Raw genomic sequence first — 144,179 nt, forward strand, 5'->3', positions numbered from 1 at the left:
GAGAAAAGAATAAAAACTGACCATAAAAAAATAAATAAATAAAAGAATAACAACAAAAATAACGGACAGAATCTGAACAAACCTTGATACAGCGACGTATCTACGAAGGGGGAGAGGGGGCGGGGGGGGGGGGTCAACTGGTCCCAAATCGCAAAGGCAAAAGTGAGAGAGTTTTGATTCTAATTTTAAAAAATCAGTCTTTGATCCGTCTATAAGTTGACAAATGAGGAGATGTGAAATCATCTAACATAAGAGAAGATGTACATGGGCTCCTAAAGATAGCCTTGCATTGATATACATTGCACGTTTGTATTATATATATTGTTCTTTTTCTTCATGAGCCTTACACATCTGACGGTCAAAGGGCGATCAAATCTTCCCAATATGTGGATTGGTGTGAAAGCTAAAATATATTTAAAATAGGTGCTGAAAGTTTAAGATACCAGGAAAATGAAAAGCTATGAATGTTTGAAATATGAGATCATTTAATCTATGTGAATCTTCTAGAGGGTGCTTGTCGGCTCTAAAATTAAGATCGATTCTATTAAACATGTTCCATTTTGCTCCTAAGTATACATACATACATATATACATATTGATATTTATATAGCGCCTTTACATAAACATGCTCAAAGCGCTTTACATTAGTAAATAAAAACAGAATAATTATATTTTCTCCAAGTGCATTACAATCTATCCCCCCCCCCCCCGGCCCGGCTCTCCGCCCGCCCCCCCCCCCCCCCCACACACACACACACAATTGCATAGGGCATTTTTCTTGGATATGAAGTGTGGCATGTTATTTTTAATGTCTTCCAGTTAAAAGAAATCCTGCTCTGTTATGGAGTAAAGATAGCTATTTTGTGCATAGGAGCGAATGTGAGGGTTATCGATAATACGTCACAGATGCATTATAAATTCGAAAACAGAAGTTCCCATATGTATAGTGATATCAATTTTAAAAACATTCATAACTTTGGTACCGTTTGTTCGGTTTCGTTCAAACATTCGCCAGTCAACTTCATTCAAAACAAAATGCCAAATTATAAATGTTGGATTTCATCTTAAAGAAACAGTCATAAGGAATTCTAAAGCTTTAATAAGCTTGGGAATCCTTCAATATTTTACAAATCAAGTTTTTATTTGGGCAATGCGGCTTTATGCTCTTCGAGTTTCTTCAGTGAAGTGTTCAGGTTCAACATGAGCTCCATCAGCAAATCATCGGCATCCTCCTCCTCATCATCGTCGACTTCATGTTCCACATCATTGACCCCTTCATTGCTGGTCTTCTGCAGCTCCTGAAGGGAGAGTGCTAGGTCTTCTTCTTCCTTGTCGACGTCGTTTACGCCTCCGACGTCCTCTTTGTACTCTCCAAACATTGCCTCTTCTTCCTCGTCAGTTTCATTTATTGCTTTTATGAAAAAGTAAATCATTATATAGGTTAACATTAAGACATAACATTAATTTTGTTTCATATGACAAGATACAAAAATTATTGGGCTGCAATCATGGATACAGGTTCTAAATCTTACTGATCAAAATTAATTCTGATCTAAATCTTAATTAAATTTAGTTTATATAAAATAAATGAAATCATTTGTTAAACTAAAAATCAACATTCTGGTAGTTTTAAAACTAGCATAATAGGTTTCGGGTCGTCGTCGATCTGGCTCTCATGACTTCCGTTATGCGCGTGGATGCAAAAGTGCAAATTTGATTGTCGGCGCGTTGTGTGTAAGCGCGCCCCTCCCCTCTATTCTCAATGCAGCCTTGAGTTCAGGGGAAATCACTCTGTTCCTTAAATTGAAAAGATTTATTTTTTGAATACAGAGTAGCTCATCATCATACCATTTCGTGGTTCCATAAGAGGTACTTGACTTTGGGGATTCTTCTTCTTGTCCTCGAGATCTTTGAGGAGGTCATCCAGAGTTATTCCCTCACCTTCGAATGTTTGCATATCAAAAAGCAGAGCATGTTCGGCGGTGTTTATGTCTGCAAAAGGTGTTCAGAATAGAATATAACAAAGATTTATCATAATTTTGAATATAATATTTATAATTGTATGTAGACAAACAAATTATACTAGTACTAAATAATTGGGACTGTGATTATGATTATGAGTATTAGTATTATTGGTAGTAGTAATACTAGTAGTGATAGTAGTAACATTAGTAGTAGCAGTAGTAGTAGTAGTATTAAAGTAGTAGTAGTAGTAGTAGTAGTGGTAGTAGTAGTCGTAGTAGTAGTATAGTACAGTAGTAGTACTAGTAGTAGTAGTAGTAGTAGTAGTAGTAGTAGTAGTAGTAGTAGTAGTAGTAGTAGTATAGTGGTAGTAGTAGTAGTAGTCATTTCAATTGTTTTAATATCTGAAAATAGCTTTTTATATTTCAATGCAAAGTCTTTTGTCTATATCCGTAAAAGAGAAATTTGTAAGGAAATATATTAAACAATTAATTTTGTTTTGATTTGTAAGTTAAAAGAGAGTGTGCTACCGCTTTTGTCGCAATTAACCGAGATCAGACTGTACAAGACTAATAATTATAGCAATTAAACTTACCTTGTTTTTTCTTTGCCGCCATAGCTTGTAAAACTGTAGGGGGTGGGGGTGGGGGTCAGAACAAAAAGAAGAGATTCTGAATAAGAATGTAAATAGTTACCCTAAAATATGTTAGAATTCTATTTATCTAAGGCAACATTCTTACCGCGGAGCATCAGAAAATTGACAGTCTGAGACTTAACGTAGGCCTACTCATGATTTCGTTCCAATTTAGGGGCCGCGTTTCATAAGAATTCTAAGCAATTACAAGTTGCATTAAGCTACTGAAATTATTGCATTTGATTGGCAGAGGACAGACAAGTGAAGGTGACAGTGTGGCAGCCGTATACATGTATATACCTTCTTCTTGGTGAAGTTCTTCGTTAGTGAAAGGTCGTTCTGCAAAGACACTAGCTTCCATTTTCTGTCCTCCCATTCCCGGATTTGGTCTCAGATCTATTGAAAGAAATACACATTAGAACTACTGCAATCGGGGTATTTCAATGGATGTGATAGAACTATACATCTTTCGTCACTAACATTATACAACGCCAACATGTCTTTAAAAGTTAGAACCTCCAAATTTGTCAGATATTGTATACATGGCCAATATTGCATGCTCCGGCGTTCTATACCGTTTAACAAAATATATAATTATGAACCGATGAATTCAGAATATCCCCGCGAGCGAGTTAATATTTCACCGAGGCCGTAGGCCGAAGTTGAAATATAGTGGCAAAAGGGAAAAATCTGAATTTCGAGGTGAATATATGTTATTTATTGAACAACGAAATGCATTTAACATTTGATATAATTATATATAAACATGTAAATGGTCTTTGCGATCCTTTTGGGGTTCAGGCCTTCTCAATTAGATTCAGGTTGCTTTCGCGTCAGATGCGCGCAGCTCAGACAATGTAATTTTCCTACTTTAATATCTAACAAATTATAATTTTTATTTTTGTACATGTAAGTGAGAAATGTGATTGGATTGTTGAGATGTATGCAGACTAACAAAATACGGCATAATTGTCTCTAAAAAGGTAAACCTAAATCACTCTTTGCTTTCCAAAGGACAAACAAAAACATAATGGAATATAATGTAGTAAGAAGGAAAAAAAAGAAGAAAAAAAAGAAGCTTAATTAACTTCGAATTGTAACATTCCTTTTTATGTGTTACATAATGATTGGATTGTTCTGATTTTTATAGACCAGCAAAACATGACATTATTATTCTTTATAAGAAGAGTACTAATTTCTTTAGCTGTCCTATACCGGAATATAAAAATAAATTCAACATGTGTAATGTGCAAGGGCGTTAAACTATTACTTTAAGATCTAAATATATCTCTCTTTCCTTTCTGAAAAAGGGCATACAAAAACATGATGGAATTCATCACCAAACTCATGCATATCACAACTTGGGCATTCAATACTAATTTCATTCTAAGCATCTTTGAATCTGTTATTAATATTTGGTAAACGGTGTGACCAACATCTAAATGGCTCGATGGTATGGGAGGGGCTACATATATTATGGCATGAACTCCGAACACAATACCGGGATAGAGATAAGGGGCTAAGGTCTTTGCCCCTTTCCACGGATGACCCTTTTGAGCGAATAAACGAATCTGCGATAGAACAGCTAGCCGGAAAGTATACCTTGAGGTGCAGGGGCGATATTTTCTGAAAAGACGTCATCCTCTAGCAGTTGGTTCTCGTATCCCTGTAGCATCGTATCGATTCGATCAGCATCCTTCCGATAAAGAACGGTCAAAGCCTGGCATATAGAAGAAACAAATGTGAAGGCTAGCAAATAATATGAATAATTATGTTTATTCAAGGAAGACTTATCTGTATCAATTATCATTACCCTAGCAAATGATATTTACCCGTATAAGGATAATTACCCCCTGGAAAATCACCCCCGCAAAATTACCCCGCAAAACAACCCCCAAGGACAATAATCCCCCGCAAAATTACCCCGAGGACAATTACCCCGCCCCCCCCCCCAGGACAACTACCCCCACGAGGACAGAGAGCGGATATTCAATTTCGTTTAACATGGCACCGTACATATAACTTGAGGGCAATCTTTATTTCAAAATGAATTACTGTACAAGAAAACATATTTTTACTTCAGCATGACAACAAAAATATAATATAACGTGAAGAAAACCTAAATTTTTGAATAGATTATGGATGAGGACCCATTATACATACAAGGACAAATACATGATCAGCTGATTATAAAAGTTACAGAGGATCCATCAATAATGAAAATATCTCATCCTAATTTCTTTGTTGGGCCATGTTGGGGAGACAGGCTGTAACGCGTACTCATCTGTGTGCAATGTATTGTTACATATCTAAGAGATGCACACTATGAATATGACAGACAAAGAAAGCGGACAAAATATACAATTCCTGAGGTAGATAAAGGAACATCCCTTCACTGCTATTATGTAAAAATGTGTAGAACAGGTGTCACATGCATATTCACCTGTTCTACACATGTTTACATAATAGCAGTGAAGGGATGTTCCTTTGTCTACTTGAGGAACTGTATATTTGTCCGCTTTCTTTGTCCGTCATGTTCATAGTGGCAAGTTCCGTTCTTTACTCGGTGGCAGAACTAAGAGGGAATTGGGGAATATCCACCCCCGAATCGAATTGATTAATTTGAAAAGACTGAAAAGAACTTGAAATCGAGAGAAAGGAAAATAAAGAAACAGGGGGAGGGACACCGTTCCTATATATTAGGCGGATGAAATGCGAGTTTACAAAGCAACCGATTAGGCAATGTGTTTGGGAGAGGTCCTATATTTTTGTTCGCACTCCTCTTCCATTCTCCCTCCCCTTTCCCTCCCACTCTCTCTCTCCTTCTATTACAATGTTGTTCTGCCATTCGATTATTGGGTGCTAGCAACCGCCCCCGCTAGCTACGCAACTGACATGTACTGACCTGAACAATAAGTTTCCTCAGATACAGGTCATCATCTACAGGGTCGCGATACGGCATGATGCCTTCATGCACCGCCTCTTCTTCTCCCCACTCGCCATCAGCTTCTACGCCGTCATCTTGCGCGCCTCCTTCTCCCACTAACCCCTCATCCTTCGCCTCCTCCGGATGTTCGACGACGAGATCGGATTCCATTTCGTGTTTGGCGGGTACACTCTCGGGTAGCTGTTGTTCGACTGGTGTTGGAATGTCTGGCACCTTCTCAACCGGTGGTCGTGCGATCTCCTCCTCTTCGTCAGTTTCATCGACTGGTTCAATGTCAGCCTCGTCTTCATCGTCGTCGCCTGTCGTTTCTACAGGAACCTGGGGTTCGAGCTGGTCTAACTGATAAAGTGATAACAATTTAATGTCATAGAGTGCGTTTCCATATTTGATGAAAGTCGTATACAAGACTGCAATAACAAATACAATCAAGTTAAGTCAAACGGCAATGTACATGTAATTAAAATTACCAACGACGTGTTTTCTTAAAATGTGTTGAATACATTTTGATTAATTTCGCTTCTTGGTCCCTCCCCCTATAACAAAAGAGTATATCACCCGTTTGTGTAATCTGATTAAAACTATCAACGCTTCCATTCAACTAACAACTCTCGTGTTAGTACTTTAATTCAAAGTGTACATTATAGATGTCTAATCCCCAAAAGCAAAGGCATCTGATTGTGTAGATATAATGTTTCATATTTTATGCAAAAGAATCGTAACGAATATCAAGAATGTATTAACTTTTCTCTCCTTCTCCTCTAACTGTGTTACTATGATTGGACTAAATTTGGGTAATTTAATTGTAACGCATATTTAGCTTTAGTTGTGATATCTAGAAGGTGACGCACAATCAATAGAAACGCGGAACAAACGTTTACATTTTAAAAATTACCAACCACGAAGAGCACCTTTATCAGGAATCCACACACGAATATAAAACACACACACATAGATACGTTTATATTCTTTTAATCGTGAACAACTTAGAAGGGTGCCTCAAGTTCTCTAATGTGACAAACAGGAATGGAATCATTATTTACCAAACGAATTAAATCGCAATTCCAGGAGTAAATATGTTTACTCAAGTCACATCACAAAGGGAGACAAAGAAACATCACGACAAAACTAAGAGAAGCAAATGCAATGCATGCACATTTCCGTTATCGCAACTGTCATTAAGGTGTAATCAGTGCAAATCACCGAGTTTAATCTTGCAGTCAATCAACAGACTGAATTTAATCGGGGTGACGTGAGTGGGGTTCTTGGATTTCATTACGAAAAAATATAAAATACCTATCTGACAAGAAGGGATACTTATGTTTAGAAAATGAGAACACTCCAAATGTCTTTACTGTACAAAAGAAGAAGAAACAATCTTATTCGAAATATTAATTATAAGGTAAAGTTAATTTTCAGTTATAATTAAAAGCCTCTATAATTATATACCCAACTTTTATTAGTTATCTTTTCAGCATCTCATTAAAAGGAGATTTTTTTTTTTTACTACTGCCCGTGATATGGATTTTTTTTTGTATGAAATGATATAGTCTTTGAAACCACTTATATTTTAGCTAAAAACTTTTAGTCTGTCTTAATATGAGTGCATTGTATAATCTAGATCTGAGATAAAAAAAATAGAAACTAACAAGTGAAAAAAGGAATAATGTATAAATACTTACGTCTGCTTCTAGTTCCTCCAGCTGAGGATGAATTATTGAGAGAAGAAACAAGATAAACATAATCGAGAAAGATAATAAGGGACAAATGACTCAGTGGTGTAGCTACGAGATCACGGGGGCACTGCCCCCTCCCCCCCCCCCCCATCGAATCGAATACAAAAAAAGGTAAAGAAACACAAGAGAAAAAGAAAGAAAGGCAAAGAAAGAAGGGGAAGAGTACAAGAAAAGAAGACATCGGGACCATTCACCCCTCATTAATTGGCATGTCATTTCCTGAGTAAAACCTTTGCCCCCTCAATGGACTGACTCTACCCCATTAATGGGACTACTAACAGATAAGTCTGACATGTTTGATGCACAGTAGTAGACATGTCTGCAAAATGATCTCTAAAATTACATCGCTATTATAATAGTGCATGCAGCGAACCATAATGAAGGGGACTCGTTATAGACACAGGTACCCCCACAGATTGATGTTTGTCTTTGTCTCACGGTGTTGTAGAGTTCTGATTTGACTTAGGAAATTATTTGGAGTAGGATGTGAGTGCCATGTCAAACGAACAGGTCACCTTTCCCGAAATAATAAGACAAATAAAAAATGCGCCAACGCTGGTAATTGCAATCGTGTGATTGAATCCGTTCGTCGAAAAGGAGTAACCGTGGTAACTGTTGAGTATTTACTATATCTCTAATGAATTCTTTTTTGTTGTCTGCTATCAACTAAATGTATTCGAATTTATGGATGCTTCCTTCCCAGATTTGTGTAGTAATGAAGCATTTCATTCACCTGCTATTATCCTTTGTACTACAATTGTCAGAAAATAAATTGCATGAATAAGTTGGTTCTCTTCTGGGATGAAGGTTCCGCAAAAATGAAATAGATTTGTCAACTGCTATATTTTATCATTTTTAAATGAATGAGTTCCAATTGTTACAATGTTATATATTTTTCATAATTTCTATCTCATTAGCTATGATTTTCCTCAATGAAAAGTAAAGTTTTGTTGATTGATTTGAAAAGTTTTTCCAACTAAAGCTCGATGCATGATACATGTACAACTTCAACTGGTACGTCAAATTTCCAAGAAAAAGGCTGTGCCCATGTCATGCTAAAAGGCATCTCATTATGCACAGAATATTTTCATTTATATGTCGCTTATACGTTTTCGTAAGGAATACCAGTGGCGGATCCAGGGGGGGGGGGCCCGGGGGCCCGGGCCCCCCCCCCCCCCTTGAGAAAAAAATCATGTAAAATCACGTCATTTTTACCTTTTTTTGGGGTTGGGCCCCCCCCCCTGGCGCTCAAGGGGGGGGTGCAAATTGAAATTTTTTTGAGGATCAAAAAAAAAAAATGTGCTCACCCCCCCCCCCCCCCCCCCCACTGAGCGACTTTTCGGCCGGCGCGATTTTCAAATTTTCGGGCCCCCTCCCCTAAGAAATCCTGGATCCGCGCCTGAGGAATATTGTGCATCAAAGGGCAGGAATACACTCATTATTTGGGTGAGGTTTCCAATAATAGTTTGTGCTGAAAGCTTTACTCACCTTTTCTTTGAGCAACAGCACATCTCCCTGTGAAAAAAGAGATAAGAGAAGAAAAAAAGGTTATTTTGTGATTGTTGAAAACCTCCATTCAAATACATTTCATTGACCAACACTTGTATACAAGTGCCGCAAGAGGCAAGTTCTCTAGCCAAGTATTAGACAAACTGATTCCAAGTTTGACGTGAAATGGTGAGCTAATACCTTCATGTACTTTATACTTATGGACCCGTACTCTACTAAAATTTAAACCTGACGATATGTTCAGCCTCGTTTTCTTCTTTTTCTCTCTCTCTCTTAAAAAAGACACACAATCAGGTGTAAAAGAGGAAGTTAGTCTGCTCATGTCTAAGTTTTCTTTCGGTAAACGTGATTCAGCCAGGGGCAGGGCTATGTTTGACTCAATGATTAGAAGGACATTTGTCACTCAGTCTTTTTCGAGGTTGGTAAAGCGTTAACAGAACTATGTTAATGATGGGCATACCTTCATCAACATGACAATATTCTGCACTTAGATGAAGACCCCCGGCCCCCGCCCCCTCAAATTCATTGAAAGAACAGTGATACGGGTGGGTTGTCTAAACTTGGGAGAAGGTTAGTAATAACTTTTAAGAAATAGAATCGAAAGTAGGCAAAAACAGAGAGAAGACAAGAAAAAAAATGAAACGGGGTTGACAAAAGAGAATATTGAAATGGTAAACTTCATCTCAGTGTTAGTATTAGAGAGTCTTATGGTCAGTAGCATACAATGGCTTTTGCTTAGTATAGATGCTATTTTTTCAACTATACCTCATGACAAATTTCGATAAAAACATATGTGTCACTGACATGATATTATTTATAAAATAATTATCATGATAAAGGAAATGAGCTGGACTGGACAAAGGATAACTTCGTTGAGCTTTATTTTTAGAAATCATAGTAATAATAAAAACAAAAAAACAAGTAGTTAACTTACCTTTGTGATATGAGATGGTACATCTTGAACACTCTTTGCTTGAGGAGGTACATCTTCTGTCCCAAAGAAGAAAACAAAATAAAAGAAGATTTATCTGTAATCCTAATTATCAAAGCGTCTGTTTGGAGTAAGAAGAGCCCATATTTGCTTTAAACACAGAGTTGACACCCTTCTGGTTCTGAACTGAGGATAGACGTACGCAAAACTTTGCTAAAGAGTAGAACGAAATCTGCCTAGACCTCTACATAGGATTGAGGGTTGGGGGGGGGGTACTATAAGGGGCTGTCCCACGTAATGTACATCCATCTCAGGGTTTATTTTTTACTTAATGTTTATCCTTCTATATACAGGGACGAACATGGGCTTCACTCTGTAGTGGATACAACACTGATCATTATAGGCCTATGGTTTAATTGATGAATTCAGCACCATTACCATGGTAATTATGATAAAATAATAAATGCTAACAAAATAATTTGTGTCATTGTGAAAGAATTGTAAAAAAAGATGTTGCCATGGACAAAATATGAAGAAACTAAAAGTGAAAGGAAGTATATAAGAGGGGCAAGGCAAAACGAAAGACAAATAAAAACGCGTGCTCCTTGAACAGATCTGTAGACATTATAGGCTTTATAGCACAATGGTTTGCATGGAAATAACATTCTATTTTTGTTTACCCAATTCCTCTGTCCATTTATACTAACACGCGCTCTCTTACAAACATGTCACCATGCAGTAGTATTTAAGCAAATCTGCTAAACAGCGCTATATAACATTTTCTCAGTGTTTCGTCTGCTCCCTCCCCAGTCTAGCCCATAATGTTATTTACCAACTATAGGTTACCGTGTATTCCTTTCCTTTTCCATATGTATTTTCCCATTTAATTAAATAAGGAAAGTTTAACAGGATGGAGGATTCTTTCTTCTGATTGAAAGAAGTGAATATTCCCTGTTCTCAGACCTGAAGTATAATAATAGAGTCATTGTGTATTTTCCCCCTCACCCCCACGTTGATAACTTACGCATTCAGACCTGAAGTATAATAATAGAGTCATTGTGTATTTTTCCCCTCAAAATGTATATTAACTTCCGTGTACAAATCATTAAAGAACATAAAAAATAACTTAAACTTACGTTTTGCTGGGGCACCAAAGATGCATGAGACCACAGTCAACACAAGCATGAGGATGGGAAGGGCTGCTTTCCGAGCCATAATGAACAGCTGAAATTGTTACCCTCACAAGAAGAATGCAATATGAAACAATTATACGACTATACAGCGACGGAACAAAATTCCAAATGAGTATTACATGGAAGATGTTGATTCTTATAAATAGTTTGGGTTCGGTGCTAGGTTTACTTTTGAGGTCCAAAGTCTCAAAAGGATGTTTGCTCTGACTAGCCCAATAAAGACCAATAAAACTCGATCTCGTTTAAGCAAGTTTAGTTGTTGTTTAAAGAGTTGCGTATACACATTCTGTAGTTTTCTTTGCTTAATTAAGGACGTGGGAGACAAAATCTGGTAGGGGCGGGTCAAAGATTGTCCGAAGTGGGGGGGGGGGGGCAAAAATATTTCCTGACTGTATTATTTTTTTCTTTTCTTCTATGGAGCATGATTTGGAGAGTTCCGCTCGTCCTACTGATGCTCCGAAAGGAGGGGTGTCGCCTTAATTCCTTCCCCAATAATTTATCTTATGCTCTTTTCTCCCCTTTAATATAAATAGGGCATTTTTTCAAACCCCAGCCCGCACCCATTCCCTGGCCCCGCCTAAGAATGTAGAAGGAAGGGTCACACATGAATATTACAGTGGACATGTTTGTACAATATGTTTGCATGTTATATAGGCTATGACAAGAACATTATTAGTGCGTGTGGATAAAGATTATGCTCTGTGTGCACTTAGTTTTGACGGTTGCTGTAAAAAGATAATTTTATGTCCTTATCCAATTTCATCCTTCGTAGAGAAGTGTTGTTTAGGCATTAGAATTTCATTATTTGTCATAAACCTTGAAGAAACCGGACCAAATCACTCTTAATTACAAAGAGCGAGAGAGAGAGAGAGAGAGAGAGAGAGAGAGAGAGAGGGTGCTAGAGGGGGAGACGGAGGTGGAGAGAAATCGAGGCAGAATCCCGGCCCCCCCACTCAGTGTTATTTAGGGTACGCATATGCTCGTACCCTCTTTTTGAAAGCACCCCCTATCTGAGGACTGCCAACATTTCCGAACCCCCCTTTCGCGGGCTTTTCGCAGGCTTTTCCTGCCTTGGAGACCCCCCTAAATCAGGAAAAATGCTCAATGTACCCCCCTAAATTCGGAATTATTTCTCAGGAGTCCAAAGAGATGAGAGAAAAAATGAAAAACACCCCCTTTTTAAAGAAATCTCCGGGTAAAAAGTCAAATACACCCCTTTTTTTACAATTCTCGGGCCGGACTTTGTCGCACGAAAAGTACCCCTTTACCGGACATTTTGGCAACACGCATGCGGTCATATCGACCTCTGAGTGGGGGGCCGGGGGCAGAATCCGACGTCAAATTCGTCGATATGTTTGTTTAAGTTCTGTGTCCTTGTCGATAGCAAGTCCACGTCACATTCCAACAGACATTAGTCATTCTAAATCAAATGAAACACCTTTTACGGTTTTTAATTTTGTCAGTCAGTTAATCATAATTATAGGGTGCAATTTTTATATTGAATATGTAGGATAAGGAGACACGTCCCACCTCCGGTAATCACACCCCTCCGTCCAAAAAATCCAGAGTGGTATTTATTTCAATTCAGCACACACTTTTTTTGCGCTTTCGCTCAGCATCCTTATGTGTATATATCTTCCCATTTTCTCCTTCTCATAATACGTTAATCTATCTCTTTTGTAAATATTTCCCATGTGTATTTGCTTTTAGTCTGTTAGGGTAGTTTAGTTGTTAAGTATTTTTTCTTCAAAGAAATTAAGTATAAAGGTATTATATTCTGTTTGGGGACCTTGCTCTAACAAGCCCAGCTTCTATAAGGTCCCCTCTTCTTTTATGTACAGAACATGATCTTACATAAGTAACTTTTTTTTTATAGAATGTCTTTAGTTTCTGTTAATAACAAGAGCTGTAAGTTGAACATTACTATTACGCTTCAACTTATGTTTGTTTTATTGATAAGCTGCTGTTCCAGTTACTTTATTTGAAATTCTATGTACAAATGTTTGTGAAAGAAGAAATAAAATGAACTATGAACTATGAACTTTGTTTAATACACTTTCAAGTGGGTAGGCCTAAAGTTCAACTTTTGCAATGAAAGTGTTGAAGAAATTCTTAAAATTAAATCTTCTTCTAAAAAATATAAAACACCTATATCCCGGCTTTATGCACATTTTAGTCATAACCAATTTGAAAGAATATATTTTAACATGTTCAGAGGGAAGAGGGAGAGATGCAAAGTGACCTTCAATTAAATTGCATAACGTATGTTGCGCTTCAAATCCACATAATTTTGTTGAATAAGAACTTTACCTGCTAGATATGGTTTTCAAAGTAATTTTTAAACAATGGAATAATTTAGTCCATATAAAATTTATAGCCTATATAATTATTAAAGATAATGTAAATTTTGCGAAATTTTGAAAATTTGATGGATAGTATTTCTTTAAAATGTTAATATATTTGGATGCCCCTGTGGATGTATTATAAGCACTTGAAAATCTAGCCCCTATAACACTTCTGCTTTCGAGAAGTTTAACAATCAATAATTTACCGGTGCTCCCGGTCAATTTCAAAGATTTCAAATAGCGCCTAAGGTCATTCCATGGTGCAGCTGCGACCATAAAAATCTCAGGATATGCAGTGCTGATATATAATTTTTAAACGGGAAAAGCAAATTGTTTGGTTGTAGTCAAGAAACATTGTTTTAAAGCTAAAGTAATATCAGTCTTGAGAGGGAGCTTTACAACATATAAAGAGTTTATCATTTATAATTTCATCAGTTAATATTCGATTTCAACCGCGACAACGATCATTGAATATTGTAAAATCGCGTATGCTTCCAATATGTTCAATTGAAACAATTTCATGACCCCGGCAATACCAAAACTCAGTTATATTAATTACCTTTAAACGATTTCAAAGGCAGGCCGGCCCTTTATCAAAGTAAGCTAATTTCAAGTTCTCCGAGGTAAGGCCTATAATTAGGTAGCTCGGGGTCCACTTGCTATTCATAAGGACCGCTATTCATAAAGGCAGCTATATTCATAATTTGAGAAAAGGATCATTATCAGTAAGGGTCATTATTCATAAGGACCGCTGCGTTATAAATTGACGAAGAGGGTCGCTATTCATAATATGAGAAGAAGATCGCTATGTGAATTATGAATTAGCGACCCTCATCCCGGCCCTCATCTCGCATTATAAATAACAATCCTGGATGACGAATAACGGAATTTATGCCTTTTTATGAATGATGGGTCATCCCCTTTTGGTTCATGAATACTAGTAGCGGCCCTTCACGTATACTTTAGGAAGTTACCGAGATTAACCCGCTCCATCCCGCCCGGGCCTATTCATAATTATTAATGTACTTTTACCAGTCTCTTTTTTATGTAAAAGATTATTATGTTTTTTGTAGTTTTGAATAAAAATGAACTTGAACTTGAAAGCGGGGAAAAAAGAGGAAAGAAGGTTTTAATAGAAAGGAGGAATGTGATGAAAATGCACGACTAAATGGTGAAGGGAAATCAAATATAATTAATCGTGCACAGTAATACTTCGCTAAAACACACGGTGAGCCAACTCTTAACTCGAAAACAGAAGTCTGGAAAGACACAACCCCCCCCCCCCCCATCAATAAAAGTGAGCCATGATCTGAGATCAAGTTCGGAAAGATGAACATACAAAGAAGGAACGCCGTGGCGCCACTGATCTCTACGGAAAAATCGTAGAGATCAGTGCGTGGCGCAGATAATCTGTCAAGATTGAAGAGCGCCATCTAAACGCCATCTAAACTATGATCATTTTAAGAGGAAATTAAAGGAATACCTGATACTTGACAGTCAGAGAAGAGAAGTGAATGACATGTTATATGATTGAAATTTTTATTCTTCTGTCGGTTCATACTTTTTCATGTTGTATATACTTATGTTTTCGTACGTTATAGAATTTCTACAAATTCATCATTATTTTCCTCTTCTTCCTTCTCCTCTTTTTCTTCTTCTCCTTCTTCTTTTTCTTCTTGTACTTAATATCATTTCTATCATCAGTTTAAATGTTGTTATTATTATCTTTAATAAGTAGTTCTTTTAATTTTCTTATCTGTCTGTAAATATTACTATTTTAACTTATTAATTTTATACATGTCTGTAAGGGACCCCACTGGAAATAAGCTCTCGAGCTTTCGTGGGTTATCCTGTTCAAGCTGACTTTTTTTGATCTGTTATTATTGTATATTGTTGTATGTTGGAAGCTTGTCGAATAAAAATCAATCAATCAATCACGCCAACAACAACAACGTAGTCTACGTGTGGCCTGGCTGCGCAATTTTTTTTTACACGCTAGCCTGCTGGCTGTGAGCTGTGTGAAAATCACAGTCGAGTCTGGTTTGCAGACTAACGACATTGTCATTCTTATCCGCTTTCGCTGGTAAGTAAAGCATGCATTTCCCCTTTGATATTGTATATGTACAATTTGAGAAAGATGATGTACAGAAATAAGAATTAGATATGAGTGTGGCGTCAATATGAAATGGATTAGTAGTCCATTTCAACTTAAAATGAGCTTAAATGTGTCGTATTTTTAACAATATGCATGCATGTCTTTGTGTACAGTCCCACACGTTTGATAATGTGCACGCTGAAGTTCTGCAATGCAGTCTTCTTCTTGTTTGGGTTAAGTCACGCAGAGGTGCATTACTATCCTGGCTGTGTATTAGAAGCTGTGCTATTGATTCTCAACATTTTAAACACCACTGTTCAAAACTGAACTGATTTTACTTAAAATCAGAGCTTTAGTGACGATTGATGACACCTAAAAGTAAAATGGCGGGCGCTTGTATAGACCTAGATCTAGGGATTGATATCGTTATAACCGATACCGATACCGATATGATCGGGATAGGGATCGAGAGAGGAGAAAATGGACGATTGTCTGTAAGATTCTGATTGTTGTTTCTAAGACCGTTGTCGCCTTATTAAAGGTGTTTTAACCCAATTCCTGTCTGAGATCTAATCCTTCCTGTCTGTACCTAGTGAATCCCCTTATACTTGTTCAGAAACCTAACTTTTGTTAGATCTATCCAAAATTTGACCCGTAACTCCGGCGTGGAAAAAGCCTCCTAAACACTCCCAAAATGAAGTAAATATTCATTAAATGTCCAAATAAAGATCATGAGTTGAAAGTCGTTATGTTTATTACCTGTTTTGTGTCAATTTTCTTGTTATTTTTGGAGTATTTTTCGGATAAACGTACGACTTTACTCTACAAAGAGGACTGTACTCGATGGAAGAAGGAGAAGAAGATATTAGTATACACTTTTTCACAGGTTTCACGGCAAACCGCTGCACAATACAAGTACATACCGATGGTGGGTTGCGGGCGGCGCGCGCCTGTCTGAAGTTATCTACCGTAATGATGACCTGAGAGTGAGACATGGTAGAAAACTCCACACAGGCGCGCATTTTTTTTCTCACCGCGCACAAGCGCGTTAAATCTTCATGTAAAATCGTATACACAAATTAGGTCGTAGTATGTAATGAGACACGATGGAGGAAAATCAGAGGCGGTTTCTTCAGTTTTTCTACATGATTTTGAGCTGTGAATCAGCTGGAGCTTACAGAACTGAATTATTACGGTCATTTAAAGTAATAGTATGATTTTGGCGCATCGCATTCAAAAGCAAATATTTCAACAATTTTTATTTTCTCTCATTTGTTTTGTACATGTGTGTACAAAACTGGTGCCTCTCAGCACGTATACAACACTGGAGGTCAATACGCATTAGCATGGACTACTATACTGTGCTTTGCTGCAGTGGCACACACCACTCCTACAATGCATGTAGTCAAACTAAACGGGATGGACCTCATACCAGCGGATGTGCTGAGAGGAAAAAATTTGAACATCTTTTGAAAGTTCTATTTGTACATGAGACTTCATTGAGTAGTTGAGCCTGAGAGTAAAGAGTGTCAGAGATGGAGGCTGTAGAAACAGTGTAAATACAACTGCATTTTAGATCTTTAAAGTTTGAAATATTAGCATTGCGCAAAATGAAATGCTGCTGTGTTAAGTGTATAAGTGAAACCGTATTTCAAAAACGTCAAGATTTTCCTGACATAAACAATCTTATAACATTCAATTAATTACATGTACCGTAGGTTTACAACTGTGAATGTATGATTATCTGTGTTGCCATGATTGTTTTGAATCACTGAAAAACAAGTGCATTTGAGTGAATGGTACACTAAGAAATTAACCTTCGCAGGTATGCTATATATCATGCCATGATGGTTTAATTGATAGATTCTCCTAATTCATGTAATTCATTTATAACTCGTATTCTCTTTTTACCGATTTATCACACTCAACAGGCACTTGGATTGGTTAGGAAATTGGTATATTTTATGCAGTTGTTGAGCAGATCTGTGTAAGAAGTATGGATTTGACTGAAGGGTCAACCGGTCAATCTCTGATGTCATCATCTGGAGGCGCAGGAGGTCTCTTCAGCATCACTGGCTTTGAAGAAGATGTTTCAAAAGATGACTCACAGCTGTCAGTAGAGGGCAGGTAACAAAATACCCCAGTTTACAGTGTCATGTTGAGTCAATACTTTGTCTAGAATATTTTTGAATTTGACTAAAAATACTTGTATTCAAACAAAATTATATTCATATTGTAGTGAAACTATAAAGGGCACTTATTCCACAAGGCTCATTGCAGCATTGTGTTAAATTTCCCATGGGCTAATATACAACTCTAATAATTGACATGTTTGTTTGTCTTGTACAACTGTTTGTACATTTTAGAAATTGTATTAGTAAACTGAATTAAACTGAACTACATGGTACTTGGTTGGGTAATCCCTTTGGCAGCTCACTCAGGAAGCTATACTATACAACAATTATATTTCATTGTTTGATTACATCCTTGCAGCTTCAATGATTCCAATACACCTGATGTGAGTGCTTCTCTGGACCAATCTCTCAGTAATCCGCAAATCATCACAGATATATCTCAAGGTAAGAAGAAAGTTCTGTATGGATGGATGGATAGGTACATGTAGATGATAAGTAAATTGTTTAAAACTCTTTCTTGGCTTTTGTGAACAAGGGGATTACGAAAGGCGACTGCCATGGTTTATTTCTGTCACAATTACAGTGTACATGTATAAGATACTCTGAACATTGTTTCAGTCTGTAGAGTGATGTTCCATAGTAGTAAAGAGTATAATGTAGCCAATCACCTATTTCATTATTTATGTATAGCTAGTAGATCTAAAATCAACCCCAAAAGGACTTATTACTGGTAATCTGTGGGGAACATTTGAGGGATTTTAAAAGAAGATAAAGGATAGCATAAAAACCTTGCTCACAGAACCCCAGTTGGACCAGGGTACCCTATGAGTGCTTGTACGTACAGGTTATTCCTAATAATTATTTTGTCATTGGTTTTACGTACATGAAGGTCTCTATTAAACAAGCTCAGGAAATGATGATCAAATATTTTTGAGAAATGAGTAATGAATACTTAAATTAAAGAAGTTTTGCTTGCAAGTACCAGTAGTACATAGCTATTAGATGTGACATGTCAGGATTTCACTATACTCATTATATTGTTTTTGTTTGTCCAAAGTTGAGATTTTGCAGCAAGACACACCATCTCAAGATGCAGTTGAAACCGGTAAAGATTCCGAGGTGAGAATGGCATAAATACTTGGGTTATTTGTGTAGCTACATCATACATGTATCTGTATAGATGTAATAATTTAGTGTTATGAAACCATATTCAGTCATAAAGAAGTACCTTGTACTATAGAAGTACTATAAAGCTAATCTTTATGTCTCATAATGTTTGGAAATAAATTTTCACAGATTTAAATGAAATTAACAATGAAGAGGTTTTGGACTACAGATAAATATAGGTTTTCAACTTTTTTTTAAAGAAATGTATAATTGCTGATTAATGTCTCAACCATGTACATGACACCCAGTCCCATATATCCAACTGTGAGATGTATTCTGTGAGTGCGATTCTCAGCAATTTCTTATAACTACAAGAAGAAGTAATTCTGTCTCTAGAGATAATAATCAATATAACTTAAAAGATATGAAAGCTGTGAAGTTCAAATCTTTAACTGACATTTTTTCAACTGGCTATGTAATTCTGCTCAAATGTTTTGGACTTTAATAGTAACCCTGTATTTCTTAGATGGAAATGAAAATGTTGAGAAATTGTGTTTTTGTGTAATTCCTCTACTGAAGAATTGCCCTTTGTAGAATAATTTTGAAGGATTAACATTTGTTTCCCCAACTCTAGGCAGCCTCAAAGGGTAAAGGGGGCTGGCCGAAGGGGAAGAAGCGTAAGGTGAAGCCCCTGCGAGATCACAATGCTCCCAGGGCACCTCACACAGGGTATGTCCGCTTCCTCAAGGAGGGACGGGAGAAGGTACGAGAAGATAACCCCAACATGAGCTTTGCTGAGATCACCAAGCTACTAGCTGGACAGTGGTCTAAGATGTCTGCTGTTGACAAACAGGTGAGAGTTGAGAGTTGATGTCACACTCTGTGGTTCAAGTAGATATGTATTATTCAAGATGTGAGGTGTATTGCCTGTTTCTTCTCCTCATGTATTGAATAATTACAGTGGAACAGCAAGATTCATAAAAATCATACCTGGCCTTGACATTTCAGGGTCGGGGGAAAAATAACAATGCAGCTTTATATGACTGATTTAAATCAATGTTTTGATTAATGTGATTTGAATCACAATTTTCATAAAAGGTAAATAATTCACCAACCCTGAATAATTTAATCATGTTTCTTCTCAGTATTTGTTATAATTACGGCACATCCTAATTCAGAATATCTCTCAGCTTCTATTATCACTATATACATTAGTTGTTTTGATTTTTTAAACCAAATCATGTTTAGTTAGAGAACTTTAGGTTAATGAAATAAGTATGGTATATACCATTTAAAATGAAATCAAACAGAAAATGTGTATCTTACAAAGAAATAATCACTCTTTTTCATCCATTTGTATTCTAACCTTAATCATCTGTTGCTATAGCGATTCCTGGATGAAGCAGATCGAGACAAGGAGCGCTATGCCAAGGAGCTTCAGCAGTACCAGCAGACAGAGGCTTTCAAGGCATTCAGCAGGAAACAGGAGGAACGCAAGCTCAGGAATGAGCTCATGGAGGCTGAAGAAGCCCAAACTAATGGCTCTGCTATGGAGGTACATACACACTCACACACTCAAACCCATCAGATCAATAAACTAGTTTGTGTTTTTAAATTTTATCCTGAATTGGCAGATTGTCTTAACTTACAACAACTAAATGCAAGTATTCAATCCAATCCAGGTTTTTATAAAGCGCCAAGGTATCATATTAATAACCGAGAGCAAATCAAGTGTCAGACCAATTATGACATGTCTTAACTCATATCGTGCCAAGAACACTGTTCTGTGCATGCGCTGGCGTGCCACGCTCACATAATCGGGTTTCTGGTGGCTTGCCATGCACACATAAAATCTCATCCACTCGCGTGCCACGGACACATTTTCGTGCATTAGTACACACGCTAATTGAACCTACCCTAAATTAACTTGGCACACAGGAGATTAGTGGCTGGCACAATAGGGATTAGCACTGTGGCACTGGGTGAATTGTATGGGGGCAGCTTAAGAGTTAAAGGGATCCGGTAACTATGTCTTAGATCCTTTACAAAAATCCTTCATTTAGCTCATGCTGCAACGATAATTATAAACCTTTAGGTCAGTCAGGAACCCCATAACTTTTACAAGCCGATCGCCTGTCTGATTACCAAGATATTTATGATTGAAAATCGAAACCAAATATGCGTTTGCCTAACGGTTTTCATAACACTACAGTCTATTGTGGAAAACGAGTATGGTAAAACCGGTCACTCAAAGAATTTTACTTTTTTGAGGCACTTCTTGATCATTTTGAAGCGCAATTTTTGTAGGGCTTCAATCTAACACCATATCACAGACACTGATATCACGTAGGACCGTGCATCTCATATTTAACATTGTTAAACGATCCCTTTAATAGAAGCATTTATTTCTTTGAGTGTATTATCAGAAGGTCTATTGTGTCTATTTTTTCAATGGTGTATGTTATATCAGTGGGCCAGTTTATAAATGAAGAGGCTGTATCACTCTTAGGATGTTGTAAAGAACAGCTTGAGGGGTCTGGATATATGCATAGATAGGGAATACTTTTTGACTTTTTATTAAAATTTTGGAGTCCATTGTGTGTTTGAGAGGGTCATTTCCCACTCATTACAATACTTACAAAACCATGCAGCAGATTTGTAATACAAAATGTTTCATTTTTAACCTTGTGACATTTTGTGTTTGTGTGCCACAGTTTATTGACGAAAACAGAGAAGAGATCCCGGGCTTTGATATCCCCATCTTCACAGAGGAATTTCTTAACTACAACAAAGGTAAATGATAAACCTATCAACTACTGAATTCTCTCATTCCCATAGGCTTCCATGTAGGTTCCAGTGGCTATGGGTTAAATTTGTTTTTTATAAGGATGACACTACTACAGCATACACCCAAATTAACAAAGAATAAGTTTATCTCATCCAATGATGTAAACCTCAGTAAGGGTAGTGTGTGTGTGTGTGTGTGTGTCCTTAGGTCCAATGAGTGGCTGATGATATGCTTTGATACATGTGGTAGTCCACTTAAATGGTTTAAACCATGATTCAGACCATGAGTGGTTGAAGTATGGTTGTGTAGTGGTTCATTCACTTGACTCTCATGCCCAACGCTAAGGTACACCGGCAAGACAATTAGGAGCTGCCAACCCGTACGATTTTATCGTATTTTGTACGATTTTTAGTAGTAAATACGATAGTACAATTTTTTCCTCAATAAAATACAATTTTCAACAAAAAAAAATCCAAAAAATCAGAATATTTGATTGTGTTTGTGTATTTTGTGTGTGTGTGCCATTTTCAATGGCAAATTGCCCATTCTCTCCTGTAAAGTATCCTACAAGCATATCACATCGGCAATTAGGGGCTGTTCATTGGTTCATCGAACACACCAGTCATGACAAAATCATGCATATTCAACTAACATATTTACATGCCATGCTGCTCATTGGTTCATTGAACGATCATTCATGACTGTGTAATAACAATTGGAATGCCTGCAGAAAGGAGAGCATTATGCTGATGAGGCTTCTCTTGTAGAAAAAAAAACTATTATCATTATTTTGTGGATTCATAGAATCTTTCTGGTTAAAGTGATGACATTATCTTTTCTTTGTCCAACAGTACGAGAGAATGAGCTGAGGCAGCTGAGAAAGTCAACGACAGAATACGAGGAACAGAACGCCATCTTACAGAAGCACATTGATAAGATGAAGGAGGCTATTGATAAGTTAGAAGCAGAGACAGTACAGCAACGTAACACTAACATGGCACTACAGAGCCATCTCCAGCAACTCAGAGCTACCCTCACAGCAAGCTTTGCTGGGGTCCCACTACCAGGTAGGTCACAATGTGGAAAGCTGAGTAATACAACAAGTCTCGCTACGGCATATAGCAATATACATTTCCATAATGCATTGCGCTAGTAAAAATAGCCACTTAAACGGACTTGTTTTCAGTAATATGCGGTAGGAAGAATTCCTCTAACAAGAAAAGTCCATTGATTTTTAGATTACAAGCTTGAACTTTGAAGCTCTGAATCTGTCCTAAATTCAGGAAAGATCATTTTTAAGACTTGCTACGAACATCAGATCTATTTTGATTTGATATTTATATTCGTTTATCAGTTATTCTGCATCATTTTTTACCAAGTTAGTATTCAGAGTGATATGCATGATAACAATTTCTCTATGATGATCATGCAAGGTGTACACTCCTTCATGCCATGTAGGACTCCACATTTCACTACAGATCATATATGGCAGATATCTTTTTGTTTCTGTTGTCACAAGTTAAAAAATTCAAACGAGAACAATGATTCTTCCAAATAACACCCAAATTTTAAAGATGCGATTGTGGATGTTTTTCTTCTTGTTTTTGTGTACACAGGTTCTAATGAAGTGCCATCACTGACCACCGTTGATTCCTACATGACCAAACTACATCAGCTTATTATGGACTCACCCCAGAATGAGAACCTTATCTCAAACGTGAGAGAGATCGTCAACAGGCTTGATCTTCATGGGTAAGCTATGTCACAATTGTAAATCTTGAACCTTGCCTTGGGTATGTCATATTGGATCGGTACAAACAACTTTTTAAAATGGCAAAAATAGAGTGTGTTGGGTAGCAAGATTATTTAGGAAACAGTACCATATATAAATATTTCTTAAAGAAATATAGAAAAATTTTCTTCACCCATTGTGTAATATTGCTATTGCTAAACTTTGTCACAGAAAAGTGCCTCAGTAATGTATTATGTGTAACTAAACATGGAGCTTGGGTATAATATGTTTTTCTTGATGACAGCAACAGAATGCTGAGTTAATTAAACTGGTTTTTTTTCTCCTTAAAATAACTATAATCATCTTTGTTGAAATGTGTTTGGTATGAAGAATTCAACCACTGGAGGAAACATACAGTTTAGCTCAAAGTTACTGTACATACATGTTAGAAACTCTTATGAGGATAAGAACACACATGGAAATGATAAACGTTTGATTAAAACATGAAGTTCAGTCAAGAGATCAACCTCTAGACTTTAATTATATAGCGTTTATAACACTTATTATTCTCTTCCCCCATTGAACGTAGGGACGTGGATCCAAAGTTATGACCATCGCTGGCTAGCCCATCCCTTACTCTGTATAACCAGTAGCAGCTCAGTATACGTCATTCAAAATGATCAGCCTTGTGGCCGGAGAGATAGATACAGAGAGAGAAGACATCTTTTTATGACCCACCTCGACCTCATTATTGTGGTCTTTAAATAATGTGACTGACATTGATGATCAGATAAATGATATCAGGTATTCAAGAATGGATTGACTCTCATTTGCTGCCTCTGTGTACATTCAATGTCATTTAGGCAAGAATTATAGGAATTTCTGTTTCTTAGAAATGTTTTGATCGATGGAGAGGAGCGCATCCATTGATGATCATAAGATGCCTGCAGCCCATATACAAGAAGGGACCAATGTTCATTTGCTGCATCTGTCTACATATGCAACTGTTTTCAGACAATAATTCTTGATTTCTTCATTCATGTCACCAGTAGTGAATTAAGGTAGAGTTTGGAAAGGTTAATTACCGCTAAGCAAAATTAAGCAAGATTTTTGCATCAAACCAATCAGGGTATGGGATTTTCTTTGTTGCTTCAGGCTTCTGTTGTAGAATTAACCCATGTACCTCTTTTGCTTTTCCACTATAACCTCTATGAACCTGATGGTTTCACAGACTACAAACACGTGTCTGTCTTTGATATTACAGAGAACAGATCATACAGTTCATAATACAGTCCGTATCAACAAAAAGTTAACCCAACTTTGGTAGCCTCTAATTAAAAAGTTATAACCTGTCATATTTCATTGTAAGGAAGAACTAATGCTCTGTCTAATGATACCATTTTCAAAATTGTTCTGCCAAGGATGACTGAACAGCAGGGTTTTAAAAAGTTTTGTCAAAATCCTCTTGTACCAAGTTTGGGCCGAGTCAAAAGCCATGATGTGTTTGTTATCTCATTCCAAAACAATTGCTCTTTTATTTACATTGATTATTAGGCAGTTGAAGAAAAAAAAAGTTAACATCAAACTCAAACTCAAAGAAATGCTTATTACAAGCAAACTTAATGATGTTCTCGTTATGATGATTACAATCTTAACTTCATTCGCATCCCTTGTTTAAAGGTAACCTTTTCATTCAGTGATACAAAATGGATAAAGTTTACCTGGGATGTTAGCCTCTTTTTTTTAAAAGTCTGCTGTCAATTTATTTTATATTTATCATCATAAATATTCTTTCTTGCATTTGGGTTTAGTAACCTTGAGTTTTTGATTGATATTCAAGATAAACACATAACAGTAATTAAATTTAATCCTGTCGATTGAAACAAGGTTCTGTGAAAGCTTATAGTTACATTGCATCATTTTAAACAATGAAACACTGAAACATGAGGCATAATTTAACTTTTAAAAGGATTTAAGACCAAAGAAGCACATGCATATGGCCTGACCCGCATTGGTTCCTTGGAACAAGGCGATTTTGATAACACTTTTTAAAGACCCTGGTACTCATTCACCCATGGCAGAAATACTATGAATAGGGTTTAAACATTGGACAAAAATAAGGTACTCTTCATCATGAAAGTAATTTCAAAGTCATGTCGGTTATGACTTTTCAATTAGGAGCTACCGAAGTTGGGTAAACTTTTTATTGATATGCCCTGTATACGTTGTTGACTCTTATGTGCATAAAATGCTAACATGTAAAATGTATGCTTGTGAGTTTATGGTACTAGTTTGCAAAACATAAATGTAGTAAAATCAGTGTTATGGGCAGTAAGCTATCCAAGTAGATTTGAAGGAAGAAAAAAAAATGGAAATTTGCTTCAAATACCACAGTTTATAAGAACATAATTTAAAGTCGGTAAACAGAATTTATTCATAAGAATAGACTTTCATAAATAATGAGTAGCACCAATAACCCATATTCTAAATACCCCATGAAAAATACTGATCAATGCATCATGATCAAAAGATAAGCAACTGATTATTCATCTGTACATATATTTTCTGCTGTATATTCTGCGCCTTGTATATGTTCCTGTATATACTTTACTTTGGGTGCCGCATCATGCCATGATGGATTGAAAGAAAATTTATCTTTTTGTGTTTTCCACTCTCAACCCAGATGTAGTAGATAGGTACTTGGAAGGAAATAACTTGTTGAATGCTTTGAGCACCTTGGAGCAGGCAGCTCGTCTGAATGTAGCCAGGGTGATAGTAATACTTTGTAGTACTTTGTATTACACCTCAAGCATCCACATGGATGGATGGATATGTTCGCAAAATAAATTGATTGTTATTCTTTTATTTGCAATGGTCACATATTCAGATCACTGACACATGAAAAATAAATGAATCAATTGATTGATATGCATGCACATAAAACAGTATGTGGAGCTGCCAACAGTACAATACATGTAACTGTATGTTTGATACTATCAAACGAATACAAATCGTTGTTTGGTACTACCAATCTGTTGAAGTTCATAAATGGTTTGGTAACTGATTCCCAAGATATACAATGTAATTTTCTTTAATATCCTATTTACAATAATTGTTCATTGTTGATTTTTTTTCTTTTTTTTTCTTAAAGAAGCAAATATCAATTTAGATATTCATTAATGTTGGCACCTACATTTTTTTTAAGCTTTTAAAAAAGGAAATTAGCCATGTGAAAATCAACCAAAGCATGGACAGACTTCATCTGACTCATGTAAGAGTATTATACTACTGCTATTGCTACTATGTGGCAAAATGTTTGAATGGGAATCGACATCATAACTGTGTAATTGACATCATAACATTGTCATCATATAGGATGGCAATGTCTTTTAAGCACTGCCAAGTTCAGTTACACTGTTGTAGTGACATGATACATGTATATTTTCAATTCATGTAGGTCTATGTTATTGATCTAAATGATAACATGTCCCCCCAAAATGTAAAGTTGTAGTCCGATGTGTAACAACTGACAATTAATTGCAGTCTGATTATTAAAGTATACTCAAGTCTACATATTTTGTGAAATGAAAGATGATTTGCTATGAACAAAATTGAAATATATTACAATGCTGTTGGTGTTTGTGTTTTCCTGAAATCCTAACAATAAATATGTGTATTAAAAAAAACATATCTCTAACATGTACATGTACACTAAAAACAATCTGGTATGCAATTTAATTTTCATTTGTTCCAGTTCAATATATGTGCCAGTTTATCCAATGACATGTTTGTTTTTTCCTCTCAACTCAGTTAAATGCCACTAGGTGTATTTGATCCACCACAGTTTAGCATAGGCAAAGCATTAGCTTAGTGTAAATCAGTGCTGCATTTCAAGTGTTATTCAAAGCTTTTATATCATTGTCATGTTGTGTATCGCAATGTTTAGCTACCATAGTCAGATCAACGTTTAATTTGCCAGAAGTTACTTTACGATACATTTTAAGTGGAGCAAAAATGAAACAAAAAGTGTTAATTTTCTCACAAATGAGTGATAAAGAAATTGGTTTTCTAGTAATTGTAGCTGATGTTGTAGAAATAAAGATTACTCAGTTTTTTTGTTCCATCCCCATTTTTGTATCCTTTTCAGTATTTTGTTACATTTCACTTTATATTTGGTTTAGCTTTGAGAAGGGCTTTTGACTTTATATACAATCATCATTTAGGTAGTCTAAGCCCTTCAGGCTTGATATAAAGAAAACTGGCTACTTTTGTAAAAGTGTAAACGAATGGCAACTGTACGCAACAAAGGTCCTACTTATATTCACTGAGCTTTGTACTATAAGATACAAAGAATGTGATGCATATTAATGTCCATCATCATAACCAAAACAAACTTATGCAGGTTACCATCTCATATTTTGAATGACATGAGGTTAGTAAGATATGGGACAAAATGGTGTGGACTTGCCCATATATATATATATATATATATATATATATATATATATCTGCATAGGCCCTACTAGCTCTCCACATACTACTGTAACTTTCCCTTGATGATGCTCATGCCTGTTGATTCTAGATCTGTTTGATGTACTTAAAGTATTCCGTGTTTTGTTTTGCTTGTCATGTACAGTATCATTACTTAAAGCATTAGCCAGCATTTAGCCAACCAATAATATTTCATTAAATGTTGTACAGATGTTCAGTATTAAATTGCCAAAAGTGCAGTATGACTGCTTTGAAACTGATAAATGTGAACTGTTTTTATTTATATCTCCTCTGTGGTAATTTTATTTTTTTTTGAAAATATGTATTTCTTTAAATGTGTGTTTGAAACATGGTTGTATATATTCAGTCAGTAGTTGCATGAATTGATTTTCCTCCATCAATTAATAAAAATCAAGATTAATTTCTCACATAGAGGGTCTTATATAGATTACGTTCCCAAGAAAAAATCAAGGGAAGTTCAAGGAGCAACACTATTAAGGATACAGCTTGAGAAGTCATAGTATACTAAAGGAAAGGAAGGGATAGCAACACATTTCTTATGAATTTGTCAATCTCTCTCTCTATTCCTCCTGCCTTTTGCTTTTTAAATCTTACCTCTCTAACAGGGTGTATTTTGTTGTTGCTTGTTTCCTCTCATTTCTGGCTGTTGTTTTGCTTCTCTCCCAACCTCTGTCTTCTCTCCTCATCTTTCTTTCTTTTCTCTCTCTTGCCTCTTCCTTTCACTCCTCTCCCAATACATAGTTTCCTTCTTCCCACCCTCCTCATTTGTTAGCTGAATATGGTGTTCTTGTATAACACATGTATGTATGACTGACGGGCGTTTCACTCTCACACCAATGGCTGAAAGTACTTCATCTCAAACTTACTCATCTTCTCATCTTCTATTCTCTCATCCACTTATTACATACATGTACACATTGCTGGATGTATTCTCTGATTAAGGACATTCTGCAGGTATGTTCATGCACAATAGCCGATTGGGGCGAGCTGATCATGTATTCCTATAGGAACTTCATGCGTTGTGAATACTGAACCAGCTGGGTGTGCACAACATTACAGCGGATCGTCCTTAAGCCCAGCCACACCTGCTTTCATGACTACCGTATCTGTATATAAACACTACCTGTCAGCTGTAAAGACCACATTTTTGTATCCCTTGAGCATAATTTTGCACTACCTGTTTTAAAGGAACTTTTTTTTTATAAACGGCAGTCTTTAAATACACAAATTCACCGTACATACATGTATACATGCACAAAGAAATCACGCTTCCAATACAATAGAGTTTCAAGAAATGTTCCATATTTAATCTCTTTAATAGATAACATTCATATTCAATACCTATTCTGTACAAATATACTACAAAATAATTACATTTTATGAATAATTACATTATGTACAATTAAAATTTTGGACGGATATACATATACACCGAACTTATACAACTTAGATGACAACATACAAGTAATTATAAACAATAACGTAGATTTATATGCATTTGTCAACTACCTTCATACCTAAGTAATTCTTAACACTTTGGTTGTTTTCTTCCCCTGTCTGCATGGTCCCTTGTTTGCCAAGCAATTTTGGACAAAACAATAGGCACCAATTGACAGAAGGGTTGCTTTGTGCAACACAATGGCTTTGCAAACTTACCCATTTTGGATCTAGATTAGCTCCATTACAACCCTTTTTACACTGGTATCTAGATTTATCTTGCACTGGAAGCCTTTGGTATATCTATCTAAAAACAATGTGGCACAAGGAGATGTTATGTGTGGTATAACAACAGTTTATATAAGAATATTACCACAGCACTTTTCTATTATCCTGTGAACAAGGAATGCCAAACGAATTAATAGAAAACAATGTGAAAATTGGTCATAACTAGCCCACATTTATTACCCCTTCTGAAAGGGGATGAGGTGGCACACGCTGGCCCGTGAATATGAGCATTGTCTTGGACAAGAGTTTTGATTAAAGAATGGCTACATTTTCCTTTCAAGAACAGAAACGGGTACCCTCACTGAGAAATATATTCCCAAGGCAGATATTTCAAACCCATATTAACAATGTAAAAAACAACTCCTGAAGAAATATTGTTTAAAAACTTAAGGGGCTTAATAGTAGTGTGTCCCTGATAACAATCAATGGATCAAATACTAACCACTTTGTAATTGTGTCTCATTCCTACATTCGCATCTCTCTGTTGTTGAATCACCGAGATAAAGTTGAGAAGAAAAAAAATGGCACTTCTTTCGCATTTTGGCTAACAGCAGGCATTCATCGATATCCACATGAAGAGATTTTGATGGATAGATGTTTAGAAGACAGTCAATCGTGTGTCACATGAAAGAATCTCACAGGTGTAGTAGAACAGAGTCTCTCATCTAACCCGCATATACAAAACAAATTGCTAATCTTAACATGCATTGCTTGGAAAATGAAGATCTAAAGGTTGTGATGCTATTTCAAGCAAATTAAATGCATATATATGGCTCATTGAAAATGGATCTTATAGATCAACTGTCACGCACTAACAGATTAGTTATTTGTTTCAAAATATTTCAACATCCAACATTCTTCCAGCCAGATGATATTCTTCAATTATTCAAAGATTTTCACGGAAGTACAGTAATCTTTACGTTACTCTACTCTCCTTAAGACAATTCTTTCCTTGCCCCTGCCCCCATGTGATTCTTCCAATGAAATAATGTTTCTCTTTTCATTCTTATTAATTAGAACTTGTACTTCACATCATCCTAACTAGAGACCACCTTCAAACTCTTGGAAGAGGGGCTTCAACTTCTACCATTCAACTGCCAATCCAATGGTTTGGAACAGTTGAAAAATGTCTCTTCTACATCGTTAAACGATTTCAACTGTCTTTAGCTTAGACTGCATGTATAGTGCACCATCAGTTAATCACTACTCATAGGTGGCTGCAGAAGGGAAAGACAAATTTGCAAAACAAATGAATGTTGAGATTGAAATTTGTTTTGATAATTAGAATTAAATATTTGAAACAAAGATTGAAACCATATGACTATTTTAAAAATGAAGATGAGATGGTTTTTAGAATACCACCCAAGACCATTCCCATGTGTAGTCATCAAGGCGTACACATTGATGTAACTGGTAGGCTATCTGGCTGGGTTGGACTATCCGACTATCGGAATAGCTAGCCGGCCGTTGACTGGTTGTCTCCCGAGGGACTCTGTGACTGAGGCTTGTAGAAGGGATCTTTCTGTACCATCATTTCATGAAGCTTCTGATAGGTCTCACACTGCCCATCCACACTGTTCTTCTATTGAAAAAAGAAAAAAGAGAAATAGTAATGAATATAAATAATTATGTAATAATAATAATGAATGCAGTAATGATGATGATAACAACAACAACTGTAGCAGCAGCAGCAACAACAACAACACTATAAAGATAGCTTAGCAAAATGCACAAAAACATGTGTTCCGAACACAGCCTGCATAATTGTTGAAAATTCTAAATTTATCACCTAAGGTGGTACTTGTTAATATATGAATACAATTATGTAAACTGTACAAGTAGAATTGTAGAGGTACAGTGTAATTTTTGATTTCTAAAATCTTTTAGTCAAGTGAAGTGTTATTTCTCAGAAATGCAGGAAGTTTATACCATAGGTATATGGATTGAACAGATAACAGATTGAATAACAAATTTATGACAGCCTGTTTTCTGGTTTCAGGAATGAGAATGGAAAAAGATAAAGCAGATATATAAGTAAACATATTATGAAAGACCTTTAATTTTTAGTTACCCAGAACTGTTATTATCTTTGGAGATTTCAATTCCATTCCAGAATTATTTGGATTTAGTTTTTTCCATGGATGTAAAGGTTCATTGTATACAGCAGTCATGCAAACCCACCAATGAAGACCACAAAGGAAAATTGTAAGAGTTGCTATGGAAAACAAAGCCTTTTAAGGACAGGCTCTCTGATAACTAAAGAGAGTACATAATAAAAGCGACTACTGCAGTGATGACTATACAGTGATGGACTGACTGTATCATTATTTTGAAAGTTACATATGTTATTACAATCGACATTTTAAAATGCATGAACAAAGTTTCAAGCAAAATGAATATAAAAAAGAAAAATAAGAAATTTTCCTATTTTTAAATCTTCAAAATTCCATGTGCACTTGCCAATCTACACAAACAAAATATTCATGTATTATGTAGTTAGCTTGAAGGAATTTGACAATCTCAGTATTCGATGGGTTAAGAAAACCAGTGTGTAAGTCAACGATAGCTATTAAAAAACAGAGAAGAAAGTAAGGCAATTATTTTGAGTGCAACTCTGCAACAATGAGGTGATTATCCTTGCAGAGAGAGATCACTATCCTAGCTTCCATCTTTCCTTTATGCTCTTTGAATTTCTAGGATAATGAGGGTAGCATGTCTTGATTTCCTGAGGACGTACCCTGGTACTTGACAGCTAGGAATACTATCCCCGCTAGATCCTATGCTCTAAATACTCCAAGCCACTAAGAAATTGAAAAATGATCTACCAAGATCCTTGGTTTCCTTTCTTTTAAAGCCCCACTGGATAATGGTGATAATATTGTGGGCAGATATTCTTTCATTTTCTCTCATTTGAAAATATCAACTCTCAAAACAACTTTCACGTCTGTGTATGTATATATATATGTCAATTCCATTTGTATGCAAATGGAAGCCTCCGCACAACACCTGCACAGCGAGTTTTAATGATCAAAGGATTTACAAAAGCCTGGGTGATTTATCACATACAGCTTATTTCCCCAATTAACATGCAAATATGGGATTTTGTTTTAGGCTCTAATCCTTCAAGTTAGCTTTTTGTTCTCTTGTCATTCCCAGAATATATTGATCCAGCAAACATTGGGACTCCTGTAAAACCACAAACTATGAATATTTGCTTCTTTTTATCTCCTAGCAAAAACACCTACCTACAAATAAACTTTAATTTTGATCATTAATGCAATCCCATTAATTGCTAAGCTGCTTGGCAGAATGGTTAGTTCCATACATATCAAAAGAAACCACCATACACATAATAATCAGATGCAAATGAAAAAAAGACATAAATCTACGTTAAGATTGATGGTGACCTCTTCTGCAATTGCAATTCTACAAAATAAAAAGAAAGAAGAAACAAATCTTGTGCATTCTACAGGAAAATTTATTTCATTTAAGAAAAAGAGAAAAAAAAAAAAATGTTATCCTACCGGTACATAAAAACAAAACATTGAAATGTGTTTTCATCTATTGGTTATATTTACAGGGAAAATGAAGATTGTAACTCCATATAAACTGCACTTAAATATCGGCGTTTGTTTTTGGATATCTGTTTTAAGATATAGCAAAAAATAATCTTTCTCAAGTTAATAGCTACATGTACATTTATGATGCACACTTGTCTATCTCCAGGAATACTCAATAACCTACAGAGTACTACTATTACCTTTGATTTTAATAGCAAAGCTGTCCTTAAGAGCCAGATCACTCAAGGGATTCCTTCGTACACACCTACGTTTATATTAATAGAACTTGAGGATGATTCTCTTGCTTAAGGAGACATACAGCCATGACTGAGACTCAAACCCAACCTGATCCATTCACCGCATGTCTGGCTACTCAATCACTAGACAAACACCTCTAAATCTCAGCTTCATCTCCTAGCTTCTATGCCATAGACAGAAATCATGCCCAAAAAATTAGTGATTTATTTTCCTGAAACAGAAGCACTGTGCATTCATTGAACAGGCAATAACTCCCTTGGAATGATCGAAAGCCGAATTCAATGAAGAAACAACACCCTACATTGGAGTTTTCAAAATTGTTGATGATTATTTTACATGAACCTAGTAAAGGGACTTACAATGTAAAATGTCTTATGGCAAGGTGTTATGATCTACTAGATAAGTCACCGTACTGTAGATCACAAGGTACAGGTTTTGAATCGGTACTAACGTCCTTTGGCAAGACATTATTCTACATTTGCCTTTCTCCACCCAGGTATGAATGGGGTACCTGCAATGCTTGACAGCTAGCTTTGGCAGCTCAGCTATTACCAGGGTTAGGGTGTCAAAGTGCCATGAGATACACAGCATGATAGCGCTGTATAGAAGCCATTATTATTATTATTTAATAACTATGTTTAGTACTTACTGCAATTGAGAGTCTCATTAAGCCTTTGAGTGCTGGATGAGGGGAGAGGGTGCCCAGAGTCTGTTGATACTGTATAGCTAGCAATAAGGCTTTCATCCCTGGCTCTCCAATGTTGTTACCTGGTGGGTTTAAGATCAAGATAGATTAGCTCTAGGAGAAGATCAAGATGTATTAGCTCTAGGATTATCTCACCTATGCATACTTAGTTTAATTTGGTAATAATGTACAGATGTAATGTTGATTCATATGTGCCATGGTTATAAAGTACAATTGGCACTGTCTCTCTGACACATCAAGTTACTAACAGACCATACAGATGTGAGTTGGTGCTATGTCAGCAGGCAAATTTTTTAGTTGTCAAAAGACACCTTTGTTAGAAAGATTATGCCTTAAATTAGTTAACAGACTTATTGGCATATGGAGTAGAAGTGTCATAGTCGAGTGATTTAAGCACTTGACTTAAAATTCAAAGGTCATGGTTCGATCCCCGATACGGCACTAATGTCCTTTGGCAAGGCATAAATCTTCCATTTGCCACACTCGACCAAGGTGAGGTAAAGGGGTTTCTGGCAGGAATTAATTCCTTGAAATGCTAGAGCGCTGTAATGGCAGCTAGGCTAAAGCCAGGGCAATAATAAATGCCCCTCGGAATAGAATTTCTAGATAGACGCCGCTATAGAAATGCCTATTATTATTAGGCTAAGACTTTAGAATGTATTTGCCAAGTCACTGCAAGGCATTACTTTATGCACATAAAATAAAGAGGTTCAAAGCATTTCTAGAGGAGTTTTAAATCTTAAATTTTTTCAGCCATGCATCCTATCATCAAAATAAGCTACAGCAAATGGCAGTCACTTGATAAAACACTCCAAGTTTCCCCCAATAGCTGATGCTATTACAGATATCGTTACGACCAGTCAATTAACTCACGTGAAACATTGAGATTGATCAAGGCGCGGTTTCCGGGTATCCACAGCTGGCCATCTATCGACTCAGGCTGCTCAGCTAATAATGGATTGATGGCTTCCAAAATGTCTGGTGACTGCAAAAAAACATGATGGAAGTTATTACGGAAATTACATCACATTCTAAAAGGGATAGTCAACCTTTTTTAAAGAGGCATTAATTGTTCAGGTTTGAAATAAATCCATGCTTGCATGTTTATCAACCTCAAAGAAAGCTCTTTATTTTTTAAAAGGTTATTAATCACTACTGTATTGTACTTAACAGATTGGCAGGATCAACACTATTGATAAAATGTTTTTTTAAACTTGCTTTTTATTTGCACTTCGTCAACATCCAACAAAAAGAAGTTTTGTGTCCATTTTCTAGACATCAGAAGAGCTACCTACTATTGCATGCTTAAATACACTGAAAATATTCATTTGTTACAACATTTCATAAAATCTAATATTCTCCATTTTTTTCCATATAGTTTGTTCAAAACAAACTGGTGAAAGTTACCTATATACATTAAACATCAGAGTTGCCAATTTGTAATATGCCATGAGCAATGATACTTGCAATTACCAAGCCTTACCTCTGCCTCGCTCTGTTTCTTGTCTTTTCCTTTGGTTTTTCCTTTTGTTGCTTTCATTGTTTCAGCTGTTTGTGTAAAAAAAAAAAATCATAAAGATATTTACCCACAGTTCTTGAAAGTTACACAACACTACATCTTTATGTAAAATGCTACAAAGACTTAAACAATAGGCCTATTTGATTGATTCCTGTATTATGTAATACAGTAGGAATATAATCACATCTCTAATAAGAATATTTTATAAAATGCCCCTTTATATGAAATTTTTGTAATGATCTAACTGTTACAGATTAAGCTTTCTGCACAATCTTTTCTGTTGTTGAATTCAGTTATTGTGATTTTCAAATAGAACACAACACATGACCTGTCATCTTTGATGTCCCCTAAAGTTGTGACTTTACAAGGAATAATGTTTAGAAACTTCACTAAGAAATTTATAAAAAGAAAGAAATTTGCAGTTGTGATCCCAATTTGGGGATCTGCTACACAATCAGCATTATTGATTGGGGAGTTACAGTAAAATTCTTTCTTCCTAAAAATTAAATGAATTTGTTTTCTTACAAAATAAATGAGATGTCTTATTCAAGTCATCTGTAGAATATAATGATAACTTTTAATATTCAAATCATCTGTAGATCCTAATGATAGCATTCTATCACTTTATCCTCATTGTATCATTTATATCCTTATGCTCTCTAATTCATTTTAACAAACTTAATAAAGCACTATATTCAATTTAAGAAGAAAAAATATATATCAATTTATGTGATTCTAATTAACTACACTGTCGCTCATAAAGGTGGAATATTTTTTTAAATTCCAATTTATGGAATTATTTTGAAAATAATTTAAAAATAATAGATCTAGATAATAGTATACATTCTCAGATTTTATTGAATAATAATTTGCCAATGTGTGTTTTGCGTGACTGCTAAAGCATGTGTATGCTACTATGCTTATCAACTAGGGGACCTATGCCCTTAAGTCATAAATGACAGTAATGAGGATTAATGCCCCACAAAAGGACACTAATATAGCACATCGACACGGTTTTGATCCTGGGGCCTCACAGTTACGAGGCCATTGTTTTGTCACTGAACCATGACTGTACGCAGCGGGGGCTAGGGTAGGGGGCAGTTTCCATAAATTTAAAAAACAAAACAGAAAATGCAATAAATTTGCAATAATTTATTGCATTTAACCCCGGTGCCTAACATTAAAAAAAATTCTGTGTGCCCATGCCTTGAGCCATAATGCATGGCCGTCAAGAGGATTTTGTTATGTTGGGGACCGGGGTAAAATGCAATAAATTATTGAAATTTATTGCATTTTCTGTGTTTTTTTTAATTTATGGAAACTGCCCCCTACCCTAGCCCCCGCTGCGTACAGTCATGGTTCAGTGACAAAACAATGGCCTCGTAACTGTGAGGCCCCAGGATCAAAACCGTGTCGATGTGCTATATTAGTGCCCTTCTGTGGGGCATTAATCCTCATTACTGTCATTTATGACTTGAGAGCGTAGGTCCCCTAGTTAATAAGCATAGTAGCATACACATGCTTTAGCAGTTCCGCAAAACACACGTTGGCAAGTTATTATTCAATAAAATCTGAGAATGTATACTATTATCTATATCTATTATTTTTAAATAATTTTTAAACTAATTCCATAAATTGGAATTTAAAAAAATATTCCACCTTTATGAGCGACAGTGTATCATGTTAAGTAAACGTGGGTTATTAGGTGACTGAATATAACATTACCGCAAGCATTTTCTCCAAATTGCCAATTTTGTCTAGTAAACTTATTATAAAGCATCACATATTGAAAGGTACAAGTATAACGGCAGTACCGTAATGTTTCTACAGGCAATGTTTAGAAAATTGAAAATAATTGCGGCCATGCTCTATTCACATTACAAGAGTTATATGAAATTAGTTATTATGGTTGGGAATGTTAGATGAATGTCAAATGATGCACTAACAAAAACAAGTCAATGTATTTGTGAATCTTTAAATAATGAAAGACAGTAGCTGCTTGTGGAGTTTTAAAAAAAAAAAAAAAAAAAAAGAAGATTTTTTCCTCTCCACAAAACATCAAACTGATCTAAGGCTTCCAGAAACTTGCCACGGAACATGTGAAGAGGCGAATATGTAAAAATAACAACAACAAAAAAGAGACACATCCATGTTGCCATGACATGTAAACATTACACTGACGTAAATTCCGCTGCAGAACCAAAATGCCTCAGAGTTATGTATCTCCTTTCATTCCTCTTCTTTGAAGTTTATCATTTCTTGATTGATGACTTTAGAAGCCCTCAAAGGCATGGGAGACAGTCATGTGATCAAGTATGCACAATATACAGGTTTTTAGGTTCATTTCAGATATGAGGTTGTGAGTATGAATTTTCCTTCCAACCACAGCAAAAGCAAAGATAAGTCTCTAATGATCTTACTTTGAACAAACTATTAGAATGGTATTTAGAATTAGGCACAGCAAAAATGATACACACACTGGCATGGTTAGTTGTGATGAAATATTTAAAGGGGAAAAATGGAGAAAACTGTGCTTAATTAGCAAAACCATCAAGCAGGATTCATTATCTGCATAATTAATCAACATTCTAACTCTTTATTTGCTTAATTTGGCAAACTAATGGAACAGAAACTGTACTGTCACAGTTGATACAGAAACATATAAAGATAAAACCATGTGACAATCAAGGAGGTTTCTGTCGGCAGCAAATAAAGAGTCGATGAGTAAATCAAGTACATTGCATATATATAAGCATATCCTAAGAATTGGTACCATGAATTGGTTAAAACGTTGTATTTGATAGAAAAGGTCACACATTTGATGACAAAATCAGTAATGATTCATGAACGTTAGATTTCATGCAAGACTTAATTCACAGATGATTCTCCATTGCTAATGACAGCTAGTGACATGCTACATGTCATTTCATTGTCCCAACACAGTTGAGATATATGACTAAAGATCTAATATCGTTTTAATCTAAGAACTGTATCATTATCAAGCTACATGCATCCACACATCTTCACCTATTGATGGAATGAGTATCTAAGCTTATTAGGCCTACTGCTGCATACTAGCTGTACTACAGTAAATCATGGTTCATTCCCACTTTCAGCAAACATTTTTTTCATAAAATTAACTCAATTGAAGGGTCACTTCTAAGAATTACTAGAAACTGATATAATTTTTTTTAAAGAGAATTGCTCACTTGAGGCAAAATTGTCTGTTCATGCACAGCCAGTCAAACAGGCAGGCATTAGCACTGTGGGTATGGACTTTCAGACTCTCAGAGTAACTTTGTTTTACAAGGCAGTAAAGCATTTCTGATAGCCACTGTTTTTTCACAGGCACAAAAAATATCTTTTTGGCCTTTTCTCTAATATTTTTATGGCATTTTCAAAAAAACTCTGTTATGGAAAACAAGGTAAATATAGACCCCCAAAACATTTTTAGAACAAAGATTTGGAACAAAAGATTTAAACTAGTATGAATCGCAGATTTAAGTCCCAATTTTAGAAGGAAAAAATCAAGGACCCTTCAAACAGAGAGCTCACATGGGAATGAACCTGATTGATGAGATGATGAAAACTAAATTAATAATATATTTAAATTATAACAAAAACCTCTTGATCCGTATCGCTGGGAATCTGTTTATGGATGATGCATTGTTGATTTGGTAAACACAAGGTTGACAACACATGTTGATGCAGATGATGTGAGGGCGATTTCATTCGTGAATTTTTAAGATGCACGGGGGCAAAGGAGGGGTTGGTGAAACATTGGGGAAGAAGTGGGGGAAGTGGGGGAAGTGGGGAAAGTGGAGAAAAATTCAAAGAATAACATGTTCAGGTGGATAATTGGTGACATGGGATAAATATTATAAGGGCTAGGGAGCAGGGGTTGCTATGGATTAATTATAGGGATCACCAATAACCATGATGGAATAGACACAACAAAATATTACAAAAACATATCAGTTAAGAATTTAAATGTAGCCAACCTTACGAACCAATTTTTTTAAAAACATATAACATTGAAGAATACAATTAGTTTAATGCCATATTATATAATTGTTTAAATGACAAAATATTCTCTTTATGATAGAAATGTACCCAACACACTTTAGGACAGTATGAAGAGAATGTGAGTAGACCAAACTACCCGTCAATCATGTATAGTAGTGTGGTGAACTGACTTTGAAAATAACAGCATTTTTGTTAATCTCATACATGTGTAAAAGCACACAAATTCGCATATAATAATAACAATCTTGGTAATCACATGCTTTTTGTTCGGTGATCATCAAAATCACAATGGCAGCAGCAGAGAATTTCTTAAACAAGAGTTAGGAAGGTTAACTGGCAGACACACACAGAAGGGTATATTGAATAGAACAGATAAGGAGAAAGAAAAGTTGTCATGATTATAAAAGCTATATATATTATACAACAAAAATGTGAACTACATGTATAGGCATATAGAAGATAGAACATAAGTGTGATACAAATAGTATGAGCTATAAGCTAAGGAAAACAAAAACACATAGGAAAGCACAGAGTAGGAATGTTGAACTTAAAGCAATAGTTTGAATTACAACTTTGGGGACTGGCAAGAATTCCAGCAATGGGTTGGCAAAGATCAAAACATTGGAGTTGGATAAATTTGAGCATTGGAAGGCATGAATTTATGCAATGGGATTGGATGAATGTAAGCAATGGGATTGGGTGAATGTAAGTCATAGGTTTGGATGAACGTACGCAATGGGATGTTTGGATGAATGTAAGCAATGGGATTGGATAAATGTAAGCAATGGGATTGAATGTATATAAGCAATATAATTGGATGAATGTAAGCAATGGGATTGGATGCAAATAAGCAATGGAATTGGATGCATGTAAGCAATGGGATTGGATAAATGTAAGCAATATAATTGGATGAATGTAAGCCATGGGATTGGATGCAAATAAGCAATGGGATTGGATGAATGTAAGCAATGGTATTGGATGCATGTAAGCAATGGGATTGGATGAATGTAAGCAATGGGATTGGATGAATGTAAGCAATGGGATTGGATGCAAATAAGCAATGGGATTGGATGCAAATAAGCAATGGGATTGGATGAATGTAAGCAATGGGATTGGATGCATGTAAGCAATGGGATTGGATGAATGTAAGCCATGGAATTGGATGAATGTAAGCCATGGGATTGGATGAATGTAAGCCATGGGATTGGATGAATGTAAGCCATAGGTTTGGATGAATGTAAGCTATAGGTTTGGATGAACGTAAGTAATGGGATTGGATGAATGTAAGCAATAGGTTTGAATACATGTAATAGGACTAGATGAAATCTAGCAATGGGGGAAGTTGAATTTAAACAATGGACATAGGATTAGAGAAAATGGGATAAGGTGAATTCAAGCAATGTAATTGGAAAGAATTAAAGTGATGGATTGAATTCAAGCAGTGGGATTGAGAGATCCTAAATAAAAAGTGGTGAGGAAGAAGTGGAACAATGGGAGTGAAGGAATTAAAATGGGGTGACTGGAGTGACTCAATACTGGCCGGGGTGGGCAGGAGTACAAGTATAACAGATCCCAGACAATTATGGAAGTATTTGAAGAGTTAAAGGAATGCTATTTAGTTCAAAGTTCAAAGAACGAAAGAAATGCTATTTAGAAAATATAGTGGAAAGAATAATTGGGGTCAGAGACAGGGCAAGTAAGGTTGGAGAAGTTGAGTGTGAGAATGAAACTGGTCCCAAACATTTCTAGAAATTCAGCACCTTCAGATATCACTGTAATGCTTATCAAAAAATGATGAGATTACAGGATGATCCACAGAGTTTATCAAGCTTATAAAACATTAACACTTGAGGCTAGCTTTGGTGGACTAATAGAACAATCAGTGGACTAGCTGCCACAGTAATTTTTTGGCACACATTAAGTGTACGTGTATAAGTACCATATCCAAACTGTACAGATACTCTGAGAAAATGTGGCCATCTTAGAGTCTGGTGGTAGGTGAGTCAAGAGTTTAAACTGTACTTCAGCAGGTTTACTAGCTGGTACTAACTTGTTTTTTGGAGGGAGGTGGGGCATTATTTCCAGAAACATTGGGAACCTTGTATCTCCAGAAATGTGGATTTTAAAGAGGCTACAGAAAGGATATGGAATGTATGTGTTTGTTTGAATGGGATGCATACCTATGGTGACTGCAGTAGCACGACCACCACCTGCAATGGAGTGGGTGTGGGTGATGAAAAGCGAGGTACAGAATCGTAGGCAAATGCAAACAAGAAATAACAATAAGGCTACAATAACATGAACATGCAAGCTATGTACTCTGAGCATCAGGAAATAAGTTTTCTTTGAAACAAATATAACACATTCACTTATCATGAAAAGCAGTTGCTATGAAAGAATTGCATAAAAGAAAGATAATTGGTTGGAATATCATCAGTTTAAAGCCAGATGGATGTTAACTCTGTCTTACAGCATACTTGTATGCGTTAACACCCTTTGGGCTACAAATAGCAATTAAAATGACATGTAAAGTAATAACCTACTTGGAAACATTTCAGGGTATACATATGAGAGATTGTCATTTTTCCTAACTCAAGATTAACCCATACATTTTCCGGATTACCAAATTATTATTCACTTTGCATATTTTCTATGAAGCTTGGTACAAAGTACTTGTGAATGCATAACCCTAAGCAATATGCAGCTCAAAGTGGTAACCAATATCCTACAGTCTCTTGAATGAAAACACTGCTTGAAGGTTGCATAATTATAAAGAAATGTTTGGTATTGTATGTGTGAGATGATTGAAGAAAGATTCTATGACAGATGTAATACATACATATCCTTTATTCTACAATTTTTTAACAAGACAGTTACAATGGTGAAATTTATATAAAACTTATCAAAGCTGATGAAATGACAACTCTAGAGAATACATCTGTGTCTCTTTATAAGCTTGATAGCATCATAAGTGATGCAATCTTGCATTGGTTACAACATTGTTATGTTATGTTATGTTATGTTATGTATTGTTGAAAATTGCAGTTTCTGATTCATATCTATGTATAATATTTGCCAGCATTAAATATTCATACATTTTCAGGCTTTCTTCAGTGTCTATGTTTAGTAAGATAACAAGAATTTTTAATGGCTATTTTTGTTCTGTTTATGTCGTCAATTTACAACAACAAAATTTCATGAAAGTACCGATGCTTCTAACAACTTGACAAGTTTAAAAGATTTACACTCCCCTCAGAGGAAGCTAAAAGCAAGGATTAAGATGGTCTGGCAGCCACCCAACTTTTTTCCCCCAAATAATTTTAAAAACTCTTGTATCAGCCATATTTTGCATTGAATTTCCACCCACATACAGATCATTGTAATTATTCATAATTGAGGCACTTAAAGCCTAAAGTATCATTAAGATTTAAAAGTTTTATGGAAAAATGACTCCCCTTACTCATGTATAAATCATATCTAATATATTTTAAAATGCCTTGGGGAAAGCAGAAAAGTTTGGCAGTTTATGCAGGTAGGTTCCCTTGTGATCCCCTCTTCATACTAAACATGGAATAGGCAATATAAAATCAACTTATTCTGATAGTCTGTATTTCAAGAGAGATTAGAGTAAATTAATCATGAATTGTTTATCATCCCACAGATGGGATGGTTGTTTTTATTATCAAAATATAAAAAATAGCTTGAAATCATATATTTGCTGAAAGCACAACGGATATGAGACTACATTTACTGTAAACAGCAGAACCCTTCATGAACTCAAGTTCAAAAGTGGTTAACATTTCTGAAATTTTCTATAAAAAAACCTCTTACTGTACATTACCTTCGGACAACTAGCTCAAAACTTTTTACTTCTTACCTAGCTATCATACATTTTAAAATCAAAATCATTTGAGAGATATCATCTATTGTAGTCTTTAAAGTTGGTCTTGAGTGTCATTTTTGACAGACATGGCGCATTATAAATGTTCACTATCATTATTATTATCATTGAGAGAATATATTTTCTGCCTATGATTAAAATGATATGTAAATGTAATATGTTGGAGGATAATTGGATTCAGAGTGTAGACATTGCAAGAGTTGCAGTAAGGAGAAAATGATGATCTTCTTCATACGTTACATTTAATTGGCAACAAGAACAATTAAATAAAACTACCATCTAAGTCTAACAATTTTTAGTGTTTTTGTTTGGGGTGTTTCAGTGAACTGACAGGGATATTATCCCCCATTATGAGAAAGAAAAGTAAATAATACTTTAAGAAAAAAATCCTTGATATGATTGAGTGGAATTCAAATAGATATTTACCATGCTGTTTAATTCTGTTGAGAGCCAAAATGGCATTAATTTCATCGTAAAGTATATGAGTGAATGGCCTTCTAGCTCTTGATCATGAGTCAAGTTGCACACAAAAGCTTTAGTATGAAGTTTGGAGCATGCTCATCTTATTTATATGTATCATGTCTAAACAAATAATAATATGTTTTGATGTTATTTATGTATTCTAAGCTTGTCTGCAAAATAACATAATTATATAAGATGGTTAATGAGTTGTTGTGTTTATGTTTTTTCTTGCTCTTATAGTAATTCCAACCAATATCTTGGCACACATTGTATTTCCTCGGTTCTAGCTCATTCGTCCTTCAATAAAAACAGAGTTTATGGGGGAAGAACAGATTTAACAATCATGGGCACATATTTGAATGGCAAAAATGGTACGACAGGGAAACATTCAAATGAAACACATGATAATGTGAAGTTACGAATGACTTTAAACTGATATCAACCAAGATGAAAATAGTGAAAATGTGGCTGTTGTACATAAAATTGAGCATACTGTATATGAATACATTCAACAAGGATACACTAAAATTCAATCTTCCTTGGCAAAATATTAGTCATGTTAAGGCCAGCCTCATACATGTATACCATGTTTAATACACTACAATGTAGGTATGATAAAAGATAATACCACAACAAACTGTGATGACTGTATTGATTGCACTGCCTGAGGCCACCTTTACACATGTTCATATATCAGGGTTAATACAAGAACAAAAATGAAATGTTACAAGGAATAAGAGTGTGCCGGGCAAGGATTCAAAATGGATGATGCAATATTAGTGGTGCTGATTTGAAAAGATCTGTGTGAAGGCTATAGTGCACAAGTATATATCACTGCACATGAAATGTGATAAAATACAAAGGATCTATTCTATTACCAGTACCAGTTAATGTCATTTTAAAGCCAGCTAAAAAGAAGAAAGAGTAAAGCATGCATAAAGGGTCTAAATTAGGAAATGATAACAATACTCTACAAAAAATCTTGGATTTTCATTTTTGAGCAAATATTATCCACTAGTGTTGTTCTGCTGCATAGATTATGTTGAATTATACATCATTGTTAGGCATGTTTATTACGCTTTATACAATTATGTCATATTAGAAAATAGATCATCTGCAGAGTTAAAGAAACCAAAATGGGAAATAATCATCTATGTTTAAAACTAATAGCTTCAAAGTTCAGATTATGTTTTTCAATTTGGATTTTAATAAAATGCAATTTGAAATGTAAAAACTGATTATCTATTACAAGCTAAGAAAATATACAACCTGTAGGTGCTGACTTATATTTTAGTAAAGAAAAAAAATAATAATGCATTTCTTCCGAATGAAATCATCTTGAGTTGAAATACACTCAATTTTGTCATTCACATCCAAAACTGATTTCAATTTATTATTCCTTTTAAAATATCCTTGTTGCATGATTCCAGAATCAAGAAGTCACTTCAAGAAGACATAGAAAAAAGAGAATTGACATTTTTAAAAAGGCAGGAAAAAGATACACTATTACAATATCAATTTCCTGCTATCAATGGAACACCAAACTAGCACTGAATCGAAAGTCAGAAAAATCAATTCTCAGATTGCCATTTAAAGAAAAATTGATTGATGCAAAGAAATTATCAAGTATTTGACAATACTCTCAGGTCTAGTATTACATGATGACAGTGTGTTGGTTGTTAGCAGGAAACTAGCATTAGTTTCTATCAAATAAAGAGAGGAAAAGGGATATATTCAAATCTAACAATGTGTATTCTAAATACATGTAGATGAGAGAGATAGCAAGAATTTGTTTATACAACTGTTAGTATTTATTAGAGTATGAAAAATATTCTTAAGAGGAAAAGAATAAATAAACAAGATCTATGAATTATGGGTAGTTACTTAATACTTATATTTTTCATTTCAATCTATCAAAATGAAAGGCTACCAATCTGAAATATGATGCTGTTGTGATAACGAACATAGTTACTACTAATGTTTTTGTGTTAAATCAATTTTAATTGCTAAATCTGAGCTATAAACAGATTCATGAAAAAATGAAAAATGATGCATAATGCTTCTCTGCATGAATTGTGAATTGATTGAGTTTTCATTTTCACAAGATATTGGTAGAGAAAGACAACAGCCTTACTTTCTGTAACAGCTTTCAAGTGAAGTAAACAAAATAAGAAAGAAAAGAATTTGGAGAAATATTCATTTCATTAATTTGCATTTTCACAGGGCCCTGTAGATCTACATACAATGAAACAGGTAATGCAATACTATAGATATTCTCTAGAAAAAATAACTTTTGTTTAATTTAATTCTGATTAAACTATGACTGAAAATTATACAAGAACAATATTCTGAAAAATGCAGTAGCCTTTCGCCTGATAAAGATTGCATGCAAATTCAAATCTTGAATGAGAGAAACAGGGCTAACAGATTTCTAGATATTAAAGAAAGCTTGTTAGGCAAGGGATTCAGAGAAAAATGTTATCATGAAGAAATACCTCATGTTAGAAAGAAACATGCAAGCAGTGAATGTTTTGGGGGAAAGGTTAAAGAAAAACAACCAATATCATCATACTTTCAATTTCAAAGTAACAGATAAATGCAGCAAATTTTAAAATGTTTTCATTTGTTTGACATGCAATGTATAAATCAATTTGTAGTTGATAAGACTTCGCAAAGTGAGGGCAATACAAAATATAGATTTAAAAAAGAAAAAAAAAATTGGGGGGGGGGGGTAAAGAAGAACATATGGTTAGCTAAGGAAAAGTAGTAGTTAGCTTGCCCAAAGAATTCATAAATCATCAAAAGCAAAGGAGAAGAGAGAAACAAATCATATACTCTGCATTTATGACAAAATAAAGAATTTAAAAAAGCAAAACACAAGTAATAATCGCAATTCAATATAGTACATGTAAGATAATCAACACAAAAACATATCAAATACTAAGTAAACAACTCATTTGAAAGCTCTATAGATTGCTGTAATGAAAAGCTGACCAATTCACCTTTTCTATGAATTTTTCTAGCTAGAAATGAGCTTTTCTGCTATGCTCTAATGTGCACATCATTCATGCAACTACAATCTTTTACCTTAACTGTCACTTGGAAATTTTGCAATAATAATAAAAGCATATTATTCATGTAAATACAATTTTATTCTCACTTTCAATCACTATACAATACATTTTTCACACAAGAAAATAAGGAAATATTGCATACCAAACAGAGAAGGGGGCCTATATGGCAGCTTGAATGTACACTGTACAATATTAAAATATATTTGGCTGCATGCTTATGGAAGCAAAGAAGAAAGAATCCCCAAAAGTCAGCAGAATAGGAAATTTTGCCTAAATCTTAAATATATATTTCAGTCATTTGAAACGATAAGGAATACAGTTTCTTTACCTTTCTTCCATTTGTCGTCTTTCTTTGTTCCTCCTTTCTGTGTTTCTTCCTTATCTTTCTTGCCATCCTGTTATGAAAGTGGGGAGAATTGAAAGCGAATGCCATTAATATCATGAAAATTATTTATTGACATTTAAATATCAGATAAAAGACTATGATCGAGGCCTAGCTCTCTAACCAGTATCATTTTATACACAAAACTATCTGGTTGCTCTATTGAGCATTTATACAGATTGCAATAGGAGAGACTAATAATAGTACCATAAATACTATGGAAGAGAGAATGAATGAAAAGGCTTTCCATATAGATACTATTCGGTTTAAGTTAAAAATTGTGGTGCAGTTTAACAATGAACAAGATATTATTCTATTTTTACTTCTCATTTCATGAAATCTTAATTGGTTAAAACTTTTGTTTTCTTCTCATTGTTCCAAAAATCTATATGTACATGATTTATACTGTACAATGATTTCCTCACAAATCAGCAGAGTTTAAATCAATGGTGATCTCAATTTTAAAATTGATTAATTTATATGTTAGAAATATGATAAATTTAAGCTGTTGCAAGTTGATATAATTTGGGGAACGTAGAAGTGTGTACTTACACTGTACGAGTGCTACAGAAGAATAGAACAAGAAAAAGAATGATGTTAGAGTTTGGTCAAATGAATAAAGCAAAGACAAGTTCATGCATGTCCTTAAATATGGATTAGTATTAATCTGTGAATGCCAAAGAACAAGATGCTGATGTAGAGAAAATAAATTTGTAAAATAAATAAAGCAAGAGAAAGAAAAGGGGAAAAATGAAGATGTGGGAAAAGTGGGAGATTAAATAGGTGGGACTACATGTGAAACATAAGAAAGATTATAGTTCCATGATGATTTTGCATTTTAAATGTTGATTATATAATCAATATATTCATGCAAAGTATAATCGGCCACATTTTGCTTTTTACATAGGTGAACACAGAGTTCTAGAGGCTCCTCCACACATGTCACGGTATACACCATTATTTTGTTGAACGTGTATGAATGGCGCCTCCGTGCATTGAACAGAGGTCCTACATCATGCATTCACTAAGCTCTGTGTAATAAAACCCTGCCATGGTATACCGCAGCATATCTGAACTTGGCTTAAAGTAATGAATTACATCCATCTATGGAGAAGGGAGTCAACTATAAACTCACATGCTTTTAGCTGTAACACTTGCTCCATGGAATGTATGGCAATCAAAATCCTATTTTTGTTTTTAAAAATGTCAACAGAAACTAGTATATAGCATATTCCTAGAAAAAAGCACAATCAATATCACTGATTGCACATCTCCAAGAAGGATTGGAATCCTACATCAGGAACCAATGACAAAATTATTAAATTAACTCACATCTTAAAATATTGTTTTAAATAAATATTGCAGATTGGCAATTATATACATGCAGCATGAGTAACTTCTTTTATTCAAAATAAATTTTAAAAAGTTATACTTTTAACATGTAAGTAAAATATGGAACAAAAAGGCGACCCTTGTATAAATCAATAATGGAACTCAAACATTCAAACAATGCTGCTCTGCCTCTGGCATTCAAGTTATGGTAATGCAGTATCAATATAAAACAAAGCAGACAGACATGGTTAATCGAACAGAAATTCTGAATACTATGTCAACATAATGCCATTAAAACAGGTTAGCAACTTATCACCATGTACATGTGACTGATCTTCCTACATGCACCCCTAATGTTGGATGAGTATAGTTGTATACACCAATGGAATCAAGGAGATAAATTCATAACAATATTGGGGTCTAGCTCTAATTATCATGTCACTACAAGGTACCATTATTTTTTTTATGTTCATACATTTATTTGCACTTTTGTATTAGTGTTTGTCATTTTAAAGAACATCTTTTACTTCAAATTTACAGGCTGAACCCCCAAAGCCTGATTCAGACAAGACATGGTTTTGAAGAATACGTGCCCTATATTATTTTATTCACTGTTATAAAAGATACCTTCAAAGTGCAATGCACTGCAATATCTAATTTAGTTTTTTGCAGCTTTACTTTTCTATTTTCTCCTTAATACTGCGTTGTATCTGAACAAGGCTTAATGAAACATGAAAAGTACCATTTATTATACAATCAACATTTAAGAATAGCTTCTGCAATAGTTCTTTTCAAAATGCCAGTGAATAATCAATGCAACCTTTTCAACATTCTCTTCACTGACTAAATGAGAATGAGGATGAAAAATTATGAATGCATATAAATCTGAGCATGAATAACTTTCTTGTACATCTGTAATATTCCCCCCTCTTCCTTCCATGATAGCCTAACGGTACCCTGTTTTTGTCTGAAAAGTTTTGATAGTCAATGGCATCTCCATTAAATGTAGCAAACACAACAATTACGGGCTACTGAATTGGGGGCAAACTTTAATCAAATTACATTTGCAGTCAACGACTGGATTGAATTTACAAAGAAATAAATACGACACTATTTTTTTCCAGAGTGACTTAATTTATCCGTAGTTGAAGGTGTCTTCAAATAAAAATAAATATATGCCTTCATTCATGAGAGTGTGTGTATGATATGTGCTAATGGAAGATTGCAAATGAAGTGTGGTAAAAATATACTAATTGTATGTAATGCTACAAAGCAGATTAAGAACAAGAAGGGCTTTAACATTTGGAAGGAATATACATATATTTTTTAATTCATATTTATTCAAAGTAAAAAATGTAACCAGATAAGGAGGACATCAGTTAACAGCACTCATCTATTTAAAAATGAGAAGATTTCTTTTTAAAATACCAAACTACATGTAACTCTATGAAACTATTTTTCTTTCTTAACGAGAAAAAAAAAATATATACATCACTATAACAAAATGAAGTGAGCCCTTCTTGTTCCGAAAAGTGTCCAGTAATCTACCATATGTGGATGGAACTAGTGTCGTGAAATCTCAAAGGTGTACAGTAATTTGCAATATGTGGATGGAACTAGTGTCGTGAAATCTCAAAGGTGTACAGCAATTTGCCATATGTGGATGAAGCTAATGTCGTGAAATCTCAGAATTGTATAGCAATCTGCATTATGTGGATGGAATCAGTGTTTTGAGTTTTCATGTAGTGTACATATATGCGGAAGTGAGGTTAGTACTGTAACCCCTAAACATCCAGGGGAAAGGGTTAAGGGTCAAACGGAGGATGCTGTTACCGTGGACGATCTGCTAGCTTTGGATGGCTTCTCCTCCTCCTTCTCTTTCTTGCCATCCTGTATAGATATCAAACATTATTTCACACATCTTTCAAAAAGAAGCAGAGCCAGGATTAGACGCACAGCCATTTCCTTTTTCAAAAGAAGCTACGAACACAAGCGCATGGCATCCGGCCCAGAAAGAAATACAGTGGAACTGCTTTAGTGAGTCTAAAAAGACCCAATTTGATTATTTCTGCTTCCCGAGTATATATGTTCCTCAGGAAACCTTACAATAGACCATCTGAAAATGACAACCAATATCCTTATATCCCCTCAGTGTTCTTGATGTACACATTTCACTGTATTTCAAATCATCATTACGTCTTATAATGCCAACTACGCAAAGAGAAAAGAATACAGTGCTTTTTATAATATTTAGTTAAGTCACACCATATTTTTTACATCATTTCATGAAAGCTTTAAATGCCTCCAATTTACTTAATAACAAAATCTTTCCTTTGATGAGAATGTTAAATGACCATCACCACGGTAACACTATATTGCCAAACATCTTCCTATGAGAAACCACAGAAAACTGACAGCCTCTTACACCAGACAAGGAGAATAATACTAGTCTTCAAAATACCATACAACCCAATGCATAAAGGTAGCTATTGTGCAGTTACACTAGAACAGGGCAGCTTCAAATTGCCAGATTAATGGATGGATTGAAACATTCTCCACCACTTAACTTTACACCATAATGCCACTTTATTTTTCCCCCTTTCATTTATAGGGTACCAATCATCCACAAATATAATCTGTGTACAGCTAGAATGCACATGAATAACACCAAACCATTTTCAACAAATATTTTAGCAACATATTTTTTAGTGATAATTGGTACATTTGAAAGAAATGCCTGTGTTGGACACTGATGCTGCATCAATTTTTTTTTTTTTTTTTTTTTTTTTTTTGGGGGGGGGGGGGGGGATTTGTCTCTTTTTATTTATTTATTTTTTAAAGTCAGGACAAAGAAGAAGTTCCTCAGTACAAACTATACAGGTATTCAGATTTTTGTGCCGTTATATTCAACTTGGCAGCAAGATGAGAATGAAAAAAGATATAGGATGGAAATGTATGGAATAAAGAGAGAAAGAGACAGAGAGACAGAGAGAGAGACAGAGAGAGAGAGAGAGGGGGAGGGAGAGAGAGAGAGATATTGAGAGAAATATAGAAAGAGAAGACAGAAAGAAAGTGAGTTGATAATTACCGTATGTCACTTTTTCAAGCAAATTAAGTTATACATTTGCAAGATACATGTTCATGTTAATATTGCAGGAACCCAAGTATAAAGATTTATAAGAAAAAAGCAAAGAAATTATAAATTACAATAAATTAGTTTTTTTGTTTGTTTTTTTTTTTTTGGGGGGGGGGGATTTGTCTCTTTTTATTTATTTATTTTTTAAAGTCAGGACAAAGAAGAAGTTCCTCAGTACAAACTATACAGGTATTCAGATTTTTTGTGCCGTTATATTCAATTTGGCAGCAAGATGAGAATGAAAAAAGATATAGGATGGAAATGTATGGAATAAAGAGAGAAAGAGAGAGAGAGAGACACAGAGAGAGAGACAGAGAGAGAGGGAGAGAGGGGGAGGGATAGAGAGAGAGATATTGAGAGAAATATAGAAAGAGAAGACAGAAAGAAAGTGAGTTGATAATTACTGTATGTCACTTTTTTCAAGCAAATTAAGTTATACATTTGCAAGATACATGTTCATGTTAATATTGCAGGAACCCAAGTATAAAGATTTTATAAGAAAAAAGCAAAGAAATTATAAATTACAATAAATTAGTTTGCCTGAAAGGTTTTATTTGCATTTTGCAATTAGAAAAGGGTTTTTCAATGCACCCCACTCAAAGACATAAAATGTTAAAAAGAAAAATATAAAAATGAAATGCCCTTCATAGTGACACAGAAATGCATGTATATGTAGAAATATATAAAAACCCTCAAATCCCGCTCAATGTCACATATATATCATGTTATGGCTTTGGCATGCATTAGCTGTGGTGATGGCAGAGCACCGATGAGATTCCGATGTATACAAGAGACAATAGTCTTTACCAAATGGCCTCCTTTGGAACTTTTTGTTTCTTCTTTGATTTTTACAATCTCCTGTTCAAGAAAAACATCAAATTAAAAAAAAAATTGTACATGACTCAACTGACTCAATTGACAACAAATTTGTTATTGAGGATGATGTTTTGATGGCTGGAGATCACTGCAAGGTTTACAGACACTCACTATCACTGTATATTGCAACAGAACAGACATGATGCAAAATGCATAGAACTACTATGTTCTACAACTATCATACATCAACATGTACTAAAACTAATGTAGATGTATATTAATCTTTCTAAGAAGCTGGTACAAGTACATATATATGACGATTAGAGCATACAGATACATTGATTGTATAGATTATTCATGTTGGTGCAATTGTCTTCAATTTCCACAAGTCTTACCTGAATATAATGCCACAAATATGGTATGATATATGATATCCGTATGGACTTCAAAGTTTTCCCAACAAGATAGATATGCAGGTGTTTTATTGCACAAGCCAAGAGAGATTTCATTCAGCAAATGTTTAACATATCACATGATATTTTCTCATGAAGTTATATATTTAGGGCTTAATTTTGACAATAATAATCTTTAAATTACACTTGGATGTATGATATGACTGGAGTCAATGCATCACTTGACAATGCATATGATCAAATTCATAACATCTGCTCAGAGCCAGGAGGGCATTCAAGTCTGTGTTAAAGAATATCATTTAAATCCCTTCTGGCTCCAAACTCAAGTTTCTAAAGATAATAGCAAAGTTCACATTGCAAAAAAAAGAAACACATAAACACAACAAAAGGCAAGAGCTAAGATTTCAAATGAAGTACATGTATCTCAAAGCACTCTATGCTCCGTGGGGACATTTCTAATCAAAATGAAAATCCATTATGTCTGCAAATCAATGCTCACAAGTCTGTCATTTATTGGAAAAGTTTGTTTATTCTGACATGCTCAAATATCAGCACCACTTAGAAGTGTTTATATATTTTCAATTACGGGTAAATTATATATATATATACAGCATTGTATTTCAAAATAATCAAAAGAAAAATAACATGGCTGTCAGAATCCATACAGTATTTCTCTCTTCCCCCCCCCCCCTTCTTCTACTCCACATGCAAGCCCTTTATTGTAAATACAGATGAATGAAGTATGATGATGGCCTTCCTCCACTAATGAAGGCTTAGGAATAAAAATGTCACAGCATAATGGTCCAATATTTTCATTACTTCTTTACTAGTTTGTCTTTCTTCTTCTGGAATGCCACTCACCTGCACAAAATTATAAAAATATGATCATTCAGTAGTATATCACTTGTTAGGAAGTTTGGGGTGCTTGTAAGTTTATCAATATATATTACTTGTACTGTAAGTGAGGAGTAGAGATATGTTACCTTTCTTTTTGATGATTTATCTCTCTTTTTATCAGTCTTATCAAGATGACTTCCACTCTTGACACTTCCTGGTCTGTCTTTGGACTCTGCTCTCCTGGAAGGGGGAGGCTGCAATTTCAAAAGTGAGAAATCATTTCACCCTTTACATTAATCTTTTTCAGAAAAAATATTGAGAAAATGGAGTCTTTGAGTGTAGGGGCTTTTTTCTTATGTTATTTGAGGGAACAAAATATAATCAAATAGTTATGTTGCAAAATTGTGATTGACAAAAAAACAAAAACATAAAGAAATGTTGAGGAAAACTCATAGGATACAAAGGTTGTTTGCAATTGATCATTGACACTAATGTTTAATCACTTAATGCAAAGTTTGTTTTCTCACCACAAAATTAAAACAAATTAGGAAAATTACTTTAAACCATCATCACAGTACTTTTCATTGACAGCAGAAATATGGAGTACTTAAATGTTGACAACATTAAACCAATTCACTCTTTAAAAGAAAAAAGCCAAGATATCTCATCCTGTTAGCTTCAATTTAATATCATCAATTATTTTCTAATATTCTCAGAGGCCGACGATGTCCAGTCATTGACTCACCGACTTGCCGCTACCCCTCTCTGGTGAACCCTTATCGCTGAGTGCCTTACGTCTCTCTACCACTTCAGTATGGGTAAGAGGGAACCTAGAAAGGATCTCCCCTGCGTAGATAGCTGCCTTGTCTGTCAATTCATTGCTGGCCAGTGACAGCGACAGCAGCACTCGATTCATTCTCAGACCCTGTAAAGAAAGAACATATCAATGTAGTAGCTTGGTAGAGAAGAAGAGGAAAATAAAGTTTTGATATGAATTTGCAGTTGATGAATGTTCTCAATTTGATGAAGAGGAAAATAGAAGACTATGAAGTGAAAAGAAAGAAAGATAGAAATGTAATTTCTTTCTTTATATTTGAAAATGATGATTGATTGTTCTATGCAGGGAGGTCCTCCCACCTCCCTGTTCTATGCCATGGCACTAATATCCTATGGCAAGATATTAACCCTGCACTTGCTACTCTCCACCCAGGTGTTAAATGGGTACCCGGTAGGATGCGACCGTCATTGTTGGTCAAACAGCTTCTGAGCGTCAAGTAACGCCCGGCTGGAATGCTCCCCAGGGAGTGGAGATTGTGCACACAGTGTGTGCGGACAAGCACTGAATCCAATGACCGGGGTAATAGTATATTTGTAAAGCGCTTAGAGACATTTGTATTAAGCGTTATATAAAAATTAAATATTATTATTATTATTTCATTAAGAAGTCATATTAATGACAGAAAAACAAAATGATCAACTAATCACCAAACCTGGCCTTCCCCTAAGATCCATGATTTGTAATAATAGGAAAGCCAAATAATGTAGGCGTACACTAATTTAACACTCTTTGTATTTTCATGGAAATAAAAGAAATTCAAATGTTAATTTAATTTTGCACATAATGAAATTCTATAAAATTCAAAGACGAAAAAAGAAAAAAATTGATGTTATAAACGGTAAAAAGGGTAACCCCTGAGGTGGATATGTCTAGAGGGTTAAACACAAATGAAATGTGAGAACTTGCAAAATATAATGAGCCGTACCTAAATCGCTAAGTAAAAATATGACACAAAATGATAATAATATGCAGCTCTAGGCTAAATTTTGTTTTCACAAAAATTACATGAACTTTATCAAATTTGATGTTACAAATTACAATGAGACAAGTTTCTGATTTGAGCTGTAGGGTCTGCTCCACAATCAACACCATCCACACCTTTTTTTTAATTAAAAAAAAAAAACATAATGTGTAGCCTCCATGACTTTGAAAATTATAAACCCCCCCCCCCCACATCTCTCTCTCTCCCTCCTCCTTCATCATCTTTCCTCTCATTCTCTTTCTCTCTTTTTCTCTTTCCTTCTCTATATATCTATCTATCTTTGAATCTATATACATGTATCTTCTCTGTCCCTCCAGAGAGAGAGAGAGAGAGAGAGAGAGAGAAAGAGAAGTAATAACAAAATATAATAATAATAATTTAAGAAATAATGCTTCATTTGCTTGGTTGTGCAACAAAGCAGAACCTTGAACAGTTACAAAGTTGATAATCTCTTGATGATATAAGCTCATTATGACCCCGAGGGATGTATCTAAAACCTTGTTGAGGTCACATGACTGGTTTGATTCTTGTAGGTAAATAGGACTTAAATATTTTCAAATATCTTAAAGAAAAGGTTGAGATCTTGTAAAAACAGGGGTGACAGTGAGCACTTAAAAAAAAAATCCCCCTCAACCCCCCCCCCCCCCCCCCCCCCCCAAGAGTAAAAATGAAAAGAAAAGGATTCGGGGAAACAAAATTGGAATCTATAGTGTACAGAAGTTGGGTATATTTATTATACATCTCATGAAAGGTAAATGAAAATACCTGTGACAATTTCATATAATCCTCTGGGCATTTGGTTGAGAAGAAAAAGAAATTTGTCTAATGAAAATTTCTCAGCACTTCTCCTAAAGTGCATGTAATCATGGTTAAGATACTTCTAAAATAGCCAGGAAAAAAATTAACTGGAAAGAATATGTTGATTTTAGACATCAAACAAGAAATTGAGATATCTCATTTTGTGGCAGCTTTGTATGTAAACCAATTAAACTGAAGGTTGAAGGTTGAAAAAACTTTCTTTAAAAAAGAAAAAAAGAAAAAAAAAGCTGTTAATAATGCCCACACAAATGATTCGTTTAAAGGACTACGTTAATTTGAGGTATCATTCCGTATCAAACAAGAAATGAAGTGATTGTGTTTTGGGGTAGCTTTCGAAGGAAACCAGTTTGCAGGTTGAACAAATTTTCTTCAAATAATAAATAAATAAATAAAAAGAAGAGAAGCTGTTATTGATGCCCAAACATACATGTACTAATGTCTGATCCTAAAGAAAATCAAGAATAATAACAATAAAAATAAAAAGATTATTAAGAGAGAGAGAGAGAGAGAGAGGGAGGTAGATAGGTACATGTATATACTAGAGAGAGAGAGAGAGAGAGAGAGAGAGAGAGAGAGAGAGAGAGGGGGGGGGGGGTTAACTTGATTCTCCCTTTAAATTCTAAAGTTCATTACGCTCTTCTATCAGATCTATCAAGTTTGTTGAGGTCACAAGCTGTTGGCTATGGCAGCATATATCAAAACAACCACAGTGTTATTAATGCCTTGTTAAATCAGAAGAAAAACATGTGTTGTTTACCTCAAATTGTTTAAAATGAGATAGCAAAACATTTTTATCAAATGCATCCATCAATATTTAGAGGAAAGTAGTTCATGGTCAAACGTATTTGTTTCACTCCTAATTGCCGAAGGGCACCTTTGGTTTGCAGTACTGATTGATACATGTAATTTCTTTTGATGGTCTTGTTTGAACTAAATATTCTGATTACCATATATTTGCACTTCTTTTTCTGAAGATATTTTCTTGAATAAAATTTTCAGGAATATTTCATCTTTTATAGTTTTCTAGAACACATACATCTGAAATTCAGTTTCATGGTAGTTATATTCAAGAACTTTATTTTCTGCAAGATTTTGTCATACATTATTTAGTTTTCTGCAATACATCTTGAAATTGTTTTTCTTTTTCTCAAAGATATTACAAGAAATGAGCTTTCTAGAAGCTATCTTCAGGAATTTCTTACAAGCTATTCCCTAAATTAAGAAAGACCTTTGAATTTCAGCCCATGAAGATATGTGGCAAGACTCCTTGAATCTGACAATTTTCTTGACTCAGAAATGATACTCAAGTGTGAAATAGTGACTAAAGTGCAATAATAGTTCCCCCAAAATACTTCTTTTTAGCTGTGTGGGCTCTTATCACATTTCAGCTGAAAGTACCAACTCAAAGGAAGAATACGTCCTTTTCTTTTCTTTCCTAAGTTCTTTCTTCTTTCCTTCCTTTCATCTTTCTTTCCTTTCTTTCTTCTTTCCTTCCTTCCTTTTATCTTTTTTTTAAATCTTTTTTTTTAATAACCTCTCTCTCTCATGTATTATTTCGTTCTTTATTGATGTACTTGGCAATTTTCCCCCTTTCCTTTGGCAAGGGGGGGGGGCAGTGCTATTTGGATACCTCACCAGAGACTACTTCAAAAGCACCCAATTAGCTCCCTGTTCAGTCCTCCATACTGTTTGAGATATCTGAATCCAGTTGATGAAGCAAACATATGATACTCACATTCATGATGTCTATTGCACCTGCTTCACCAAGCTTGTTGTTACTGAGGTTGAGTGAGAGCAAGTTCTTGTTGCAGGACTTCTCATTTGAGATGGCCTGACCTAGCGTCTTGGCTCCCTTCTCAGAGATCTTGTTGTGTCGCAGTGACAGGTTGACAATTCTGTAGCAGAGAGAAGCAAGCATCCTAAAATAAGAACTACTCTAGAACATTGCAAAGACGACTCGGTTTGTAAAGGGACAACCACATGTACATGCTAAGCTTAAGTTGTAGACAAAGACCCATTCTAAAACTTTACAAAGGCAACATGGTATTCAAATGAATCCCCACCGACTGTTTCTAGCATATACATGTATATATATAGATACTAGTAGATCCTCAGGATTGACCTCATAATCACTAGGGTAGCTGGGTAAATTAGTCAGTAGCTCTGCTGGTATTAAAAACCTTATGAACTGAAAATAATCTCTTGTATCAAACTGATAGTTTCTTGAGTTGATAGACTCACCTCATTTATCTCAGTACATTTTGTTTGTATACGTGTATGGGGGGGGGGTGTACTTATCAAGTAGTACAATGAAGAACAGAGTAAGATCAATTTTAACATACAGAATTAAGAAGAAGTAAAAACTTGAGGTATTAAATAAATGGGGAAACATCAAGAACATTTGAAATATAATTCTTCAGTCCTCAGATGGAACTAAATGTAAAACCTGACAAAGTGATGGCACCAAAACAACAAAAGCAATGAGGAATAAGAACAGATAAATGCTATTCTACTTACATGCTGTCTTCACCAATAAGACAGGCCCAAGGCTCTTCAGGAATCGGATTACCCTCAATAGTCAAATTCCTGCCATAAAAGAATGAAGGTACATGTATAACGTGGTTGCTCTTATTGGTACATCACCGTTCTCAAGAGAACAAGATGGTGATAGAAAACAAAACAAAACAAAAAAACACACGAAGGGAGACAAACATGGAAAGACAAATAAGTGCATTTGAGCGAAGAGAGATCCATGCATGCAGAGAGAGTGAGGCAGAGAGCAAGAGAGAGAGGGGGAGGGGAGAGAAAGAGAGATAAACAGAGTGAAGGAGGGAGGGAGCTAGGGAGAGACAGAGAGAGACAACAAAAGAGAGAGGAAAAGAGAGAGAGATAGAGAAACAGAGAAAGAGTGAGAGAGAGAGAGAGAGAGAGAGAGAGAGAGAATCTTACATGTATTATGTAAGTCACATTTTTATGCTTCATGTACATGTAATTAAAAAAAACACAAGTCAACCAATACAACTTTAGAGTTCATCATGTGCTCAGATCTAGTTAGTAATTAGCACAATTACATTTCCTAGAAAAATGATTGTACAATATGCTTGGGGAGAAAACCCCATATGGTTTACTATTTGATTAGAAGCAATCACACTCACATTCAATATGTCCAACCTCACAAAATTAATTGCATGATCAAAGTCACAGATTACTCTGCAGATGCACACACAATTCTTTAGATAATGAATATAGTGGTAGTTGGGCTTCATAAAAAAGAAAGTTCATACATTTTACAAGCATGCATTGAAACTCACTGGTTCTCAATAATTAACAAAAAATGGGGGGGGGGGGGGGAGGATGAAATTTAACAGAAAATGTGTTCATTTATAAATAATTTTTCAAAATATATATTATACTTACTTTAAATTTTGACACTGGGGTAAGAACGATGATAATTCCTTGAGTGTTTTTTGTGTTAGGCTTGTGTTCCATAAGCTACATGAAAATAAATTGTAAAGAGAAATGAAGATAGAATTTAGTTTCCATGCATTGTATGAACGAACATGAATAGTCATATTCAAGCAATATCTGAAAAATAACTTTTTGAAGGTCAAGCATGATTTCTATAACATGTACAGACATTCCCTCCCCTAGATTTAAGACCGTCTATAGAAACCCCAACGACTGGAAATGGCTTTCTTCCACTTTCCAGAGAGTTGTATTTTGAGAAATTATCTCAATGAAAATGTCCCCCCAAATGTCACCAGATTTTATATAAAGTACAATAGAAATATATGTTAAAACAGAATTTCATTCAAAGTGTAAAACAGTAATGAATATAAATTGTTAGCTTACATATTGAGCATTGAAAGAGGGGTCTTCCGTGCTCAAAGTACAAAGGAATCATACACAAAAAGTACTTTCTCCAAGAAGTGGGTGTTATTTTGCCGCAGCAATTACCCAAGCAAGCTTTGCAATCATCAGAGAGAACAACTCCAGAGATCTGAGGGTATATGATTTCATCTTAGAAATGTGATCCTACCCCTGGATTATACTTCCACTGCAGCTGATGAACCCTATCAAGTTCAAACTTTCTAGATCACCAACTAGCCGATACCCTTTCATAAAGCCCTGAGTGCGCTTATAATCATAGCATAAGGGGAAGATTAGAGTTTATGTGAACGGAACTACGTCATAATGATGCATACTATTTATTATTTCATCTAAAATCTAAAATTCACGAAGAGGACGATGTAGAAATCTTCATTTCCTGTCAGAGGGCACTTGATTTTTCCTCTGCATAATGCAAAGTTTGTAAAGGGTACATGGGTACATCATCAAAATAATTAATGCTTCTCTTTTCTTTTACGCAAATTTTCCAGCATTTGTGAACAATTTTAAATTTTCTTATTGGGTCGATGCGCATTAGTTTATGAAATGGGTACATGACTATTCCATGAGGATATATACCCTACATGTATGTGTAAACTCAGATAAATACATTTTCCTACTATTTCCATCGTGTTCAGAAATGCAATTATATAGCAGCCCATCAACAGATAGTCAGATTACTGTTGTGAAAAGCAGTTTTCTCAATTTGAAAGTTAGAGATTCCCAGAAAAGAAAAATCCCTGTTTTCCACTGATTTCTTATGTTTAAACAAAAACCATGAGAAATCCATATCTCTCATTTTTACAATGGAGATTGCAAACAGAAGAGAAGCAAGGTGAAACAGAGAAAGTCAAGCCGTACTTGATATCTGATCCCCTGACAAATAAAGGCTGTGTCTACATGTACATGTACATGTATGTTTTCTTGATTCATGATTCTTGGAAAATTAATGAATATACAACCTGAACTTATATATTCTCTAGGATTCTAGAAAACCCCAGGGACATCTCACATTTTAACCAAAAAACTACACTAGACATCCACCGTACCTCTTCACAACCAAACTCATGCATGATCACTACAGAATGGTATTAGAAAAATTGCAACTATCAAGAACACAATTTTTCCCCTTATTCTAAAAGTTAACTTCCTGGCATTACTAAATTTCCAAATGGCAAATTCCAAGAAACAATAAACAACTACATGTATGCAGAGCATTTAGATATTAAATTGAAAGTACATATTCTGATAATGTCTGAACATTTTGCTGTACTACTCAAATGATTACAAGTACCATAAAATTAGAGTTTGATTTTTTTTCTTCATTGTTTTTCTACAATGGGCATGATTCAACTGCGTGCGGATCACTCTACAATTCTTTCTGTTAAAGGACAAAAACAGTTATTTTTAGACAAATTGCACAGGACACATCAATTCCATGGCAGCACAAAAATAGCACACAAAATCTTAACCATAATGAGAAGTCATTGTACGATTACTAGTCCCTCTGAAATGTGATAATTAATTGCCGAGGGTCTGGTACTTTATTCACTGCCAGATCGTTGTGAGCAAGGAAGCATTTTATATCCTTTGAGTATTTGGGCTATCAATAAATGTACCTGTGGCAAAGTCAGCTCAGCGCAAGTAAGAAATGAAGGACAATGCCATGCCATGGAACGGAATGTCCTTTCATGCAGACAACCACCATTCTGTATAGTGCACATCATAATTATAGTGGGTTTCTTTTCTTAATTTTCTTTGCTTTTTTTAAATGGGAAATATTGTAAAGCCAAGCTCTCAGTTTGGAGGTAACAGATAACAAAAGAAAACATTAACAGTGCGACTGCAAAGACTGAAATCAAACTATGAGTATTTTCATGCCTGACATCATGTTGGGATTACATTATGTATGTAATCTGTCATTAATATAATGAAAGTCTCATTTGGGGAGTATTCCAGCCAGGGGGCCTATTACAAGTGCACACATCCCACTCCATCCTACTGGGTACCATTTAACACATGGGTGGAGAGTGGCAAATGTAGATTAATGTTTTGCCAAAAGATATTACTGCCACGGAGTGACTTGAACCACTAACCATATGATCCACAGTTCAGCGATGTATTATAACTAGACAACGACATATAGTCTGCAAGCACAGACCTTAATTTGACACTTTATCAAAAAATCATTGTGCCTTGAGAGAAGCCTAGCCCAGCTACCTACTGGTTGTCAGGAGCAGCTACAGTGCATGGCCTATGGTAGTCGTGCAGACTCACTTTTACGACTGACCAGGGTTTATGCTTGCAGACTAACCACGACACTTCTTCAATATTGACACATTTCAATAAGCAATTAAAGTGATCGATGCACTATATAGGCTTTGATGGAAATCGCAATGGTTTGATTTTCTTAAAGGTCTTTGCCATCACCCTACACAGAATAACACGAGAGCAAATGATTTATTTAATGAGCAAAGATTTATTTTCCCTATCACTAATGCAAGCTTACTGAGTATCCCAGCAGAGATTTTGTGAGCACTACTGACACCTCTTTAACACCTCCTGACCTGTCATTAGGACACACTAACGACCCCTAAGGGAGAAACCTTGTCAATGTACTTGTATGCCATAAGGACTGAGACATTATGGGTAACCCATCACTCTTAACGCCAGCAGCTCAATAACCATGGTGATTAGCTGAATGCCTTGCAGGAACAGATGGGTTAACAATCCCAGTACAGTGTGTTGATTAGTGCCTGGAGACTGGATAGACACCTCAGGTGTTCCATAAGAAGAATGAAAACTCAATCAGTAAAGGCAACATCGTTAAAAATATAAACACAGGAGGGTTTACTGTGATGGCCATATTGATTGCGATACTGAATAACCAATCAATACATTTTGTTTTTATAGGGCAGATTGACTTTCCTGTCGATCTAAAAGGGAAACGAAAAAAAACACAATTATTGGGAAGCTGCAGACAAATAAACCATTGATAGTCAGTAGACATAAACATTATTCGATCATCTCGATTGCATTAAACATTCAGAATATAGATTGAATTCAAGTCTCTTTTCAGAGTACCTATTATCAACATGCAGATGAAGGGATCGAGGTCCATGTACTTTCAAATCCCATCAGGAAAAATGAAATGTTGCACGTAGCTCCATAACGATCAAAGAGAAAACCTATAACAGAGCTCTCATACATACAACAGACAAAGAAAATATAAAAATATGCATGTAAATACTAGAATCACCGACAAGAATGAACACAAATCCCTTTAAAGGTAAAGACCAGTTATGGTCATGCGATTGCATTGTGAAAGAAACGTTGTGGAATCGATCAGAAAAGGTTGATCATCTAGCATCTAGCATCTGCAAGGTTCTGGAATCATCAAAATGATAAGTAATTTGGCCCATTCTTTGTAAAGTTACAAGCACTATACAGAGAAAGATGTATATGGGACTACCCTATATCTCTCACAGACTATGAGAGAAACAAATTTACCAAATATATGAATTAGTAGGCGGTTTCTCGGCAAATTTTTTTATCATCATGTATTAGTGAAAACATATTCTTTCACATGATTGGTAATGAGAGCTTCCATTTCATTTTTGAAATTGGGGCATTTCCAATACTGGTCTTTACCTTTAACAATTAAGTGCTTTTTACACTGCATAAATCAACATTTGAGAAAGCCACTAAACATATGATGGCCACAAACGCACTGCATGTGGAAATTAGCTTTCACATTTTATAGCAGTCTTCAACTTCTGTTTTTCATTTCCAAAAGACAACTTTACATACATGTTTTTCCTATTTTGTACGAATAGAAGGTCACCTACAATTTCTTGTCCATTGAGAAAGTCAGAAGGGAATTAAATCAGATGCTTTTACTGAGTTAATATCCTTCAGGCTCTCTACTGAAAATATGAAGGACTTATTTCACAACTTGCCTTCCAGTTGTTGTTGTTGTTGTTGTTAAAAATCCCTTTCACTTCTTGCTCTAAGTTGGAAGCATTCAGATTTTACATGTCAATCCAACTGGGTATGCTTGAAGCAACCATGTCCATCTACTTTAAAAACTCCCACTCTTTTCTAAAGAAAAATTTCTTTGGCCACAAATCGATCTGTATCCTTCCACTTCTAATATCCTAAATTGGTACATTTGTCTCCCTCCACACACTTTTGAAAAACTTGTTTTCAAAGGAGATTGGCATTTGAAATGCGTGGTCCATTGGAATATCCTGGGGGTGTATGTGACATATCAAGAAAAATACGGCGCTGTGTTCTTAGATGTGTTTATAAGTTCAAGAACACAGCAATCCAACCACATACACTACCCACAGGGACCACATCTATCTTTCCTTGGTCAAAAACAACCTGTTAAGAATCAAGAGTCTCCATCCCTCCTCCACTTCAGTGTGCAAAACTCTTGCTTATTCACAGGATTCCATTATACACATGTCCAGTATGACATTGTTTGGTAGGTACATTTTTATTCAATCAAGATGTGAAGGATCTCTTGAGGTGACCATTGCCTTCAGGTCCTCTCTGGTGCATTGCCTTCAGGTCTTCTCTGGTGACCATTGCCTACAGATCCTCTCTGGTGACCATTGCCTACAGGTCCTCTATGGTGACTATTGCCTTCAGGTCCTCTCTGGTGACCATTGCCTACAGGTCCTCTCTGGTGACCATTGCTTTCAGGTCCTCTCTGGTGACCATTGCTTTCAGGTCCTCTCTGGTGACCATTGCTTTCAGGTCCTCTCTGGTGACCATTGCCTTCAGGTCCTCTCTGGTGACCATTGCTTTCAGGTCCTCTCTGGTGACCATTGCCTTCAGGTCACCTCTGGTGACCATTGCCTACATGTCCTCTCTGGTGACCATTGCTTTCAGGTCCTCTCTGGTGACCATTGCCTACAGGTCCTCTCTGGTGACCATTGCTTTCAGGTCCTCTCTGGTGACCATTGCTTTCAGGTCCTCTCTGGTGACCATTGCTTTCAGGTCCTCTCTGATGACCATTGCCTTCAGGTCCTCTCTGGTGACCATTGCTTTCAGGTCCTCTCTGGTGACCATTGCCTTCAGGTCACCTCTGGTGACCATTGCCTACAGGTCCTTTCTGGTGACCATTGACTTCAGGTACTTTCTGGTGACCACTCAATTCTTTTAAATAAGCTACGGCTTATTGGCTTGAATGTAATGTCATTACAGTGGTTTAGTAGCTACTTAGCCAATCGCATGCAATACACTTGTGTAAATGGGGTTCATTCCAATTCACAAAAGATGCAATGTGGAATACCGCAGGGGTCAAATATTGGCCCATTGTTATTTATCCTATTTATTAATGATATGCCTTTATGTCTGAAAACATGTAAAATATCTTTATATGCTGATGATACGTGTCTATATAACGCTAGTGCAAATCATCAAATTCTTACCGAATCATTAAATGCAGACTTATTACTTATTGATATTTGGTTAAAAAGGAACAGACTTGCTTTAAATGTACCAAAATGTGAATTACTTTTTATCGGAACGAAGAAACGGCTAAAAAATATTATAATACCAGATGTTTACATACAAAATGTTCCTCTCAAACGTGTAACCCACTGTAAGTATCTTGAAATAGTTATTGATGAACATTTGGATTGGGGTAAACATATTCAATATTTAAGTAAGAAGGTATTAAAAGATATATATTTGTTAAAAAGAATTAGACCATATGTTACAGAGCAAACTGCACTAATATTTTATAAATCAGTAATACAATGTAAGTTTGATTACTGTAGTGCAATTTGGGGGAATACCGTAAAAGGAAATTTAGACAGTTTGCAAAAGCTACAGAATAGGACATTCCGGGTGGTACTTCAAGTTGAATGGAGGTTCCCAAGCCGAGATTTATTTCTTTGTCTGAAAATAGAAAATCTATCAAAACGGAGAGATGAACATGTTCTATGTATTTTGTATAAAATAGTGCATGGAATGATATATGGTGGGTTTAGAAAGTACTTTGTTATTAAAGAATATCATTATAGCTTGAGAAATGCTCATAAAACCTTAGAACTGCCAAAACCACATACAAATTTTAAGAAAAGGAGCTTATGTTATAGAGGCATTAAATCTTGGAATCAGCTACCTATGAACGTAAAAAATATGTCTTTCTCTGTATTTAAATCAAGGTAATATAAATATTAATTTTATATTTTGTTCACTTAAATATATACTTATATAACAATAAAATGTAAAATAAACGCTGTTTGGAAAGAATAACTGCCAACGGGGGGGGGGGGGGGGGGGGGGGGCTGGGTAGTAGTATCTTGGTTTGTAAATTTTCATTTTTCTTTGTATACTTATGTTCTTGTTTTTGTTTTTGAATTTTGTTTTTTAATATTTCATATGTTATGATCGATATGTGTTATCTTATAATTGTACATGTAATTTTTATATTGCGCACAGACCAACAGAAGAACAGCCTTTGGCTGAAGTTGGTGCCGTGCAAAAATAAAATAAACTGAACTGAAACTGAACTGAACCATTGCCTTCAGGTCCTCTCTGGTGACCATTGCCTTCAGGTCCTCTCTGGTGACCATTGCCTTCAGGTCCTCTCTGGTGACCATTGCCTTCAGGTCCTCTATGGTGACCATTGCCTTCAGGTCCTCTCTGGTGACCATTGCCTTCAGGTCCTCTCTGGTGACCATTGCCTTCAGGTCCTCTCTGGTGACCATTGCCTTCAGGTCCTCTCTGGTGACCATTGCCTTCAGGTCCTCTCTGGTGACCATTGCCTTCAGGTCCTCTCTGGTGACCATTGCCTTCAGGTCCTCTCTGGTGACCATTGCCTTCAGGTCCTCTATGGTGACCATTGCCTTCAGGTCCTCTCTGGTGACCATTGCCTTCAGGTCCTCTCTGGTGACCATTGCTTTCAGGTCCTCTCTGGTAATTCTACCATTTATAGTTAATGGTCATATCAAGACATTTTCATTTTTGGATGAAGTAAATGGGGAAAGGCTCAATTCGTAAGATAAACACATTTCACAAAATTGCCCATTTACTGCCTTTGTGGGCGAAGGGGAGAGGAGGAGGTAGTTGATTTAACGGAATTGCAGGATACATGTACATAGTATGACTTACTTGATTGTATGAAGTTTTTCTATTGCTGGGAAGCACTGCTTGAAGATGCCTACCATTATCTCATCAATTTTCCAACCTGCAACAGAAAGAAGAAAAGAGAAGAAAAAAAGATTTAAAATGCTCATTCAAACCAAGCACCAATTTACATGTTTATATCTAACATGATCAAAAATACTATCAAGAAATCAACTCTGTCAATGTTAATATTGAATGCCTATATTTAATACAGGAAAACAAATGTTTGTTTTTGTCCCTTTTTTTAAATATCTCTTTCTCTTGTTCTTCATATGGTTTTTCCACCAAAGCAATACTTGTCCCAGATCAAGTATAACTTGTAACAGTGTGCGGATGCTGTAATTCCACATGTTTCATACACTGTAACTTTCATTGTATAAGGAAATGTGAAGAATGAGAAATCAGTGGCTTCAAACAGTGTTGAAAACTTAATGAGAATTTTAGACAAGAGTACACAAAAAAACTTCCCATGCCATCTGAATTCTAAAATCACAAGTCATGTCAGTCACATGACCACTTAGTCAAGTTTAATCAATAAAAAACCTAAGACTTCAAATGCAATTCATCTCTTTTTAAAGGCCCTCCAGTAAAGAATATTATGTTTACTAACGAATCTCTCAATCTCTTTCTCTTTCTCACTTGATAGACAAATCAAATATTTCCATGTTATTGCTCAGATCAAAAACACTGTATTAAAACTCTACATTTTGTTTGATTGTTCTATCTTTCTAGTGAAATATTGAGATAACTTATCAAAACCCTGAGGATGGTACGTATCACTTAAGAGGCTATAGTTGTTATCACTATATATACTTTTTTTAAAGCTTGAAATGGCACTTTAACTTTTCATTTGATCCATCTCAGATTAAAGTGGTTCAGAAATTGCCCTGAAGATATCACATCGTATTCATAGAAGATTGAGTCAACAATATGATTTCAAGAAAGAGATAAAATACATGTACATCATTGATGATTACACATGGTTGGAAGACATTGTATAGCAAAATATCAGATGATGCAAAATAAAATCTGTTATTGGAATTCAGTTAATAAAAAGATGAAAATGCATGGTCATGGCCATGATCTTATATGGTTAGAAGGTGCAGTAAAGTAACAGATTGAAGCAAAATGAAATTTGTTTTCAGAATTCAGATACAAAAGAGATAAAATTCAGCATAGATTTAGCCATGCTTTCATATGGTTGAAAGATATAATACCGTCAGATAGATATCTGATGAAGCAAAATGAAATGTGCTTCAGGAATTTTCCTTGTGAGGAACGTTTCCCCTGATAATGGATATTAAGTCCAGATTCAAAAAAATATTAGGACTATCTATTCTTTATTGAATTAATGTAGATGTATTATTGAAGGCATTGTTTTAAAATAAGCATTTGTTTTAAATTAATATCATTGTATTTGTCAAATGCACGAGATAAAATAAACATTTCATGATAAGTAATAGGAATTCATGTTGTTCTCTTTAATTCTATTCCCGTTGGATAGATATGTACATATGATTTTTAAATAGCTGCAAACAGATTGCGCTTGAATTCTTTCTCTTTGTAATGACTTGCTTTGATGAATGAGAACATGATAAATGAGAACATACACATACAAGTAGGTCAAACCTCCATCAATGCATACATCTCACTAAAATTAGTCAAATTCATCCTTGCATTGGTAAAAGCTTTATAAGAATATTCATTCTGCATTTTCATGCACATGTACCTTCTTTTAAGTTTTATGGAATATTATTGCCATATTTCTTGTTTCATTGCTTGATTGAGATACTCATCTACGTATTTATCTATTCATTTTTTTTATTTATTCATTTATTTTGTTTGTTCATTTATTGATTCAAAGTTTATCTATTTATCTGTTTGTTGCTTTTAAGATTAATCGACCGTTTTCTTTCAATTTTCATTCATTTTTATTACTACCACAGGCCTTAAATTTCAATATTTTTAGGGCAAGGCCACTTTTCTGTAGGGCACATTCCTATAGTACAGCACAAATAGGAAGAATTGGAAAGGGCACACAAAATCTCCAAGGCCAATGAGAGGGGCATTGAGGCCAATCAAAGGGGCATCCAAGGCCTGGCCTTGGATGGCCTTGGATTAATTTAAGCCCTGCTACCATAATCGAAATTGTACATATAAGACAAAGACACCTACCAAAAGTTAGCCCCCATACACAATATGGTCTGGTTACACTATGTGGCATTCCAAATAATGGTCATATTTCTCCTATATTTATTTTTGCTGACACTTTAAGATCAGATTGCCACAAGAATAGCAGAAATGGACCATACAATCTGCTTGATGAATGCTCACTGGGATGGGTGATAAGGAGCAACATAGTGATCAGGTGTGTATACATATACTGGCCGGATGTATGTTGATTAATCACCGGAAAGCTTTATCATTCCTCTCGATCCCTACACTGCAATACCAATTAGAAATGCACAATCTAGAAATGAGTCTGGCAAATGTGGTTTTGATGGTTTCTGAGTAATTTGTCTCTTTCCCCTTTTTTTTTCTCTAGACAGACAAGAATTAAAGGATAGGTAAGAGGAAGGGAAATTCCCCTCATGAAGCACCAAGCATACATGTACCAGTCCACCTTTTTCTCATTACTGTTTGATGGTTCTTGCAATTATCTCTGGTTAAGTAATAGCAATTTCTCTAGTACTGAAATATAGTGATCTTTACTTTCTATAACTAGATTCATGTCATGTACATGTACACGCACACTTAAAAACTACCCCCACCGATCAAATGAAATAGGGGAAAGAAACAGCAAATTATCAGAGTGAATTTCTTGATTATGATACCAAGCAAATAACAGAGTAGATCATGCGCCAGAATCAGACAGCTAAATGTACCAAAGGCACAGGAATTAAATTTTAAAACCTTTTCGTTTTCTGTTCTATTCCCCCGGTTATATGCAGAAGACTGCAGTGCAAGACTGAAAAAGATCAAACCCCTATATTGAAGGGAGGGAGGGATCCTTCTGGAACATCATTCTACTTTTCACAGACAATCATGTCAACTTGGGTATAAGATGCTGCAGACATTTAATTTTGTTGACACTTTCCAGATGATGTTGCCCTACTTTGTATCATCAATATACATTTTATAGACAGTGAAATTGCTGTGAGCAATCAGCTCTGCAATCACACACAAGATCTGTCTCAAAATAAACATCACACATGTAGAACTGTTTATTAAAGCAGACAATGTAACTTGCTTCATTATTTAGAAAAGTCTCTGCTCAGACAATTTCAATTCCCTATAGTATTAATTGCCTAGATATTGTAGGTTAAATGACGAGGATAGGAGGCTGATGCCGTCTATCATTGCACCAATCTTCAGGTGATTTTCTATTATTTTCCTTTGAATTGGACTGCATGCATCCAACCCGATTGCAACTGTGCTATAATACCTGGAAACTGAGATTAGAAGAGCGTTCATACACTTTCAAAATTGAACGGTTTGCCCTGATTTTTCACCGTACTAGTAACATGTCAAGACAACTTGTCATTTGAAATGATCATATCATGGCATGTACATGTACACAAAGGTACATCCATTTTTTTAATCAAAATTGATTCCCCCCCCCCCCCCCCCCATTAATGTACTGTACACATTTCCAGTAGCCTCATACACTGACACTTCCAAAAAGCTGAATTTCCAATCGGAAAAGTTTTTAAAATGGCATTTTAAAATCAGTTTGGTTCCAAAAGGTACTATATATCCATTTATATACAAATATCTTGTCATGATAATGTGAAGTTGTACCAAACCTACTGGCACTAAACAATTCATGTCATGCATTGTAACTTGCATATATACAGTATGCAAGATTTTGGTTCCAAAAAGGTTCTACATCCTCAAACATGAAAAAAAAAAACATAAATTCATGAGAACAAAATTGTGCAGACTTTTTTAAAGAGTGGTTTTCTAGTTGTATCATACATTAGTATAATCAGCCAAAGTATCATTCCAAACTGACATTGCTAACTTTGATAATTAAAAAGTCTTGTTTTCCTCAGAACTTGGATTTCTGAAGGTACATGTAGTACCTTTTGGAACCGAGCTCTTCATATATACAATGTATGTATGATGAAATTCTCAAAATAATCACATTGACTTAAAAGAAGGTGTACCAATCAGCTGAAGAAATCATTTGTGTGTAAGTATATATAGAATGTTTTAAATCAGTCTCAAAACAGGAAATGAGTGTCTTCCATATAAAGATATACTTCCATTGAAAGGCTGTGCAAGCTTTCTCCTCAAACTTTACATAAACACAGGTTCCTTCAACCAACCGGACCTCAAACTGAGTACATCATCTAAGGAGAGCTTAAAAGGCACTAGCTTTGTATTTAATTTCAAAGTCATTGTCCTTATAGCCAATCAACAGATGTGTCTATATTCATGCCTTGATCTTCCCAACTTCCTAGTAATAAGAAAAAATAACTTGCTTGCAAAGGAAACCTCACCCCTAAGAATAAGTGTAGGTATACTGAAAAATAAGATGTATTCTTGCCTTTGGACATTAAATATTCCTTGCAAAAATATACGAGAGATTCATAAAGGAAGATATTCTTTGCATGAAGAAATGCAGACATTTTTCTTGAATGTGTGATGTACCAGGCGAAAATGTACATGTACATGTATCGTGCACCATGCTTTAGTTGGAAAGACTTTTTAATTTAATTATAAAAAGGAATACTTTTCAATGAGGGAAAATCATGGCTGAGAAGGTAACAATTGTAACTCACTTATTTCAAAGAAAATGGTGATGCCAATGTCGTGCTGAGAAATTGTACGTTATTCTTGCTTTATGCCTCTTTCATACACCTTGGTGGGGAATCTTGTAGATTAATGGGCAATGATACAATAAATTTCTCAAAATATATCTGAAGTTATTTCTTGGGATGAGGTTTCCTTTAAAGGCAGTGTAGTTCCCAAACATGTACTTCACTAGAAAGAACCTAGTAACAAATCAAAGATTCATTCACACCAACCTCGGATGAAGATTTCTGTGACAGTGTCTGGTTTGTCCTCTTTCTCCATCTCTACTTGGATCTTGGGTTTGAAGAAGGAGAACTTCTCCTTGGTAACATACGTCTTGGGTTTGGGCTCCTCCCCATCGTCCTCTACCTTGTCCTCCGGGGTGGGGTCCGCTCCCTTGGACTTGGGGTCAGGAGGAGGGGGTGTGCCTGGTCGCTTGGGTCGGATGACCACAGGGGGCATCTCAGCCACCTGTAGCCCCGCCCGACGCCAGAGTTCAGTGAAGTCGGCCTCAAAGTGACCAGTGCAGGTGTAGGGTTCTGCAATGATTCAATAATAGAGAGTAAAGAGAAAATATGTGTGTGTGGTTGTAGCGTGAGTTTGAAGAGGGGTGCATGCATGGTCAGTATAAAGTATAAAGGTCCTCTCTTTTCTAGAGACAATTTTTGCATTTTAAAACCACATTTTGAGGATATTACCTTATTGATGTAATTCACTCCGCCCTTAATTTAGAATTGGAAATGAATGTTAAAAACACATGATTATGGGTTCTCATGACAAGTTTGATACCATCAGGCTAATTACCTTATAAAAATGTTCTTAATTACAAAGAGTGGATTTTACATTACAAGCAGCAGGTCTTACATATTGTACACACCCTCCACAAATTTCAGGAGAACTGCACATGAGGATAAATCATCATCTCAAATTCTGTATGGAAATGAAGACGTTTACATGTATGTTTTTTAAGAAAAAGACATTTGTTAAAAGTATTTTTAATAGGGTTAGGGTAATTACCTGGTGTTTTGTTGGCATCATCTTCATTATCTTGAACGGACGATGGAGGTCCTTTATCCTTCTGCGTCTTATCTACTCTTTTCCCCATCTTGACTTTCTTGACTAACCTATTAAAGAAAAATTGGAAGAAATAGAATCAGCAAAAAATAAAAAAATCAACATAAATGGTTTTCTAATCAAAGATGCAAGAGGGTTCAGGATAATTTTGGGGGGTCTTTTAACCCATAAAAGCTTGCTGGATAAACTTCCCTTGTTTTTTATTATACACAAAAAATGGATAGGTCTGTTCAGCTACGTAATATTTCTTGCAATGCTTGGAGAGTGGGAACTTTTTGTTACTTCAATTTCAAATCTTTATAGAAAACAAAATATGTTCATTTTCAGTTAAATTCTTAAAATTCTCTTTTAGTAAAATTGCCACAGCATCAAATAAGGTTTAAAAGATGATGGAATATGCATCTTATTTAATAATCATTTTATTGGATGGAAAATCTGGGAGGACATTTTGAATATTTCTAAAGGGATATAACAATGAAGTATACATGTAAATGCAAATAAACAGATGATCCAATGAATTATAAAGTGATACAGTGAAGTGTGTATTATACTCTAGTTAAGGAAATATATAACTAGGGCTGCATGAAACTTGTAAATATAGTTTGAAGATGTAATGTTCAATGAGATGAGGAACAATTGTATGGTCAAATTGTCACAAAAATCAAGCATCACAAGTTATCAGCTATAAATCATACACTTCAATCTATTAGTATATCCTACATAAAGAATGCACTGTCAAGCATTCTACATGTCACTGTACATCCCACATTACTTGTTCAATTTGATCTTTTAACAACAACAAAAAATCGATTCCTAACTGTAAACAGTATGAAAGAAGAAGAAGAAGAAGAAGAAGGAGAAGAAGAAGAGTAAGAAGAAAGAAGAGGAAGAAGGTGATAAAGAAGGAGAAGAAAAAGAAGAAGAAGAAATTTCCACTTTCCCCCTTCTTGCCCTCAAAACCCCACTTACATTATCACACCCCAGTCTTCATACACAGCTAGGGTTCCACAATAATATTAATAAATTATGTGTCCACAAACTTTCATCTTTCAAGTCTGGACTCCCAAATTTTGAAATTGAAAATGGGGTTCCAAACAGACTCTAATCATTCAAATCACTACATGAACATGTATGTGAATTTTGTTTTATTGTAAAGCACTATGGTGTACGATACTCTCTAACTATCTTCTCTCTTCGATCCTCATCTTCATTTTCTTGACCAAGAGAGTGTTACTAAAATATAGTTTACCGCAATAACCATAACAGGCATGACTGTGCCCCGTTGCATAAAACTTACTATTGATGATAACTTTGGCATCAATGTCAACTACCATGGTAACAGGGCTCAACAGTCAATCAAAATCAAGGTTTTCATGGTAGTTATCATTGATGGCAAAGTTACCATCAACAATTAGTTTTGTGGAACAGGGCCCAGATGTTTAAAAATAATTGATGGTGTATGAAGTTAAGTGTATGAAACACGTTGTAGCCTAAATATCTGTATACATGTACATGCACATGACTGTAAAGTATAAGGCCTCCAAGTGGAACAATAAATCAGTGTATTAAATATCTTTAGCGCAGTAACCGGATGACAGATCAATCTTGTCTTTGTATTGCTCCGTCATCTGGGAACTTCAACTGTCAAAAATGTTATTTCTCTAGTTAGTCTGATAGTCTGATATAGATAATAATAAAATTATATGGTTTTGTTTTCGTGTGATACAAGAATAAAAATATATTGCTCTCGCTATGAAAAGTAACATTGTCAAATGAAAATCTTAAAGAAAAGGTTGAGTTCTGGGAAGATCGAGGTGAAAAATAATTTGTGAGCGTCATATCCTTCTTATTATGCAAGTGTGGAAGAACATCAGATAAGACATGTTCCCTGAAAAGCATGGCTCTTCAAATGCCTTTATATTCTAAATAAGTCATATAACATCGTAAAACTCGGGGTAGGATTTTTACGCCACGTGCTCGTGTAGTCCCATATACATCTTTCTGTGTACAGTGTTTGTAACTATACCAATTAGACTTGGCCACATTTCTTTTCATTTTGATGATTCCAGAACCTTGCAATACACACAAATTCTTGTATGCTAGATAATCAACCTTTTCTGGTCGATTAATTCCACACCGTTTCTTTCACAATTCAATCGCATGACCAGAACTCAACTTCATCTTTAAGTGCATTAAAGCGGGACTGTACTACTAGCTGTGCCCTCCGTATAGCAAACAATGCCTAAGAGGTACCCGTTGGTCCCCCATAATCCCCTTTTTCTTAATATGTTAATTGAGAGCTGATTTGATGAGATAACCACCTATCATTTGCCACGCTTGGAGGTCTAATCCCTCCTAGCCGAACTAGTGCAGACAGGCTTTAAGATGGATTGCAAACAATACGCATGGGTTCTGTAATCAGAACAGGAAATGTTTTGATACCCCTCATTGCCTAAGGGTGGGAATACACGAATGGTAATAAAAGTAATTTAACATGCAATTATACAATACTGGGGTGTTCTGAAGAGTATACAACTATACATCATGTGCTAAATGTGATGTGATTGTGAACTGGAAATAACATCAATGAAATGACTGAGGCTGGGAATAATGAAAACTTTGAATAGCTTACGTTGTCATTTTGAGCAAAAACCCATGTACAAGGTCCACTTCGTCCTTATAAATATAAATAAAAAGTTTTTATAGATTAGATCTACTGTACATGTACACGTAAACTGCTGGACTGAATAATTACCGTAATATAGAATCAAAGGGTGTACTATATAACTGAGTAGAAATATATACCGGTATATATATATTTTTTTTTGGGGGGGGGGGGAGGGACACTTAACAAAAATAAAGCTGTCACCTTTGTTTTTAGATTTAATGAAATTTTGTATGTTAACTTCAAATTGCTGTTCGCAATCAACTGCCCTAATAACAAACTTTTCTTGATATAAGTCTTGTTCGAATATGAAGCGTTAAGCTGCAGCCTTTTGTTTTTAATGACGATTAAAAGGGCAGTACACTTCACATTTCTGTATCGTATTTACACAAAAGCTACATGCATACAAGTGAATTGTCAGACCTTTGTACCACGTACAATGTAGTTGCCATTCATTTACACTTAAAAACCTTTTTCTTGGGGGGGGGGGGGGGGGTGCAGCGGTAATGCGTCTAATCTGAATGAGCGTTTAGTGTTATATTTTTTCATACAGCACTAAAGCTAAAGTATACATGTATACAATTGTACTACACAGAACATATTACTTCCAAATTTTCTTAATACTGCAAAATTCTTGAAATGCACTTAGACTATTTCATGTAGCCCAGTACTAGTATCAATTAAATCAAAAGGTGTGCTGAGCTTGGCAATCTTTTAAAGAACAATTGTTCAAGGTGGTTTGTGCTATCTGATACACATTTTTTGTAAAACCCAAAAGCAAATTTGATACTGATAATTTTTTGTGTGTAAATGTAAAGGCTAGTACGCACACTGACTAAAGCATACATGCATATAGTCCGGCAGCCACTGAGCTACACCTCGTTTTGTTGAAATAAGTTTTTTTCTTGATGGATTCTGTTTCCTTAGGCATTGCAGATGACCAAACAGAAAACTGGAGCTTTGTCAGTGTTGAGCAATTTAAGATATGGCCAAAAACAAAATGGCCGCCAAAATAGCCTATTTTCAGTCAAATTTGAATTATTTCATAATACCTTACAAAATATTGGCAGAATGGTGTGCTTATAATTCACGAAGACCATTGTCAACACATTACTGATGACCATACATGAACATAGATGACCATAGATGACATAATTAGCATATTTTCCATTGTAATTGTTGATAATTTGCATATTCAAAATGGCGGATAAATGCCAGCTGTTAAGCTTAGAATCACAGTATAATAGTATTATACTCATTTCTTTTTATCTTATGTTTTCAATTCCTAGAATACCTAAGTGTACCAAATAATTATGTCATACTCATTTGTCAATAATGACTAATTTAGATAATGGGAAAAAACAAAATGACCACCAAAATGATAATATATACATTTAGACATCGCACGGATGCACGACACGCACAGAACATTGTGCACGCTAATTTGGCTTTTGCATCCACATCCTGTTGATTTGCATGGGTTGTCACTTGCACAATTGCAACGTATATGTTTGCAGGTGCAAATTTCACATTTGGAGGAGTGGTTACCGGGATGAGTGACTTTGTTACCTTGTCTTTCATGTAACCAAATGCAGTGGGATCCAATGTTGATGGATTCATTTCCAATTAAGCACTTTTCCAAATCCATGTTTGAAGATGGGCACGCTTAACATTATCTTTGAAAGCTTCGGTTGTTGGTGGCATTGCAGCAAGATTTGGAGTGTTGGTAGCTCCTGCTTTCCCGAACCGTCTAGTCCACACATTCAGTCGGGCATTAACAGTGTCGTAGCATTGGGTTGTCCATAGCATCATCACATCGGCCATATCTGCATGTATGTCTCCAATCGATGGCAATGGGAACCCATTTTTCTGCCGCAGCACTTTTAGCAAAGTTCCTTTGCCAACTCCAAAATGTGCACCAACAGTATCACAACATGTCAGTGGGTGACCTGCTAGCATAGAAGGGATGATGTCTCTGTGTCTGTCCACTGTGGCATGTATATCGATTACAGATCTGTCTCTAATGGGCGACTCCATTTTCTAGGGTGACTGAAGGCCTTGATTTTGGTAGAAATGAAGCAGAAGAGCATAGAAATCTGTGTCGTCTGCAGGCACCCTGATGGATCGTCCTTCATCTGCAAGCATGATAGCCTGCTGCACAATAATCACATCAGCCTCCTCATGAGATGTGGCCATATCATGACGTTGGATTGGAACACCACCTGGACCTAGTTGAACAGGGGGGTGTTTCACAAAGATCCCAAGTCGAACTTAACTCTAAGTTGGACTTAAATATTATGGAGAGCCATTTGTAGCCTTAAAATAAAATATGTTCAAAGCGAAAATTCAAGTATTTTAGACTTTTTATAAATTCCAGATCAAGAACATGAAATCTCCTTGATAATAGAACATTATGATTGATTTAAATCAACATTTTATACCTCTTAAAAAAACTTTTACAAAATATTTTCAAAGATGCTAACAGCTTTCCATAATTTTTAAGTCCAACTTAGAGATAAGTTCAACTTAGGATCTTTGTGAAACATCCCCCAGGAGTGCCATCTTGGCTGGTGACCACAAGCTTGTGTTTTATGATGAAACCTGCATCGCTTTGCAGATGATGACAAATGATGTTAATCAACTGTTTCTTGTTCTCTGTGACTGTCAGAGTCAGTTTCTGAGACGGAAGAGGTGAAGTTGGACTCAGTTGGAAAACTCTGCAACCATCATTGCCTCTCGATATTCTGGTTGCACACTTGGTGCTGTAATCATTGTACCTGTCAAAGACCAAATACACATCACCGGATTTTAGTCTCTCTTCAATCTTGCCTTTGAATTTCGATACAAAGTCCACCACTGTTGGTTCTCGTGTTGGTGGTGATGAATCCAAAGGAGAGCACAGCCATCGATCACTCTACACGTTTCTTCAAGTCTCGCGTGTCTAGCTGATACTTCAACCTTTGTCTCTGGTTCTTCAAATCGGCCTTGGACTTCGGGATATCCATATCTCCAGACTCATCAAACAGAGCTGTAAGAACTGGCGACAGCTCGCATGATATTACATCATGAAATTCAACATCTCTGGAACTTGCTTGTAGACCTATCACGCGAGAGTATATCAACTTGGTATCGTATACCTTGGAATCGCCTACGCCAATTTATTTCTTCATGAAAGCCATGGTTTGAACTTTCTTCGAAATTGTGTCGTAGAAACCTCCAGGCAATTTCCGTTCAAACTCATCCATTTGCTGAGCACCAGTTTCAACTGCCCTGTCCACATTCACTGATTCAGGAGCGATTTGTCCATTGACCACATTGACAATGTTCGCTGGGTGCTTCTTTGGGTCCATTGGATTGACGCTCACATCCAGTTTTCTGCGCAACCAGTCTCTGTCACCTTGGTCTGCAGATATCCTTGCTGGAGTCTCTTCTTTGTGCACTGTTTTAGAACTAGCCGACTTGTCTCTCAGAGTTAAAACGTCTTCCACAAGTCTGATACATATGTGCAAGCTAAGGGCCCAGGTCTTGAGAGTTTCTTGCTTTAGGGTGATGCCAATCACACCAGCTTTACCATGCCAATATCGCATGAATGTTGTCTCGATGAACATGTCGCTCCATTCCGCATTCCATAAGCCTTGAGTGTGTCTCATCACATGAGACCCTTAGGGCTTCCATGCGTCGAAGGTAGAATAACCCATATCGCGTATAGTTTAGATGTCCCAACGCAAAGAAGTAGGGCATCATAAGCTTCACTGTCTCCAGGTGTAGTGGCTAATCACTTTCTCGTATAGCCCGTATATAGAGCATCATTATCAGTACTAGTTTGATCAGGGTGTACCTCTACTGCAACCCTGTTCAGTTGTTGATCTGCGGGTGAAGACAGTGAAACATTGACCAGTTTTCTCTGTTTAACTGCTGAGATTTGCTCATGGCTGTCATTGTTGTGTCTGGATGTGCTGGTGGCATATCAATCAATGAAACAATGCTTTAGTTTGGGGTTGTGTGGCTTCTTCTTGATTGCGACACAAATGCGTATTATATCCATTGAATTCAGGACAGTTATCACGCTGCACAACATCTGTCAAGAACCTGAGGTCACACCCATTAGGTCTCTGTCGAGAAACCATATGAGCGAGAACACTAAGTGGTGAAACTTGGTTCTTGACAGGTGGCATATCTGCTTTCCTTGGACCATTGTATCTCATGATGTCAAGCCTGTAGTCAACATCTCTAGACATCTCAGCCTTCTTCAGTTGTGAAATCTCTTGCTGATCATCATGGTGCATGCTTGTATCTGGCTGGGTCATGAGAACTGCAAGGGAATGTGTTGACAATTTACCGTTCTGAGATGAAACATCTGCATTAAAGTTGTCAACTACGATCTGAACAAGACCATCTTCAGCACTTGGTAATGCTGTCAGTTCAGTGTTTTCCCCTGCCTCTACAGCTGCAGACTTCTTGAATCGTAGCAGTTCATCATATATGTATGTATGTTCAACAGGGTATCTCTACAATTACATGTACTTTGAGATGATAGGCTACATGAATTAGCTTTAATTAAAATGCAGTGTATATGTGTATACATTGATTGCTTGTTATCGAAGTAGAAATGTACACTTTTTTATGAATCACCCTGTATAAATGTATAAATTGCTCTGCTATCTAAAACCACGTTTAGAATTATCAAAATATATATCATATATATATATATATATCATATCTGGTAAAACAAAATCAGAAAAAGGTTCTTAATGCAGCAATAAAATATGACAAAGTATACATTTTCACATATTCTTAGAGCAGAAAACGCCATTTTGGCGGCCATTTTGCTTTTCCTTATAATCACAAATTACTAAAGGCGATATGATGATAGGCTACATCAATTAGCTTCAATTAAAATGCAGCTTATATACATCACAAAATATGTTGCCAGAGTGTGTATACATCGATGGCTTGTTATCGAAGTAGATATCGCAAACAGCCAATCTCTTGTACACTTTTTTATGAATCACCCTGTATAAATAATGTATAAATTGCTCTGCCATCTAAAGTAATATTAATAATTATCAAAATATGTATCATATACCGGTATATCATATCTGGTAAAGAAAATCAGAAAAGGGTTCTAAATGCAGCAATAAAACATGACAAAGAAATCGCAAACAGCCAATCTCTTAAAGTCTACGCTTTTTTTATGAATCACCCTGTATAAATAATGCATAAATTGCTCTGCCATCTAAAATAATATTAAGAATTATCAAAATATGTATCAAATATATCATATCTGGTAAATAAAATCAGAAAAGGGTTCTAAATGCAGCAATAAAACATGGCAAAGTATACATTTTCACAATTTTTAGAGCAAAAAAAACGCCATTTTGGCGGCCATTTTGTTTTTGCTTATATCTCAAATTGCTCAAGGCTGACAGAGCTCCAGTTTTTTGCTTGTTCACAGTGGATATCTAGACAATCAGAATCCATTAAAAAAAAAACTTATTTCACCAAAACAAGGTTAGGCCCCAAATCCGGGTTTGGCTGCCGGACTAATACACACATGCTGACCCAGGTAGGCAGGCCAGCACACCGGCCCCCCCCCCCCCCCCCCCCCACTCAGTGTTATTTATGGTACGCATATGCGTGTTCCAACCGACCCCCCCTTTTCAGCAAAAGTCCGGTGTGTGAAGTCAATACGGTTCGACCTTTTTCTTTTGTATACGAGCCTTTTTCAGCACCCCCCCCCCCCCCCCCCTTTTCAGCAAAAGTCTGGTGTGTAAAGTCAATACGGGTCGACCTTTTTCTTATGTTACGAAAAGGACATTTTGGCAACACGCATGGGGTTCGTCCGTTCTCGGAGTGGGGGGGGGGGGGCCGGGGCCAGCACTAGCAGACTTAACTTACATTTGTAAAGGCATCGTTAAACAATGTTAAATCTGAGATGATCAATGGCCCTACATACACTGTTATCAGTGTCTGTGATATGGTGTAATATTGAAGCCCTAAAAAATTTGCGTTTCATAATGATCATGAAGTGCCTCAAAAAAGTAAAAAACCGCTAACTTGTAAAATATGTCCAGATTATATACCAGACGAGCAGAAGGTCACTGTGGCATGTGGCAGCATGTACATTAAGTGCAATAAACATGATTTAAATACGAATACAAAAGTGAGTCAATGACAAATTACTTCTCGGTATCACAGATAGATGGCGCTTGTTCAGAAGCTTATCCAAAATTTGACCCGTAACTCCGGCGTGGAGATAGGTACTAAACATACCCAAAATGAAGTAAATATTCATTAAATGTCCAAATAAAGATCATAATTAAAAGTTGCTATGTTTATTACCTGTTTCGTGTTAATTTTCTTGTTATTTGTTGAGTATTTTTCGGATAAACGTTGATATTAGTATACACTTTTACACAGGTATCACAGCAAATCACTGCACAATACATGTACAAGACATTACTATAGATAACTTCACACAGGCGTGCGCCCGCCCGCAACCCACCATCAGTATGCACTTGTATTGTGCAGTGGTTTGCTGTGATCCGGGGAAAAAGTGTTTACTTATATCAATGTTTATAAAAAAATACTCCAAAAATAACAAGAAAATTGACACGAAACATCACACAACAACTTTTAACTCATGATCTTTATTTGGACATTTAATGAATATTTACTTCATTTTGGGTAGGTCTAGTCTATGTTTAGTAGACCTCTAATAGTAGGGTAGACTATCTCCACGCCGGAGTTACAGGTCAAATTTTGGATAGGCTTCTGAACAAGCGCCATCTATCTGTGATACCAAGAAGTAATTTGTCATTGACTCACCTTCTTTTTTCTTTTTTTTTTCTTCTAGTAGAGCTAGAGGTCTAACTTTTTTTTAGTTCTATAAATCTAGGACTAGGGTAGGGTCTAGACCTAGATCTAGATCTATCTCCACGCAGGAATTACGGGTCAAATTTTGGATAGGCTTCTGAACAAGCGCTGATATTTGTATTCATGCCCACAATGTGTGCTCCAAACAGGCGACTGAATTGAATCTAAACCACCGAATTCCAGCTAACGATGTCAACGACTTCCAAATAACACTGTGCATGTCCGTGTGATTCACACAAAATGCACGGTTCGCCCGCGCCGCCCTCGCCCGACCAACGGCACTGCACTGCACAATCACAACTCGTGTGTACCTCACGCGCACGCTGTCGACGGTCCAAAATCTAGGGTCTAATGCTACAACATGAAAAGCACATCACCAATTTTGGATTCAATTAAAAGAACATATTAACAATACAATATCATATAAAGCACATCAATTTATCGTTTAACTGCCACTTACTGATATTATTCTTTAGTTTTATAGGTTCTCTTCCTCACAAATATTGAACGAGAGTGTTTGTGTACATTAGCAACACAATTTATAAAATCATGTCGCCCTCTTTAGTCGAATCTGTCCTAGGCGATGGATCTTGAAACGAATAGGGACTTTTAGATTTGAGTGGACTGAATGTGTGACGTCCATTCAAGGCAGTGCATTATTAGGACGTCGATCGTAGCATAGACCTATTGTCTTCGTGCGTATCTAAAAGTCCCTAATAACACGAATTAGGTACTTGGTACTTGGTTGTTGTCCCTCCAAAAGATTCCTAGTGGAATTTATACTGGAGGTCGTGGTGGCAGAGGGTGGACTTATTTCGGAAGGAGTGCTACCGAAGGTAACCGAATGAACAGGGCAGAAAATAAATGTCAAAACAAATGAACAGGTGGTTGTTTATCATAACGATTTCTAAAAAAATAGCCGCCGGGTGTCACTGAACAGTGGTCAAGATCTTATTTACAGCTTATCATCTTAACAAAAAGTGTGGATTTGTTATTACTTATGAAAGAAAATCGACATAAAATTGCATTGCGCAATACTTGTTAAAATGCTTTTCTTCAGACCAATATGCCTATGGGATTGACTTTTTGTCTCCGCCCACCATCCAGCACGAGAAAACAACAACCCGTAATACGACAAGTGGGCACAAAGAAGGAAAAAACGGGCGGGGGGGGGGGGGGGGGGGGGAGAGAAAAAGGGGGTAAAATGAAGAAGAAGAAAAAAGAAGAAGGAGAGAAAAAAGTATCTCACATACACTCTTATTTCCACGGAGTCAAATTTCACTCTGAATGGCGTCAGCTGGGAGTCAACTCTATTCCTAGTTAAAGTGACACGAAAAAGGAGTCATCTTGACTCTGAATTGAGTCATTTCTCAGCTGATGCCACACAATCCGAGTCAAATTGATTCGGAATCCGTGTCACTTTAACTAGGAATATAGTTGACTCCCAGCTGACGCCATTTAGAGTGAAATTTGACTCCGTGGAAATAAGAGTGTAGTGTGAATAGCAAATTGGATACACGAAGTAAGAGGGCTACATCAATAACATTTGAATTTGAATTGAATCATCTTGAGGCAAAATGGGGGGGGGGGGCGCAAATCCTTTTGAAGGTACTCATTTGCAGGCCAAAAGAAATGAAAAGCTTAAATTCACAAGGCATTTGAAAGATACTACTAATTTAGAACTTACCTCAAAACGAAAGGGCTTGAAAACGTGATGGGGAAAAGGCGACCATTAGTTGTCGAATCGACTTTAGTGATTGCAATCCATTTATCAATAGTCTGATTTTCAGACCCTTGTACCAAATGGTTGTACGTTGTGCTGCGCAATGATTCAATCAGTTTAATTTGGGCCATTACAATATAGAATTGAGTAATGATGTGTAGGCTACAAATGCTTACTTCTGCTCATTTTATGTAGGCCTAAATGATTACCAAAGAAAAAAAAAGGTCTAGAAAGTAAACTGGTTTCCTTGAATAATTTGAATATTTGGACACTACTAACGTTTAATTTTCACAGATATACGTATTCACGTATTCACGGACATACGTGACATGTTTATAATTCCTGCAAAGTTCTACATAATGTGATGTTTGCTGCAAAAGGGACATATTATCTTTAAAAGGATGTATCCCGCCCCTCCCCCCCCCCCCCATTTCACCTCAAGATGATTCAATTCTAATTCAAATTTTATTGATTTTGATCCACTACAAACAGGATCCTTTTTTCCCTTCATACCAGCGGATACAAAAAGTCAAAATTACAGAGTAACAAATAAAATTGAGTGCAAACGTCAATAAACAGAAATGGCACAGCTTTTCGTACTTCCACATGTCTCATCTGGAACAAGTGTATTGAGACATAAAAAGGAATTACATTACTCTTAGTACTTTTTACAGCGAGGAAAAAAAACGAAAAGAAAAAAATGATAGTATAACAAAATATATATTTAAGTTCAAGTTTAATTTATTCAATACTTTCGTTACAAATATACAAAGGAAAACAAACATATCAAAGTTAAAATATAATACATGTATCAATAACATGAGAAAAATACCGACAGAAGAGACAATAAAGAACAAGGGGGAACTAAACATGTACATTTCAAGTATTTGGAGACTAGAGAGGAAAGCTTTTATATGTAAAAGTCTGTTTCGAGTATTGTGTAAAAAACTATGTACAGTATCTAAACTATTTATTTTTTGATAAAAAAGGGGGAAAAATTACTTTCACACATACACTCTCTGTATTTATTGATCTGTCTAATAACAATTATAGATAAGGCCTATTGCAATAGTGAGTATTGTTGTAAGAAATACAAATTAAATTTTCTTTTAACACTATTCAGTGATGGTTTATATATGTATATATATAGAAAAAGACACTGTTCATTTATCATTAAAGTTTGACCGATAACATTCTGAGAAAACAACAGAATCATCTCCAAGAACAAATCACACTGCAACAACCATCATGTGAAAAGAGAATTATAAAATATATAGAAAAAGACACTGTTCATTTATCATTAAAGTTTGACCGATAACATTCTGAGAAAACAACAGAATCATCTCCAAGAACAAATCACACTGCAACAACCATCATGTGAAAAGAGAATTATAAAAGCACCCCCCCCCCCCTCCACCCCAATGAAATCCATCCGTGCGGGAGACAGTAACCCTAAGGAGCAAAAACATTTTCTCGACTTTTGTTCATAAACATGATTTCGAAATTTCCGCTGTATTCGAGACGGGCTCAAATCAGAAAACTCACTGCATGCAGTCAAATAAAAAAAAATATCATAACATTTAAAAGTGAAATATATATACAAATATGTTAAAGATATATAATAAAAATTGGAGAAAAAAAAGAAACATGATTATGATTTTTATCGTTTCACCTCTAAAATGTCTTTTTATGGTCATCGAAGGAGAGGGGTGCCTTTTTTAATCATTAAAAGAAATCTGCGTTTTCATGATCCCTTTTCCAATGGGACAGCCCCCTTTAATTTGCTCCTTGTGTATTAGATGATAGAGAGAACGACTGGGGGGGGGGGGGGGTCAGAAATTGGATGGAAAGAAGATAAATTACGCATCATGCATCTACAAGCGTTTTAGTGCGCCAAACCGGAGATTATGGTGCAGGTGCGTTTCAGGGGAAGTCAGAGTCTACAACATGGACAGTGGAGGGTAGACGACCGTGCAACACCAAAGTCCATGGAGAAATCAAATAAAGGGCCGACGGCGAAATTGGATTACAAGCCAAACCGTCACATCTCGGCGTCTCCGTTTTCGAGTCGAACCTGGTGCAGAATTCATGATTTGTGGTGAAATAACCTAACTTTTTCCTTCAACTTTCAGAAACCTTTTTCTGTATAACGTTCCCCTTTCAGTAATGCACACCGTATACCGTCCTATCATCGACATCCGGCCGCTGTGGGTTGTTATATTAATTAAAGCAGTAAAATAATATATCGTATTTGTCTATCAGCCAAATTACATCGTTATCTCAGTTCGAGCTTGTGTCATCTTAAGACATTTCTGAGAAATAAATGAAAGTAATCTACAGAATGCAGGGATATGGGGGGGGGGGGGGGGACTCACATAGATAAATGAGATGTGCCGCTCTAATGGGTCCCAACTACATTTCGAAATGGCGAACACCTGAAAATTGTGAAAAATGGGCATATATTTCGAAGTGAACTGTAAAAGGTACATGAGCATTCGTCTACATAAATAACCCACTACTTGTAATGGCCAAAATTAAACTGATTGAATCTTTGCGCAGCATAAAACGTAAGACCATTTGGTAGAAGAGTCTGAAAATCAGACTATTACTTAGATGATTGCAATCACTTAAGACGATTCGACAACTAATGGTCGTTATTATTTTTTCCCCACTAAAAGCCATTTTCAAGCCCTATCGTTTTGATGGAACTTCTAAATTTCTTTCAAATGCCGTTGGAATTTAAGCTTTTCATTTTTTGGCCTGCAAATGGGACATAGTACCTTTAATACCATATAAAAACGACCAATAGATAAAACTTCATAGGCCCGATAGTAGTATTATGATTGCAGGTGGTGACTGGAATTGTGTGCAGAACAGAACCCTAGATACTTACGGGATATCTCACCCATATTTACCCAAAAAGTATTTTAAATCCTTCCAAACAAGAAATAAGCTTTTAGATATATGGAGGAATTTTTTTCCAGACAAGAAACAGTTTACTTGGCGACAGTTGTCATTAAAACTTTACTCCCGTCTGGACTATTGGTTAATAATTTTTTTTTTTAAATGTTCAGTTTTTCGACAGATATTCGACCATGTTTAAAATGTGATCACAATGCAATATCTTTGAAAATCAAAATATCCCAAGAACAAAGGGGAAAAGGTTATTGGAAGTTAAATAATTTTTTGCTAGTAATATGTATGTACAAAATGTTAAAGACTTGATACGGAAGATTAAGATTGAAACAAGTACTATGAGTAAAATACTACAGTGGGAAGTTTGTAAGTTTAAATTAAAAGAATATAGTATATGTTACGCAAGATTACAACAAAGAAAAATGAAACAGTATTATGTGAAAATGGAAAAGGAATTAAGACAGTACTGTTGTGTTCAGCAGAAGATGAACATTTAAATGATACTGATAAAGAAAAACTAGATAACCAAAAACGAGAGCTAGACAAATGGTATACTATGAAATGTAAAGGAGCTTACGTCAGATCAAGAGAAAATGGCTAGAACAGGGTAAAAAATGTACTTACTCTTTTGTATAAAAAGGGCAACAAGGGTTCTCTTGATAATTGGCGAGCGATTTCTCTCCTTAATATAGACTATAAAATTGCAGCACGTGTTTTGTGTTTGATAATGTAAATCACTCATTTCTTATTGAGACATTGAAACGTATGAATTTCAAGGTTTCCTTTATAGGATGGATTAAAGCTTTATACACAAATGGCCATGGTATAGGGTGTCACAACATGGGTGGCTATCTGAAACTTTTTATATTCAAAAGGGCGTTCGCCAAGGCTGCCCAGTATCAGCTTCGTTATTTATATTAGTGGCAGAAATATTAGCAAATAAAATTCGAGAAAACAATACAATAAGAGGGATAAATATTACAACCAAAGATAAAGAAGTTCAGAGGGTTAGCGAAGTAAAGATAACACAATTCGCAGATGATACCACATTATTTGTTAATTCAATGGAATCAGATAATGTTATGAAGGAGTTAGACGATTTTGAATATTTTGCAGGCCCAAAGATTAATTGGAATAAAACAAAAGTAATGAAAATGAAAGAATTAGTTACGAAAAAATATGATATTGAATTTACAGAAGAACCAATTAAACATTTAGGTGTTTACGTTGGTAAAAATGATAAATATGTTAGCAGTATGAATTGGGAGGGGAAAGTTTTAAAAATCAATAATATTCTTAAGACGTGGAAAATGAGACGACTGACCTGTTATGGAAAAATAATAATTATAAAATGTTTGATAATTCCTCAGCTCGTCTATTTAGGCACAGATGTCTCAATGCCTAATCATATATGCAAGGCTTTACATAGGACTATATATACATTTATATGGAATTCTAAACGTGAAAAAGTAAAACGGAATGTTTGTATCAAGTCAGAAAGAGAAGGGGGCCTTGGTATGGTTGATTTGATTTTGAAAGCTAATTCACTTAGATTATCTTGGATATATAAGTTTTTTAATGCAGATGATGCAATGTGGAAGACATTATTTTCATTTTGGACTGAAAGAGTTGGCGGGATGCCGTTATGTTTACAGTATAATTGTCATATTAAACACATGAAAATGATAGGTAAAAAAAGAAATTTACCGATGTTTTATATGGTCAGAAATTCGATATGTAAATAAATTTGAAGTAAAAGATGTTCCCAATGAAATACTTTGGAATAATAGTAATATTGTAATTGATAATAAACCTCTGTATTTCCCGTCGTGGATAAAAAAAAGGGAATTTGTCAAATCAAATATGTTATAAATCAAGGTACATGGATAGATAACTCTCTATTCAATAACCATTTTGATGTAAAGAATCTGTTGTTTTTATTTAAAATGTCAAAATTAAAAAAGCATTCCCAAAATATTGGTCACAAAATTTACGTTTAAACAAAGCTTCAAGTCTCAATGAAACAATGTACATTGAGACATCTTTAGATGTTATAAACGTTGAATTTACTACGGCGAAAAGTTATTATAATTTAATGTTAGGAAGGAAAAAAGAGAAAAAAGGTTTCCATTTTTGGCAAAATATTTTAGGCCTACCAGAAACATTTGTTTGGAAAGATGTATTTCAGTTCAAATTTAATAACATAAGAGACAATAAGATCAAACAATATAATTTTAAATTAATTCATAGAATATTGCCATCTAAAGACAATCTCTTTATATGGAAAATCGTACAGTCTAACGAATGTGAAATTTGTCGTGAAAAAGAAACTATTGAACATTTTATATTTCGTTGCAAGAAATTAAGAGTTTTCTGGAAAATTATCTCAAGAATTATATATTTCATTTTTAAAATAGAAATTTAAATTGATATGAAAATGTTTTTGATTGGATATAAAATAGATAACAGAAAATTTTCTTTACTTAATTTTTGGATAAATTATGCGTTATGTACAAAGACTACGTAAAGCGGAACTTTGGAGAAGTACCAACTAATCCAAAGAGGTTAATAAATAATATTATTTCATCATTAATGTTATTTGAAATACAAAGAAAATATAAAATACTTCGATATTGAGGAAGTTAAGAAAGTATTAGAAATGTTAAAATTATCATTTTAAGATATTATGTTGATCTTGTATATAATTCATGTTTCATTTTACTTATTTTGTAAAAAGTATATGTGTATTTTGAAATGAAACAATAAAGTCCCTCTGAAGAGGTAAAGAGAAAAAAAAACATATAAAAACGTTATCATTTTTGCTCGTAACCGGAGAGTTGACACACGGGGAAGTGAAGTCAGCCCCTTGGTGAAACTATGCCCGTTGACACATTCTTTGACACATCCTTTGAATTACCCACTTTCTTATCTTTTACAGGAACGACACGAGTTTCGTTGCGTGTGAGATTTGTACACACATACATTGGCAATTCCACCAAGTCGTGTGTATGCAATATAATGATGCAATAAGCAAAGCGCACGTGGACTACTGCTGGGATGTTGACTTTTAATTGATTTGAAAACTATCCTTTATGATACTCACTTTCCAATATCTTTTCCAACATGTTACAGTTGCTGAAGGCCTGTGCAATATTCAACAACAGAAGGACCTTTCATTTCACGAAGGCATGCATCTTTGATCGCGTACATGAAGGTGTAACCCGGTTGTGTCTGGCTACAATATATTCAAACCAGACTACCAGATAGTACAGCTTTAATAGGATTCCCGTTTTTATCAGGTATCACATATCTAGGTCAACAGATCAACCGTGATTTGTTAACAACTTCTTTCCCGCCTTTTCAAAAATAATGCATCTCGGGTAATTGAAGAGATTTTTCTTTTGTGGTCACAGCATAAAGGGTATCAACTCGTACTGGATCGGACTTTGACCAATTTTCACTCTTTGTTACACCCTAGATCAGCCCAAGTGACAACCGCTTCCGAAAGGGGTTGATGAATAGATATGTTTATCTCGATCACTTGCAAAGGCTTAAATGTTAGTGAAAATGTAACAGCTCAAGAACAGTAAAGCCCAAGCACCGATTCGAGATTGATTGGGGTAGGCTTCTGTTTTTGAGGGAATACATTGTTAGGCCCCATTTTAACAATATTTTACTGAATGCATTACAGGTGCATTAATGTATTCTAATGATCTAAAAGCATTAGGCGCACACTTTTACTCGAAGAACTTTGGAAAAAGGGGAAGAACGGGGGGGGGGGTGGTATTCATGGCTGTTCTAAAATCCACAAAAAGGGGTAACATCCTTTTCGAGGACGTCTTGCTAAACCGCTATATTATAAGATTACAGCCTTTGATGGAAAGTTGTAGCACAATATTGTTTTTTTCTGCTAAGTAAGAAGGGTAATCAGAGCATTACCATCTTGTAAAAGAAAGCTTTAGTAATGTGATTCCTTCAAACTCTGGCATTAAGTGTTTTGAAATAGATTCTGTAATTTGAAATAGAGTGTAACTTAGTAAAACTCATCAGAATATCTAGACCACTGCTTAAACCTGAGATGTTTGAGAGCCGCTATTAAAATAGGATTCGGGAGGGAATGTAAGATGATACCCACTTTTCAATGTTTCTGTAAAAAAACAAAGAGAAAAAATATACCAACAAATTATCAAAACAACCAATCACACACGCGTGCGCGCACACACACGCACACACACCACACACACTCACAAAAAGCAAATATGTAGTTGTAAATCTGATTTCTCCTTTTTTGAATTGAGTATTATTTTGGTTGTTACCAATATTTAAAAAATGGGGTGCTAAATGAATGATAACCAGCGTCCAAATGAACCCATTTATAAGCCCCCCCCCCCCCATCCCCCCCCCCCCAGGTGTCTAGTGGTAAATGCGACATGAAATATGCTTTTATGCTTTATGCGTTCCAATTCTTACTGTAACGTGAGTTGATACATTACACCGTCTTTCTCTTTTCCGTTCTCCTTCTTCCCTCCCGTCAACACACCTTCCCGCTACTGATCGTATTACATACATCTTAAAGGATACATTAGGGAAAGAATAATACGATTATCGAACCACTATATGCTAAATACCCCATTTCTAGAGATGCTTATCGTCCAGGCTTGACGAATAACACTTGTGGTCAGGTGTGCAGATCAGGAATATCAAATGACAAGATGAGTCCACCGGCCGCAGAAAAAGGAAAAGCTATGAAGAAAAAACAAGGGGGGGGGGGGTAGTATCGGACGCAAGTGTTGTCAACAGAGTTTGTCAGGAGCCATGAATACTGTCCGTATAGATTTGCATACACAGTCATGTATCAAACATATCCACAGCCATGCACACATACATTATACATAAAACAAACGAATAAAGAAAGAAAGAAGACAAAAAACGCATCTCAAACTTTACGGATTTGCCGACGAATTTTTTTGACAGCATTGTATTTTTTGAAAGAAATTTTGTGTATAGCGACTCCCCAGCTTTCCATTTCCATCAAACATGTCGAGTTACTGACGTTAAGCTTCCTTTTAGTCAGGTTCTGTAATAATGTGCTGCTTGATTAAATGTACATCGTCTCAGATAAACAGAATTAGGTTCTCTAAACGGAAGGTCCACACAATCTAGCCCGAAGGATTTATTTCAAACTCATTTGTCTTTCCAACCTCACTAATGTAGTCGGAATCATCAGAAGATGGGTGGGGTATACAATTAGCCCAAAACCTAAACCTAATCTTTGGGGCTTCTCAGAGTGTTCGGTATTGTGCCCCTCTTTTTTTCTCTTGCTGATACAGGTGGGTAACTCATTCTGGAATTTTAAAGGTGAGATGCCCAGCAACATCAAGGGAATGTAGCGCGAAAACAAAAAAAACACGCCATACTTTAAAATAGGGCCTATATGCTTTATTTACCACTGCTCAACTCAAAAGCCGACATGATTATTAAAGTTCACAGTAATTCTGCCTTTGGGTAATTTGCTAAGATTAGTCTAATGATTTTATTTTATTATCCTAATTATCATACCTCGCATGAATTTCACAGACCTATTTGCGAGATCATTCACTACCAGACATGATGCTTGGGAGAGAATTTCAGCAAAAGATACGCCCCCCCCCCCCCCAAGAAAAAAGAAGGAACATATAAACAAACAAACAAAAACACAGAAAAAAAGGAAGAAACGAATATGTATAAATAATGATAGATACAAATGATTGAATGAATAAGGGAATCCAAATAGATAGATAAATAGAAAAAAAGCACAAATACATAAGTAAATAAATACATAAATAAATGAAAAAATAAATTAATAAACAAATATGTACATGAATAAATAAATAAATAAACAAGTAAATGATAACCTATGAACAAATGAAAGAGTAAATGAGTACATACTTTTAGATAAATAAATAAAAACATATATCATTGAAACAAAAATGAGTAAAATAAAAAATAAAAATAAAAATCAACGACACGTCCTATTCATTTTGATTTCTAATTTTACAGTTGCTAATCGGTGCCATACTGTAATAGTTGTTCTATCCTGCCTAGAGTCCTTCAATGGGATCAGTGATATTCTTTGTATAAAGACACGGTCTCGCGAGGGCACCTCAAACTTTGGTCCAGCCACTGATGAAGCACTGGTATCATGGGAGGGGGGGTCGCACATCGTTCCGAATGAATGAATACGGCTACAGAATACTCGTTTTTCCCTTTTCCCACCTGCCGATAGTCCCATAGCTATGCTGTGTATACGTCTTTGTTCATTGTCTAATGCTCGGCGCATTCTACCCAATCTATCTACGATCCTATTTCGTAATAATTTGCAATTATCATTTAATGTAAATGAAGCGATCCACGGCGAGACGGCCCGGTGGCCAAAGCCGCCCCGCCTAGTACCGACTCAGAAAATGTTAAAGTATCACTTAGGTTCTTGAAGTGTAGAAAACGAAGATAAATCAAAGTCATTAAAACAAATTCTTGATTTGAGTTGAAGATTTATTAAAATAAACGTAGAATTAATAAATCACGAAGTTCATCTTTTGGGGCTGGGCAACCCAATTGAAGCAAATTAGCAACTCATGTCGGTATCGTAACGGAAAAGAGGTCCCGCTCCAGAGACGCAACTTTTTATCCCCCCGAACTGACACGCCTCGTCCTCCCAAAAATTGAGGCGTGTCACACACACGCTTTGCGTATAATATCAATCCACCCATAATTAGTTTCCGTATTAAAAGGTCCTATATTTCTTGGCGAATTTACCCCCCCCCCCCCCCCGGATATAAGGCGCTCCGGATGATCCGCATCTCTATTCCTCACATACTTCTTTCACGCACCCACCTGTGTCTCTTACATTCTAATCTTTCAAACAAGAGATGCAAATCACCCGGAGACCCAACAACCCTGGAAATTAATTCAATGAATATAAAAAGGGATAAATGTTGCTATGTCCGTCCACACTAGCGAGCCCACATGCTTCTGGCTATTACACACCTGTAATCCTCACTTCCTCTCTCATACTATTTCGATAGTGTGAACAGACCCGGCAACAAGGAAAAACCCTTCCAATTGTAATACAAATCTATTTCCCAATTTTGCCTAATTAAATTTAAGTCAACTGTGGCGACACGCCCAGCGACACCTAATCCAATCGGCCAAGCCGAAAAAGTAGAGCCAAAATTAAGAGCGCAACGTCTCGGAACAGGTGTTAAAAATAGCATACAAGGAATTCACCATGTATATTTGTAAAAATAGTTCTAGCGAAATCTACCAGGAATTTGCCTTGTACATGTACGTCAATGAACCTTTGAGGGAAACGTAAACACGAGAATATCCATACACTATGAACATGACAGACAATGAAAGCGGACAAAATATACAGTTCCTGAGGTAGACAAAGGAACATCCCTTCACTGCTATTATGTAAAAAGTGAATATGCATGTGACACCTGTTCTACACATTTTTACATAATAGCAGTGAAGGGATGTTCCTTTGTCTACCTCAGGAACTGTATATTTTGTCCGCTTTCTTTGTCAGTCATATTCATAGTGATATCATTACATAAATATTCAAATTTGTAAAACTTTTTATGATTAAATGTTCATAAGATAAATAAAAAACTTTTCTGGAATTTCAAGGTTTCTTGGAGGAGGAAAAGCTAAATCGGCTCAGAATCGAAGTGACGTCAGACCAGTAGTGCGATTGTCTACGACTTTAAGCCGATTCGGCTTTTATTCTGACTAAACTTCTGTTTGTTAGTCATCATTATTTAATACCTAGATCAGGAAGATGGTGCTTGTTTAGAAACAACTACCATATCTTCGAAAATCGAGTCGCAGGAGGATCGTATAGCTAGTGTGCGCTGGGCATAAATCATTAAGGGAATATGCTTAAAAGGGATATCTTATTCTATATATTTTCTTCTGAAAGGTTTTTTTTTCACTAAAAGGTATCGAAATCGAAACGCAGCAAGTAATATCCATTCAACTTAAATGCCTTACTTTTTACTCTGTGATTAGAGACACGAGTTTGATCTGGGGATGGGCAAAGGGGGCAAAGAAATGGAAATAAAATCTAAACAATGACATTTTATGCACACTGAAACAATTCTAACATGATATTTTGCTTGTGATAGGATAATGCCTTGCGAAAATGCGAGCTTCTGTTCCTTTTATTCTTCTTATTTGCACGTCAGATTATCTGGACATTTACCAAAACAAACTCTCCAAGCAAAGTATTCTGGATAACCTTCTTCTCCAGGAATTAAAAGAGGAACTTTCTCATGTTTTATGTTCCGAAGAGAACCTTTTTGTCTCGTTAAACTCGTCAGAGAAAAACAACAGCTGGATTATCATTTCATTTTTGCGCGGTGCTTCGTTACTCTAATTAAAACATTTGACTTTTGGGGACATTAGCCTGTTTCTCTAATTATTGTCTCTTCGGTCTTTGTTAGTAGACACGACTTCTTCATACGGAGCTAGTTATTCGGAAACCAATCGTATTTGATACTGAGGCCGTATATGAGATGGAATGCCCTTTGGGTTATAGTGCGGCGTCAAGTCAAGACGAACGTGGTTTTTGTTGCCCTTCGTTTTTTAAATGCATGTCGAAAACGAATCTTTATACAATTATACCAGTTACACACGAGGCGCTTTTTCCATCGCGTCATTACATGCGCTACTCAAGCCTGTGAAGACAAGTTGCCCAAACGCCAGTACGTTGCCAATGGGACGTCTTATGTCTAACGTAGTACTGCGTCAGCAACGGACGCAATGGTTGATGCACCATGTTAGGGTCAAAAGTATTGCTGCAATTCGTATGGGATATAATGTCTTCCTCGGTTTAATTGGCGCAGGAAATAACGCAATCGGAATGACGCCTTGTGTGTTAGTGAGGATTCCGAGCTTGAAGAATCATGAAATCATTTTCTTTCAGACGCTCCATCTTTTTGCGCCTGGATCTTCTTGACGATATATTCATTTTAAAGACTGCAGGCACACTTCTGCAGTAGATCGAGCAGTCTGTATAGTCTCACAGTTGAGGCTATGTGTTACCCGTTACGACTCACATGGAAGGGGTGATGCCTGTAAACTACGATTGACTCGACCCACACGCTTTAGAGATCTTTGGCTCATTCGAGATGCCATGGATGCGGATTTACATACAGTTTTAACTCTGATTGAAATGTGCTCTCTGTCGATTGAAATGTCAACGCTTTCCTCTGTTATTTCCATCTGTACCGGATGCTTTTGCAAAAAAACAATCTGGGATAATGAGGAAGGGGTGAGAGAGACAGAGAGGGGGAGAGAGAGGAGGAAGGGGAGGGGGTAGGAGGGGTGTAAAAGGAGAAAAGAGAAACGAATGCACGTATCATGTACAAGTTACTATCAAAATAATGTTCCATTGATAATTTTTCTCCTCCCACTATTAAAACAAATGCCAATGATACACAAAATGGAGATGCATTGGTAAAACTAAAAAGCAATGTCTGTGTGTAGTTTGGATGAGGACAAGTCATTTCTCCTTAGTTTTCTTTTATGCAAAGGAATCGGAAGTTCTCTGTCGTTAGAATTAATGTGTACATTTTAAGTTCGCTTATTCATATAAAAATTCATACGCACGCCACAAAATTCCCTCGAAAGCCCAATGCTAAAATGTTAAAAGATGAATAAGTCGAATCATACATGTCACTTTACACAAAACAATGCCTGGTGTTACACGTGTATAGGTCTGTTGGGAGTTCATTAAAATCCCAATTTTAAAAATCCCAATTTGCTGCTCAGAAATCTCAGAAAGGTGAGAAGCCCGGAAATTGAAAAGAGTGATTATGTGAGACATAGAAAGAGTACGGATGCTTTCCAAACATTTCACATAACGCCATGACATGTGATTCCCAATCCATTTGAAGAGGGCGGTTCACAGTCTGTAACACTCAACCCTAAAAGCATGATTATCCTACCAATCTATCCACGGCCAAGATGTGGCAGTGAGAATGAATCTTCGATCCAATAGATACATGAAACGTCTTGCACTTTTGTGTAGATTTCCTGTTTATTACCCCATGACTTTAAGGATTTGTATCGGCTCTGAGTTAAAAGTCCCTGGACTTTTGCATTGGTATGAGAAGATTGATAAAGAAGATGGGAAAAGAGAGAGAGAGAGGGAGAGAGAGAGAGAGATAAAGAAAGGAGGGGTGAGATAGAGAGAGGTGGAAGAGGCAGTTGCCAGAGAGTATAACGCGCCCGAACACACGCGCACACACCCATGCCCTACAAGGTGAGGGTAAGAGTTACAGAATGTGTGTGTGTGTGTGTGTGTGCGTGTGTGTGGGAGGGGGTGCGTGTGTGTTGCTTTGCGTGCGAGTGTGGATGGGTGGGTGTGTGGGTGTGTGCAATTAGAATGGGAAAGCTGGGATCACATTTCTTAAAGTGGGAGCAGCTTAAGATTAATTAAGATTTGTTTTCTTCTCCGCCGTGAGCCTGTTAAAAGAATAACTCTATTTTGCGGCCTGTATAACTTACTTATTTAGTATATTTTTCTTGAGTTGAGAATGTTAGCAGACATCCACTGAGTGAGTAGTGTGTGTGGGAGTGGGTGGGTGGGTGGGTGGGGGTGTTTGTGTGAGGGAGGGGGCAGGGAGGGGGTTGGGAAGAGCAGGCATTGTTCCAGTTAAAATTACCTCCTGATTTGTTTAAGTTTTTATTTTTATATAAGTGAATAACATTTACAATTGACATATATATTATGTTTAGGTACTTATACGTTTACTTTGTTGCTAAGTTATATATATACTGCAATTAAGTTTTTGTTTAATTATGTTTATGTAAAAGCAATCAATATTGAACACGTTTATTTTATTCAATTGTATGTTATGGTTTGTATTACACATTTGGAGAAATAAAAAAAAAAAATGCTTTTTTTTTTTAAAGTGTGTGTATGAGTGTGTGTTCATTTTAAAAGAAAAAGGAAAGTAAGAGGAGATATGAGTGAGTGAGAGAGAGAGAGAGACATAGCTAGACAGGGGTGGGTTTTTGGTAGTCCGCAAGCACAGACCCTAATTTGACACTTTATCAACAAAATAATTGTGCCTTTAGAGAAGCCTAGCCCAGCTACCTACTGGTTGTGTCAGGAGCAGCTATAGTACATGGCCTATGGTTGTCTTATAGTGCAGACTCTCTTTTACCAGGGTTTGGTGCCTGCAAACTAGGTTTGGGGAGCAGTTGTGTAATGAGAGGAGGCGGGATGTGTATGACAACTAAGAGTTGAGAAATGAAGGCAAATTAGAAGAACAATAAGATCACACTGAAAGATAAAGAGTAAGAAGATGACAAGTGAAAGACAGAAAATAAGAGAATAGAAGATAAATAGAATTACAGAGAGAGAGAGAGAGAGAGAGTGGAGTCAGGGGACGGGCTAGGTGATCATTTCAGAAATCAGGAATCCGAAAATGGCATTGCATGGAATAGATTATTGTGTGTAGCCCGAGGTAGCTTCAATCAAATTGATGGGTGAGAAAATAAGATGTCGAAATAAATTTTAAAATATAGGCAAATGAATGAGTCTCTCTGTTCATCATAACAGAATAATCATATGTGCCGATGTCAAACTTTTTGATGGTTTGCATTTCAGACGTGCGACAGTGCAATTCGATATGTTTGTGGGAGAGATGACGCCAAGCTGAACAATTCTTGTATACATTAAACATTTGTGTAGCCTGAATCACAACCTACATGTGACAGCTAATGCAAATTAGCGTCGTATTTATTATTTTTAAAAAGCTGCCATCAATCCCTCCCCGGATTGAATAACGTTTGCCCTGTCGCACACGAAATCATTTTGTAACCTAATTCAGCGTGGAACTTAAACTCATGTTTTTATTCACGGTCCCTTGATTTTGTTCATATAAATTGTGAGACAAAAAAGATGGATAGAGTAAAGCCTATTGAATTTTGCAAATAGGGAACTGAAATATGAAACGGTGTAACCTGTTGACAACTGGATTATATTTTCCCCATTAAACCTAAGAAAAGAAACACGTAATGCCATATGGTAATTAGACCCATATCCTTTTTTGTATATTAGACACTGTAATCTTCGCAAGTACGGTACATGGGCGTTAATGTTTTCAGAAGGGCGCCATTCTTGATTATCATCAGATGACATGGAAAATCATAAACAAAGCACCCGTTATTAAATAAAGTACTATAGGCCTAAATGATAAAATTACTCTTGTATCTAATCCGCGAGAAGAGATATGGTATAATAGTTATAGTTCAAAAATAATAATAATAAAAAGAGAAGAAAAATGGCAGACTGATTCAGAGAAAGAAAAGGAGAATTGATAGTTTCATTATAGTAGGAAGGGGTACATGTATTGTATTGTATTATTAAACTTCATTGATGTACATCAACATTCTGTTTATAAACATAATCATTTTACAATGTAATGTAACAATCAATATTCTGTTTGGGAACATATACATCATATAAGTCAATTTACAATATAATGTAACATATCAATATTCTGTAAACATATATACCGTATTAATCAATTTACAATGCAGTGTTTATAGCAAAACAAGAGAAAATTATATTCTTATTTTCTTTTAATAATAACATGACATAATGCATATAGTAATATGATGTACCATAAAACACCCGAAGATTTAGATATATAAAACATAATACAGCACTTTTCTAAATAAATTATAAGTCATGCAATACAAAATAAGTAAATGAGGTACATGTGTATATGACAGTAGCTCATAATCAAATGAGCTAAAATCGCTAGAGAATGTTGTTTCACGAGGAAATAGCTTTTTAAATATTATAATAAAGTGTCTTTCTTGTATTGGAATTTGGAAAAGGGTAATTTAAGGCTGTGAAGTGCCTGAACATCTCCATATTTGAGCAACGAGGTGCCCAGATAAACCTCTCTTTGACAGCAAGGTGCCTAAATATATCTCATATCCTTTAAATCGAAATAACTGCTTTACCACGTTCGCAACAACTACAAACGGGATAATTCTGAGTAACGAGATGCATGAATATCATCATGATCGAAGTGTCCGTATACATTATTTTATGTTATCTATATGTCAATTACAAAATAAAATGTTTGCCACATCAAACAAAGCAATTGGTCGAAGGACATGTGTACACGACGAGTGCCAGAATGATGCAAAACAAATCTTCTGTGATGAGGGTGGGATTGGGGTGAAATGAAAACTTGTATGTCCTAAAAGGGTGCCGTGACTACAAAAGGAAGAACAAAACAAAAACGGTTGAAAACGCTGCTGTAAAGGTTGAGTTTTCTTAATAAGTATGTTGCCAGAATGAACCGACAAAGACATTTGTGATGAATCTTTAACATCAACAAATAGATGGAAATATGAGGAGAAATACATAGTGAGATAGAAAACAAATACTAAGAATGGAATTTTGATTAGAGACGCTACCGAGAAGAGAAATGTTGCATGTCACCTATTTTAACATATCTTTGTTATTTATTATTGTCACTCCAGGAATTACAGTTATACATATATAAAGTAATGTATGAAACATGCTATAGATAATTTTACAGAGAAGCGTAGTGTGGTTGTAATGAAATAATTTTAACAAACGCTCTAAATTATTGCAAGGGAAAACAGGTGCGGGTTACAAGGGAAAGAGGTTGATAACCAATTACAAATACTCAGACCATCTGATCATATACTGTGATGACGTCAGAGGGGAATAACGTCATGGAATCATCTTGTAATCGATTTCAAGATGATAATGTTCCGCCAAGCAATGTACAGTGCTATCAGGGGTTTGCACAATATTTTGTTGAACATACTACGTCACACCACGACATTAAGGTTAAGGAAGTATACGTACCATCCTGTTGCCCATAGTCGACACAATATATATATATATATATATATATATATATATATATATATATATATATATATATATACACGTGCACAACACACTCACAAACTCGTACACAAAGATCGTTTGAACACTTTTTCATTTTAAGGTTTACCTTAAGATTTTTTTTTTTTTTTAGGCCGCCATCCTTGTCAAGCTTTGCTTATGATTGCGGTCTCCTGCACTTTTCCATTTTTCAAAGTTCGGATAATACTTTAAATTTATGATTATATGTTATGGAAATATTCAGTTTCCTTATTATATGTACATATGTTATGTAAAAAAAACATTTTGACATGAAGAAATTATTGTTTGTTTATGTTGTATTATACCTTACATTTATATGTTCTTTGTTATTCAGTTATATTTTATAAGGAAAAAATGCAAAAAATAAAATCAAATCAAATAATCAAAAATTATATCAGAAAGAACCTCAATACCTTTGATTTGAAGTTCGCTTCAACAGGCATGACACGCTTACATTAATACAATCCATTTTCGCCCTCAACTAGTACGATATTAAAAAACAACATTTTAAGTACCGATACGATAGGGTTCTGCTTCCGATTCCGCCTTGTCGTTGACGTTGTTTTGCATAAATTTAGAAAACATCATAACATGGTAATTATAATGTTATTTGACATCTGTTCCAGTTACTTTGGTACTCGACAATAAGTCACTTAGTATAAGAAAATGTTTGTGCCCATATGAATCAACAAAATGTATTACTCCATCTCACATCCCTTTTACCTACGACAATTCGGGCAGTTGCAAAGATAAGAGTTGTTGTTGTTAAATCATGCCTTTATTTCATATAAAAGGAATACACGTTTACATTCAATACCAGGTCCATGTTTCCTTTCCGAAACCATGGCAGGTCGCACTACATTATAACACATATACAAACAATAATGCATTACAGTTACAAATAAATATCAATCATGCACAATAACAATTATATATTGATCATGTATAGATACAATTATACATTAATCATTGATCTGTATACATTACATTCATATAGAAATCATGTATAATAACAATCATTAATCGTGCCTGCATTAATCATGCATAGGTTGGCAACACAAATTAATTACAGAAAACAAATTAAGGGGATTATAATTTTCTGAGCATGTGGGTAAAGGCTGGGAGTAGGAAACGATGTAGGAAAATGTGAAAGAGATGAGAAAGTAGAGGGTACATTATACATGTAGGTTGGAGATAAAGTGTAAACGAGTGAAAACAAGTCATTCCACTTGGAATGGACGTAGTGGAAGAAAAGGATAATGTAGGGGGTCCGAGGTAAAGAGAGAAGAGGGGAGAAGAGGACGAAGAAGAAGACAAAGACGAAATGAGGCAAAGAAGAAGAGGAAGAGGAAGAAGAGAGAGAAGAAGCGTTGAAGAGAATAGAGTGTTAATCAGAGCTCAAGGTATTCCACATCCTTCCACTGTGATTCTTTTCTTGCATTGAATATGACAAAGGATGACACAACTGCGTACCTACTTATGGTCTGAAAGAAACTATTCGGGCGAAGAGGGACTGAACATTTCCTGAGTACCCACTTTAGCCGATTTGTGTTGTCCCTATTTATTTGCCCCCTTGCTCCTATCTCAATGGCATGGTATGTCACACTGTAACCATTGTTTCTTACTTCGGCCACAAGTTCTTTGTACCGGTCGAGCTTTCTCGTGTGAGCAGCATTGGTGTTTGTCTCAAAGGGCACTGTTAGTTCGATCATTAGCATTTGTTTCATTGATTCCCAAATAATGACGAGATCTGGGCGTTGAGAAGTTACATAAATATGGGATGGGATGGTTCCGCCCGCAACGGTGAAACCCTGAATATCGGCATAAACTTGTTCGTGAGGGAGAGACTCTTTCACAGTTCGATAAATATACCTGAGAATATTATTGTGCCTCCATTCGTATCTATCAAGAAATGTTGAACAGTTTGATAGAATGTGGTGGAGGGTGCCAGTGGTAAGTGGGCAGAAAGGGCACTTGTTTGTCAGTCTTTTCCCCCACCTGTAAAGATTTGCGTATGATGGCAAAGAGTCAATACATGAGTTGGTTACAAAGCTTAATACTCTCTTAGGTAGATTGTACATTATGGATTTCCATGTGAGGTTTTCGTCTTCCAGAGTCAGTAGTTTCACAAACTGGCCTTGGCAAAGTAATGGTTCAACGGACTTTTCCCAGTACGTTGATGCATCATCTTCTAACACATTTTTGACACTCTTCTTGACTACCTTCCATGAACTATTATTAACATCTACCGTATCCTCTACTCTATTAAGATTTAGTTGACATTGAACAATAGACGAGGTCTTCTGTGACCATCGTGATTCTCTTTCGAGAGTACAATCCAGTGCGTGGTTCACCAAGGAGTCCCCTTTGACTCTAGATCTTGTGAGTGCTAGAGTGTGGCTCTGCCAATATATATCAGACATTTGTGGTATATTCATTCCTTGGGTCATATGTACTAAGGCAACATTTGCCCCACGGGATGGGATTCCCAGCCACTTTTTGACGAACCGTCTAGATAGAAGGTCGAGTTCGTCTAAGTTGGTCTTGTGGAGGGAATGGACTGTTAGGAGAAAGCGAACAGATGGTTGCATATATCTAGTATATATAGCCACCTTAAATTCAGGTCTTACCAATGATCGATCTATTCTTTCTAGCTTTGTTTTAATTTCACTGTAGACGTATTGGAAAACTTCAGATGTTTTACCACTGAAGCAAATTTGGGCCCCTAGGAAACGATGAGGTTTTTCTCTGAGTGTTCTAATACTAGTTTCATTGCCAAGGTAAAATGGGATCTCTCTTGGTGAACCACTGCTGACTGACAGACTACAACATTTAGACGGTTTTAGTATAAGGCCCATGGATGAACTATATTGGTGCAGTTTACTGATTATCTTCTGATGTTGTAACTTATTGCATGTAATGAGATTAAAATCATCAGCGTAAGGTGTCGTTATCACCTTAGTACCATTTAGATTGTATCTATACTTATCCTTGAGTTCGGCCAAATATTCAAGTAGGGGGTTGAAACATGCGAGGAAAATAACAGGCGAGAGGGGATCCCCCTGGTGTTATTAAAAATGGTAGTTGTAATATGACATACATATAATATAACATACTGATTGATATAATATAGCATCATATAACATAAAATTAACATAATACTCGCTAACTTGTTATGTTTGCATGGAATTATTGTGTTAGAATTCCAATTATATTCATTCCATGCTCCAGTGTTCGCATTATAGAAAATATGTTTTTAAAGATTTTGTATCTTTAGGAAACTAAAGTAAGAAAGCCCAAACATAAAATAATTCGTACAAAGTGGGTAAATTATTTTGTCATTGCTTGCAAATATGTTATATTACATAAATGAGCAATGATATTTCAGGAACTAAAAGTATAAAGAAGCAACACAGATTAGATAATTACCAATAATATCATCCGTATAAAACAGTATTTGAAAGACACGTCTTAATGGACTAATGCAATCTAAGAAATTGAGCCTTTTATTCGTAAGCCGCGTTGTCGATCGGAGAGCGCTAAAGTCTATTAATATAAGCGTGTGGCACAAATCTAAGTCTATTTTCTCAGCCAGGAACTTGTAAATGCTCGTAACAGGTAAAGCATGCAAAGACGTCTCAAGCAGAGACACTTACTCCAATTAGGTGGTAGGACTGTAGGAGGCTAGTCATGTGCAAACACTATCCCGGAGAAATTGGGGTCAAAAACACTCTTGTCTTTTCAAGATCAAACCCCTTCACACCTGATCATGACATTTAGACACCGCACATGACGAAGACAAGTTTTTCGATAGGCGAACCTGGAATTATAACTGAATACGGATTTCAAATCTCCCATGCCGACGTTCCAAGGGTCATTAAACGTCCTTCAGAGGTCATACATATAAGTCATAGGTCTCATAAAAATTCGAAATCTATAACAGCAATATGTTTTCTATTTTGGAGAGTCTCTATAATGATCTTCATAAAATTTGCCCCATTGCTTACATTCGGGCTGTATAATTTGAGATGTTTATCTTAAATCTTAATCTTAATCGTAAATCTTAATTATTAATATGCGAGGAATATTGAATGAGAATTTTTTTTTTGTTGAAACAGATATATGGCGCCATACAAATGCTGTTCATCATCATCATCATCATCAAATGTTTTTCGTTGAAAACGATAAATCAGAAATGGAGAAGATTGACCGCAAACAAGAAATACAAAAAAGAGAGCCCAGAAAAATGAGAAAATTGAAGATGAAAGTCGATATCCAGTTTAATCTTAATTGGTATTGGAAAAGCCGCAAAGAAAAACGCCTCATTTCTCACTCGTTTGGATTGTTGAAACTTCGAAACATTATCTTTTTCCATCGCCACTGAGCTTCTTTTTTAAAGGACGGTTCTACAAATACAAAGCGTAGAGTGCATGTAAGAAGGCCGTAAGTGCTGACAGTGGCAGCAACTGTCTTCTTGCAGGCAAGATACGAAATAGGTTCTTTCATTTCTGTCATAAGCATCAAACATGCTCCACTTGCTAACTTGTTGAACGCATGGCATACGCTGCAAGTTATGATTACACTGCGGTGTAGAAAATGCTCGGATTCGCTGAATATGAACCATTACCATCTTCTTCGATATCAGGGTTTGTAATAAGATATTTAAAGATGGAGATAGCGGTCGTCATTATAGAACACTAGATCGAGTTTTGTCTTTGAGTCTATGATGAGTTTCGCGAGTAATGGGTCACAATAAGCCTCGTATCATATGCGCTTATATACGGCCGTGCTGCATATATTCGAATAATAGAAGTATAAGGGCATTCACCGGATTTTAACAATTTTGAAGTTTGAAGTTTTTGAAGTTTTTGAAGTTTTTATTTATTCCACATTTTACATTAAAAAAACATTTTTTTTTTATGCAGGCGTATATTATATAAAAGTAGACTTCACACCAGGATTTTTTTTTTTAAGATCACAAATTAATTATAATGTACGGAAGATAAGTACGAAATTTCGAAATAATATATGTAGATATAACGGGCAAGGTAAAACAATGTAAAATGTGGAGAGTTTAAATAAAAAGCATAGCTTGTATATGAATAGGCTCCCGAACTGAGTAACACAATATAGTAGGTCTGAATTTAAAAGGTATAGTATAGTATGAGATTTTAGAGACGTATACAAGGAGAGTGAATTTGCGAAGAAAAGAAAAATAGAAATAAAGAGTAAAGAAAATAATATAATAATGGTAAGTAGGAGAAGGTGAAGAAGGAAAAAGGAAGAAGAAGAGGAAGACGAAAAAGAAGTGGAAGAAGAAGAGGCAGAAGAAGAAGAAGAGAAAGCAAATTGATGAAATCAATGGCATTGTAAAATAACAAAAGCAAAGTCTGTATAACCACCTGTACGATCCAGCGCGACATCAACATATACATTTATACATACTTACTCAAAATGAAACACCTGAGCTTTCGTTTAAATGAAGTAATGGAGGGGATTTCAACTAGTTCGTTATTCAGGCTGTTCTAGAATCTGGGTCCAGTAAAAAATACTTGTTTTGTTAGCAAAAACGGTACGAGTTCGAGGGAGATGAAAATGGTTTGTCTGTCTAGTAGGGTAAGAATGTAAAGTATTATTGCATTGAAAAAAAAATCATCTGGTAAATCATCTCTTGACAGCTCATACATAAACACTACAATTACAGAAAAGCATACCCGTATGGGCAAGAAAACCAACATTATTTACCATTCCAACAGCCCCGCCCCTGTACAATACCAACTTTATCCACAAGGGCTATAGAGCTATAGGCCTAAGAAAGATTAACAATTTTAATTCTGAACAGTTTTTATAGGAATGTATTTGATCAGACTATCACAACAATATTATATGAGACACTGTGAGATGATGATGTTCTTTTTTTGCGCATGCATTTCGTATGAGGCAGCAGAATATGAGAAAAGGAAACTATTACGAACATATTAAAGGAGATGATTTTGGTCAGGGTGCCCCCCCCCCCTAAAGAAAAAAAGAAAAAGAAAAAAGTTACTGATGCAGTGCAAGGATATCTGCGACCGTCCATTATTGATTTAAAATTGGTTCAGTTTATCCATTTACATTATAATAATTCAAAATAAATTCTCTCTCCCTACATGCACACCAACATAGAAATCTTTAAGGATAATTTTGACAATTAATAAAAGACACTCCTTTTCTGCACTCTTTCTCCATCCAACTTTGATGGTCAGTAGATCGTAAAAAATAAAGACGAGAAAATAATTTGAAGGAAAGATAAAGAAATTCATCTCTATTTTCAAACACCTTTCCGTTGGCATGGCAACTCGCAAAGGCGTGGTAAATGGACTAAGCGATGTGTGATGATGTTATCAAATTGTGTGTACTTTAGTTATCGGGTCCATCTTCAGAAAAGTGCGTGCAAGCATGGTCGCTGCTCTAGTATTGAGTTATAATACAATAAAATTACTCCTCTTCAAAAGATGACGCCATAGTTTTCATTTTCCCCCGGGCATTTTTTGTCTTCTTCTCAATAAGCAGAAAACTACATTCCCGTGGCTTATTAAAATCATTGTTCTAGGAGTCTTACTTGAGTGTCAAGAAAAGGTACGTTTACCTAATATTATCGAGGAGATATCGATGCTGCATTTGATCTACTTTGCATCCGACGTGCAGCCGACAAAAGAAAAAATTTGTTCTCTTGATATTTCTAAAAACTCTAGTTTGATTTCATGATATTAGTATGGCACAACAAATCTATGAGCTCGAGATCAGGAAAATGTTAGGGTAATTTCTTTCAAGAAGCTTCAATCCCACGTCTAATGTGTCTGCAACTACATTCATTGTCTCGTAGCTGCGTTTCCCGCCAAAAAACAAGGGATATGGTTATTTGGAAAAAATACATTCGCTATTTTTGTGGTTCCCTTACCAGTAAGCTTTACCATAAAATCAGATCAACGCTGACATGAACCAATTCTGTATGCTTTTTGATATAACGGGAAAGTAGTTATTTAGATATTGAAAGCAGCATTAAAGAAATAAAAAACAAGTAGTACTGGGTGAGTAAAGCGAGTCCTGCCATGATCAGTATGATTACTGCTAATGTTAATAAGCACCTTTATGTCTTTTCTTCAAGATATTGGAATTTTGTGGAAATACGATATAAATCTTATATGATTCGTGAAAAACACCCAGATCATTTATAATAATGTTGTGACTAACAAGACTTCTGTTCTTCATAGTTGAGATGTAAAGTCATTTTTGTGAATACACGCGCGAGAATTTGGTACAGGTTGCCTGATAATGAGGTGGAGGTGTCGTGGACGAGTGGATATGTCACCGGACTGTGGATCACAAGGTCCGCGGTTCAAGTCCCACCGCGGCACCAATGTCCTTTGGCAAGACATTGATCTTCATTTGCCACTCTCCACCCAGGTGTTAAATGGGTACCCAGTAGGGATGCGAAAGCTAATGTGCTTAGATTAGCAAGTGTGCGCTTGTAAAAATGACGCCTGGCTGGATTGCTCCCCAGGGAGTGGAGAATGTGCATACATTGTGTGCGGGTAACTCTGAATCCGATGACCGGGGTAATAATATATATATAATTATGTAAAGCGCTTTGATAGGGCCCTCCTGAAAAGCGCCATATAAGAAATAGTTATTATTATTATTATTATTATTATAATGACACCGTGTCTACTATTTTGCCATTTGTGTATGTTCAACATTTCCCGGGACCAACACACATGCACTTGAATTTGACATGTCTGCTCGTTTCTAAGCAAAAGTCAATCCTGTCTAAAAGGCAAGGCTTGATTCGAGATTTAAAAAAAGTGATGATTACAGTTGAAAATATATAGGAACAGCCTTCGTCTGAAAATGGACGCATAATCAGACCGCACTCTATTTTACACCCTGTCCCTGTCCCTCTCTGTTTTTGTGTCCCTCTCTTTCTGTTTTTCTTTTTCTTTTTTCTCACTATTTCTCAATCGATATTTTCAAGTTTTAGTCCGTCTCTTTCGATCTCTCTCTCTCTCTTTTCTCTCTCTCTCTCGCTCTCCCACTTCTCTCGCTTCTCACTGTTTCTGAATATAGTCCAGGTTTTCCCTTCTACTCTCATTATTTTCAAATCAATCTTCTCTTAACCCCCCCCCCCCCCGGCAATCTTTCATTCTCTCACTTTCCCTCAATTTTTTTCATGGATAGGTTATCCTTCTCTATCTCCAGAGTGACTTCTCTCTTACACAAAGTGATCACTCTTATATCACTTTTAAAAGCATCCAGGTCGCCTCATGCACGGCGAGACATAATGAATAATTGTAACATTGAATGTTACAATGTCGATCTGTAGTCTTCCGCTTTAAGGAACATGCAGGAATCGTAAGAGAGAAATAGTTGTGTCGACCATGTATTTTACTTACCCGAGGCCCCACTTTGCGCTAGCGGCTGATTTGTCTCGCGGTGTCGTCTGACATGAATCCATCGTAAAATCAAAAAAATTGCCGATTTTTTTTCCCGCGCATCAGTATCCTTCGATTTGTCTGATTTGGTCGATATTTGCAATCCGTTTATGATGCGTTCAACACAGAGTCAAGCACGTTATGGATCCTTTATAGACTACTTCAAAGAGTAATTTAGTATAAAAGAGGCGTTGCTTGTCCTTTGTAAGGATGACTAAAAAACGGTGATAAATCCCCCCAAATATTACTGCGAATGTTGATTGAATGTTGGGAGAGCAAATCATTCGGTTATTACCATGCACAGTCGTTACGAGGATGCATGAGATTATCCATTAAGAGGTTCTAGCTCCTCAGTTTGTATGTAATACTTCTCATAAAAAGCCACTAAATTACCTTGTCCATTACGTAATAAATCCTCTTTTAACGAGAAAGAAAGTACTCGAGTGTTTACCTTTAGTAATACCCCCTGTACCTGCAGATACCTGAAGTCCGATCTTTAGTGGTCATTGTTTGAACAATGTTGCTTCTTAGTTACCTGTCCAATTGAGTTAAGGGGCTTATAGATTGTCAATTCTATATCCTCACTTGATATTTCTCCTCTTAATTTGAAGTTACTCTACTTTGGGGCCATGAGGATCCAGCTCTAGTATAAGTTAAAGAAATCTCTCTCTATCTCACACATAAAATGTAGGCAAAAATGGCATCCCCTTACCTTTTTCTAATTGAGTAATCTATTTTTACCGAGAAACCGAAATTCAAAATACTGGATTAGGGAATTCATTCTTTCAACAAAATTAATTATAAAGCTTCCTTTCGAGAATTTCAAAATATAAATAAGCTTTTATATGGGAAAAGACCTAGTAATAAACCATAGAACGTACCCCACTTCTAGGAATATTTTATAGAAAGATGCTTTATTACAAAGAAAAAGCGCAGAGCGAATGAATTTAAATTTCTCTTGTTGCTTAAATAGAACATGCCTCTTGATCCTCATGCTTGAAATAAAAGCATCGATCGGAAAGTTAAAAAGGCAAAACAAAATAAAAGCAGCACACCACGCTGTCATTAATTGCTTTAAGCTATGACATTTCTTCTCCCTGCTTCTTTGCAAATCTATATATAGTGTCAAATAAATGTAATATCAAAGAAATATTTTCGCCTGGGGCTTTCCATCTTGGATATCTTTCTATCAAAAGCCATTTGGGCCGAGTATGCATCATTCCTTTCTGAATGTTAAGTGGTGCATTTGAATTATTAATTCAAGACATTTTATACATTCAGGTAATCAACAATACCACTTCCATTTGCTTCCTTGCTCGTATGCTAACGATTTCGGTTCCAAATGTTTCGTACCGATGCTGCCATTTACTGAACATGATAAAATAGTTTGACTATTGAATTAATTCAAGAGTAGTTGATTTTGTTCACGAGTATCCAGGAGAGATCGATATCAAAGGAGATATGTGTTAACAGTGCTATTAAAGGGTTAGTTCACACTGATTATTAAGTTGATTCTATCGGGATGATGAGATGTTGGATAGATGCAGAAAGGAAGAAAAAAGATCTGTGAATGAAACATCATAATAATCATGAGAAAATTCTTGAAGTTTGTAATCGTGAAGATACATAAACTACTCTACGACTTCCTTTTTGAGCTACAAAAAAAGAAGGAAAAAAACATGTCCTATTAAAACGAAATGTAGATAATACCGTAGGCTACTCGAAATAGATAACTGGAAGCGTGTTTAATTTTACACCTAAAGACATTCGTTTATCATCAATAACAGTGGTATTTTAAATTAGATTTCATTACTAGGTAGAAAATGATGAGTCGATCGCATAAGAAATGTTATTGTCTCATGGTTTTTTTTATTTTCCTCTAACATCACTTATCCGCTACTGCTTGTATTTAAAGTAACTTAAAGTCGGAGGTATGCCCTCCCAAAACAGCATATTATAGACAGAGACTACGATCGCAAAGATTCTCGAAAAATCAACCTAAGACGATTTCAAATGCCTAATTGTCCGTCACCTTTTGAAATATGCTAACATAACAATCGCCATTTACTGAATACAGACATGATTTATAGCAATACAGTAGTGAATTGAAATTACCATTTCTCGAAAGTCTTTGTGATTGTGTTGGAGCTTCTCTGTACTGACTTGCAGAGTATTAAAGCTTACAGTCACCAGGAGAGTCAGGACGATTAGGTCGTACACATCGATATAGTCCCTGTGCTGCCTGACCCTAACATTGAAGCCATCAGAAAGCAATCTAAAACAATTCAATATGTAATTACACCCCAACAATCCTCTTTCCCTTTCTGCGCTCCTTGTTCACTTCGGATTCTCCCCTCCATCTGTCAAAAATTCGAACGGAAACCAACTCGCCTGTTTGTACCTGACTCGAATGTTATAAAATCTACTTAGAATAAAATATTTATCGTTTCCGCCATAGGACACTGTATTCCCGCGAACGTTGGAAAAGTCAATCGTGTTCCTGAGGTGGGTAGATCTTATTCAAGGTCCTGTGGTAATATTTTATTTTTCGCACCGCCACAAGTCAAAAGCGTCTTTATTTCTAATAGATTTTGTTTTTCTATTAGCTACATCCGATGCTCTATTCTTCTATTGTGGAATTTAAGATTGGCTGGTAGCGATTTCAATGTTTCGTAGCTTAGCCCAAGAGACAGATTTCTGACATGAAGTTATTAAATCGTGTTATGATTTCATTCTAAAGAGTTTAACGTTTCTTGAAAAAAGGTGATTTATTTCCCTAGATAAAGCGAAGGTATTTTAAATCTTTCTTGAACACGTTCACATTTAGACTTCCGGAAATCAACCTGAGGCAATTTCAATTATTTATAGGGTATTGAAATTGCCCCTCAGTTTATTTTTCGAAAGTAGATAAAATAATCGTGTTTCCTGAAATTCGCAAATAGCCAACTGGAGCTCGCCGCATAATACTAAATATTTGGCTTACAAACATAATAGGCGGAAATAATGCAGGAATGAAGGCAGCTGCAGAGAAAGATATTCCACTAAGGTCTAATATTGTTATCATAAAGCTCATAACTTCTTAAGAGTTTTTGACACTCCGTATGATATCTTCACGATAAATATCGTCTGTTAACAGACCATTAACACGTAGGAGGTTAGATGAGAAGGATTACATACACGATGAATCCTCATGCATTCTTTATCGAGCAATTAACACGGGCCCCGTTAACTGATGCAACTAATAAACGGTGATAATTCATTCTGAATTGCAGTCGGGATTTAAAAGCAATAAACAAAGTTATTTCAAGAAATAGTACCCTGAAAAAAAATCACTAGCATGAAGGCGGCTGAAGAGAAAGATAATCCAGTAAGGTTTGATATTCTTATCATATAGCTTATATTTTATGAGTTTTGGACACTCCCTTTGATATCTTCACGATAAACATCGTCTGTTATTTTGATCCGTTAACACGTAGGAGGTTGGATGAGAAGCATGAATAGTCTTTCCCCTAAACTTATGACTGAAAACCCCTTATTTTGTACATTATTTTGTTAAAATAAGTGTCCTTTTCCCTTTGAATATGTGCCCCCTTTTCTTCTTATACGATAATATGTACTCCTAATTTAAAGCGACGAAGAACATCTTTTTCATCGATTTCACCTATAGCTCGCATTTTAAGTTATTATGATTTTGTTCTATATAAAGATCTTTTAAGTCTTTTATGATTAGGATTTTTCCCCTCATTATAAGATGTAATTTTTCTCATTGCGACTTGACAAATCTTAAAATCTTGGACCATGTAAAGAGAGAAACAAACGATGAAATCATCCCCGGTAATCACAATGTGGGTGTATAATAATTATGGCCTACCAATGTCTATAAATTGTGTATTTTTGCTTTGAGGTTTTCCCCCAGAAAGTTCCCTTTTCGCTGGTCACGTGGGGTCACATTTTTATGCCATCCAATTTTATAACACCCACCTTGGAAAAAAAACCTGCGTACGCCACTGGGTTACATACATGATGAATGTTCATGCATTCTTTATCGGTCAATATCGGTCATCGGTTATTTAGTACAATTTACCTAATGCAAATTGATTAATTAATTTCTTTTGTTTTATTTACTCTGGGTAACCCCAATAGTGAGTAAAACACTGTTGTACTTAGGGCCCCTGCAATAAATAATAAATAAACAGTAATAATTCATTCTGAGTTGCAGTCCGGATTTAAAAGCAATAAACAAATTTGTTTCAAGAAATATTACCCTGAAAATGATGGCAAAGAATATTTTAAAAAAGGCAATTGCAATAGCATTGTGGGTCATCTATGTATTGAAATATGCGAACATGACAATGACATATTACGTAATCTGAACATGACTATGGAACTGAACCCAAAAGTCTGTGCGATCGTGGTCTTGCAAAACCGAGGATGCATGTGCTCATCACAGTTGACCGTCCGCCCACTAGGACAGCCCACTCAAACCACAGTCCACTATACCGGCAACCCATTTAGACTGACAACCCAGTAGACCAACAACCTAGTAGACCGATAACCCATTAGACTGATAACCCATGAGACCCATAACCCATAAGACGGATAAACCAGTAGACCGATAAACCATTAGACTGACAACCCAGCAGACCGAATACCCATTAGACTGACAACCCAGTAGACCGACAACCCATTACACTGACAACCCAGTAGACCGACAACCCATTACACTGACAACCCAGTAGACCGACAACCCATTAGACTGACAACCCAGTAGACCGACATTCCATTAGATTGACAACCCAGTAGACCAACAACCCATTAGACTGACAACCCAGTAGACCGACAACCCATTAGACTGACAACCTAGTAGACCGACAACCCATTACACTGACAACCCAGTAGACCGACAACCCATTACACTGACAACCCAGTAGACCGACAACCCATTAGACTGACAACCCAGTAGACCAACAACCCATTAGACTGACAACCCAGTAGACCGACAACCCATTAAACTGACAACCCTTTAGACTGATAACCCATTAGAACGATAACCCATAAGACTGATGAACCAGTTGACCGATAAACCATTAGACTGATAAACCAGTAGACCGATAAAACATTAGACTGACAACCCAGTAGACCGACAACCCATTACACTGACAACCTAGTAGACCGACAACCCTTAACACTGACAACCCAGTAGACCGGCAACCCATTACAATGACAACCCAGTAGACCGACAACCCATTACACTGACAACCCAGTAGACCGACAACCCATTACACTGACAAACCAGTAGACCGACAACCCATTAGACTGACAACCCAGTAGACCGACAACCCATTAAACTGACAACCCTTTAGACTGATAACCCATTAGAACGATAACCCATAAGACTGATAAACCAGTTGACCGATAAACCATTAGACTGATAAACCAGTAGACCGATAAACCATTAGACTGACAACCCAGTAGACCGACAACCCATTACACTGACAACCCAGTAGACCGACAACCCATTACACTGACAACCCAGTAGACCGACAACCCATTACACTGACAACCCAGTAGACCGACAACCCACTAGACTGACAACCCAGTAAACCGATAACCCATTAGACCGACAGCCCAGTAGACCGACAACCCATTAGACCGACAACACCGTAAACCGATAACCCATTACACCTACAGCCCATTAGACCGATAACCCATTAGACTGATAACTCAGTAGACCGAAAACCCAGTAGACCGATAACCCATTCGACTGATAACCCATTAGACCGATAACCCATTAGACTGATACACCAGTAGACCGATAACCTGGTAGACCGATAACCCAGTAGACCGATAATCCAGTAGACCGACAGCACATTAGACCGATAACCCAGTAGACCGACAGCCCATTAGACCGATAACCCATTAGACTGACAATCCAGTCGACCGATTACCCAGTAGACCGACAGCCCAGTATACCGATAACCCATTAGATCATAGCCCAGCAGATCGACAGCATACAAGACAAACAAACAAACAACGAAATACTTATAGGAGCAAGACTTGAGCACCACTTCGGTATCGAAACTAAACCTGATCCTTGTTATAGAACAACCCCATTTATCGAATCAATGGTGATTTTATACCTTCGTTAAAACGTTTAGATGTGCTAATAATTATATCACCTACATGAAAGGAAGCAATCTAACGATCAAACCATGGCATTAAAACAATCAAATTCTATAGGTTTTACAAATTTACAAGTGTAGCTTTTCAGACTCTTTTATTTGCAAAATATTTTAACTGTTTGAACTGAAAAATCTTGAGTTCATTTTTATTGAATTTGTTAAATGTAAGATCAAGCCAATGTGTTTAAAAATTCATGTATCAAAACCTGATGTAACCTGTGTTTTGTTTAAGATAAATGAACCGAACTTAACTGAAATAAGAGTTTTTTTTATGTCAGACCAAATATCTAAAAAAGTTTCTGCATATCAAATAAAGCGTAACAGTTCAACATTCAAGGTTCAAAGTAAATAAAGTTATTGCAGCTCCAAAATGTTATAAAAAGGAGAGGAATATATCATATTACTTTGCTAAATATTCCTCAATGCTGTATGTCATCGCCATACAAATAAAGAATTTCCTACTCCGCTGTTTTGAGTTTAGCTTTTCCTTTCAAAGCATATTAATACGCAAATCTTCCTCAATATCTGAACGGTTCGTGTCTCTGGAGCAAAATACATCGTGTGGAACTCAATACTTTCCTTTTCAAAATGATTCAAACTAAATATCTGTAGCATTATAGGATTACACTAATCAAACAAGAAATCGTGCCCATCACTTAAAAAAAATACCGATCCCTCCTTGGAAATCTTTTTGTTTCCGATTGCGGGTGTACTTTATGTATCAAATGACAGGTTTTATCCTGATCGTTTCGTAATTGAAAGTCATGGCACGCCCTCTCGCTCTCTCTCTCTCTTTGCAGAACTTAACCCATTGGATACTGTTTCATTTCAAGATAGCTTAACGTGGGTTTCAAGGGTTGTAATCCAGACCATTCTTGAGGCAAGGCTTCGTCTAAGAATGTTTTGAGGGGAGCCAAAATGAGAAATAGTTATATTCGTGGTATGTACTTCTTCTGTCATAAAGTCAAACTGATTCCAAAACAAACTCAAACAGACCGATTCCTGACTATTCGGGGTTGTATGATTATATATAATGTTCAGTTCAGGGGTGCGTGATCTTATATTCGGTCTGTAGTTGGTGTGTTGTCGGTATGACCTTATATTTGGTTCGGTTCGGGGTTGTATGATCATATATTCGTTCTTATGATGTTAGTGTGTTGCCGGTTGATGGGTGTATGAACTTATATTCGGTGTTTTGTTCGTGTGTTGAATTAAAATAACACAATATGTAAATATCACACCTCCAACAAGCCTCTTTCCTAGTCCCGCTTCTGTTTCTGTTTAGATGGTCCACTCCAAATATCAAAGGCCTGGCTGAAACTCATTCTTCTGTCTACATATACATGTAATTGTGATATTAATAAGGATGGTTTCTTATACACACATGTCCGTCATGTTGCAATGCTACCGGCACTCCAACATTATTACCCCGGTCTTTAACAGCTAGCCGCCAAATATGTAGCACCCTGGCATATCAGGTACCCATTTACACCTGGGTGTAGCTTTGACATATACCTTCCCCTTCTCATAAACGCTCACACCTCTTTTATCAGATAGGTGTCAATTTTCAATAGACAAGTGCCCATTCCCATCTTTGATTATTTCCCTTTTAACTTTTACCCGGGCTCCTTTTCTTTTCGAATAAGTGTCCTTTTCCCTTCTGAGAAGTGTCCCCTTTCCTTTCTCCCTAACAATGATGTGCCCCTCATTTAAAGCGACTAAGAGCAACTCTTTTACGAACCTCCCCCAAAGCTCGCTCACTTCGCTCGTTCGCATTTATAATGATCAAATTCACTGCACACATTGGATGCACACACAGGGCAGACTGATAATCTAGGGTAAATCATTAGTTCATTTGAGGTATAGATATAGGCTGAACAGATTTAAAGGATACGTAACCATGGTAATATAGAATAGGTCCATCTCACCACTGGAGGAATTTGTCGAAAACGAAAAAAGGGGATGATGAGGGGGGGGGGGGGGCACTCAATAATAATTCATCAATCTAGGGCATATTATTCCAACATAATGCACACCACACGTTCCCGAATTCATTACGCAACAATGATTGGCATCTTTTGTGTAGACTGAATAACTTTAATTGGCTCGCATTTAGCAGTTACTTTGACTGAATGCACATGCATCAGAAACAATTGATCAGAAATAAATGGTTTGCTTATGCTAGGTAAGGATTTGTACAAATACGTCAACAAATGAATTATACAACATAATAACCATCAATGCTGATTGATTCGCATACATTGATATTTTACTGACAACTGCCATTAATATGAAATCACAAATACAACTAAAGTTCAACAAAATTTGTATGCTTTCCATAAATTCCACACTTCGCTCAGATTTTCGATGAATTACCTCCAAACAAAGATAGATGCAATTCAAATAGTGAATGTTTAATGTCACAAACCTTGCCTATGATTATAACTACCAATTCTACCAAATCATTACATTACTGCAGTGTAACGACTTAATAATAAAATACAACATAACGCAATGTTCCTATTGTGATAGCTTTCCCAAATAATACAATCTCTAATACCTACATTATTATCTTTACATATTTTACATACTAAAAGTAAACAATTAATGCATTTATAATTACAAGGCGTCAAGAATTTAATGGCATATGAACAGCGTTCGTTTCTAAAATAACAATTCCTGCAAGGTTTTGCTCGTCTACAAACCAATACCTTGCACAAACCTTTATACTCTAAAACAAGTTTTGCAAATCGGATTTGTAATAATCCACAATCATTTTACTAATATACAACATGGCCATTGTTTTGAAATCATTATCTTAATAATTTCTCACGTAAAAGTAAAACTAGTACGAAAAGGATTCTCCATTAAACATTCAACTTGTTGAATATGGTGTTACGTCCTTTTACTTGCTATTAGAAGACGCATCAACATATTCATGAGCTAGACATTTGAGTATTTCATAAATCATTTGAAATTGATTTCCGTGTAGATATATCAATAGAAGGCCAACTAAGGCGGCTTTCCGTTTGATGTTTATAGCAGCCGCCTTCCTTGCCGGTTCTGCTAAGGACCCATTGCCCGATGGCTCAAGGTTGGAGATTGGATGATGTAATGCAATGTTTGTAACTAGGTATAGAAAGTCTCTTCTGTATGTTATGGGTTCGGTGTGCTTGCTATATGTTAGTTGGAGCACAAGGAATACCACAGGCAAATATACCAAAAGGATATCAGTCCGGTAAGCTTTACATGTTTAACCAATATAGTTACATGGGTTAGTCAAAGCTCTTTCATCCCATACTTTACCGACCACAATCATTGGTATATCTATTATCTGATTTATTACGTTAATAGCCCCACTAGAGCTCGGATCAGACCAAATGTGAAGATAAATAACACTATGACGTCAGATCATGTTTAGAACTCTACAATACTTGGTAACGCATATGTCACCGAATGGACTTGTCCACAAGCAAGGTTGTGCACTATGCAATGAGGATTTTCCGGAGTGCATAATATACTTTGAACCACTTAATCTACTTCACAAAGCCACTTAATTACAAGCATCGGACACATCTGTTGCATACAGCGATGATTTTGGTTTTACGTTAACATTTATGGATTGCTGTGTTAATCGGCCCTGTGGGATTTTATTGGGACAATTCAGATTTATGTTAAAGTAACGTCAATAAGCCTTCTTTTCTGGCAAAAGAACCTCAAAATGCAAAGGCGACAATATTAAGTGAAATATTTCTGCCATATGTTTTTCTCGCTCATTCTCCGGAAGTGATCATTCAAGAAAAGGAAATGGTACACGGGATAGTCGTCTTGACGTAAACGCTCTCGTGGCGTCTCAACGAATATATCAATGGTAAAGTAATCGGGTGATCGAGGCTAAATGAAAATATATTACTCGATGTACGAACAGGGTAACATGAGCTCATCATTTAGAAGCTCGATTTGGGAATCCGATATTGCAAACCAATCGACATGAATGGATGGAGAAGTGCCTTGCTATAGGTATAGATGTGCCCTGGTAACGAGCCACGATCGAGTGGGTGATGCCCCGTCGATTCCGTTACGATCCATGTTGGATAGCTTCAAGATCGCTGCAAGGTTAGGATGTGAAGCAGTATCGTTCACTCGCATAACGTTTCCATTTAGAAAGCGAAGTGTTTCACCTCTGTTCTCTAACTCATATTGGGTTTCAAACGGCACGCTGCTGACATGTCCGGTGCCATAAGCCCAGCAGCACTATAACTGCTAAAGATCCATTTAATAACTTGAATACAGTCATAGCATTCACTTTCAAACATGTATCATACAGATGTGAAAGGGTAATTAGTTTGATGAATAGAAATATTTAGACGACAATAAAACAGAAATATAACAACTTACTTGAATATTAAAATAACGTAACATGTTACTATTTCGATGTCACATAATAAATAACAAATTTGCTCTTTGAAATTAAAGGTCGATGATTTTACTAAATGGTGAAAATGATGAAGTTATGAGTTTTGTTCTTTAATTTGTTCTGGTCGAATGATCACCTACTCCACAATTCAAGAAAAAAGCAAAACACGTAAACTGAAATATTGTCATACTAATATTTTTCCTATTAGCCTTCTACATCTTGTTTATTATTTTTCTTCACAGATATTTCACGTGCATGTACAAACTACTTCTTTAAATAATTGTATGACTTTCGAAGAAAATTACACATGGAAAATTATATACTCAACATTGAAGTAAAACAAAAACCACAAATTTACATTTTAGTGCGGTCACGCCTGCTTTAGACAGACTAATGAGAATTAGTGATCATGATTTTTAAAAGATAGAACAATGGGAAAACACAGATGCTATCACATTATAATGTATTTGAAGAAAAGATACACTCAAATGGCAGAAATGTGAGCTTACACTAAACTTGTCAAATTAAAAATTTATCGGCACATGATGCCTTCTCATTATATTGAGTGAGTGCGGAAAATACAAGCATATACATATTTAAAACAAAGGTAATGATAACTAACATCAATTTGCCTACCCCCAAAATACGTTGTCTGATTTATCACAAAAAAATTAGGGTCATTCAGTAATATTTGTTTGGGCAATTGAGAATAATTCACGATGATGTGCAACACACGTATATATGTTATATATCAAGTTTTCATTACAAATTTTCGAAACTTCTTTTACCTCGATGTTTTAAAACAATAAAGCAATAAAATATCATATGCGTTTCTTGCTGTATTAGGTTGCTTCCTGTAATGGTAGAGCTTCCCGTCAAGGACGTCCTGTCTGTTCAAGGTCGTGTATATCAATTATTAGAACAATTGTCACAATTATAAGTACTAAGTAATCATGTCTACATTTTGAACATATTTCTTTAAGATGTTATCAAGCGTATGCAGACGATCCCCTCCCCATGCCAAATGAAAGTTAAAAGAGAATATAATCTGTTTTATTCATTTACCTTTTCACTAAGATGAAGAGTTAATGAAGGAGAAAATAATTGTATTCATTAACTGAAAATTAAATAGAATAAGTCAACTCGATTGGGGGATTATATAAAGTGCGTCGCCTTTACCATGTCAAGTTCAAGAAGATCGAGATTTGGTAGTCGGGTGGTTTTAACACTTGCACTGAAGATCGAAGGTCATGGGTTAGAGTCCCGTCATGTCACTAGTATCCGTTAGCAAGATAATCTGAAGTTCCCCCTCTCTACCCGGGACTAGTATATTCATGAGTACCAGGTACCGTAGAAAGGTAGAAAGGTAATCCTTAAACACTTTGAACACCGCGATCCGCGGCTTTGGGAAGTATTTGTTTATCCTGGACACCTTGTATTACCTTTGATATGCTGTTTTACGCTAGACGAATTTCTAAACAGTTGTAAGTGATACATGTAAGGATTTGTTTTTTGTTCATTCTTGAGTTGGGATACAGTTAGGAATATTCCAAATAACAAACTCCAAAATACTACAAAGCTGCTGCTGCTGCTACTACTACTACTACTACTACTACTACTACTACTACTACTACTATTACTACTACTACCACTATTACTACTACTACCACTATTACTACTACTACTACCACTATTACTTATACTACACCATATTACCATTACTACTACTACTACTACTACTACTGCTACTACTAAATAATAATAATAATAATACAACTACTAGTATTACTTCTACTACTGCTGCTGCTGCTACTACTGCTACAACTACTACTACTTATTCTTCTTCTACTGCTACTGATACAAGTACTTATACTTCAAATATACTACTACTACTACTTCATTTTATCCACGTGATGCAATGTACTAAATAAATGTCATTTCTACAATATGTACCTTTCTAGCAATATAGAATAGTTACCGAGTACATTTTAAAGTGTTTGATTTTATTGATAACGGTTACTACCAGTCATGAATAAAAGCTGTGAATTTCTTCTTTTAATTTATGCAAGTAAAGTGTTTGTTTATGTGATTTGATCTGAATGACGATTTTTTTTTTTTTTTAATGTGGCATATTTGTTGGCTATTCATGGAGAACAGTTACTGCGATTACTTGAGGCTGCAAATCATGTCCTTGTCACTACAAAGTTCTGTGAAACTTTACAAACTGTATTTGAAAGACTAGTTTGGTTTTTCATTCTTGGCCATGTCTGTTCGTGAAAAAATGTCCGTCACGTACTGTGAAACTTGGCGTGTATTCTCCACTCCAGATCACGTCGAAAGACAGCAGTGCAATTTTGAATTCATAGTTTTATATTACACTGAGGGAGAAGAAACGGGAGGGATTACGATATATAAGTCAGTTCCTTGAAACGATCGATGTAAACGACTTAACGGATTAAGATGTACCAAACATTGATAATTTATGATGCTCTATTTTTGTCTGTCACGGTATTTAGGAGTGTAGTAGTTCGTTTCTCGTCGTATGTCCATGTACATTGTTAATCAAATTGACAACAGTTGTAATAATTATAAACATTTGTCCGGTCGTCTTTCTTCTGCGTCGGTCGTTGTAAAAAAATAATAAAGTTGAGGTCGCTGGTCACAAGGTAAAAAGTCAGGTGGTGGAAAAAGACAATACGAAATCTTTATCAAAATTCAGTCGTTTCATATAGTGCGTTCAAGTCCGTCATTATGTCCATCAGTCCTTGCTTTGTTGTCTACAAATGATCATTCGTGTGAAAAGCTCAACTAAGCAAACATGAAAACACATCATGTAAATGACTAAAACAACATTCAACTGATACATGTTTTATTTACGACTTGCTTTCCACAAAATAGCATATTGATTTTTATGTACAGGTTTTCATAAGAGTAAGAAATTAAAGATTGTACAATATTAGAAATGTGAGCATTAATTGTATTTATAATATCTGACGAGTAGTCATTCGTCAATAGCAGACTAAAATATGTGACTGTCACACTATGACAAGGTCGTTGTGATATACCGCTGTGCTTCAAGCCCAATTATATACCTCTTTACGTTGGAGTTGTTCGCTCGCAACAAGAGAACTTATTAGTTAGTCATGAACTCAGAACCGTCATATCTGTGCTTTCAAAGCATGCGTTGTTATGGTTGGTGACCCGTTTCCTCGCCGTCACGACACTGTTCTTGTAGGCTGAGTAAGTACTTCTTGGGCCATCTCGTCCAATTTCGTTAGATGGTCGACAACGCAGGGTGTGTACCAGCGCTCGGCGGTAACTTGTACTCAAGGCGTAGACCACCACCGGGTTGAAGCATGTGTTCAAGAATGCCAAGATAAAACGAACCTGACGGAACACATGAGCGATGGTATTGTGCGAGGGCTTCCTGTAGTCAAACGAGTACTGGAACCACATGGCATACGCAAAGTAAGGCAACCACGAGATGCCAAAGAAGATGGCTATTGTGAGCAACATGATGGCTACTCGACGTCGAGTGTTGAGCTGCGGGGCTGCACCGGGCTGACGTTCTCCCGAGAATCGAGACGTGCTCAGGATGAGTGTTCGCGACATCTTGGTGTAGAAGAAAGTGATGGTGATCAGTGGTATGACATACATAACGATGAAGCGGAATGTCTCGTGAATCAGAGCAGTTCTGCTGAAATGCGGCAAATAAAAGCACGATACTGAAGTTGGCATGGAGGCAATTTTCATGATTGGAATGGAAAGCGCGAGCGACACGACCCATATCATTGTCACCACCAGAGATGTCTTGAGGTGGGGTGACATTGTGCTGTTGTCTCCTACAGGACGAGTTATGGCACAGTAGCGTTCAATGCTTCCCGCCATTAGCGAATAGACACAGACACCCTGAGAGAGCACCTGCATGCCGTTACTCAACTTACACATTACTAAACCAAACTGCCAGCAATGGTGAACCTCGTGCTCTGCGTGGAATGGTGCAGACACCAACACATAGAGCATGTCCCCGATGGCCAGGTTGAGCACCAGGATGTTCGGGGCCGTATGGAAATGCGTGTAGCGGAGCACGACTATCACCAGGCTCAGATTCGCAAAGAAACCAAAGATGGCGACAAGGATGAGAAAGAAAGGACCCCAGAGCTTCCCCCAGTTGGGTTCGCATGTAGGTTCCGTCATGTTCACGTAGACACTGGACCAGCTTACAGAGCTGTACGACTCCATTGTCGTCGGAGGGAGAGTGGTTGTTGTGGTCCTAGGAAAAGGCAGAAGAAACACAAAGGTCAGGCAAATTATCAAAATATGTAACTTTCTGGCTCGATACGTCAATTCGAAAAGGCCTCGACAGGTGGTAAACTAAATGGATGAGAATCATAACAGTGGTAACGAATAACAACTGTATCAGCATTTCGAGAGAAAGAGAGAGAGAGAGAGAGAGAGAGATACACACGTACAATCAAATATAAAATTTATTGAGATATGACCGTCGTAGATGTAAAGATTATTATTGTACCAATTAGGGCTGAGGTGGTGCTAGAGTTCCCTTCTCGAATACCAGCTGGCCAAAATTTTTAATCGTTAGCTAGCGTGCAAAAATACTATAGGGTAAACAAACAAAAAATCCATATCGGGGAGTGATTGTATTGCTTACCAATTGGTAAAATCAGTGTCCTTACACTGCATTGCATCATTAACAACAATTTAAAGACCTTGCTCTCTAAATGTTCATGTTTCTAACAAGGCCTATTTTTGAGAATAAAAATACATTTGTAGATTCTTTTTATCCAGAAACTTTAACGCTTAAAAAGCAAACCATTACGCGAAACAGTCACGTAACTTCCTGCACAGGTATCTTAATGAATTCCATATCCTAGTACGCGTCATTCCCCATGTATCATCTCGCCAAAAGAATATGACCTTTACTAACAATGCATAAATAATTGGATAGGGGCTGAAATAAATCGTACGAATAGCTACAAAGTGCATCGTTGGTAACGTCTAAATTGATTATTGATCCTCCCAATGTAATGTAAAGAGCATTAACCATGTCAAACAAAGAGCGAGTTTACGCCGACGCTAACCCTTGGAAAGCCTGGACCCATACATTTCCATACGACTTCTTTATATCTGCATTTAAAATCGCTTTTATAGTTAGGGGGGGACTTGGGGAGGGGCAGTGCGTGAGCCCTTAAAATTACTTGAAGAGCCCCCGAATAAATGTAATCGAGCCACACGTACAGAATGAACGCAAGATACTCAAACCCCTACACAATATTGTTCAGCAATGTACAAATACGAGAAAAATGCAAAGATCGCCCCCCAAAAAACCAAAAGAAAATAAATAAGTACATATCTTCTATTACTGCGCTTAAACATTTGCCTCCAAATTCAAATAAAGTAAAAGCATAGGAAGGAATTCCTTGGATGCTGTGAGCTCCGAAATCGGTAGCTGAGCAGAACTGTGGTAATTTTGGAGCGTCTGGAGCACCTTGCAATGTAGATACATATAAGTGCACTATTAGATATTCATCATTTTTATGCTAATATGAACACTGAAATTATCGTTGTCCTGGTCTGAACTTTGCTGTAGTAAAGAGAATCACCAGGTATGCTACAGTCGTTGATGTAGTCTGGTAACGTATGTGGGACATCTTGAGCGTAAACACTTTCAAATGTTGAAGAGTTATCAATGAATAAGAATCGAATTGTGCTTGATTGAAAAGTGAATGAACACTCGCAGTGAAGCAAAAAACATCAGACCCCTCCATGTTACCGATACTTAATGTGATACTAGGTGCGAACATGGCGGCACGGTTGGAAGCAACCCAGCATTGGTGTGCGTAATTGACTTATACCTGGGTAGGGGAGGATTGCGATTTCATGGTCCATCACATCTTCCTGGCCATCCAACCAGTTACAGCTGACTGACTGCTGAATGAAAATAGCAACAACGCCATGAGCAGTAACCCTGAAGAAAATAACGAAGTCGCGGGCGCAAGTCTTATGTCATTCCACTACATGAGCTGCAACTTGCTGCTCCGTGCCCGGCCTCGTCTTTTTATGGAACAATTTCAATTACAATTTCCTGCCTAGCCCATGGTATGCGCGGTGGTGCCTAATAATTCTAAACTTGTATGACGCGACGAATCAGATCGTTAGTCTCGAGAGCCTTTCACAAACTGCACACTGGAGGAGCACTTTCCAATTATATAAATCGCTTTTGATTTACCTCTCTTTATTTATTCACTTTTTAGAAGTGTTTCCTCTATAACAAAAAAGGTGCATTTAAATCGGTCAATTAATTGTAATAAGGTAACGTATCTGATCGTGTCTAGTGTGAAATGGGCCTGGGATCGTAAATGTCAGAAGCGATAAGGGCTTGGGTATCGTAAAAGTCAGTTCATATTACATGATGATACGGTATACAACCAAAGTACGCCAGCCCAAGGCTCTAATAACCCTCATTCTCGCAGCCATTCATAAGCCTGCAGGGCTTTTCCATTATCATGCTTCGTGCAAGAACATAGAGAAAAGTAACATTATAAGGCACAGGTGAATGTCTGAGTAAAACAAAGGAGAAAATGACTGAGTGTCTGCCTGACCCATTTGACTGGGGTCGTGTTCAGGCTAAAGAGACCCTGACTTCTAACCCGTTGGTAATCCTATACAAGCAGGGGGTACAGCTGATATATAAGATAGATTACAACATAGGCGACTCGCCTGTTTGGCATCCAATTCTTTATCTAGACTATTAAAACTAAAAATGTGTATCTCAAGGAAAACGGTGGAGGAGGTTCTGGTGCCTCTATCGATTCCCTACTTGGGTAACTACATGATAACTTGTGGACGAGCCTAGTGTCTAAATTCTAAAGGATATGACGATGGGGAAAGATGTCTTAATATGGGGTTAAATAACACTACGTGATCCACTTTGACCGGCTTTGACCGGCTATCAACCACTGGTAACTATATACTACCAGGCGCCACTAATGTTTATCTACGGAAGATCTGAACATACTTGTCTCATGGTCTTCAAACAGAATCTTGACATTCTCTAATTATTTATGGGGTACAAACTTGCTACCCAAATGCATCATGTGGCATTTTTCATGCGATGTGTATGCCACGGCATTCTGTGGAAGTTTAAGTGACTCGGTATCATTGTTGAAGGTTAATGAAAAAATTGCGTAATTTTTGTATGAAATGTTACTTATTATATTACTTTTATCATACTTACCCTCTAACATGCAAACACTCCTGACAAAGTTCTCAAAACACAAAGATGTTTAAAGTTTTCTTTGAAGGCGTCCCTGTGCGACACGCTCTAACAGTAAATTCTACCAACCATTTTTGAATTTTCCCAACCGTTTTTCCATGAAAATAAGACATTAGAGGGGCATTAAAAAATCTTTCAACACTTAAATGTCTGGAATGTTATACAGAGCCAATTCATTGCTTTGTGACGATTTACACTAGCCTAAAATGTAATTCAATTGTAATATTATAGTTGGGAGAATGAAGGAATCGATCGGATCATTTTTTCACACTTTTTATCAGTAATAATGTTCCGTTTTAACTCAAACTTTCAGATTATCTTTAATTGTACATCTAGCATTGAAGTCACTAGCTTATCATTTTCTCTCATCTAAACAATGTTACCAAGTCCCTTTAAGTGCTTTGAAAATGCGTTCTAAAACACGGTAGTTATCAAATAATTTGATGAGAGTATTTGGCCGGAGTCGCATTCTGACCACTGAACGTTGATTAACCGCTGGTAACATAATACTCTCATCAGTGCATTTGTTGAATACCACAGATTGGTAGGCTGTACAGTAATGCATTCTTTAATAAGGTGGGTGGGGATGACTTCTTCGTATGTGCATCATTTCCTTATTTCATTCGTCAAATACCACCTGTTCCTTTAAAATATTCCCCGGTGTAGGCATTCTAAAGCGTCAGAATTGGGGCTGAAAAATGGCTTTATTGGACTAAAGAGACTCGTGGTTTGGCCGGCTGGACGCTGACTAACGGCTAATGATGAAATGTCATTGGTGCATCTGATGTCGGAGGAAACTGAAACACTGTCTTGATATCCATTCTTCATGAAACAAGAAAATGCATCATGAGCTTATTTTACAAAACCTCCCAGAATGTTATGTAAAATGATTACTGGATTGACTGAGTACTTGAGTGACCAACGTTGACTTGGGACGTGTTCCGCCTAGAGCGACCCTAATCCCTACCAGTCGGTAATTTATGATACAAGTTAGAGTATCACTGAAATCTACGGTAGATTGCAACATACATTCATTCAAATTGGTTGTATTACATAATACAGTCAGATTGTTGAAGGGATTACAATTGTTATTTTAATCTGTCTATGTCAAATTTGAAACTGTTTTTCAGATCTGCCTTTCTCTACCATGCACGTAAGCAAATTACCAACTCCTACGTCGTTCCTGTACTGGGTTATCAAAACATATAGGCCTAATCTTCAGCAACTGCAAACGCAGTTGCCTGTACAACCAAATGCTGTGTGAGTGATTAAGCTGTAACTATTTTCAAGTTTGCTTTGAAGGGATGTGTCTAGGTATACGTAGGGTATAGTCATTCAGATTCATGACATGTTCGTAAGATAGATCCAAATTCTTCCCAGTTTGAATAATTTAACGAAAGATTTTAAGGATTACTCACACGGGAACCTGGTCGTCTTTTATGATTGATCACCTCGTTTTGGTCATAATCAGATATCTGTTAATAACTTGATCTACTACATTAATTACAAAGGGAAAACACGTCCCTATAAAACGACCTCGGGGGTTCGATGAAAATTGCCTTTTGCTCGAGTCACCGTAAGCGTCCGAGCTTGACAAGAATATGATAATTAACGAGAGCACCTGTTACAGCTGGTGCCCTGGATGTAGCCCTTGATCATCGTTAATAGATCTGGAAAATTTAAAGATGCGTAAATGCTTTAATCGGTCGACATGCTATCAATAATTATACTGAAGCCGAGGGATTAGACTATCCAGCTCTCAATTAACATAAGGAAAAGGGGATCATGGGGGACCAGCGGTCACCGATTAGGCATTGTTTGCTATATAGAGGGCGCAAGTAGCTATAAGTAGTGCAGTGGGGCTTTAACAGTTACAGATATTAAGGTGGTGTGGGAGGTGCAAGCCCCTACTTCTGAGGAGGGAGCAACACCTTTAGCAAACACTGGCATGTACCAACTATTTTTGACTAACTTCTTACTAGTATTATTTTAATGTAATGATGGTGCGTCCCGAAGTTCAAAAGGCCGGGATCCACCACTGAGAAACGCATTATTCATCGCGTATAGCAAACTATATAGTACAATATTAAATCTTGTAAATATGTGATTCTCTTGGTTTGCTTTAATAAAACACACAAAGAAAAAACAACACTATAGTACAATCTAGACAATACAGATACCAGTGAGAACACGTACTCATTGTATCAACTTAGAATGTGACCAAGGGGATTTATATGTTGTAACTTTGATTGTAACAATCTATTGAGTATATGAATTTCAAATTTAATCCGAATTGTTAAACATAATGAATATTATTTTTTGGAAAATGTCTTTTATAGCGACATCGCGCCATGAAACCAAGGCTTTTATTTCGTTAACGAGCAAAATGCAACCAATATTCTTTAAAATGAGTGTAGGTCTCACGCGTCGCAATGGGAAGACGGTATCTCATCGAAAACGATCATAGCAAGGTATCGCATAAAGAATCAATTACTCTTTAAAGAGGAGGTTGAGCGTCAATTAAACTGAAAGGAATCTCAGAGCTTTCCCATTAATCTAGTCCCACTTATATTTAAGGATGTCATATTAGCATAGTAAAACATAAATAGAGCTTCTCTTGGAATTCCCCTTATCTTTCAAGTAAAACTCCGAAGAGCTTTTATCTTTGGAACAGAATTTGATGCTTCATGTGTTAACCTAGATCTGTGTGCAGTTTATTTTACCATTAATTTGTTATGATTATAAAACCTCAGAATATACAATTATTGTTTTGAACTACAAATGAAACTTTTTGTTCTAGTTCATTTTGTCATGATTCAATATTACTCGACAAGAGCCCCGTCTTATAAAGGATTGCGATTGACCTAAATCAATCGCAAGTTTGCAGACTCCTATCTCTTATGTACATAGTTGTGATCGATATCAATCGCCAATAAGTTCTCTATTATAGAAATAGAGAACTTTAAAAAACCACCCTCTTTTAATGAAATAAAGAATAGTATAATAGGGGATAAAGTAGAAGAAAGGAAATTGGCAGCAATGAGGGGAACTCTCACTATTCATTTTTCTAAATGGGAAAACCTGAGTATTAGACAAACAATTGGAACCCAGAGCCAGTCGTCCACCGGTTAAGAGGGGGGGGGGGGGGAATGGGGATAAGGAAGAGGTCGGGTAGGGTAGGGTTAACAAAAAGAGAAAACTTTTCTCTCAGGACAACAGTATAAAAGAAGTATAAGTTGCTACATTGTTAAAACAAACAAAAAATTGGATTATACAACTGCATATGTTTTCTTTGAAAATATGAATTTTTGTTTCAAATATGATGTATAGGAACTAACTATGTAAGTTTCCTTTGAAGCCGTTTGTAAGACAAAAATTTATACTGATTTATAATGTCATCACATTTGCAGTGAGAGTTATGATGATTGTAATTTGTACTATGATTATAATTTGTTTCAAGAGAGAAAAGAATAAAAACTGACCATAAAAAAAAAAAAAAATAAGGTTGCCATTAATATCAACTGTTTATAAGACGGGGCCCAGAACCCAACTGTATCTCTAAGATAGAGAGAGAGAGAGAGAGAGAGAGAGAGACCAACATCGCTGTAATCATCCCGGGAATCTTATCACCACCATCCTGTGTTAGTATTCCATCAAACTTCCAAATAGCTTCCTGATTGAAGCGATCAAAACCTGGTATTAGATAGTCCTCAGCTGGGAACTTCATCCAATCAATAAAACGGCATAGATTTTTTCCCCGTCTCGATTAAAATCCATCGGCTTCGGTAGTATTCTAGCAGAGTTGTTTTGCTTCTCCACATGTCTTCTTGCAAAGCTGTTGGTTCCCGTTATTTTATTACATTCAATACATTTTACTTCATTAATTTCGATAATCATCTCATTAAAGGTAGTGTGAATGTTTTTGGGTCAGCAGCGTAGCTACGGGGGACACAAGCGGCACGTGCCCTAAATTGTATTGCGAAGATGGGAGAAAAGGACGGGGAAAAGAGTAAAGCGACGAAAGGAAGGGAACATGGAAATATATGACATATATTTCCCCTTCCACACCATTTCCTATAAATCGATTGCCTTCGTAACTTACATTTCATCCACCAATTAAAATCTCCCTCGACTCCCCGCCCCCCCCCCCCCCAAAAAAAATAAAAAATAAAAGAAGAAGCCAATTCCTTCAATTTAGTAGAGAATATAGACTAAGTGATACACAACAACTACCACCGAGGGATACCAAAAAGAAATACGAGCTGAGAGGGACACTAAGCAATGTTGCGTATCAGATGAAACTTTTTCATCTGTTATCCCCTTTATGCTTTCTACTAGCAACATTTTTTAATTTTCAAATGACGAATATTCGTAAAATTCCTTATTTGAATGAGACATGTTAGATACAAATGTTAATGGAAACATCATCGCATTGGTATTAACATAGCCATTGTATCCTGGTCAATCATCCAGACATGTAATTAGAAACATAGACGATACCATCTCAAGGGCATACGTGTAGACATACATTCTCTTTATTCTGTCGTACAGTAGACACATATTTTCACGATTGGAATCCACATGTCTTTGTTTTAAAAGAATGTACGTCACTCGTCTGGTACATACAAATGGCGCCCTTTAAAGGGGGTGTTGTTGATGTACAGACTATACTGATCACCCCTTTCAGGCACAGTCTACAAGTTTGCCAATTTGAGGAATAAATTGTTATCAATTTATCCCTTTAAAATTTCCGTCCTGAAAGGGTTAGTAATGCACGACGTATTTGTATATCATAAAGAAAAATGCATATTACTTGGATGAATATTTAAAGCTGAACTCTCATATCTGACAATGAACGGTGTGTCACGAGATATTAGAATACAATGCTCGTGCTCAGAAGGCATCAGTGAAAATAATGTAACTTGAAAAAAAGCCTTTCCAATTATTACCGAATTTTACCCGGGGCCATTTTCTGGTCGCAAATGTCAACTTTTGTTGCCAGCGGATGAATGTCTGAATGTTTAAAGAATACCTTCAACCTTTCTGTACTATTTAATTAAGTCTTGACAAAAGACATGAAGTGCCACGCTTATTTTCATTCTAAACATAATATTTGGGGCGCCAGTAGTGATTTGCTTTTGAAAATAAGCAATGCATATAATGCACTTGTTTGTTTAAGCTCAGAAGATGTCCACAAAATGGCAATTTTGGCCCTTAGCAAGTCAATCAAATAGTGGATATTTCACGACGCCTCTTAAACGCACTTATCACTTAAGATTATCATTTCTAATTTGCCTCTATGCGTTGTATTATTGTCTTGTTTTGTTTTATAAAAAAGGATAGATAGCATTTCAATCTCTGTTTGTTTTAGAAAGATTTTTCTTGTTCAGCAATACTCTGACATTTCAATAAATGTAAAGGAAATGAGAGCTTTAGTAGTTTGTATCGTAGATAAATACTGAAAAACGTTTTGTTTTTATTGCAAAGGAATCAGATATCTTTTGTCTCAATTTGACTAAATCTATTTTAGTTTATAAGGACGAAATTTAAGTTTTGTATAAAAAAGGGTTATTTTGCATCATATTTTCATAACTAGCATCAATTGCCTCCGCCGGAATCTTCACGTGTTTTTCTTGCCAGTGAAGAACACCAAACATTTCCAGTACAAAACGTGTTGCTGGAAAAATGCATCCAATTTAATGGATCGTATCCAAAAAGAAACGCGCTGAATGGGAACATGAAAAGACCCATTTCCCATGCCCAGTATCTCCGTGCGAATTAACGTCTTATTTTAAGTGTTTAAGCACGAATGTTCTATGTGACGTGACTTGACATAGAAAACAGTGATTTCTATAGGATAGGAGGCCTAACCGTTTTGCGCTTAGAATAGATATTTGCCCGTTGGGGAGACATTTAGGTCACCGAAGAACCTCTGAGATCGACGATTGTCCTTTTTGTTTTGGCCCATGTTAATGGGGGTATTTGAAACCTAATTCACAGTCTACTATTACTGGTTGCCTATGGGAGGCCAACAAGGCTTAAGAATTAAGTTTAATCACCCCTCCCCTTCTAAAAATAAAAAAGAAGGGGGTAGAGAAAGAGAATCAGACTAAAAAGACTTTTGTAGATTTCTCTTGTTTATAATGAAAGGGAAAAAAGTTGTTACTGTTGATGTTGTCTCTTTTTCTATATCAACAAAATCTGAATGTTCAAGAATGCTTTTAACCTTATTATATTTGATTAAATCCTGACAGAAAGACCTAGGCGCCACTCTGGTTAAAATCATGTTTTTTAGGTTAAAACCACTTTGTGGATTCGTTTCTAGCCATGTGTCTTGAAAGTTATATGATGATAAGTTTAATCGGTACTCTCTAGAGTCGCCTGTCGCTGATCCTTGATCATTATCCACATCCTCTTAGAATGTATTCAGTGTTAAAATAAAAATCAGTGTCATTGGAAAATCCTTTACGAATAAGTAAGATAACAGTAAGTCCATGTATTTACACGTTTAGTGTCAATACGATTCTTTCAAAAGAAGTAGTGGCAGAAGGGTTAGAATTGGCCTTAATAGGCCGTAATTTTTATCACAACGTCTGTTAACTCTAGTAGTATACTGTAGACTCGTATGAAAACTCTGTTTCTACAAAATGAGCTATCGCCTTTTAAGTATCAGTATAAGTACTAATGAACAAACTTCCTACATGTCCTAAGATCAATTTTGATATCTTGTCATATATAATTAGTATACTATGCTCTTTACATACTTATTTTTGGTCTCTTGTGACGACACTACATAGCAATTTTTTAAGACGGTAAATGAAGATATTAAATGGCCACTTAAAAGGATTTGCAAAGACACATTTCGTTAGGCAGTGAAAGCTATAGAGAAGTTTAAAATGCCCCCCCCCCCCCGTCCCCTTCATCTTGAAACGACTTATCCGTTTCACAGCTTTACAACGTTCACCTTTTGACTTGACGATTTTCGAATTTCTCATGCAAATATATAACAAATAAAAAACAGTTCAAGAGTCTGCAAGCTTCCAAGTAACGACTAAAAAAAAAACATGCTGGTAGAGTTTGATAAAATTTGTGACAAGGATCCTCATATTTTGACAAATACCGTTCGTCATAAAAAGTAGAAACAAAACAATAATTGAGTTTATTGAAACATCCCAAGTCCTCTCCTTTTCCTTATAACTATTGCCATAACCTTGTGTCCTTTAATTGTTTATTACTCTTAACAGAGGTCATTTAGCTGTAGATAATCTACAAATTTCGATTGTTTCAATTTTTACAGTATTTGTATTATGAGCGCGAAATTTCACGAGGGAAGAAAATCTAATCCCCTTTCGCTTAGGTTTAGTAATTTGCCACACTTTTATTTCGTGGATAAGCTCAACTGGTATACCTAATATCTTGTACATCTCGTATTTTCAAGGAAAAATTCGAATTAATCCCCAATTTAGCTGAAAAACACCACCATCTTACTTCCGACTTTTGTTAACACTCACCACTTCGTGACGAATTTTAATCAAAATTTTCGAAAGCTGAGCCGATTTTGTTTTCCTTCAAGGAAGAACGAGAAGGGAAAAAGGAGAAATGGAGAGCGAAAGAGAGAGAAAGAGAGAGAGAGAGAGAGAGAGAGAGAATCAACTGCCTGTATCGAGAATTAAAGTCTAGAAGGTAAGGCACGCAATTTCATCAACCACACAGATGCGATGTTTACCTTTATCCTCTTACCAGGCATTTCGCTTTGTTCGACATTTTGTTTTTTTAATTTCGCGGGGCTATAGCAAGTAACAGGAGCCGGGTAGCGGGTTAGAGCAGAAGGCAAACATGGCGCGTGTAACTCGAGTTGAAATTGCTGAAAAATCCTCCATCTGCTGTTAAAATTCCTGGTCAGAATCGTGATTTTGTCAAAACATATTTTCGACCCTGAATAATCAATAGAAATGTCACGATATCTTATATCATAATTAGTATCACAATTATTGTTTATAGGAGAAATAACTAAAAAGGAACTGAATTATCGTCTGATAAGACTTAGATGGGCGTGAACTCACAGTATAAAAGTTACGACCTTCTGTATCTTTTATGTCCTTTGCATTTTCCTGCCAGGGACAGCGTATTCATGATATACCTATTTCATAAGAGTGCACCTAGGGCAGAACCACTCTTTCCTTTCATTTACCGTAGCTTCTTCGATTTAAGACAGATGAAAGTAACATTAAGAAGGTATGGGTGCCATCTTTGAGGTCAAACGACATTCTAGGCCCTGCTCCTGTCACCTTAATCAAGTTGGCATTTCAACATGAATCAAGTGTAAGGCTTAATTTACCAAATTTCTCATAATCTAATTACAGCTTAAACCAAACTCGAATTCCATTAACTTGTACTTTCGGTGAAAGTGCATTTGCTAGTAGCAGGATAAGAAATTCTATCCCATTTCAACAGCGGCGTAGACACTGGCATCATTCATTGAGGGTACACTAGACCGACGGCCAACGAGAACAACGGTTCAGCCACTAGGCCAACATTATTTTTCTTTCCCCTGTGTAGTTTTCCGTCTCATGGGCTGTCGATCACGTAGGATATTAGTCTACTGGGGGACTGGGGTAGATGAAAATAATGCAAACCGATAAACTGTTGGTAAAAAGACGAATTATTCCATCTAAAGCATAATTAAAGAGCTACGTGATAATTCCTGTGTACGACTATGTACGTATACGACTATAAAGGTATCCATGAATAGTGAGGTTGATTTTTCTACAATAAGGTTGTCGGTTCGAATGCCTGGCTTCATAGTGTCCATGCTTCTAGAAAGGCACTTTATTTACAATCGACTATCTCGACCCAGGGGTAGTAAATGTGTATCTGCTATCAAGTCCTCGTGGTATTCCTTGATCACCACAATCATAGTAGCCAGGCTATTCTCCCGGTTATAGTGTTAGAATTTCAAAAGCATCATGTTGGAGATGATGATGACCAACATTCAAGATGGCCCTGTTTTTCTGAACGTATACAATGGCGCCATGGGTATCAACAGACTTGGGTTCACTGAACTGGGAACCTACTCTTTGTAAGTCTTCCTCGTATAACCTGCCATCTTTCTCTTGCATTACATGGCGTTATTGATCGGAAGTGCTGTCAGAGATACGCAATTGATTTTCATCCCTTCACAAGGTCGCCTCACCCAGGGAATCTAATATTTTAATTGTTCTGCCGCTGGAAAACGGGCTTTCACGTATCGCTGTGGAGCTACATGGAAAGAGAGACAGACACAAAACACCGTGGAGGATGGGGACGAAGAATTGGTGGGCGTGAAATAAATCAACACACCGCTGAAATATCCCATGAGATAGCTTCTTATTTACAGGATACAGAATAATAAACTGAAACCAAGCAGCCTCTGTTTGATGCTCCTTGATGCCGAGGAGAACTTGGGGTGTGGGTACTCTAGGGGCATGACCAGTTAACTCCAACTCAAGGGGCATACCATAGGGAAGCTTAACTTTGTTACATACGAGCTTATACAGATCAGTTGGTGACTCTTGAAGTACTGGTGCCATAATTATAATAAATTCGATCAGCATTATTCATATAATGCTCTACCAGCTAATCTCCATAGGAACTTCAGGTTCTATCATCTTGGTAGGTCTATACAATAGGAAACTAATGTGGACTCCTTTATTTTCGCTCTACACGTTGATTATTAATCACATTATACACTAATTGAAGTTTAGCATCTATATTGGAAGATAGTGAGGTCTTTACTGGAGAATTATAGTGTAATACAATGTCAAAGATCAATGTATGATGTGATTATAACGTTAAAATTAAATTAAAAAGACGCAAAGCGACACAAACAACGCGATTTTGAAACTCTTTTCACTGTTTTCTTTATTTCTCTACCTTCTCCATATTCTCTGCATTTTAAGCGCAGACAAAATCGAAGGCATCTCGGGATATTTTCGATTTCATTGAAATAATCATTTCACCACGGAAATTTGATTTAGTTTGTAATCTTATAGAGTTAAATGAAAAATTGGATTTCACATTGACCGGGGAATCGTATTGCACGATGTGATATGGAGTAGTCGAGGAACAAAATGTTGATTACGGTAAACATGACTGAAAATTAGTCCGACTCCCTAGTGATAGAAGCACCATCACCTAATACGGTGATGTAAAAACAGCGGTGATATTCTACTCTCTCCTCTTTCCTCCCTCCAACTCTATCCATCCCCCCCCCCTTTTTTTTTAGGGCGTAGCGAGTCCTTGTACCCCTTCTTCTTACGCCACACGATATGACTGATAACCGTGACAAACATACACCCAGAGAGACTTTCACCTCGCTACCCAAGTGATCGGGTTACGAATACTGTCTGTGAATTCTTCCATTCTTGAGAAACCCAAGAGAGAATTTTAATATTACGAATCCAGGGTAGTCAAAAGGCAATCGAAATTATTTAAATAAAATTCGGAGTTTGAAGAGAGAAGGATGTTATAACTTTCGTAAATACGTTGTTTTTAAATTAAGCGTTAATCGCGGGGATAGCATTCCGAACTTTAATTCTGTAGCTGTTAACTTCGACATTCTCCATATTGAATCTTATAGGAATCCAAAAAGGGTTGTCCATTGACACCTCCAGCTATGAAAGTCGCATTAATAAACTATCATGACCCTGCAGATTACAAGGTCACGAACGAAAACACCACGATGTGACGGACAAAAAGAAGAAATCAAATCCAGAACGGTTCTGAATGTCAGGTTGACTTGGTGATCAAGGAACTGTGAAGAGTGACTGTTGAATACCCGCAACGTTTTGGTTTGAGATCAATCAGCAAGTCACGACGTCTTGACTTTTCACGGACAATCAATATTTAGGAAGCACCTTACTTTGGTTTGTATAGATGAATCCCATGTCATTACGCTGATTGGAATAACACCCATGTTCACAGTTCCAGGCAGCTAGCCTCATGTTATTGTAATCGACGTGGTCTCCGGCTATCCTCACCAATCCAGAGTCTAGGGATTCGATCAGTGTTGAAACAGGTGCACCTAACGATCGTTGACCTTGACTTTGAAATAAGGGGTGTCAGTCATATTCTTTAAGCTTCATTGAGAGGTCAACTGTTCATGACCATTACTATCCATGATACATGCCTATACTTAGGTTCTAGTCTCAAGGGCCCTTATCCAAATGAAGGGACAAAGTTAAACTTGGCTTAACTTCACTGAGTTATGGAACGCCAAATGTCAACATTTCGGTCCATACAAATTGTTTTGTTCAATAAATAATTCTAAACTATTTAGTCATCTAATGACAATGAGGAGAGATAGTTTTGAAGATGAAATAGCCACCGTGATTTTCACGGAACGAAGAAACTGGCGATTGGCTTTCCATAAATCTGTGGACTATCTCTATACTCACTTCGTTTGAGTTTATACGTAATTTGATAGATCAGGGAGTACTAGAGGCTGATGAAGATCCTGTCGATACATTTATGTACTCTAATGTAATATTAAACGTAATACGAATCACGAACCGGAACTCTAGTGTAGAACAATCTCTTTCCATTTGCAATTTGCAAGTTATTGGCGTGGCGGACCGACCTCTGAAATAACATAAGAGTGTATAACGTATTCAGGATGTCAAAACTTCAACGAGCGCTTATTATTATTATCATTAATGATATCATCATTAACATTAGTATCATTATTAGTAGTATTACCTTAGACATTATAGAATCTACAGTAGGTTTGCGGGTGCACCATGTGTGAGAGAGAGAGAGAGAGGGTTGATTATAGAATCTGTCAGGATTTTCTTATGATATTTATAAATTATTTCTTCGGATTTCAACAGCAATTACTTAGTATATTAAGAATATCCAGATGTGGCACCTCGTTAAAAGAAAGGTTCTCCAAATAAACAAGATTTGAAAAGTCATCTTTATCCTTTGAAATGATTGCAAGGAGGAACCGACATTATCTATTTATACTTCACTGCCGGTAATTGAGGTATTATTCTTGTCAGATTAAATTGATGACGCAACTCTTGAAAGAAAACTAATCAGTCACTTGGAATTATAGATAGATGGATGCAGTAAGATGAACAATATGTTATGTTGTCAGTTTGTTTGAAACCAACTTCTTTACCGAAAAATAATAATGGCACTGAAGATATTGGTAAAGCTTTGAAATGTATAGCGAGAAATGACAGACAAACAAGATTGAAAGGCTCCCTCTTAGGGTGCAAGATATTTGTTAAAGATAAAATGGTAATATTAACATTTGTGATGTTCAATTTTTCTTTGAAGTTATACTGAGATGGCATTATGTTTTAGTAATCGCAAAGATAAAGCCTTTTGTTAAATTTCATCTTGTCTTTTTTGTTGTATCCGTGCATTAATGCAATGGTTTTATATGTTAATAAGCTAGAATATATTTTTGAATACAAATATAAAAGCACTTTACCAAACGCACAGCTGAGCTGCCCCAATCAACGACAAATGTATTACAAGTGAACTGTCCCCACTGGTCTTTCCATCTTAGACTACATCAACGATGAAGAGACCTCTCTTATGAAGGCCAACTAAATAAAGACAGTCAAAATATATGGGTGTCTATAGTCTACATGAGATCATAGAATAGATAACAGTAGCAGTTTCGGTCAATGGTAAGGGGACTTCACTTATTATTGTTCTGATATCAATTTCTGAATCAACCATTGAGTAGACAGGAAGGAAAAGATTGAATTTCATAGTCCTAATATTTCGCCAGAAGCCTTTGACATTTCAGATATTGTTTTTATGATGTAGTATATATGATATGAATATTGGATTCAAACTTCAATGGGATATTCCTCTTAACGTTGCCATTACTGCCATTCGATATGTCTTTTTGCTAAAGAGCACACACTCTCAATAAAAAATTGATTAGGGATCGATAAATGTCTTCAATATCCCGGGGAGAAACCGCTTCGATATCATAATTTCATTTCTCAGAAATAATATTTCAAAAGACAAAAAACATCCTACGTCTTCAGCGCCATTTCCATCCTGCCTGAGTGTCTATACTTCTATTTAAAAGGTTGTTAGAAATACTTTACCCAATGGAGATGTAAGGTATAGTATACCTTCTCTATCTTACAAGATTTCTCAAGGTCTTTTACCCTTTAGCGTAGCATCAACAGATTTATCCTTTTTATAATTTTGCATGTATACTATGACGGAACATCCGATTCACGTAAACGAACAGGATTTGTTATTGTTACCGAAAATGATTGCCTAGAGCTGGGATACCTGATAGCAAACCAAGCATTCTGATCACAGAATTCTTGATTAATCTGGTAGTTCGTCTTTTCTTACTTTCCACATCTTTTGTTGTCGAAAAAGACTGCTTGGTGTTGCGAAGACCAACAGCATTTCATTCAAGATGTCTTGTTCATCAATACAGCTACTGTATTTTAACCTGCCGTCGTTACCAGTTGGTTTGACTAGTCGCAGACTGTTTCAATATAAATACTGTTTTTAAAAGGTGTCCAATTTAATTTGAATGATACAGATCGTACCCCATTTTGATCACCAGGGTAACTTGCATTTAAAATTTGAGTTTTCAATGTTCACGAGTTTTATTATTATTTCGACCTATCGGTTTATATAATTTTGCTGACCAAAATAATTCATAGTACATGTCTGGTTATTTAGCAGAAAACTGTGCAATATTACCTAAGATAAGAAGATATACATTCATAATCGTCCTTGTAAGTCTGCGCAGTACGTGTACACGTCCTGATCAAAGAAGAAAGAACAAATATCTAAAGCATATATTTTATTTGGGTGCCTTTTCTCTGAAATATCTTTGACGCTTCAAAGGCAGAAGTTTAACTCATTTTCTATTTCTTACAATGATGTTGATTGCTTGTTACTGGCAGTGTGACGCGACCCTGTCAGCTCCCGGGTGTTCTGCGAATGCAAAAAACAGAATTATGTTTACCTCTCCGGGGACCATATCGACAAATTTCTAAGAATAACTTTTTACTTCTTTAATGAGATAACCACACATTTTAAGCTTTGCCTGATGGGTGTAAATGGCTGATTGACGGATACAATTTTGCATAATTTGTTCGTGTTGGTGTGCCTTCTCATTACGTACCGCTACATTTTTGTGTAACTTGTCATAGTAATTAGTCGAGTGGTCTACACGTTTACACACTTGACTGGAAATGTGAGGTCATCGGTTCGAGCCCCGGCACCTTGGCAAGAAAATTATCCACATTTGTCACTCTCCATCTTGGATTGGCATTTGTGCGCTTGTAAAATGAAGCCTGGACGGAATAATTCACAGGGAGCGGAGCGTGTACGCTATCATATGCGGAATAGCAATTGAATCTAATGAATGAGGGGTAATACACATTAGTTTATAGCGCCCATGAATAAGTATTATGTGCTTTACAAATGTAACTACTATAATTAGTATTATTATTGTGCCCTTTCACATTAAAGCATTTATATTCTTCGGTAGAGCTATGCGGGTAAAGACTTCCCTCATCGGTCTTTTTATTTTTCCACAGCATCTTGGAAAAGGATAAAATAACAAAGTGTGCGTAAATGCCTTATGAATCTTTCGAGACATATTAAGTCTGTCTTGTGGTATCAATCAATACGTATTAATTTTCATTTTACCCCACAAAATAAACCCATTAAATAGATATAGCGACGATTGATTTACATAGGTGGGAGAGAGAAGAGAGATGAGAGAGAGAGAGAGAGAGAGAGAGAGATACTGGATGATGATGTTAGGGAATGGGCGAGATATGATAGGTGTGGTGAAAAGAGGGAGGGGTGGGTGTGTATGTGTGTGTTTTCGTGTGCGTGTGAATGTGTGTGCGTGTGTGCGTGCGCGCTTGTTTGCGTGTGAGTGTGTGTGTGTGTGTGTGAGAGAGAGAGAGCGAGATGGAAAGGGAGAGAGAGAGAGAGGGGGGGCGCACGCGGCGGGTTTGAGAAGTTTGAAGAAAATTGAAGAGAAATAGAGACGGGGAGGAGGAAGAGGGTGGAGGGGAGGAGGAGAATAGAGAGTACAGCGGTAAAGAATGAGATAGACAGAAAGAGGGGGTTAAGCGTATTGTTGTGTTTGACTTTTCATGAACAACTGGGCATGGAAAGGTGTCTCAGGGTAAGAGTAAGAGAACAAAAAGGTAGGGGCGAAGAAATGATAGGGCAAAAGACAGGGTGTGTGTGCGTGTTTGAGTGGGTATCGTGTGTGTGAGAGAGGTAAAGAAAGTAAAAAGATATAGTAATATATAGAAAGTCAGGGGAAGGCCGAGTCAATGAGAGACAGAGATAAGGTTTGGCATGGAAGAACGAAATCCAAGAGGTAGACAATAAATAGAGACAAAGACAATGCAATAGATAGAGGCAGAGAGAGAGAGAGACGGAGTGAGAAAAAGAGAGAGTAAAAAAAAATCGAAATGGGGATGTAGAGGGGTACCTAGGCAACTAAGCGAGAAGAGCAATCCAAGAAATAGAATTCTTGACATAATTTTTCTTCTCCAGGCCAAACGAGTTATCACGATGTCTTATACAAAAAATACCGCGCAATAGTTAAAGGCTCTGTGGAGATGATGGAATATGCCCGTTTTCACTCACACCTCTGGGATATGCAATCCAAACGTCGCATACCAAAACATGCTATCACCACTGTCTAATAGATCAACACAAGCTCACACTTACGTCACAAATCAATTCATATCATGCCAAATAATACACTACAATGGTTTCATTGTCAATAAATTGACACAAATATGTAAATACAGTATCAGTTCCATATCATTTAGAAATGCGTTAAACGCCTATCAACCTATCGACATATCGACCTATCGATCTATCAACCTATCGATGTCGGGTCATTCCTGTTGTGCAGCATGGACACTTTTTCTGTTCGTTTTCAAAATGATTTGGTGTTGATATCGTCGGTTTGATTTATGACATTTGATTAATTTGGAAAAAGGTGTTTCGAATACGTCTGTGTGGACGTGCTGTGATAGTATAATTACGTACATTTTTGGTGGAATCCATAGGGTATTGATAAGATGAAGCACGGACATTTGATAACCACATATATTCTCGGATATCTGAGTACATATTTATTTACATGTTTCTCTTAGGTACCCCCTAAATCTCTTTGCAAAAACCTGATAAAGAGGTGGGTATGCAAAGACAAATATGGGATATAACAAGGAATTATCACTAATCTATTTTATTTTTCTATTCTGCAAATCATACTTCTTAAAGTCGCAACAATCGGTATTTTCCCTGACCTTTTCACGTTTTTGAAATCA

General features: G+C 36.2%; 4 protein-coding genes across 23 annotated transcripts in view; 1 reads left to right on the forward strand and 3 right to left on the reverse strand.

The window, feature by feature from the left end:
- Positions 1-744: 744 nt before the first annotated feature.
- On the reverse strand, positions 745-11,029 carry LOC585539. Of its 3 annotated transcripts, none has more exons than XM_011678366.2 (10): positions 10,853-11,029; positions 9,720-9,775; positions 8,765-8,791; positions 7,223-7,243; positions 5,502-5,882; positions 4,199-4,316; positions 2,897-2,992; positions 2,558-2,590; positions 1,849-1,992; positions 745-1,405 (listed from the first exon to the last, which is right to left on the reverse strand). In XM_011678366.2, exons 1-10 carry the CDS (start codon positions 10,929-10,931, stop codon positions 1,140-1,142), a joined length of 1,221 nt encoding a protein of 406 aa, XP_011676668.1. In that variant the 5' UTR covers positions 10,932-11,029; the 3' UTR covers positions 745-1,139. The 3 variants fall into 3 exon arrangements, with proteins under 3 accessions (XP_011676668.1, XP_011676664.1, XP_800342.3); XM_011678362.2 differs by having other exon boundaries at positions 745-1,411; positions 9,720-9,772; positions 10,853-11,028; XM_795249.5 differs by having other exon boundaries at positions 745-1,411; positions 10,853-11,028.
- Positions 11,030-15,275: 4,246 nt separating this feature from the next.
- LOC585561 (high mobility group protein 20A) lies at positions 15,276-26,196 on the forward strand. Its single transcript, XM_785383.5, has 10 exons — positions 15,276-15,337; positions 17,281-17,476; positions 17,843-17,928; positions 18,542-18,603; positions 19,226-19,444; positions 19,979-20,146; positions 21,306-21,384; positions 22,231-22,446; positions 22,996-23,131; positions 23,701-26,196. Exons 2-10 carry the CDS (start codon positions 17,346-17,348, stop codon positions 23,720-23,722), a joined length of 1,119 nt encoding a protein of 372 aa, XP_790476.3. The 5' UTR covers positions 15,276-15,337; positions 17,281-17,345; the 3' UTR covers positions 23,723-26,196.
- A 4,173-nt stretch (positions 26,197-30,369) lies between these two features.
- LOC585585 (leucine-rich repeat-containing protein 71) lies at positions 30,370-83,419 on the reverse strand. 18 transcript variants are annotated; one of them, XM_030973518.1, is made up of 20 exons: positions 83,319-83,419; positions 73,261-73,367; positions 72,477-72,782; positions 67,429-67,504; positions 59,827-59,901; positions 58,927-58,995; positions 58,145-58,304; positions 54,516-54,695; positions 53,917-54,024; positions 52,512-52,562; positions 50,402-50,458; positions 47,789-47,800; positions 47,183-47,249; positions 44,665-44,688; positions 41,598-41,627; positions 39,016-39,039; positions 35,356-35,420; positions 34,746-34,857; positions 33,816-33,934; positions 30,370-30,930 (listed from the first exon to the last, which is right to left on the reverse strand). In XM_030973518.1, the coding sequence occupies exons 2-20, from the start codon at positions 73,346-73,348 to the stop codon at positions 30,805-30,807; spliced, it is 1,749 nt and encodes a 582-aa protein (XP_030829378.1). In that variant the 5' UTR covers positions 73,349-73,367; positions 83,319-83,419; the 3' UTR covers positions 30,370-30,804. The 18 variants fall into 18 exon arrangements, with proteins under 18 accessions (XP_030829378.1, XP_011676680.1, XP_011676721.1 ...); XM_011678378.2 differs by lacking the exon at positions 83,319-83,419 and adding an exon at positions 75,950-75,972; XM_011678419.2 differs by lacking the exons at positions 52,512-52,562; positions 83,319-83,419 and adding an exon at positions 75,950-75,972.
- Positions 83,420-122,389: 38,970 nt separating this feature from the next.
- The window catches only part of LOC100893847 (neuromedin-B receptor), a 22,908-nt gene continuing 1,118 nt past the window's right edge, over positions 122,390-144,179 (reverse strand). Inside the window, exon 2 of the mRNA XM_003731045.3 lies at positions 122,390-124,815. Within this exon, the coding sequence (XP_003731093.1) occupies positions 123,684-124,815 (1,132 nt within the window). The 3' untranslated portion in view covers positions 122,390-123,683. The remainder of the gene's footprint in view (positions 124,816-144,179) is intronic.

This window comes from Strongylocentrotus purpuratus, unplaced genomic scaffold, assembly GCF_000002235.5.
Source record: "Strongylocentrotus purpuratus isolate Spur 01 unplaced genomic scaffold, Spur_5.0 spur5_scaffold_6, whole genome shotgun sequence".
Taxonomy (NCBI): Eukaryota; Metazoa; Echinodermata; class Echinoidea; order Camarodonta; family Strongylocentrotidae; genus Strongylocentrotus; species Strongylocentrotus purpuratus.

Bases quoted from the DNA above. Each gene is read 5' to 3' on its own strand.
- LOC585539 (XM_795249.5), bottom strand. From the start codon at position 10,931: ATGGCTCGGAAAGCAGCCCTTCCCATCCTCATGCTTGTGTTGACTGTG. The intron at 8,792-9,719 runs GTAAGTTAACTA...CTTTTTTCACAG, and splicing joins TACCATCTCATATCACAAAG to GGAGATGTGCTGTTGCTCAA. The intron at 7,244-8,764 runs GTGAGTAAAGCT...ATTCATCCTCAG, and splicing joins TGCTGTTGCTCAAAGAAAAG to CTGGAGGAACTAGAAGCAGA.
- LOC585561 (XM_785383.5), top strand. From the start codon at position 17,346: ATGGATTTGACTGAAGGGTCAACCGGTCAATCTCTGATGTCATCATCT. The intron at 17,477-17,842 runs GTAACAAAATAC...ACATCCTTGCAG, and splicing joins CAGCTGTCAGTAGAGGGCAG to CTTCAATGATTCCAATACAC. The intron at 23,132-23,700 runs GTAAGCTATGTC...CATTGAACGTAG, and splicing joins AACAGGCTTGATCTTCATGG to GGACGTGGATCCAAAGTTAT.
- LOC585585 (XM_011678378.2), bottom strand. The intron at 67,505-72,476 runs GTTGGTGTGAAT...TTTCTGTTGCAG, and splicing joins CACAGAAATCTTCATCCGAG to GTTGGAAAATTGATGAGATA. The intron at 59,902-67,428 runs GTAAGTCATACT...ATTTTCATGTAG, and splicing joins GAAAAACTTCATACAATCAA to CTTATGGAACACAAGCCTAA.